This window comes from Canis lupus, chromosome 1, assembly GCF_003254725.2.
Source record: "Canis lupus dingo isolate Sandy chromosome 1, ASM325472v2, whole genome shotgun sequence".
NCBI classification, from domain to species: domain Eukaryota; kingdom Metazoa; phylum Chordata; class Mammalia; order Carnivora; family Canidae; genus Canis; species Canis lupus.
The window spans coordinates 105,129,230-105,273,408 of record NC_064243.1 but is presented as its reverse complement, the minus strand read 5'-3'; the positions used below and the strand labels follow the sequence as shown (position 1 = coordinate 105,273,408).

The 144,179-nt window shown below is 41.3% G+C and overlaps 4 protein-coding genes across 8 annotated transcripts in view; 3 read left to right on the top strand and 1 right to left on the bottom strand.

Annotated features, from left to right (window-relative positions):
* LOC112643381 (zinc finger protein 268-like) overlaps positions 1 to 1,638 on the bottom strand; it is an 11,070-nt gene extending 9,432 nt beyond the window's left edge. Inside the window, exon 1 of the mRNA XM_035705709.2 lies at positions 1,032 to 1,638. The gene's annotated coding sequence lies outside the window, so the exon portion shown is untranslated. The remainder of the gene's footprint in view (positions 1 to 1,031) is intronic.
* ZNF613 (zinc finger protein 613) overlaps positions 1 to 36,412 on the top strand; it is a 55,605-nt gene extending 19,193 nt beyond the window's left edge. For 2 of the 4 annotated variants that reach the window (XM_035705559.2, XM_025421387.3), the window contains 7 exons: positions 15,077 to 15,272; positions 16,953 to 17,079; positions 17,359 to 17,451; positions 22,958 to 26,864; positions 30,399 to 30,526; positions 31,012 to 31,107; positions 36,199 to 36,412. In XM_035705559.2, the coding sequence (XP_035561452.1) occupies positions 15,261 to 15,272; positions 16,953 to 17,079; positions 17,359 to 17,451; positions 22,958 to 24,690 (1,965 nt within the window). In that variant the 5' untranslated portion in view covers positions 15,077 to 15,260 and the 3' untranslated portion in view covers positions 24,691 to 26,864; positions 30,399 to 30,526; positions 31,012 to 31,107; positions 36,199 to 36,412. Of the gene's footprint in view, positions 1 to 7,626; positions 7,777 to 15,076; positions 15,273 to 16,952; positions 17,080 to 17,358; positions 17,452 to 22,957; positions 26,865 to 30,398; positions 30,527 to 31,011; positions 31,108 to 36,198 lie in introns of those variants that run through there. The other 2 variants (XM_025421390.3, XM_025421386.3) reach the window with 2 other exon arrangements.
* Positions 36,413 to 41,469: 5,057 nt separating this feature from the next.
* LOC112643377 (zinc finger protein 432-like) lies at positions 41,470 to 57,104 on the top strand. 2 transcript variants are annotated; one of them, XM_035705573.2, is made up of 5 exons: positions 41,470 to 41,623; positions 43,269 to 43,459; positions 49,127 to 49,253; positions 50,434 to 50,529; positions 53,433 to 57,104. In XM_035705573.2, the coding sequence occupies exons 2-5, from the start codon at positions 43,445 to 43,447 to the stop codon at positions 55,151 to 55,153; spliced, it is 1,959 nt and encodes a 652-aa protein (XP_035561466.1). In that variant the 5' UTR covers positions 41,470 to 41,623; positions 43,269 to 43,444; the 3' UTR covers positions 55,154 to 57,104. The 2 variants fall into 2 exon arrangements, with proteins under 2 accessions (XP_035561466.1, XP_035561462.1); XM_035705569.2 differs by having other exon boundaries at positions 41,495 to 41,730.
* A 4,942-nt stretch (positions 57,105 to 62,046) lies between these two features.
* LOC112643690 (zinc finger protein 347-like) lies at positions 62,047 to 115,455 on the top strand. Its single transcript, XM_035699726.2, has 15 exons — positions 62,047 to 62,219; positions 68,444 to 68,655; positions 73,503 to 73,659; positions 73,883 to 73,978; positions 82,393 to 82,505; positions 89,535 to 89,661; positions 89,911 to 90,006; positions 93,554 to 95,504; positions 96,560 to 96,576; positions 98,251 to 98,485; positions 98,586 to 98,706; positions 106,170 to 106,247; positions 106,624 to 106,750; positions 108,160 to 108,255; positions 112,534 to 115,455. The coding sequence occupies exons 2-15, from the start codon at positions 68,641 to 68,643 to the stop codon at positions 113,889 to 113,891; spliced, it is 4,587 nt and encodes a 1,528-aa protein (XP_035555619.2). The 5' UTR covers positions 62,047 to 62,219; positions 68,444 to 68,640; the 3' UTR covers positions 113,892 to 115,455.
* Positions 115,456 to 144,179: the final 28,724 nt, after the last annotated feature.

Below are 144,179 nucleotides of genomic sequence, written 5' to 3'. Positions count from 1 at the left end.
TAAACTTACCTGCAGATGTTCTGATTACCTGGAAAACCTACAAGAATCAATTAGTAGTTACATTAATTAATAAGAGTTCAGTAAAGAAAGAAAAGAGAAGGTGGTTTATTTTCCTTAAAAATTGGCTCTTTTGAAAAAAAAAATTGGCTCTTTTATATCTACCAGAAAATAAATAAAATAACCATTGGAGACCATCAAAGACAGGAAACAAAGCTGCCCCAAGCACTAATCTCCCTACAAGCCATCCCATTCACTGACCACGCCCAAAGACCACTCAATCACTGACCCCTCCCCCAAGTACATCTCAAACACTGACCTAAGCCAAGAACATCAAAAGCACTAAACTATCTACCAAAGATGTCTCAATCACTGAACCCCCACCACTCCCAGACCCAGGAATATTCCCATCGTGGACACTGGCATTAGTAAACCCTCTTAAGGACGTTCTGATCACTGACATGTTCCAAGGATTCTTCAGGCACTGACCTTTTTCCAAGGATGCTCCAATTGCTGACATGGCCCTCACGGCTGTCCTAAGAACTAATCTTTCCCATGAGACCTTTTCAGGCCTGACACACCTTCAAAGACACCCTTATTCCTGACTTCCTTCATGAACACCCCAAACACTGACCTCCCATCATTGATCCTCAATCAGTGACTTTACCTGAAAGACGCCCCCATCACTGGCTATCCCAAGTGCATCCAAATCATTGACCCACTGACTAGGTAACACCAATAACTGACTTGCCTCCAAGACGGCCCCAGTCACCGATCCCCACAAAGTAATACCCCAAGTCCTAACACCTTTCTCCAGGCCACTCCAATCCCTGACCATCCCCAGGCCTGCACCATTGCCGACTACCCCAACCCCTCAATCATGCAATGCGCCCCCCACCACACAACGGCTTGCTTCTCTCACGGACAACCCAAAGCTTCCCCTACCATAAACCCCAAATCTCCACAAACCTAGTTAAACCTTATTCCGCTCCCAGAACGCAAAACTGAGACCCCGTAATACAGCCTTCGCGCACCAGGTGGGTGGGTAGAAAGAGCCACGGTCCATCACTTCGGCTTCAGACTCACAAAGGCTGTTCCACCTCACGAGATCAAGTTTAACGTGTGTGGCATCCGAGTCTACAGGCAGCCGACCATCACCCCGGGGGCGTCCTTCCACAGACTAAGATTCCGTTCAGCTCTCGGTATTTTAGACAAAGGCACTATGAGAGAGTATGGCGGTGCCCTGTTGGCAGATTTACGTGGGAGCCGCCATATTGGAAGTCCGGTACAACTCCTTTCCAGCGAAAGAGAACATTCCTTACGTTAGTTGTGAGCGACACAAAGGGCGATGCGCAGGCTCCTGTCTGTGTGGGCCAAGCCCAAAGGCAGCCGCCACCGCTTTGCTGATGATGGTACGTGCCAAGCAGTGAAAGTTTACTGTGGGCGCGGCCATCATGAAAAATGCACAGGGCTGGCCGTAGAGGAGAGGGAGTCCTTTAAGGAGTGGAAAACACTGGAATTTACATAAAACGGTATAGGTTTCGAAAAGCCAAACTAGTACGACAAAGGCAGTAGGCCTCACTGTGGGCGTGGAGTACACTAATTTATTTTAAGGAAAAGATTTCCTGCCAGGATTGGTGGTGGTGGTTAGGCGACATCTCCAAGGTGAAAGGTGAGAGGGCTAGTGGGTACGTAGAGCTAGTAGTGAGGGAGGGGCTATGCTCTTCATCAAGGTAGGGGCTGGAGACCCGGGGGAGAGAAGACTAGAAATTGTTGGTAGAAATTTCTTAACAGATTTTATCTCAACTCAAATATTTTCACATTTTATTTATTTTTTTAAATTATTCATGAGAGACACAGAGAGAGGCAGAGACACAGAGGGAGAAGCAGGCTCCTCGCAGGGAGCCGGATGTGGGACTCGATCCCGCAAGTCCGGGATCACACCCTGAGCCAAAGGCAGACGCTCAACCACTGAGCCACCCAGGCGTCCCCTCACATTTTATTTCTAGTGAAGTAATTATTAGAATTAGAATTGAGTCAAAGAGAATGAAATATTTTCTTTTTAGTATATGTGCTGCCGAAGCGAGCACGAAAATGAAAATTTTTAATTGGGTAGATAATTCCAGATTGTTGTCCCAAACTGGTTTTACTGATGATACATTTTACTGGCTACTATCCTTCTTAAGGAACTGGATACTTCGGGGACGCCTGGGTGGCTCAGGGGTTGAGTGTCTGCCTTTGGCTCAGGGCATGATCCCGGGGTCCTGGGATCCAGTCCCACATTGGGCTAACTGCATGGAGCCTGCTTCTCCCTCTGCCTGTGTCTCTGCCTCTCCCGTGAATAAATAAATGAAATCTTAAAAACGAAAACAAACAAACAAACAAACAAAAAAACCAAACAACTAGATACTTAGGGGGCCTGGGTCATGATGCCAGAGTCCTGAGATCGCACCCCAAGTAGGGTCCACTGCTCAGGGGAGAGCCTCCTTTTCCCTCTTCCTCTGTTTTCCCCCACCCCCACTTGTGTGCACCTGCATGTGCTCTCTCTCTCTCTCTCTTTTTTAAGACTTTTATTTATTTATTCATGAGAGAGAGAGAGAGAGGCAGAGACACAGGCAGAGGGAGAAGCAGGCTCCATGCAGGGATGGATCCCCGGTCTCCAGGATCACACCCTGGACTGAAGGCGGCGCTAAACCGCTGAGCCACCCGGGCTGCCCAACAAAATCTTTTTTAAAAAAGGAACTTGATACTAAAACTAATAACTATATTAAGTATATACACATTTTTTTTAACAAGGAACTATTTCAGGCATAGTAATTACATTATCTTGCTTAGTACTCTGAAAGCTGATGTGGAAATGTTGGGGTTTGGAGCAAACAGCTAAGAAAGAATTCTTGAACTGTCTTTGGTATAAATAGATGGTTTTATTAAAGCATGGGGACAGGACCCGTGTGCAGAAAGAGCTGCAGAAGAATTGTGAGGAGCAATTGGTTATATATTTTGAATTTGGAAGGGATAGCTTAAGTCTGTAAGGAATTTTGGAAGCAACATTTCCAGGACTTTGAGGGGGCTAGCTATTGTTAGGAAAAGGTCATTTATTACTGTCTAATAAAACCGTAGTCATGATGATGTGGGAAACAAAGGCAGAAGAGAAATTATTAAATTTCCTTACTACTTGCAGCCCATTGACAAGTCGTTGATGTGGGCAGAGGGACATTCCTCTAGGGATTCAACTGCCTGGATGTTATACTTTGCTAAGGGCAAAAGGCAACCCTAGTCCAACCCCCTGGCTTCTGTAAATCTACTTTAACATAAAAATTCCTTTTGGGGACACCTGGGTGGCTCAGCAGTTGAGCATCTGCCATTAGCTCAGGGCATGAGCCCAGGGTCTGGGGATCGAATCTCATATCAGGCTCACTGCAAGAAGCCTGCTTCTCCCTCTGCCTATGTCTCTGCCTCTCTCTGTGTGTCTCTTGTGAATAAATAAATAAAAATCTTAAAGAAGGGATCCCTGGGTGGCGCAGCGGTTTGGCGCCTGCCTTTGGCCCAGGGCACGATCCTGGAGACCCGGGATCGAATCCCACATGGGGCTCCCGGTGCATGGAGCCTGCTTCTCCCTCTGCCTGTGTCTCTGCCTCTCTCTCTCTCTCTCACTGTGTGCCTATCATAAATAAATAAAAATTAAAAAAATCTTAAAGAAAAAATCCTTTGGAAACTTTCTTTACCTCTGCCCTCCTCACCAAGATACATGTTGGCAATCGTTCCCCAAGTATATGATCCACTGATATACATCTGACGGGCTTCATTGAGTAAGGGACAGGCAGGACTCATAGGGAGAGATAGGTAGGGGGCCACATCATCAGGCTCACAGAAATCCCAGAAATGCTGAGGTGTAGTGAAACCAGAGATAAGGGAACAAACCAGGCCATCCTGCCCTGGACATCAGAGGTAGGTCTTTTTATGATAGTCACACTGTAACCAACAAAGAATAATCAGATCACAAAGAAGAAGGCCACAAGCTCCAACCAAAAAGGCCTAATTAAACTGGTCAGTTCTAGGGCAGCCCCGGTGGCGCAGCGGTTTGGCGCCGCCTGCAGCCCAGGGCGTGATCCTGGGGACCCTGGATTGAGTCCCATGCTGGGCTCTCTGCATGGAGCCTGCTTCTCCCTCTGCCTGTGTCTCTGCCTCTCTCTCTGTTTCTCTATGAATAAATAAATAAAATCTTTAAAAAAACATAAACTGGTCAGTTCTAAATAAAAGACTGTTGTGGGAGGTCCATGTTGGCAACCCTATCGGGACCCTTCACTCCTGAGAGTTTTTTCTATATCCTTGATTAATAAAATTCTATCACTTCACTCACTTTCTTTTGTCCACGAGATTCATTTTTGTTAAAAGATTTTATTTATTTATTCATAGGCACAGAGAGAGGGGCAGAGACACAGACAGAGGGAGAAGCAGGCTCTATGCAGGGAGCCCGATGTGGGACTCAATCCAGGGTCCCCAGGATCACGCCCTGGGCTGCAGGCGGCGCCAAACCGCTGCGCCACCGGGGCTGCCCGAGATTCATTTTTTGACCTGTGAGACAGAACCTCACTTACTCGCTTCATTGAGACCCGTCAGATGTAGATCAGCAGGCCATATGCTCAACAGATGATTACTAACATGTATCTTGGGAGGGTAGAGATAAAGGAAGTTTCCAAGGGAATTTTTAGAAGTTAAAGGAGACTTACAAGATCCTTGAGGTGGGGCTAATATTAAGGTAAGATTACCTTTTGCCCTTAGCAAAGTATTAACATTGACACAGTTGAGTTCTTAGAAGGTCATTCTGCCTGTCTCAAGGGCTTATCAATGGATGTAAATTGTAAGGAAATTTATTTTTCTTTTTCCTTTGTTCCCCACATCAGAAGCTATCAATGGTGAACCTAAATATTACCTTCACTTCATATATGGAGGAAAAAAAGGCCAAGTCTATCAGAATGTCTATTTTATCAATATTTCATTAATCATTTAATCTTTGCCTATCTTAACAGTGAATAAAAATCTTTTTCAGGGGCGCCTGGGTGGCACAGTTGGTTGGGTGTCCAACTCTTGGTTTTGGCTCAGGTCATGATCTCAGGGTTGTGAGACTGAGCCCTGTGGTCAGGCTGCATGCTTAGCCTGGAGTCAACTTGAGACATTCTCTCCTTCTCCCTCTGCTCCTCTCCCCTCAAATAAATAAACCTTAAAAAAAAAAGTCTTATTTTAGTTTTTTATAAGTTGCTGTTTACTTCCATCCCCCCATTTTAAGTTGGTTATCTTTGTCTTAATCATATTGAGTATTTATAACTATTATTCTACCCCCCTCCCCAATTCTTGTATGTTGACAGACACCCTGGCTTTGGGCTATTATGAATAAAAGGTGCTATGAACGTTCTTGTAAGCCTTCCTGAGGACATATCATTTCAGTTTTTTTTTTTTAAGATTTTATTTATTTATTCATGAGACACACACACAGAGAAAGGCAGAGACACAGTGTGGCAGAGGGAAAAGTAGGCTCCATACAGGGAGCCGGACGTGGGACTCGATCCCGGGTCTCCAAGATCACACCCTGGACTGAAGGCGGTGCTAAGCTGCCGAGCCACAGAGTCTGCCCTCATTTCAGTGTTTTTAAATAAATATGTAGGAGATGAACTGCTGCCTAATATAGTTGTTTTTATTTATTTATTCAAGTTATCTCTATACCCAACATGAGGATTTAACTCACAACCTGGAGATCCAGTCTCATGCTCTTCTGACTGAGCCAGCCAGGTGCCCCATGGTTCTATTTTATTTTGCAATTCTCTTAAGCTTAGAAGTTAGTTTTGAAAGGATTTTTACTCTTTAAAGATTTTGATAGTTTAAGGAATATGGATATACTAACAGTGAATTTTTAAGTTGGGCGCTTTATCCATAGATTTATCTTGAAGGAAACTTCAAAACTGTCCTGCAAATACAATTCTCTGCACATAAGCATTTCTGTTTCCTCATTCTTCCAGTTAATTCTGGTTGGATTAGATTTGATGTTTACATTATGATGACTATGTAAATACTATTTACAGCTCAGCCACATAGTATACTATGATTGTATTTCCTTTCTTGTACAATTTTTTTATTCTTCCTGGAGTTGTCTTATTTATTCCTTCCAGAAATTCTGGCCTTTGGTTCTTAGCAAGCCCTGCCCTTCGCACTGGCTCCACATGACTTGCGACCTGGACATTGGCTTGGGACTGTTCTCACCTTTTCTGGGCAGTAACTGTATCTCCCCACCACCTCTCCCAAAGGGAAGCTTGGTTTCTTCCAGTCACTGTTTTTCACTTCCTTGTGATTAAGTTTTGGAATATAGGTTAGGTCCAGAGCCGATGACCAAGAAATAATTTTTGAGACGTCTTTGGTGCAAAATGGTGGTTTTATTAAAGCCTGGGGACAGGACTCATGGGCAGGAAAAGCTGCTGCCCCGGGCCTGTGAAGGGTAGCTCCCAACCTGGGAGTTAGGAGGGGTTTGAAGATAGCCTACTCTCTAAGGAATTAAGGAAGCAAGGTTTCCAGAACCTTGAGGGGGCTAGTTATTGTTGGGAAGGGTCACTATTTCTTTTTCTTTTTTTTAAATTCATGAGAGACACAGAGAGAGAAAGAGACAGAGACACAGGCAGAGGGAGAAGCACGCTCCCTGCAAGGAGCCTGATGTGGGACTCATACCGGATCCTGGGATCACACCCCAAGCCTAAGACAGACACTCAACTGCTAAGCCATCCAGGCGTCCCATGGGAAAAGGTCACTTACTACTGTCTAATAAAACCTGAGTCATGAGACCCTTCAGATGTACACTGGTGGGCCGTGTCCTTGGAGGATGATTGGCAACATGATTGGCAACACGTATTTTGGGGGTTTAGAGATAAAGGGAAATTTCTAAAGGACCTTTTATATGTTAAAGTAGACTTACAGGATCCTGGGTGTCGGGCTAAGATTGCCTTTTGTCCTTAGCAAAGTATGAACATCGGGGCAGTTGAGTCCATAGAGGAATGTCCCTTTGCCTGTTTCAAGGACTTGTCAATGTGCTGTCCCAGGCTCGTGCCTTGTCCTCAGCTAGCCCTGTGTTCCCCCATCACTTGGATGGCATTATCACTCTCCCTATACCGTTACTGCTTCTCCAGATACTTTTTTGTCCTCAAAATCTTCCTCTTGGCCTCCATATCCGTCAGAAGCATTCCTAGGGTATTTGCCCTTTGGCTTTTATGTTTGCCCTTTTTCCCCCGTTAAAAAACTTTATTTTGTATGGACACTTAAATTCTAAGATGGCTGCACCTCGTGTGTTTTCCAAATCTTTCTTCGTGTAAAGTGGATTTTTCTCGCCAGCCCGCTGAGGTAGACGTATCCTACTCCATGTTTGCCTTGTGTAAGTAGGTTCAAACTTTTGAAAATCAGTGCAGTTTGTAGCGCAGGATTTAAGGTGTGAGACATGGGAGTGTTTTCGGTAGGTTTTCATTGTTTCGAGCCTTACCTGGCTACTCTGGCCAAAACGACCACTTCGCCTTCCGTAGGTCGATTACCGAAGGGCAGCCGCCTGGCAGACCCGCTGGCCAAATGGGCGCGGACATATTGACTCCAGGAAAAGCCGGAAGTCCAAATGACTGTTCTCGGTAGAAACGCCTCTGGCCCTCGTCGGCCGCCATCCCCGGGCGCGGAGGCTGGGCATGGGCGCAGCAGGAGAATTTGCGGAAGTGCGGCTTGTAGGAGGTCGCGGTGGGGTCACTAGAAAATCAGGTCTGTGTATGGTTCGGTATCTGGAATAAGAGGAGAGGACCGAGGCGTCTGTGGGTGCCCGAGTGGGTGGAGCCTTGGGGTCTGTGGGGGAGAGGAAGCAGGTGGAAGCCGGTGCCGATGTCTGTGTGTGCTATGCCTTTGGAGTGTGGGGGCAGTGGTTACCGATCTGTGGAGACCAACGGTTCCGAGACCGCTGTCAGGCTTTGGGTTCTGTCTGTAGCGCCCAGTGATTGAGCTCTAGGGAGGGAGGGGGGGCGGTTTGTCAGTGAAAGCGGTGTCCACTTCGGATTCGGGTTTTACTCTTGCGGCTCAATGAGGGGCAGAGGCGCATGGTCAGCGAACCCTGGTGTTTCGGGATTATTCCGGGGAGGGAGAGTAGGGCGATGATGAGTGCATGGGAGAGGTCCAGGTGTGTCAGCCCCTTGAGAGGTTTGTGAGAACTGAAGCACACTTGGTGGGTGGGTTGAGGGTCCAACGTTTCTTTCTCTCCAATCCAAGCCCCTGGTTTGCCTTTGTCTTTGCACATCTCTTGACCCCATAGTTATGATGGAGGATTTCACACAAAGTGGTTTCAATTAAAGAGGATTTTGCCCTTTCTGCAAGTTTACTTTATGTACGCATACGCACACACAGCTGGAAATGTTTCTTTTGGGTGCCATTGTAACACAGTAAACTAACATTGCTGTTACTCCAATTCTGTTCCCCAACGGTAACATTTGTTACCTTTTTTTCATTTCCCTTTTAGTCTTCGGTTTTCTATGCTTCACAATTCCAATATTCTATTGAAACAGGCATAATTTGACTCTCTATTTAATTTCATGTTATAAATACTATATAATAAACATACGTTTTTTCTTTAAAATTTTTTTAAACTTATGTAACTATTATGTCAAGAGGCAAATCTGTGCCATTATGCATGCAATCTCAGCATTCATTTATTTTTAATTTTCTCTCTCTTTTTTTAAAGATTTTATTTATTTAATCATGAGAGATACAGAGAGAGAGAGAGGTAGAGACACAGGCAAAGAGAGAGAAGCAGGCTCCATGCAGGGAACCTGACGTGGGACTCCATCCCAGGTCTCCAGAATCACGCCCTGGGCAGAAGGCAGGCACCAAACCGCTGAGCCACCCAAGCGTCCCTCAGCATTCATTTAGATAGAATTTGAATAGGCTTGTGTCTGAGTAATCTCTACACCTAACAAGGGGCTCAAATTCACAACCCTGAGATCAAGAGTTGCATGCTTCACCGACTGAGTCAGTCAGGTATCCCTAAATAGAATATAAATATTTAAATACTCAATCACTTTTTTTTTTAATATTTTATTTATTTATGAGAGACACACACACAGAGAGACAGAGACAGAAACAGAGACACAGGCAGAGAGAGAAGCAGGCTCCATGCAGGGAACCTGATGTGGGACTTGATCTTGGGTCTCCAGGATCACACCCTGGGCTGAAGGCGGCGCTAAACCGCTGAGCCACCAGGGCTGCCCACTCAATCACTTTTAAAAACAGGTTTTTATTCTCCATTTACCCATGCACGTGGTTTCCGGTCACTCCTGTCCACCTTGATCTTAATTTTTTTTGCCAGTGTGAATGGTGTTTTTAAACATTTTATTCTCTTCTTTCAATTTACTATCACAAAGAAGAAAAATTACATTAAAAATCTGCTGCTTCACTGAATCCTTAATATTAAGAAGTTCCCATTCCCTGTAATTTTTTATTGTTTAAAGAATTTTAGTGCAGCCCCGGTGGCTCAGCGGTTTAGCACCGCCTTCAGCCCAGGGTGGGATCCTAGACCCAGGATTGAGTCCCATGTCAGGCTCCCTGCATGGAGCCTGCTTCTCCCTCTGCCTATGTCTCTGCCTCCCTCTCTCTCTCTCTCTCTCTCTGTCTCTCATGAATAAATAAAATCTTTTAAAAAATTTTAAAAATAATTTTACATTTGAACACCTATTATGTCTACCACCTAGATTTTTGTCATCATGATTTTGTTTCCTTTATTCCATATCCATATATCACTTCTCAGTCATTAATATACCCTTTTACAGGGATCCCTGGGTGGCGCAGCGGTTTGGCGCCTGCCTTTGGCCCAGGGCGCGATCCTGGAGACCCGGGATCGAATCCCACGTCAGGCTCCCGGTGCATGGAGCCTGCTTCTCCCTCTGCCTGTGTCTCTGCCTCTCTCTCTCTCTGTGACTATCATAAATAAATAAAAATTTAAAAAAAAAAATATACCCTTTTACATTAAAATTTTTTAAAAGATTTTATTTATTTATTTATTTATTTATTTATTTATTTATTTATTTATTTATTTGAGAGAGATAGCACAAGCAGGGAAGAGAGAGAAAAGCAGACTCCCAGATGAGCAGGGAGCCCAATGTGGGACTTGATCTCAGGACCTGGGATCATGACCTGAGCTGGAAGCAGGTGTTTAATGGACTGAGCCACCCAGATGCCCCTCTTTTACATTTTTTAATGTTTATTTATTTATTTAAGTAATCTCTGCACCCAACATTGGGGGCTTTAACTCATGACCTCAAGATCAAGAGTTATATGTTCTTCCAACTGAGCCAGGTACCCTGGTTTGTCTCTCCTTTTTTTTTTTTTTACTTTGTTCATTTATTTCTTAAATTCCACATATGAATGAAATCATATAGTATTTGTCTTTCTTTGGTGGCTTATTTCACTTAGCATTATACTCTGTGGATCCATCCATATTGTTGCAAACAGGAAGGTTACATTCTTTTTTATGGTTGAATAATATTCCATTATATATAGGATATATGCCATATAATATGGCATATAATATTAAGTATATTTTATATATATGATATAAAGTTATATATTATATAAAGTTATTTTAAATACAATATGTATTATATATGTGTATATACACCACATTTTCTTTCTGTTCATCTATCAATGGACATTTAGTTTGCTTCCATAATTTGGCTATTGTAAATAATGCTGCAGTAAACAGGGGTGCATATATCCCTTTGAATTAGTGTTTTCATATTCCTTCATATTCTTTGGGTAAATACCGAGTAGTGCAATTACTGGATCATAATGTCATTCTATTTTTAATTTTTTAAGGAATCTCCATAATATCTTCCATAATATCTACCAGTTTGCATTCCCACCAACAGTGCCTGAGGGTTCCTGTTTTTCCACATCCTTGCCAATATTTGTTTCTTGTGTTTTTGATTTTATTATCCTGAGAGATGTGAGGTGATATCTTACCGGGTTTTCTGTGTACAAACTTTTGTGTAGATATCCTTTTACTTCTGGATGTAAATCCTATGTGAAATTGTTGGTTCACATGGTAAAATATATTTAAGTGTTAGAGGTACTACCAGACTATTTTCCAAAGTGGCTGCACCATTTTACATTTCCATTAGCAGTTATGAGTGTTCTATTTCCTCCACATGCTCCCCAACACTTGTTATTTCCTTTTTTTAAAAAAACTATATCCATCCTAGTGAGTGTGAGCAGTATCTCAGTTGTGGTTTTGTTTTGTTTATTAAAGATTTTATTTATTTATTCATGGGAGACACAGAGAGAGACAGAGGCAGAGGCACAGGCAGAGGGAGAAGCAGGCTCCAGGCAGGGAGCCTGAGGTGGGACTGGATCCCGGGTCTCTAGGATCAAGCCCTGGGCTGAAGGTGGCGCTAAACCGCTGAGCCACCCGGGCTGCCCTCAGTTGTGGTTTTGATTTGCATTTCTCTGAAGAATGATGTCGAGCATCTTTTCACGTGCTTATACTATGCATAACTTGAATACATATTTTCACTGAATATAGATTATTAACATTTCTTTAGCTTCATTGGATGTGTGTACTTTTATTCATTCAATTAATTATCTAGTAGCAGACCTAAATAATCCCTGTATATCAACTTTGCATGCTTATGCCATTATTTCCTTTGTAAAGATTCCTAGGAGTGGATTTCTTGGATTCTAGCTAAATCTCTATTGAAAGTATTCAATACTAAATGTTAAACTATTCCCCTGCATTGAATAAGCAGTCACTCCCCACTACCACCTCCCCAAGGGGGTAGAGACAACTACCCTGACAACTACCAATCTGCTTTCAGTTTCTGTGGATTTAGCCATTCTGGATATTTCATATAAGTGAAGTCATACAATATATGACCTTTTGTGTCTGGCTTCTTTTACTTAGTATAATGTTTCATGATTGTGTACTGTGTTCTAGGGTGTTCCTTCCGTGCTTATCCAGGCCATTTCATTTATAACCCTGCCTTAACCTTCATTACCTGCTTGCACTGAGTGTAGAATTCAGCCAGAGGGAAAAGTTGGGGTCTTCTCAGGTCTCTTCCAAGCAGGTGTCCTGCCCTGTACTTGGCTTTATTAATTCCCCAGTATGCCCTACTGCTTTTGAATGGCTTAAGTTCCCGAAGAAACTCTCTCCTCAGCTTTTTCTCCCAGCCTTTCAACTGTGCCTCAACTATAATCTTTTTTTTTTTTTTTTAGTTTTTATTTATTTATTCATGAGAAACAGAGAGGCAGAAACATAGGCAGAGTGAGAAGCAGGCTCCCGGGAGCCTGATGCAAGACTCGATCCCAGGACCCTGGGATCATGACCTGAGTCAAAGCAGATGCTCAGTCACTGAGCCACCCACGTGCCCTTCAACCATAATCTTTTGTCCCAGGCATCTATAGGTTGTTTGTCTAACTGTTGTTGTTTTTAAGATTTTACGTATTTATTTTTTTATAGAGTACACTAGTGGAGGGAGGAGCAGAGAGAGAGGGAGAGAATTTCAAGCAGATTGCTTGCTGAGTGCAGAGCCCAATGTGGGGTACCATCCCACAACCCTGAGATCATGGCCTGAGCCAAAATCAAGAGTTGGTCACTTAATCCCCTGAGCCACCCAGGCGCCCCACCTTGCATTGTTTTGTTTTGTTTTTTTAAAAGATTTTTAATTTTTTTTAAAGATTTTTTAAATTTATTCATGAGACACAGAGAGAGAGAGAGAGAGAGGCAGGCAGAGACACAGGCAGAGGGAGAAGCAGGCTCCACACAGGGAGCCCGACATGAGAGTCAATCCCGGGACTCAATTCCGGGACTCGATCCCAGGTCTCAATCCCAGGTCTCCAGGATCACGCCCTGGGCTGAAGGGAGGCGCTAAACCGCTGAGCCACCCAGGGATCCCCAAGATTTTTAAATTTTTTATTGACTCATGAGAGATACAGAGATAGAGGCAGAGGGAGATGCAGGATCCTGGCAGGGAGCCCGATCCTGGACTCAGTTGCCGGCCCGGGGATCATGTCCCGAGCTGAAGGCAGACACTCAGCCGTTGAGCTACCCAGGCATCCCCCACCTTACATTATTTTTGAGAAACACCCATTGCTTTTCTATCCTGTGCGAGGTCCAAATTAGAGGGATGAGCATGTTGCATTAGTCCTTCAGGTAGGCCTCAGACAGATTGGAACAGATAAACACAATTCTTTGCATTTAAATAAAGTTTGCTCTACTCATTCCAGGATCAGGAACCAGAGTTCCCCACTGGGAATCCTGGCTCCTATCTCTATCTAGCACTACTACCAGGCTGGGGAGAGGGTGGAACAAGGGCAAATAAAAATGGTACAGAACTTTCCTACCATTTTTTTTAAAGATTTTATTTATTTATTCATGAGAGACACAGAGAGGCAGAGACACAGATAGAGAGAGAAGCAGGCTCCATGCAGGGAACCTGGCATGGGGCTTGATCCCAGAACTCCAGGATCACACCCTGAGCCAAAGGACGCTCAACCACTGAGCAACCCAGGTGCCCAAGTTACCTCTTTCTTGATTGAACGATCACTCTGCTACTTAAACCTGTGACTATTTTTCAGAGTTATGATAAAGGGTTTTTTTTGTTCTTTATTCTGACAGTTCTTACTTGCTTTGGTGTTTCTGTGGAGGTTTGAACCCTTGGAACTTCCCACTCTGCCATTTTCATTCAGTGGGAGTTCCTCCCACAATGTGCATGATTGATTTTGTTTTGTTTTTTAGTCATGGGTACTTTTTTGAAGAAATGAACTACATATGCAACTTAAGTGATAGCCTCTAATTCATCTCCCTTCCCTCCCCAGACATAATGGCTTTCTTGAACTTGTTCTATATAACGCATGTTTTTATACTTTCTTTTTTTTTTTTTTAAGATTTTATTTATTCATGAGAGACACAGAGAGAGAGAGAGGCAGAGACACAGGCAGAGGGAGAAGCAGGCTCCATACAGAGAGCCCAATGTGGGACTCGATCCTGGGACTCCAGGATCATGCCCTGGGCCGAAGGCAGGCGCTAAACCGCTGAGCCACCCAGGGATCCCTGTTTTTATATTTTCACTCAATGTGTATATAGCAGGAAAGAATAATCTTGTTGTATATGCTTTAATTTTTTTCTATCAGTTTGCCTTTGTTTCTTTCACATGACTTAGTGAAAATGGTTTGTTAGATGATACTTTCCTGAGCACCTTGTCTTCAAACTGAGGTATGTACAAAAACTTTCGTACATGAGCACATTTGGTCTTAAAGGAATAGATATCCAAATCTTTGCCTTTTACAAATTCTCTTTCCAAAAACTGACCTGTTTGAGAAGCCCCTCAACCGTGGGGCATTATGCTCTGCTGATTCTCCTTTGCTGGCTTCCTTTCATGGACTCCACTTCTACTTCATGGAAGAAAGTGCTCACATACTCACAATCTGGTGTTCCAGTGCTCCAGAGTACAGTAGCCTCCAGGGTTCCAAATAAAAGGACAATACCAGAGAGCCAGGATATTTAGAGGTGACGATATGAAGAAAGACTCAGAATCTCACTGAATTTTAATCTGGGGGACAGGAGGACTGAGAACACCTGGACTTGGACCCCGAGGCTTTGTCTTCTCCAGCTTTTATTAAGAAAGCTAGCGAATAACAATCATCAGGAATCTACTTGTTAGCTATAGGAATGATTAACTTTGGGAAATAGAAACAGAAAAACATGTTTACTTCAAAGGGTAAAAGAATTGTCCTGCACAATACTTTGCAATTATGCTATATGCCGTGTAAGGAGGCTATTAACTCAGGGAGGTGGAGCGGAAGAGCTATATCTAGAGAACAGTGTGGTCTAGTCAGTGTGCTGACTCAGGACCTCACGTATCCCCAGTGTGCTGGGGGTAATGGGTAATGAGATTCAGTTCTCAGATAAGCTCCACAGCTGGTTGCCCACAGGACAGGTGGCCTTGAAATCAGGTGGTGGCAGTAGCAGTGATGACATCTGGGTCCAGAGAAAATGTGCACTCAAAGCTAATTTACTTTTCAGCCCACAGGTCCTACTCTAGGAGCAAGATCCAACAAGTAAAGCAAGGAAGAGGTCTCAGGACCTGCATATGGTCATTTGTGGGGACACCATTGACCAGAAACGAAGATTTCAGGAATTTAGGGGAATTCAAGAAGAAACTAAGGCACAAGTCTCCATATTGGCCATTGTCCAATAACAGAAGAAAATGAAGGACCAGGTGACTTTGTTTTATTCTTTTTTTCATTCTGTGATTGTTTTCTGGAGGACTTGAAAACTCAATTGAGTTAAATGGAAAAGTATAAATTGGTAAAGTTGACCTTGTGTAGAAATGGATTTAGATTCTAACTTCAATATTGAGGCAGATAGGATCAGGAATATATTGTTCGTAGGATCCCCACTAAGTGACTAATTTTAGAACATCATGTGTGACTGGAGCAACCTATGGGCTATGCTAGCTGTCAGTTTATGTCTGATAACTCTAACGGCCATCACAACCATAGAATCACAATGATCACGGGATTATGCAGTAATGGAGGAGAAAGCAGCCTGGTTCTGCAAGGATGTCACTATATATTTTATGGCACTTAGATGTCAGGACTTTTGTTTAATGGTGCCTCTTAGACGTGATATGGTAGTGCCCTTAACTTCAGCTTTCTCCTAAATGCAAAAGAAGGTTTCTCAAAGACCTCTTTGAGAATATACCAGGAGAATTCAGTGGGCACAGTTCTTCCTGGGATCATAACAAGGTGACTGTCAGGGTTATTCTAGATCATAATAAGGTTATCTAGATCATAACAAGGGGCTGTCAGGGTTATTCTAGAAATAAAATCCAGGTGACCTAAGAAAATGGAAGGGTTTCTTGACTTTCAAAGGTCTTATATGAACAAGTGGCTAAATTGATGTTTGAGTTCAGATATGGCAGTAGGGAGTTGAAGGTACTGTTGTCTGGCACAGTTGTTGGGATCCAAAGGGCTTGCCTTCAAACTTCCCCTTATGTACGATAGATAGTACATGCTCCTTGCTCTTGTTCAAAGCCAATTCCTACTGCCTCCTCTTTTATTACCTTTTAAAATTTACTTCTATGAAAGTGCCTGGATATATTTTAAAGGTAAAAAAATTCCAATTACAAAGTTCTATAGCAAAAGTAAGATTCTTCATCATGTATACATAGAGCAAATGTTTCAAATACATATATTGTAAATGTTTTTAGTTTAGCAGAATTTAATGGCTACTTATTACCACAACTTATTTGTTGAATGATGCTTGACTGAATGATTAAAAAATATTTTGTTATATATATAAGTTCGAACGTGGATGTATTTTTCTTCTATACCAATGTAGTTTATTTAAAAACATTTTTTTAAAGATTTTATTTATTTGAGAGACAGAGACAGATCATGAGCAGGGGGTGGAGGCAGAGGGAGAGGGAGAAGCACACTCCCTGCTAAGCAGGGAACCTGACATGGGCTCAGTCCCAAGACCTGAGCTGAAGGCAGACACTTAATTGACTGAGCCACTCAGGCACCCCTATAACAGTGTAGTTTACAAAAAAAACCAAAACATTTGGGGCACCTGCATGGCCCAGTGGGTTAAGCATCTGACTCTTGATTTCAGCTCAAGTCATGATTTCAGGGTCGTGGGATGGAGCCCTGTGTTGGGTACTGAGCTTAGCAGGGAGTCTACTTGAGATTCTCTGTCTCCCTCTGCACTTTCTTCCCTGCTTGCATGCTCTTTCTCTCTCTAAAATAAATGGATAAATCTTAAAAAAAAAAATCTGAACACCTAAGTGTATAGATGCAGCCTATGTGGTGAACATGAACAGAGCAACTTCCTTCATATTCCTTTCATTTCAATAACTAGAGAAGCACTCATATTAAACAGGACTATGTTGTTATAGGAATTGCTGACACTGGAGGATGTGGCTGTGGACTTCACCTGGGAGGAATGGCAGCTCCTGGCCCCTGCCCAGAAGAACCTGTACCGGGATGTGATGCTAGAGAACTATAGCAACTTGGTGTCAGTGGGTGAGGACATCTCCCTTGTGTCTCTCAAAGGGTCCCCATCAGTGGCCTTCCCTCTCACAGCTTCTGAGAGTTTGGGTGTGTCTGTGCTGCTCTGAAGTATATATTCTCAGTTCCCTCTCTGGCCCCAAATTCGAGAGTATGATATACCCTTCTTAAGAGAAGACCTTTAACTTTACTGATCTGCAAATTGCATGGCTCCTAAAATACAGCAGTGTTCTGTGTTGGAAGACCACAGCTCAGTTCACAGAGCCTACCTCTTCTGTCATTTCCCACAATCAGGGTATGTGGCCGGCAAGCCAGACGCACTCTTCAGATTGGAACAAGGAGAGCCATGGGCAACAGAAGATGAAATCCGCAGTCAAATCCATCCAGGTAAGAGGGAACCAACCAGGAAGGTGGCAAAGAAGTTGTATTTAGTAAGTCAGAGGTGTCACAGCTTCGAGGATGGCTGAGGACATGTGAACAGAGCTCTGGGAATCTCCCCTAGAGGGGCTCTTTCTCTTTGAGGTGCTTAGAGCATTTATCTCTTCTTGGGTTCAATCCCTGTTTGTTTCATACAGGCCTCCATTAACTTTCTCTCTAGATTTCTTAGAATTCTCAAGTATTACCACCCTTCTTTGCCTAATGCTGTGTCATCACTTGTTCTTTCTGCTTCTCTCCCTTTGGAGGTCTACCTTCCACCTTCCACATCTTCCACATCTCTCTCCAAAGAGAATTGTTTGATTGGAGCACTGTCTTTTGACTGTTGCACCTTCCTGCCCCTTTGGATAATGTCAGTTTCCCTTCTTAACATTCACCTCCATTTTCGATTGGGAGTGAGGATTTCAGCATGTGAATTGGTTGGGGGTGGAGCATGAACATCCAGTCCACAGTACCTGCTGTTCTATATGTCTTACATCCTGGCTGTGTAGGAAAACCTTTTGTATCTTCTTTAATCTGACACCACTGCCACATGCACAGTACTTTTGACACCACACGTTAGCAGTTTTCCTCACACCAAGCAGTTCTTTGTGACACCAGCTAGTTGTCCTACGATTTAGCTCAATTCTGACCTTATCTACGTGGAGGTAGTGTCAGATCCCACAGGTTAAGGGCTCCATCACATAATTCTGCTCCCCACTTTATTTTTTATTTTTATGAAAAGAGTAATCACATTTATTGATTGATGAAAAGGGTATTTGTCTTTTGCCCCCCATTTTAGATATCAATCCCAAATAGGAGGTCCCCAGTTTACTCACAACTTCTGTCTGACTTGGTTACAAATCAGAGGTTCCCATGACGTCTTCTCCCTTGGAATTGATTACTTGCTAAAATAGCCCAGAGAACAGAATTCTTTTCAAAGATGACATTGTACAAGGAGAAACGAAATTCATCAAAATAAACAAATATGATGTCTTGTGGTGAAAAGTGCCAGGAAGATCGATGGGACAGGAGTAGAATAGTGTGAGGCCCTGGAGCTGCTCTAGCATCTGGGAGTCTAGCTGGGGCCTCTAATCAGTCTTAAGTCTTCAGGCAACGGGAATACCTCTTTGAGCAGCTGTTTGAGGGATGTGAGGCCTCCTCCAGTGAATCGAGCTCCAATTCAATATATTTTGTATATAAAATAGTGAGTTCAAAGGCCCAAGGCAGGGTGCTCAGTGGGGAGCCTGCTTCTCCCTCTTCCCACCCCTCCACTTGTGCTCTCTCTTGATGTTTTGCTCTCTCGAATAAATAAATAAAATCTTTTTAAAAAAAACACCACCACCACCACCACCACCACCACCACCACCCCACCCTGCCCCAAACAAAGGCCCAAGGCAGGAGCATGTTTGAGGAACCTCAAGGAAGCTGGTATGAATACAGGAAAGGAAGCCAGAGGGAGTGGCTGGCAGTCATGTGGAGATAAGGGCAGTGGGGTAGTGGCTGGAGTTTGGAGTAAACAGCTCATGTAGGACCTTGGAAGAACACTTCAAGGGCTTGATATTTGTAAATAAGGAGATAAGAAAACATTAGGAGTTTTCAATAGAAGATGAATATGAAATAATTTATACTTAAAATGATGGCTTTGGCCACTTCATAGAAAGGAGATGGTAGTAGACAGAGGTTGAAGCCTGAAATCCGGCCACATACTGATTGCTTTAGTCACCTGAGTAGAGAGTGTGAGGTTTGGTCAACATCTGAATGTGTTTATAAAGAGGGCAGAAATGATTTCCTACTGAAGTAGATAGAGGATGTGAGAGAAAATACAAAAGCAGGATGATGGTGTTTTTGGTGTGAGTCTGGGAGGAGGGAATTGCCATTTCTGAGATGAAGACTTGCAAAGAAGGTGTGGGTTGAGAAGTCAGGGGTTCTGTTTTGGACAGTGTATGTGAGACCCTATTTATGCCCGTTGAGGTATAGCATGCTGTTTGGATTTACCTGAGGAGTCCAGGGAGAGTTTAGGACTAGAGATAGAACTATGGATTGAGTAGATCTCCTGTGATATGCACATACAGATTAAAAAGAGCCTGGGAGGGACGCCTGGATGGCTCAGTGGTTGAGCATCTGCCTTTGGCTCAGGGCATAATCCCAGGGTCCCAGAATCAAGTCCCACGTCGGACTCCCTGCATGGAGCCTACTTCTCCCTCTGCTTGTGTCTCTGCCTCTTTCTCTCTGTTTCTCTCGTGAATAAATAAATAAAATCTTTTAAAAAAAAAAGAGCCTTGGACAACTACCAATCAGAAAGATGGCTATTTGATAAATGCAGGGTTTCCTAATAAGGTAACCAGATCCCTTCTTTTGAAAGTCTGTTTTTGTAGATTTGAGTGACAGCCTGGGTTAGTTTATATAGAATGCCATAAGCACCCCCTCTTGAGCCTAGCCTAGTTGGTGAACCACAATCTTCATTTGTGCTGGGAGAAATTGAATTTGGTGAAAAGTAAAGCAATATATTCTAGAAGTAAGATTTTAGTAGCAAATAGATGACAAATTGGCATATAATATGTGGAGGTTCAGCATTTGAGTGAGCCATCTTTTTTTTTTTTTTTGAGAGAGTGCATGTGAGTGGGGGAGGGGCAGAGGGAGAGACAATCTTAAGCAGGCTCTTAAGATGCATGGCTATGCATCTGATGCATGGCTTGATCCCACAATCCTGAAGTCATGACCTGAGCCGAAATCAATAGTCAGACACCCAACTGAGTGAGCTACCCAGGCGCCCCTTGAATGAGACATCTTGTGCTACAGTTCTGGACTGTGTGAAGTTAATTGTCAAAATTAAAAATGAAGTGGAGCACCTGGGGGGCTTAGTTGGTTAACAGTCTGACTATGGCTCAGGTCAATGATCTCAGGGTCCTGGGATCAAGCCCCTTGTTGGGCTCCCTGCTCAGCAGGGAGTCTGCTTCTCCCTCTCCGTCTGCCTGTCTCCCCATCATCCCTCTGCTTGTGCTCTCTCTCAAATAAATAAAATCTTTTTAAAATTATTTTTTATTTTTAAATTTTTCAAAAGATTTTATTTATTCATGAGAGACACAGAGAGAGAGAGGCAGAGACATAGACAGAGGGAGAAGCAGGCTCCATGCAGGAAGCCCAATGTGGGACTCGATCCTGGAACTGCAGGATCATGCCCTGAGCCAAAGGCAGATGCTCAACCGCTGAGCCACCCAGGCACCCCAAAATCTTTTTTAAAAAATGCTAGGAATACTTTGGAAACTTAGTGGGAACAGCTTACAGTGACATAGAATGGGGGAACGGTAGCATGATATGTGGGAGACAAATAGGATTGGAGCAAAGATGATGAAGGGCAAAGAGTGCAGGTGTGAGTGTGGAAATGTGCACAGCCATGTGGAGGTGGTCAAGGAATTAGCCTAACCCCAGGCACAGAAAGGCCAAGTTTAGAAGGAATTTTGTAGGGGAACTAGTGAAGCAGGAACATGGATAAGTGGGCTAATTGTTGGAAATCTAACTTATTTCCAGGCTAACTGTTGTGGATTTTGTTAGAAACTGAGTAAAATGGTGGAGCTGTAGGTTTGATTTGTCCTTGAATATATCCCATTTTTAACTAGATGGCAGCAGTGTAGCAAGTGGTACATCCAGTAGTTCTAAGAAAAGTGGAAGGCAGAGCCATCAACAGTCTTGGTTTGGGATCAGTAATGTGATCCTTTAGCACCCCTTAAATGATGGAAACCAAGACATAAATGCAGAATTTTGAAAGAAGATGATTTTAGTGCCAAGCTGCGGGTTTGCGGCTTATTACATTGAAATGGGAACAGGTGAAATAGTCCATGTATACAAGTACAAGATGTGACTGAAAAAGATGACAGTCCCTAGTGTGGTATTGTGATATAAGAAGTATAATTTGGTCTTTGGCTCTGGTTCCTGGCACAGAACATCCTACAACCCTTGTAGTTTCCTGAGTATGGGAATGTTTTTTTCCCTTATTAGTACAGACAATGTTTGGTGCCCCTCTGTGGGCTTTTTAAAATCTTTGGTATTTTTGTTTTTATTTATTTATTTACTTACTTACTTATTTATAATTTTTAAATTTTTAAAAAGATTTTATTTATTTAAGAGAGAGTGAGAGAGAGCACAAGCAGGGGGAGCAGGAGAGAGAGAAGCTGGCTCCCCCTACTGAGCAGGAAGCCCAATGAGGGATTTGGTCCCAGGACCCTAGGATCATGACCTGAGCCAAAGGCAGACACTCAACCAACTGAATCACTGAGGTGCCCCAAAACTCTCAATGTTTCAGTAACTGTAACATAGTCCCATGCCTTCACTTTTTGATGTACACATTTTTGCAAGTATAAACTCATCCAGTTTTCTGTCTTTACATGATATTTATACACTGATGATTTCTACATTGTTATTTCCAGTTAAGACCTTGCTCAAGATTTATATATCCAATCAAGTTCTTCATGTCTGTACCATCTATCCAAAACCTATGTAAAGACTGGTACACTTGTAAATACACACTCAATTTACCCTTATTCCAAACCTCAATAATAATTCCCATCTCATTACCTATCCATTGGCCCAGGTCAGACACTTCAGAATAATACTTGATTCCTCACATTTATCAATTGTCCCCACATTGAAACCATGAGTGAGTCTTGTCTTCTTTCCTGATTATGTTCTGACTTACCTCCACCTTGCTCTCCATTGCTCCCTGAACCCAGTTTTCATTGTTTTGTACCTGCTTTTTCTATTACTTCTCACTTACTCTGTTTTTTCTAACTAGAATGTATGCTCAATGAAAATAAGGAATGTGTTTCTATATCCTCATCATCAGCACAATGCCTGGTACAGAGACATAGTTTAATAAGGATTTATGGATGTATGAATGTGTCCCACATCATTTTTAAACAAATACTCTATTTCCTAGTGTTTATAGGAATTTGATTTTATTGAACCACCCAGCATGTTTTGTAAGTCACAGTTAGAAAGCAGCCAAGTCCTGGGGCACCTGGGTGGCACAGTCAGTTAAGTGTCCAATTCATGGTTTTGGCTTAGGTCGTGATTTCAGGGTTGTGAGATCAAACCCCAACTTGGGCTCCATGCTTAGCATGGAGTTTGCTTGAGATTCTGTCTCTCTTTCTCCCTCTGCCCCTCCTGCTAGTGCACACACTCACTCTCTCTCTAAGATAAATAAATCTTTTTTAAAAACCAACAACAGCCAAATCTATGTTTATTCATTTTCAGTGATCTAATCTTGTTTATGCCCTGACGGTTCTTATCTTATATTTTCTTTGGTTATGTTACTGGTTTTAACCTTTGTCTAAGTGACGACAAGCGTATTTACTTGGAGTTTCTTTAAAATGAGGTAATAACATTATCAATAAAGAGCCAGCCTACACAAAGCCATTTGTGAAATAGTTTTATTATATTCCAGCCTCATGAAAAGATTCATTCTTGTCTTCTTTCCTAGAGATCAAGAAAGATGATAGTCATCTACAGGGCCACTTGCAAAATCTAACATGTCCAAAGAGAATGAAACAAGGCCACAAACATAATGCATTTGGAAACATCATTCTTCAGAGTAAAAGTAATTTTCCTTTAAGGCAAAATTACGATATCTTTGACTTACATGGGAAAACACGGAAATCAAATTTAAGGATAGTCAACCAGAACAGAAGCTATGAAGTAAAGAACTTCATTGAGGTTAATGGAGATATGAAATCTTTCTCCTATACAAAGCATGACCAGTATTGTATTGAAATTAAATTCCCTGAATGTGGAAATTCTATGAATACAAATTCCCAATTCATCAAGCATCAAAGAACCCAAAAAATAGAGAAACCCCATGTATGTAGTGAATGTGGAAAAGGCTTCTTCAAGAAGTCTCGGCTCATGGATCATCAGAGAGTTCACACAGGAGAAAAGCCTCATGGGTGCAGTGTATGTGGGAAAGCCTTTTCCAGAAAGTCCAGGCTCACTGAACACCAGAAAACTCACATAGGAGAGAAGCGGTATGAATGTTCTGAATGTGACAAAGCATTCCCTAAGAAATCACGGCTACTCATGCATCAGAAAACTCATACAGGAGAGAAACCCTATGTGTGCAGTGAGTGTGGAAAAGGCTTCATCAAGAAATCTCGGCTCATTAATCATCAGAGAGTTCACACAGGAGAGAAGCCTCATGGATGCAATTTGTGCGACAAAGCATTCTCCAGAAAGTCCAGGCTCATTGAACACCAGAGAACTCATACAGGAGAAAAACCTTATGAATGCACTGAATGTGACAAAACATTCCGCTGGAAGTCACAGCTCAATGCCCATCAGAAGACTCATACAGGAGAGAAATCATATATATGCAGTGATTGTGGCAAAGGCTTCATTCAGAAGGGCAATCTCATTGTACATCAGCGAACGCATACTGGGGAGAAGCCTTATATATGCAGTGAATGTGGGAAAGGTTTCATTCAGAAGGGCAATCTCCTTATACATCAACGAACTCACACTGGAGAGAAACCCTATGTATGCACTGAATGTGGGAAAGGCTTCAGCCAGAAGACATGCCTCATATCACATCAGCGATTTCACACTGGAAAGACTCCCTTTGTATGTACTGAGTGTGGAAAATCCTGTTCACACAAGTCTGGTCTCATTAACCACCAGAGAATTCATACAGGAGAGAAACCCTATACCTGCAGTGACTGTGGGAAGGCTTTTAGAGATAAGTCGTGCCTTAACAGACACCGGAGAACTCATACAGGAGAGAGGCCCTATGGATGTGCTGACTGTGGAAAGGCTTTCTCTCACCTGTCATGCCTTGTCTACCATAAGGGAATGTTGCATGCAAGAGAGAAAGGTGCGCATTCAGTTGGGTTGGAGAATCCTTACTCACAGAGCCCCAGATCATCACTTTCAAATGATAGCATGCAGGAGAAAAACCCTGTTAACACAGTGTCGGTGCAGATGTCTTCTGTAGCAGCTCAGACTTCATTACACCTCCATGGGCTCCTAGCAGATAGGAACATAGTCACTGTGGGACAGCCAGGTGCCAGATGTACACCACCAGCAGATAACAGAAGTTGCACAGAGAAACCTTTTGAATGCAGTGAATGTGGTAGTACCTTCACTGATCATTTACATCATATTTTATGTCATAAAAAGCACACAGGGGTAAAGTGTGATACAATCAAGGTGGAAAATCCTTGAATAAAACCTTCCAGCTCATTATGCGGCTGGTAAGTGTATACTGAGACAAATAGCATAAAGACCAGGAATAGTATAAAGACAAATAGTATCAAGATCAGGAAAGCCTTTCTGGAAGGATAGACCTTCCTGGTGCCTCACAGGTCACATATCATTAGTGAGCTCATAGCTGGTAGAAATATAATGACCTTGGAAAAGTCCTTCCCCAGAAATAAGACTTCGGTAAGCATCAGAGTTCACACAGGAGAGGAACTGTTGGAAGAGCTCTGAAAGCAGTGAATGTGGCAGGGTTGTCAGTGGAGCATTTTGCCTCATCAGTAGGCAGAGGAAATAATACAGAAACAAAACTGCACACAGCAACTGTGGAACATCTTCGGAAAACACATAAAGCAAACAAGCCCTGTGAAAATGAATATTTTAGAGATTTCTGCCACAAGTCTACCATCATTTTATATCAGATAATGTACATAGTGTATATTTAGGACCTTGAATCAAACTCCTAATTGATAATGATGGTCATTCCTTAATTCAGTGGTTAGAGTTATAACAGTGTATCCCCTCCCTTTTCAGGGTGGGGGGCATGAATCTTTCATTCCCACCCACGATCATTACACAGTTAGCTCTTGTGTTTCTCTGGTTCTAAATTTGTTGAGTTTATTTTAGGTTACTAAATACTGAAGTCTATCCTTCAAAAGGAAAGTGGATGCATTTGATTCAATAACATAACTTAGGGTGTTTGGATGTGTTTAACTTTGTAAATATCACCCAAAGGGACAGCTGCTCACAACTGAAAACCTATCGGCCAGGTTTTTTCCATGGAGGATAGTTCACATCTGATCTACACACCATTCAGAAAAACTTTCATCAACTATTTCCTTTACCTGGTGCTATTCTAAGACCTACAGATGCTGACAGTGATGAACTGAACAAAAGTCCTTGCTGCCTTTGAGTTGGCTTTTTTAAAGCTGGATTATATGCATGTAGCAATTTGACCCTCCAGCAAATGTAATCAAAGGATGTATATGCCTACATTAGTTGAAAAGGACATACTATAGAAGGTACAAAGTATCCTGATTATTTCGTGTTCAAGGCGCATATTATTTTTTGGAGAGGGAACAGGAAAGGATTTACTTAGTTTTACACATGTAAAATAGGATATGGGGACTTTTTAAAAAGGTTTGTATCTTATTTCTCTACCTGGATTATAAATGCCTATCTGGATAGTTTATAGATAGTCCTATATTCTGCAGCAATAGCAAAATAGAAACGGATTACATAGCTTTGAAAGATGATTGAAAATGAATGTGTGACCTAATGAATGACCTAACAGACTAATCAAGCAAACTTATTTTTGTCACCGAAGGAAAGGAATGAATGCCAAAAATCAGTATTCTCCCAAGAAACATTTTAAAAAAGAATCCTGAGTAGAGGCCCTTGGCAATACAGAAGGGGCAGATCAGCAAGGGAATAAGATCCACAGAATAAGCCCAATTAATGGAAGAAAATGACGTCACTTTAAAAATGGAGGACAGTGTGTTTGGCAGGTGGAGGTGAGATTCCCTTCAGATGTCATGGAGAAGAGCCCTGAACTGTTCACAGTCTGCCATCTATGAGAGTTGCCACCATCTCTGGGATCCTGGCTCCTCTGTGATGTGATGAGACATGATGTAGCGTCATCCTCACTGTCCTGGGAAGGGGCCTGTGTCCTCTCTTCTGTACTCAGGGTTCTTCCCCTCGGTTCAATAAAGATCTATGCAGCTTAAAAACAGTCCTGCTTACAAGGGAAAACGGTGGAAATTTGCCATGAAGTGGCTGTCTCCCAATTGAGATCCAAACTGAGTTTTTGAGTAATTTACTACTACAGACATTTTTTTGAGCATCTAAACTGTGACAGGCACTGTTGTAGACATGGGATACACTGGTGAACAAAACATGCAGAATAATGGCCCCTAACAGGATGGATTCAGGACAGATGCTCTTCAAAGAATCAAATGGATTCTTCAACTCGGGCTTCAGGTCCTCTCCATTTCTTGTTTTGTGAATCTGCATATCCCATCATGATGGTCAGTGATTTTCTACTTAAATCTGCAGTCTACCCCTGAATGGGCTGCCTGGCCTGCCCTGAACCTGAGGACCAGATGCTGAATTAACTCACCTTTCCGACGCTGGCATCCCAGGTAAATAAAACATTGTCATGGGATACTTTAAGAAGGCTGTCTCAGCTTATATCCTCTACTGCTTCACCTCTTCGGCTTCATAAAATGAATTTTAACAGTTACTAAGTGTGCTGTTTGCTAAATGATGACCACATTGTTTTGTTACTTAGTATTCTGAAATGCTCCATTTCCAATTTGGTGTATTTTAGGGAACTGCTTTTGTACATTTGAAACCTGTGTCCAGGTACCATTTTATCAGCTGTTGCACATGGTAATGAGTGTAGGTACTGAGATCAGGGTTTGGGATCTGCCTGGGTCACTCTGCCTTGTCTGGCTCAGTGTGGGTGGGTATATTAGTGTTCTTGAGCTGTCATAACAAAGCACAGACTGGGTATTTTAAACAACAGACATTTGCTCACAATTCTGGAGGTGAGAGTGTGAGATCAAGGTTCATGGGGTTAGTTTCTTCCAAGGTGTCTCCTTGGCTTGTAGATGACCACCTTCAAGACCTAGTCTCCTTTGTGTCTAAATTTCTTTTTATAAGGAGACCAGTTATATTGGTTTAGGGCTTCACCAGTGTGAATTTCCACTGAATTATCTCTTCATTTCTAGTAAATTATCTCTTCAAATACCCTATCTCCAAATATAGTCCCATTCTGAGGTACTAGAGAGGTTATTATCAACATAAAGATTGGCGGGGGTGGTGGATGATGGTATTTGTCTATGAATGCCATTCAAATTTGGAAATTTATATTGGGCTGATTGATGGAGCTGGCAGGTCATCAGTAAATGGTGGTATCTTTTCCAGATTTGAGGATTAATACAGGGCCATATATCAGTATCTGGGAAAGTCCATGTGTATCTGTGGTTGAGAGGCTAAAGGTTTGGAGGCCCAGGACCTCTGGGTTGTTGGAATAGACCTGATGAATGTTGTTTTCCCCTCAATCCTTTAAAATCCCTCATTAGTTATATATGTATATATACATGCATTCATATACATATTATGCACACACACAAACATATGCATTTTCTAGAAAAGCAGTAGATCCCTAGGGGACAATGATAAGACACAGCCACCCTAGGTAATAGAGATTCCATTTTTTTTTTTTTAAGATTTTATTTATTTATTCATGAGAAACACAGAGAGAGAGGGGTCAGAGACATAGGCAGAGGGAGAAGCAGGCTCTATGCGGGGAGCCGGATGTAGGACTTGATCCCGGTACTCCAGGATCACACCCTGAGGGGAAGGCAGATGTGCTCAACCGATAAGCCATCCAGGCATTCCCCGAATGTCTCTTAAGAGTTGCATTCACTGATTTCTGCCCACAAGTATCTCTGCCTTTGGGCTGTGTACCTTTTCCTCTGATAATGTTATAAAGAGTCAGTTATGAAGTTTCTGAGGTCTCAACCAAATTGCCTGGATATCTGAGATCCAGGCTAGGGAGTGAGGGGCCCTGTGAATTTGGAGGATGCAGGAAAATTATAGAAAATGATTAAGGTTAAGGTTGTTCCTGAGTAAGATCTTTTTTATTTCATCTTTTAAAAGAGATTTTATTTATATATTAGAGAGAGAGCACACAAATTCGGGGGGAGGGAGAGAGAGGGAGAAGCTGAGCAGAGAACCCAATTTGGGGCTCGAATCCAGGACCCTGGAATCATGACCTGAGCCAAAGGGAGACTCTTAACCAACTGAGCCACCCGCAGGCACCCCCTGAGCAAGGTATTTGATTCCAAAGGCTTAGTGTGACATAATAAGAAATATATTATTTGGTCTCTGCTCCCAGTTCCTGACTCAGAGCTTCTAAAACCCTTGTAGTTTTCTGAGCAATGGTGGGGGGTGATAGAAGCATCTTACACAGAGCTGTTAAATCCCTTGAAATTTCCTGGTGATAGAAGTGTCTTTTGTTCTAATAAAATGACTCTCCTGGATGTCTTCTGGATCGAGGTTGGTTACCAGAAAGACCACCACCTTTGATGAGACACTTAAAACTTTCAGGGAAGGGAGAAGGCCTAGATATTGGGTTAATAATCCGTTATTCATTTGAATCTATCGGTCAATCTGTGTATCTGTAATCATTTGAAAGTTTTGTCTTTAAAAAGCATTCATGATGGGATACCTAGGTGGCTCTCGGTTAAGCATTTGCCTTTGGCTCAGGGCATGATCCTAGAGTCCCAGGATCGAGTCCCACGTCAGGCTCCCTGCATGGAGTCTGCTTCTCCCTCTGCCTGTGTCTCTGCTTCTCTCTCTGTCTCTCATGAATAAATAAATAAAATCTTTAAAAACTAAAGTAAAATGCATTCATGAATCAAATAGGTCATTTTTTAAAAGTAAAAGCCATATATATATATATTTTTTAATGGTTAATATTTATGCATATATATATTCAGCAAACAAGTGAGTTCCCTTTTATGTTGGGGGTCCCCAAGACCATCCCCAGGTTTGGTAATTTGCAAAGACTCAGAACTCAGAAAACTTGTACTCAAGGTTACATTTATTATAGAAAGGATAGAGATTAAAGCAGCAAGGGAAGAGCCACAGTGTGACAGGGTAGGAGCTGTGTGTCACATGGTGTCTGCACTTGTGGAGAGGCTGGAGGCCGAAGTCAGCCATGTGTGTGTCCTGCCCTGCTGACGCTCTCTCAGTAGAGAGTGGACATCAAGGCTCAGGTGAGTTTTCCCTGCTAGCAGTTCCTCTTGCCTACTGTCACAAGTTCATGCCAAGGAAGTAACACTGCCTGTGACTCCATTGTGGGAAGACAGCTCATAACTCTGTGTTTGGAACTTTCCTGTATTCTGTGCTTTGTGCCACTTTTTTTTGTCTGATGTCAACCGTATCCTTTAACTATAGTAAGCTGTAACTGAGTGTAACAGTTTTCAGTGAGTTCTGAGTCCCACTAGCAAATTATCATGGTGTTACAGAATAATCTCCCAACCTTTGGTAGCTTCGTGTTGCATTTAGGGTAATTTCTAGTCTACTAATTATCTCTTCAATGTCTCTAATGTGCTTTTTAAATATGTGTACATTTGTTTTTTCAGAAATAGTCTTTTCCTCAAATCTGCCTACTTGTCTCTGTATAGTTCTTGCTCTTTAGACATTTTAAAATATTTAAAAAATATATATATATATATATTATTTATTTATTTATTTATTTATTTATTTATTTATTTATTTATGATAGTCACACACAGAGAGAGAGAGAGAGAGAGGCAGAGACATAGGCAGAGGGAGAAGCAGGCTCCATGCACCGGGAGCCCGACATGGGATTCAATCCCGTCTCCAGGATCACGCCCTGGGCCAAAGGCAGGTGCTAAACCGCTGCGCCACCCAGGGATCCCAAAAATATTTTATTCCTTATAACTTTTTTTTTTTTTTTAAAGAGGGAGAGAGAATCTTAAACAGGCTCAGTGCCTGGCTGGTTCAGTTGGTAGAACATTCGACTCTTGATCTTGAGGTTGTGAGTTCAAGTTCTGCATTGGGAGTAGAGATTACTTTTTAAAAAAATCTTAAAAAAAAAATGGGAAACACTAATGTTAAAGAGGACCATGTTGTTACAGGCATTGCTGATTCTGGAGGATGTGACTGTGGACTTCATCTGGGAGGAATGGCAGCTCCTGGCCCACTGCTCAGAAGGACCTATACTGGGACGTGATTTTGGAGAACTATAGGAACCTGGTGTCAGTGGGTGAGGACAGCTTCCCTGTGTCACTCAGAGGGTCCTTTTTTTTTTAATTTTTTTTTAATTTTTATTTATTTATGATAGTCACACAGAGAGAGAGAGAGAGAGAGGCAGAAACACAGGCAGAGGGAGAAGCAGGCTCCATGCACCGGGATCCCGACGTGGGATTCGATCCCGGGTCTCCAGGATCACGCCCTGGGCCAAAGGCAGGCGCTAAACCGCTGCGCCACCCAGGGATCCCGACTCAGAGGGTCCTGATCAGTGGTCTTTCCTCTGTTAGCTGCTTAACGCTTCAGAGTAAACGCAGTGCTCTCAAGTGGTAGATTTTCAGATCCTTCTCTGGCTTCAGGCAAAAATATATAATGTGCCTGCTCCTGAGAGAAAAGCCTCTGGGTTGCAGATGTGAAAATTGTCAGTCCCTTAAATGTAGCATTCTCCCACCTTGACAGACCCCAGCCCATTTCAAAGCATTCTGTCTTTTCCATGAACAGGGTATCAAGCTACCAAACCAGATGTACTCTCCAAGCTGGAATGAGGGCAAGAGCTGTGGATGGCAGAAGAGGAAGTCCATAGTCGAACCCATCCAGGTGAGTGGGTGAGAACAGCAAGGTGGACAGCTGAGGAAGTCATGTTCTCATCGGTCAGGGAAGGCTCCAGGCCTATGAGCGGGTCTCAGGATGTTTAAACAGCTTCACCTCAGGGCGCTTGAGTGGCTGAGTCATTTAAGCATCTACCTTTGGTTCAGGTCATGATCCCAGGGTCCTAGGATCGAGCCCCTCATTGAGTTCCTTGCTCAGCATGGAGTCTCCTTGTCTCCTCTCCCCTTCCCCCTAGCTTGTGTGCTTTCTCTCCCTCTCTCAAATAATAAAATCTTTAAAAATACTAAGGGGCCCCTGGATGGCTCAGTGGTTGAGCATCTGCCTTTGGCTCAGGTTGTGATCCTAGGGTCCTGGGATCAAGTACCACATCAGGCTCCCTGCGAGGAGCCTGCTTCTTCCACTGCCTGTGTCTCTGCCTCTCTGTGTGTCTCTCATGAATGAATAAAATTTAAAAATCTTAAAAAAAAACAAAAAACAAAAAAAAACAGCTGCCCCTCCTATCCTTCTTCCCTTAAAAGAGCTTCTTTGTAGAGTCAAGAGGAAAATATGCCCCTTTTATTCCTCTGAGAGCTGATCTCCATTTATGTACATCTTGATTTTTTGTTGTTGTTTGGTTCTCTATTTCCTACATTTCTCAAATATTTTATTTAAAAAAAAGGATTTATTTATTTTAGAGAGAGCATGTGAATGAGTTGGGGGTAGGGATAAAGGGAGAGAGAATCTCAAGCAGATTCTGCAATGAGTGTGGAGCCCAATGCGGGCTTGATCTCATGATCACAAGATCATGACCTGAACTGAAACCAAGAGTCAGATGCTTAACTGTGCCACCCAGGGTCCCCAACTCAAATCTCCTTTTCTGTTCATTGTAGCAGTGTCTCTACTTCTTCCACCTCCATGCTGTGAAATCCCACCTTCCAGGTGCTACTCCTAATGTAGACCTTTGAATTCGACATAGTCTTCCAACTAGTTCATCTTCCTGCTCCATTGCAAACTAGTGATTTCCCTTCTTAGCATTCAACCTTACTTTGGGTGCTGTATCCACACCATAATCTGATCTCTGTGTTTCCATGGTTTCTTAGCTTGTTGTAGACTAAATGTTTGTGCCCTCTCAATATTCAGGTATTGAAATCCTAATCCTTAAGGTGATGTATTAGGTGAGGCCTTTGAGAAGTGATTAGGTTATGAAGACCCTGCCTCTTCTGCCATATGAGGTTGTAGCTGGAAGGCACTGCCTGTGAAGGAGGAAGCCTTCCAGACACTGAATCTGCTGGAACCCTGATCTGGGACCTCCCAGCCTCCAGAAAGATGAGAAATAAATTTCTGTTGTTTTTGTTATAGCAGTTTGAATGAACTAAGACACTTCTCATTCCCCACTCTGAAATTGTCCAAAGGTTCTGTTTTCCATTTCTTGCTCTGTTCTCATTTCCTTACACCTTGCCTTCATTTTGATGAGTTAAGCTCTTATTCTGTATAAAGACTCCTACATTCACAGAAACCCTGAGTGATTTCAGAATTTTTGAGGAACTAAAATCACTTTCTCTACAAGAAAATTTCTTCCATCTTGCTCTCTCTCTCTCTCTCTTTTTAAGCTTAGGGTCTTCTAACAGTTTAGAAAAATGAGTGTCTACTCAAGGTTAAGAAAGAACAGTGGGAGGGATGCCTGGGTGGCTCACTGGTTGAGTGTCTGCCTTTGGCTCAGGGTGTGATCCTGGGGTCCTAGGATCTCAAGTTCTGCATCAGGTTCCCCACAGGGAGCCTGCTCCTCCCTCTGCCCATGTCCTTGCTTTTCTCTCTGTGTCTCTCATGAATAAATAAATAAAATCTTGAAAGAAAAAAAAGAAGGAAGGAAGGAAGGAAGGAAGGAAGGAAGGAAGGAAGAAGAAAGAGAAAGAAAAAGAAAAAGAAAGAAAGAATGAATGAAAGAAAGAAGAAAGAAAAGAATGAAAAAGAAAGAAGAGTGGGAATTAAGAAAGAGGTCGGAAGATCTAAGAGAGGCTGATTCTCCAGAAGCAGAACAGAAATGTCTTTTGAGAACGTAAGAGCCATGAACATTATCTGGCATTGCTGAGTCATCAAGTAAGGTATAAACTAAGGGACAGGAATGTGATCTTTACTGTTGTCTTCCCATTCTTATAGTTGTATATGTGTGTACTTTTTTTTTTTTTTACTTTGAATTCTCTTTTTGTGAAATGGTCTTTGACTACTCCTTTGTGTCTTTCTTCTATGAATTCACATTGTACTTTGTGCCCAGACCATCGAAATGCAGCTTTGAAAACACTGTATCCATCTATTTTTTAAACATTTCTTAAATCCAAGGCTTTTTTTTTTTTTTTTTTTTTTTTTTTTTTTTAATCCAAGGCTTTTGTTGAAGACTGTGCATAATACATGTCCAGGCCTCTTCTTCTCAGTCTCATTGATTAGATTTTGGGCACAAGTCTGGGGATATCAATATTTAAAGTTCTCTAGAGGATGCTGTTGTGGCAGTTTACCTGGTGACTCACAGCTAAAATGCTGAATTTCAAGAGAAGCAAATACCATCTGGTAAGCAAAGATTTTTGTGGTGAATATATAACATGGATACATGAAAATCTGTATGCAATATAGGTTTTGAACACAAGATATTGTTGCTAGATTTCAAGGTTGAAGTTACATGTCAAAAATTAGTAAAGATGTGATATTGTAGAAATCTAGAGGAAATACAGCCTACAGTTATATAGAGAGCATGGGGAGTGATGGCATGATATGTGGGAGCATATCTAGATTTTAAATAAAGAAGGTAATGTGGGGTGCTTGGGTGGCTCATGTTAGCCTCCAAATCCTGATTTTGGCTCAACTCATGATCTCAGGGTCATGAGATCAAGCCCTGTGTCAGGCTCTGTGCTCAACATGGAGTCTGCTCGAGATTCTCTCTCTCTCCTTTTCCCTATGCCGCTTCCCCTACTTGTGTGTGCTCTCCCTCTCTAAATAAATAAAGAAGATCTTAAAAAAAAAAAAGAATGGATCCCTGGGTGGCTCAGCAGTTTAGCACTTGCCTTTGGCCCGGGGTGTGATCCTGGAGTCCTGGGATTGAGTCCCATGTTGGGCTTCTTGTGTGGAGCCTGTTTCTCCTTCTGCCTGTGTCTCTGCCTCTCTCTCTCTCTCTTTCTCTCTCTCTCTGTGTCTCATGAATAAATAAATAAAACCTTAAAAAAAAAAAAGATAATGAAGGGCAAATAGTGGAGCATAAATAGTTGGAAATCTACAAGGCCATGTCCAAGACTTCCATGGATTGGTCTGAAGCCAGCCATGTAAAGGCCAATGTCAGAGAGTATTTGTGGGGGAAGTAGTGGAATGGAAATGGGTAAATGGGGTAATTAAGGCAGTATTAACTTTTATGGCCATGCTGACTGTTTAGATTTTATCTATTAGTAATTGAATTAGTTGGGGTAGCACAATGGTAGAGGTGTTTTGTTTTGTTTTTTATATCTCTGGGTAGTCTTAGTTTCTACCTGGTAGCAGCTGTATAGCAATAATAAGGAACAGCCAGAGGTTGTAGGAAAAACTGAATAGGTAGCTGGCTCGAGTTTTGGTAGAAGGAGTCAAGTGGTCCTTTAGGCTACTTAACTGATTCCAACATGGAGACATAAATGTAGAATTATGGAAGAAGATGCAGTTTGTTGCAAGATGAAGGATCACTGCATTAGGGTATCAAAATGAGAGAAAATCAGATGTGACATCTTTATAGGTACAGCATGCAGAATGTGACTGAAAAAGATGACAGTTATCATGTTTAGAAGGCCATCTGCCTCTGGAGAACTCTGAGTGTCCTTCTACTAGCCTGTTGGAAATTCCTGGTGGTCACGGTCTCTCATCTTTGCCCCTTTCTTCAAGAACATACCCTAGCTAGACTAAGAGTTGGAGTGTTGAGATAGGAGTTTCTCTCTAAATGTGTGACCAGTTTGATGATGCTATGCAGAATGAGGAGAAAATTTCTAAATTTTAGAAACAGGATGACCACTGAAAAGTAGCACAGATATGTCAAAATCAAACTTCTGAATTGCCTCCCTGAGCCATTTGTTCATAACAAGCGTTTGCTTCTGTCCTCAACCAGCATAATCAGTTTGTGTCCTTTGGTGGGATCTTCAAATCAGAAGCCTGAATATTTGAGCAACTGACATCTTGTTCCTCTGCCTCAACTTTCTTTCAATCTTTGCATTCTCTGAACATGACTTCAGCTCATGCTTTATCCTTAAATACTTATATACTGATGTTTTTCACATTGCTATGTCCACAAAAGCTAATTCTCAGCATTTATATATTCAACTGGGTACTGGCACTTTACTGTCTAATAAAATCTAAATGTTTCTAAAAGTCCACTTATTTCCCCTACATTCTGAACTTCAGTAACATTCACCCTCTTGAGGGGAGTTTCCACTTACCTCTTGACTCAAGCAAAATATTTTGGAATAAACCTTAATTCCTCATAGTTCTTTATCCACCTTCTCATTTTTAATTCACTGATGAGACTTGTCTTACTCCACAGTGTACCCTCATTTCCTCCACCTCTCTTCGTCTCCTTTGCTCCTTCAAACCACTTATAATTTGCAGCTGCCTCCTTTTTTTCTTTGCTTATTTTATTTTCCCTAACTAGAATGTAAGCTCAGTGGGAATAATATGTTTATATGCCCCCAGCACGAGCACTATGGCCAGTACCTAATAGGCATTTTATCAGGATTTGTGGAATGACTGAATGCAGCCCTTCTAATTTTAGATGATGTTTTCTTTCCACCTCCTTCCCCCTCTTCCTTTTTTTTTTTCTTTCCTTTTTTTTTGTTCTAACAGTGTCTTTCTTATTTTCTACTCCTGCATGTTTTGCAAGACACTACTTAGGAAGCAGCTGACTCTATTTATTCATTGTGAATTATCTAAGCTCATTTGTATGTTTATTGCTTTTGCCACTTGATTTTTGTGTATTATATTTTCACCAGTGCTCAAGAAATAAGAAACATTATTAAAGATTCTTTTATACTGAGATCCTGCAGGCAACACTAAAGATTGGCCAATCTATACCTGAGCATTCATTGTTCTCTTCTTTCCTAGAAATCAAGGGAGTTGATGATCATCTGCAGTAATACTTGCATACCTGAGATTTCTAAAGACAACTAAATATGAAACGATGTGTGAACATAATGTCTTTGAAAATATTGTTCATCTGGACCAACACCGTTTTCCTTTAAGGCAAAATCATGGAAATAAAATTTAAATTTAGTCAGTTAAAACAGAAGCTGTGGAATAAAGAACCCTGTTGAGCATGGTGGAGATGGAAAATCCTTTCTCTTTACATAATATGAGCAAATTCATACTAAAATGCCTGAAATTGGAAACTCATCAGCACGAAGGCTCCCATTTGTTAAGCATCAGGGAACTCAGAAAATTGAGAAATGCATATATGTAGTAAATGTAGGGAATCCTTCATCAGAAGTCTCAGCTCACTGAAGATGAGAGAATTCACTGGGGAGAGAAACCCCTGAATGTAGTACAAATGGAAAACACATACCACAAAGTCTAGGTTCATTGAACACCAGAAAATTCATACCGAAGAGAAACTTTATATAAGGTCAATGTGGCAAAGCATGTTATAGGAAGTCAGAAGTCATTATACGTAAGAGAAATGAAAGAGGAGAAAACCCCTGTTGATACACTAAATGTGGCAAAGCCTTTTTCATTAAATGACATCTCATTTTATAATATCAGAAAACTCATACCTGATAGAAACCCGTCATGTGTAAGGATTGTGGAAAAGGCTTCACCCAGATTAGTTTCACTGTACATTGGTGAACTCGTACTGGTGAGAAACCTTATGTATGCAGTAAATGTGGACAAGCTTTATCCAGAAGATAGGGCTCATATGACATCAGAGAGTTCATACAAACAAGACTTCCTTTGTAGGTAGTAACTGTGGAAAATCCTGTCCTCAGAAGTCAGGTCTCATTAAACATCAGAAAATGCTCACAGGAGAGAAACCTCATAAGTGTAGTGGATGTGGGAAAACCATCATGAAGTAACAGCTCATTGTCCATTAAAGAACTCCTATAGGAGAGAGATCCTATGAATGCACTGGATGTGGGAAAGCTTTCGCCTATAAGTTTTGCCTTATTAAACATGAGACATGCACAAAGTTAGAAATACGTAGATTCTAAATGTGGAAAACCCTTCTACAGAGTTACAGCTTATAACATATAAGTGAAATGCTGTTAATTTGGTCACTGCAAATGCCATGTGTTGCCCCTCAGACATCATTAAATATCAGTGGGCTCCTAACAAATAGGAACATAGTCCTTTGGAGCAGACACTTGCTAGATATGTGTCCTCAAGAGATAGCAGAAAACGTGCACGGGAGAATAAAAACCTTCTAACTGTAGTGAATGTGATTGTGCCTTCACAGGTCAATTAGGTCACATTTTGTCTCAAAAAAAAAAAAAAAAAAAAAAACCTATGGGAAGGAAACATATAATCAAGATTAAAAAAAAACAGTGAAAAAAAATTCCAGCTCATTATATAGTTAAGTATATTTTGAGAGAACTATGAATGCAGAGATTGGGAAAGCCTGATAAATTCCATCCTATGTGTATATTTATGTGTTGATACAGAGACATAGTTTGATGTTATTTTTTTAAAAAGATTTTATTTTTTTATTCATGAGAGACAGAGGCAGGCACACACAGGCAGAGGGAGAAGCAGGTTCCACGCTGGGAGCCCGATGCAGGACTCGATCCTGGGATTCCAGGATCACACCCTGAGCCCAAGGCAGATGCTAAACCACTGAGCCACCCAGGGATCCCCAGTTTGATGTTACTAATCCCAGCTTCCATTCACATTGAGTGCTCACTTTTGTCAAGTAATCTGGAATGCCTAACATCATAAGTGAAGCAAAACACTACAGTGATTATAAAGAAATAAGATTAAAAAAAGAAATAAGATAATTGGCATCTGGATGTTGCTAGGAATGAAAATCTTTGTAATATAGAATTGATTGATAGGAAAAGGCAGTGTTTGACTAGTGGAGTTTGGGGCACATGTATCCTTTCAGTTTCCCTAGGATAGTGTGGAGGATTAATTGAAAAGTGGTATCCTTTCACAGATTTTTAGGACTTTATATTATGCAGTCACCTGAGAAACAGCCTTACGTTGGATCTCTGTTCAGTGAATATTTGTGAAGTACCTCTTTTGTACCTGGTATTATTCTATCAGCTAAGGACAGCTAAGGGGTAAACAAAACAAAATGTCTTTGTCCTTCTGGAATGAGTGTTAAGTTAGTTGAATTACATGTAAGTGGTATCTTCTTACTCCATCTAACATACTCAGGGTATGGGCAGCACAGGTGGCTCAACGGTTTAGTGCCACCTTCAGCCCAGGGCGTGATCCTGGAGTCCCCAGGATTGAATCCCACATTGGGCTCCCTGCATGGAGCCTGCTTCTCCTCTGCTTATGTCTCTGCCTCTCTCTCTCTCTCTCTGTCTCTCATGAAAAAACAAAATCTTTAAAAAAAAAAACATACTCAAAGTATGTAAACTCTACATTAGATAAAATTGACATGGAATAACTGGATCATGGGGTTTGTATTTAGAATGATGTGGAGTTAAATCCTAAAAATATCTTCCCCCAAGGAGAGTAATTTGAATGGGAGACAAGGGAAACATTATTAATAATGTATAAATAACTGAATGATGAATGGATAAAGATGTGTATACACACACACAATGGCATATTAGCCATAAGGAAGAATGAAATCTTGCCATTTCAACTATGTGGATAGAATGAGAGAATATTATGCTAAGTGAAGAAGTCAGAGAAAGACAAATACCATATGAGTTCACTCATGTGGAATTTAGGAAACAAAACATGAACATGGGAGTGGGGGCAGAGAGGCAAACCAATTCTTAACTAGGGAGAACAAACTTGATGGTTACTGAAGGGGAGGTGAGTGGGGAGTGGGTTAAATAGGTGATGGGCATTAAGGAGTGCATGTTATGAGCACTGGGTGTCATGTAAGTGATGAATCACTAAATTCTACAGCTGAAACTGATACTATACTGTATGTTAACTAAATTAGTTAATTTAAATACATTGTTATTAAAAATGTAAATAAAAACTTGGGAAGAAAAAAAATGTATAAATAATCCAGGATACAAATACATTTAAAAAAATACCTGTGTCTTTTCTCCCCACATTGATTACACATTCCTTGATAGTTTTGCACTAATTTAGTACCCATTAGCCACGTTATTTAAATGTAAATTAATTAAAATTAAAAATGTATTTCATCAGTATCAAGTGTTCACATTTCAAGAGTTCAATAGTTACATGTACCTAGTGACTCCCATGTTAGTATGGATATAAAATATTTCATCTTCACAAAACGATCTATTGAATAGTGCTGCCTTATCGAGTCCTTTTCTATATCACCTATCCTTTGTGATATAGAAAAAAATTACATATTTATTTGGAAGATGAAGTTGATGGACTATAAAGTTCTATCATTGCAAAGAATGAGCAATTGTAAGGTAGTTCTAAAATAACTGTACAAAAAACGTTTTGTGTACATGTGCATTAGATTAAATGTCTGCCTATAAATGGGAGAGTAGAAGAGGAATGGGATCCCCAGGATAAGTAAAGTAAAAGGCATGAGAATCTTTGTCTAAGATGGAAGAAAGCTGGAATATGAAAGGAGGTAAGATTCCTCTTGGGTGTATTGGAGAAGAACCCTTGTATTGTTCACAGCCCTATCACCTCTGAAAGTTGCGATAATTTCAAAGTTCCCATTTCCTCTGTGACCTACTTAATTGCACATGTGATTTTCCTTTTCCATTCGTTCTTCCTTTTCTGATTGGGGCTCTTGTTCTCTATCCAGAGTCTTTCTCTTGATCCAATAAAGGTATCTTGCTTAAAAACCTTGAATCCTGGTTAAAGAAGAAGAAATGAATATTTGCTGTGCCGCAAATAGATATTTCTATTTCCACCGCAAACCCTGCATTATCAGTGAAATTCAACCCAACATGTATTTTTAAGCAACTAACTGGTTACCTCAACACTTGAGATTTTATTCTGTAATGCAGTCATTAGATAATTGAGAACAGGAAAATTTTCAAGATTGATTTGTTTTACTAGGATCACTTTGTCTGCCATATGAAAATGAGCTAGTACAGACCGAGGGTGCAAGCAGGAACAATTTTAGTATCAGGTGGGAGAGTGGGCCAGCATAGTAATGATGGAGGAGTGTGAAGATGGAGCTAACTTCGTGCTTTGACCTGTGATTACATGACTTTATCAGGTGCACTCCGAAAATTATAACGGCCAACAGGGTTGAACATCATAAATAAACAGGTTAACCGGACGTCTTTGCCACAGCCTGTGTTCTGGAGATCTCTGGTTCCTTAGGGTGAGAGACCTCTAAGCTCAGTACTGGGGTTGGGGGAGTGAGGAGAATATGAGCTGGAGCAGGGATAAAAGTGCGTTGTAGACCTGGAAACGGCTGGAAAGATGCAGACGCACACGACTGGTAAATCAGTTCTTTGTAGTCATTTTATTTTCTACACATGAATGTTCGCAAGATTACCAGTTGCCAATACCTAAAACACTGGAAACAACCCAGAGGCAATTATGCTCTGTGAATGTTGCAGGACAAAAGTGCACATACGACTAATTTCATGAATACACTACAGACTAATCTTTAGTGACATGGGGCTGCCTAGATGGATAAGAGGCAGAGCTGGGATGAGGCTCAACGTCTGTGGCTTCAGCGCGCTTTGCGATCGCCGAACACCCCACACCAGCTCACTTTTCCAAACCCTGCTCTCCCGAGACACCCTTGCGGAGCTCGGGGCACCACCAGCTCCGAACTTGTCCCGGCCGACGCACACCTGCCCCGGGCACAACCCTCCCCGGCCACAACGCGCCGCCTGCTTTCTAATCAAGGCTGCTTCAATTTTTTTCCCCGGCTCCTGAGACTTCGCACAGAGAATCGAGACTGCAGAGCCCAGAGGTTATTTTAATTTCCCACCGAGCTGAGACGTCACGGCCGTAGGAGCCGCGCTCCTTAGACGGGGAAGGGCTCCGGCCTTTGAAAAATTGGCGCCGTTCCCCGTCCTCTACAACGAGGAGCTCTGCCCCTTCAAAGATTACCGCCATGGCATATCTGCCTTGCGGGACCTTAAGCCTCTGGACATCTCCCCATCTCCCCGTAAAGAGCTGCGGGGCCAGGAAGCGCTGGTGTTCCGGCTACACTCTCACCGTCGCGTCACCGCGCAAACGCAGCCGCCGTGCCTTCAGGACGTCAGGTGTGCAAACATGGCGGCCTCCAGGGCGTCGAGGCGACGGCGGCGCGGACATATGACCTCATAAGGGAGAGCCGGAAACCCGTATTCGGTTCTCCATAGAAACGCGCCAGAAACGCGGCTGACCCTCGTCAGGTGTTCTCGGGAGATGAGTCTAAGTGAGGGGACTAGAGCGAAGGAAGTTTAGGGAAGTAAGTTGGGCCCTGAAGAGGTCGCTGCAGGCTCAGGAGAGATTCCAGTCCGCGTGTGGGTCTGTCGAAAAGCGTTGGGGGGAGATGGGCGGCCTCTCGGCCTCTGGGTAAGTTGTTGCTCCAGTGAGTCCGTGAAGGTAGCGCAGGGGCGGGTGTGTTTTTTGGAGGTGAGCACGGAGGAGTCGAGGTGTCTTTGGGGTCAATCATAGGGGGCTCTGGTGTTCAGTGATTGAAAGTCTGAACAACTCAACTACCGAGAGTCCTGAGGTCAGGGTTTAGGGTCTTCTTGTAGGTGATTGACAGCTAACGGGTGGTGTTTGTCAATAAAGGTGGTGTCTCGCGCGGGTACGGGAATAGTTTGGAGCTCGGGGACGGTGGAACCGTTAAGGGAGGTCGGTGTACGAGTGGAGCTGGTCTGGGTTTGGTATTGATCCAGTGGGAGTGATGGCCTGTCTTTTGTGCAGGGTTGTGTAACAACAGGCGTGGAGGCTCAGGAACCCTAACTGCTTCGTGCTCCTGGAACAGAGTTGTTGAATGTTAGCATTCCTCAAAAGCTTCAGGCCCAAATCCCTCCGCCATATGATTTTCTAATCTCTTTTGGCTCCTCACATCATTCCATCTCTTTGAACCTGCAGAAATGAAAGCTTTGGGGGAGTTGACTGATTCAGCAGATTGAAAATTTTTAAGATTTAAAATTAACCTTTTATTTAATATTCTGTTTAGCCTTCTGTAATTTTACGGTGTATTCTTTATTATTATTATTATTATTTAAAGATTTTATTTATTTATTCATTCATTCATTCATTCATTCATTCGAGACACATCGAGAGAGAGAGAGAGAGAGAGAGAGAGAGAAGAGGCAGAGATAGGCAAAGGGAGAAGCAGGCTCCGTCCAGGGATCACACCCTGGGCCAAAGGCAGGCGCTAAACCGCTGAGCCACCCAGGGATCCCTTTACTGTGTGTTCTTTTGGGTATTTCCTTTCAAGTTATATATATACACGTAAAGGCTGCTATTTTCCCAGTATTTGTGTTTTCTGGTGTTTTAAATTTTTTTTCATTGTTTTGAAGTTTTTTTTTTTTCTCTTCAATTTGTGTAGCTCATATTCCTTCCCTTTTTTCCCAGGATGCGCATTGTTTCTCATATTGAAATGTTGTGTAAATAGGGTGTGTAAAGACTTAAAGAGATAGGAGAGGCAGGACGCCCTGGCGGCTCAGCGGTTAAGCGGCTGCCTTCGGCTCTGGGCAGGATCCTGGTGTCCTGGAATCGAGTCTCCCATCGGGCTCCCAGCATGGAGCCTGCTTTTCCCTCTGCCTGTGTCTCTGTCTCTCCCTCTGTGTCTCTCATGAATAAATAAATAAACTCTTAAAAAAGAGAGAGAGGAGAGCAATATATTAAAGGAGAAATTCACTGTTCCTCACCGTCCTAATGGCTTCATTTCTAAAATTGATCTGAAAATTACCTGCCACTGTTCTGTTCTGATTCTCCTTTGCCACCTCCCTTTACTTGCTCCTACACATTCAGGGTCTTCTAAGGCATGATTTCTGGGGAACCAAAAAAAGAGACAGAAATTCTGGGATCATGTGTTAAGGTGTATAGCAAGAGAGAATGTAACACTGAAAGTTATTTTGCTCTTTGGCCCACAGGTCCTGACAGGAGACAAGAAATAAATGAAGAAAAAGGAGGTTCCAGGACCTAGGTAGTGCCATCTCTGGACTACTTTTGATTGGTGACTAGATTTTTAACTAGAAATTTAGAGCATATCTGGAAGAGACACAAACAGTATACATCAGTTGCTGGCTGTTTCTCAAAACAGAAGAAAATGATCAATGCCCAGGTGATTTTTGTCTTGTTTTATTCTCTCCTTTGTTCCCAGATGGATTTGTAGAGGCTTGTAAAAAATCTGTTCAGTATCTAGAGAAAATAAACTTTGAATCTAACTCCAACACCATGGCAAAGTAGAATCATGAGTATAGTGTTCATGGGTGCCTGGGTGGCTGAGTTGGTTAAGTATCTGGCTCTTGATCTCAGCTCAGGTCTTGGTCTGAGAGTTATGAGTTCAAGCCCATGCCCAGCATGGAGCCCACTTCCAAAAAAAAACAAAAAAACAAAAAAACCCATAGTGTTCATATGATTCCTAGTTAATGATTAATGTTGGAACAATACATAACAGAAGGATCCTCTGGCTTACATTAGCTGTCACACTGCATCTAATATGTGTGACAACCAACACAAGAGAATTATGTGATATGCAGTGACTGAGGAGAAAGCAGAAAGGTTCCTCTAGCACTGAGGAGTCAGGAAAAATTTTATATTATTAGAGATTCTGGGGTGGACAGTGTTTTGAGCAGTAGCCTTCTAATAAAGGCAGCAGCAGACTTCCTACTGCTGTTTATTACAGAGTTCTCAGAATCTCCTGTGGGAATAGACCAAGCAAATTCAGGAAACACAATTTTTGCAGGGGACCAATGCAAGGCTCCACGAACAGGTAGCTGAACTGTCATTAGACTACAGATTTGGCTTTAGAATATTGCAAGAAATTGTGTCTGGTAAGAGCTTGAGTTATCAGGTACCAGAGTGTTTGCTGTATAACTTCATGTTATCTCATAAGATGCATTATCCTTTCCCATTTTGAGATCTATTTTTTGCCTACTCTTCCTTTTTTTTTTTTTTAAAGATTTTATTTATTCATAGACACAGAGAGAGAGAGGCAGAGACACAGGCAGAGGGAGAAGCAGGCTCCACGCAGGGAGCCCAATGTGGGACTTGATCCCGGGTCTCCAGATCACACCCCAGGCTGCAGGCGGTGCCAAACTGCTGCGCCACCGGGGCTGCCCTTTACCTACTCTTCCTTTATTGCTTTTGTTTCCTGTAATTATACAAATGACTCATGAGTACCTTTTTTTAAAAAAAAAAGACTTATTTATTTATTTTAGAGAAAGAGAACATGAGTGAGGGGAGGGGTACAGGGAGAGAGAATCCCAAGCTGATTCCCCTCCGAGCATGGAGCCTGCTGCAGGGGCTCTATCCCACAACCCTGAGATCATGTCCAGAGTTGAAATCAAGAGTTGGATGCTCAACTGACTGAGCCACCCAGGAGTCCCTTATGAGTACCTTTTATTTATTTTTTTTCTCATGAGTACCTTTTTTCCCCCCCAGAATTATATAGAGGACCCTCATATGTTTTTTGTATATTTTTTTATTGGAGTTTGATTTGCCAACATGTAGCATAACACCCAGTGCTCATCCCGTCACGTGCCCCCTCAGTGCCCATCACCCATCACCTGATCCCCCCGCCCACCTCCCCTTCCACTACTCCTTGTTCATTTCCCAGAGTTAGGAGTCTCATGTTCTGTCACCTCCTCTGATATTTCCCATCATGATTACCTTTTAAAGGAAAAAAATCCTCATTGTGGAATACATGTGGGAAAAAAAGTAAATTCCCTCTTTGTGTCCCCTTTCCTTATTCCCTCGTCCCACTTTAGCAGATGTTTGGTGCGTTCTTGCTGTCACTGAACCTGTGTATGTCTGTATACATATGTCCATTTACAAATGTACTTCGTTTTTTTGTTTTGTTTGTTTTTAAAGATTTTATTTATTTATTCATGAGAGACACAGAGAGAGAGAGGCAGAGACACAGGCAGAGGGAGAAGCAAGCTCCATGCAGGAAACCTGATGTGGGACTCGATCCTGGGTCTCCAGGATCACGCTCTGGGCTGAAGGCGGCACTAAACCACTGAGCCACCTGGGCTGCTGAAATGTATTTGGATTTATGTACATCTGTATTTGTAAACAGACCTATTATGACATTTTGTGTATCAATGGAATCATATTCCAAAGAACATAATGTGTTGGCTTAAGATGGCATAATTCAAACATCTAAAGGAATAATGAGTGCAACTGATGGGTGACTATTAACTCTATAAAATTCCATTTGTTTATAGTCATACACAACAAAATTAGTTAAACTATGTAAGGCATTTAGTGAGTGCCTCCTAAGTGATATGTGGATCATCTATGTCTGAAATCTTTGCCAGTGTTAATAATAGGACATTATTAGATTGCATAATGTTCAACAATCCCAGTGGTCCAATGTTCTTTTGCCTTATTTTGAGATTGGAATCCTTTTTGTTTATTCATTGGCCAGTGGATTTTTTTCTCTCATGAAATGCCTTTTACATTAAAAAAAATTAAGATTTATTTTATTTATTCATGAGAGATACACAGAAAGAGGCAGAAACACAGGCAGAGGGAGAAGCAGGATCCCTACAGGGAGCCTGATGCAGGATCTGATCCCAGGACCCCGGGATAACGACCTGAGCAGAAGGCAGATGCTCAACCACTGAGCCATGCAGGCGTCCCCCGCCAAAATTTTTTTCTTACTGCTTAATAAGTTATTTATATCTACTATATAGTGATCCTTTATTTTGTTTACAAAAAACATTTCCCAGCTTGTCACTTTTCTTTTTTGCTTTGTCCATGGTATCTTTTTCAAAACAGATATTTTAAAATTTTTAAAAATTTTTACATTTTTCCTCTTACATTAAATTTTTTAAAATTTTTACATTTTTCCTCTTACAAAATTCATTACTTATTTTCTTCCATGGATTTTGGCTTGTGACATGAACATACTTCATATTTGCCTGTATTACCTCCATAGGTTCCTTTGTTTTACGGTTAGAACTTTAAACAGGAAAAAGGTATTTTCAAGTGTGAAATTAAGTAGGAACCTAAGTTTTAATTTTTCCGAATGGATCTCCATCCCACATGAAATAATCAGAATGTGTTAAGATCAACAGTGGTAAGAATTTGCAGCCTCAGGTGCCTGGGTAGCTCAGTCAATTAAGTGTCTGCCTTTGGCTCAGGTCATGATCCCAGATCAAGTCCCGCATCAGGTTCCATGCTCAGTGAGGAGTCTGCTTCTCCCTCTACCCTTTCTTTCTGCTTGTGATCTCTCTCACAAATAAATAAATGAAATCTTAAAAAAAAAAAAAAAGTTTGCAGCCTCTACCAAGTCTGTTCTCCTCTCAATGTAGTAATCTCTACATGATGCAGGGATAGATTATCCCATCAGTTTTCCCCTGATATGGCAGTTCCATTGACAAATAGGTCTCAGTTCATTTCCTGGTGGCATTTGGGTGTAGGCTGCATGACCATAGGATCAGGACACTGAAGATGTTCCACACTCCTAAACTGTTTTTTATTCATAGCACTTCTGACACCAGACGTTTATATTTTCCTCACACCTACTAATTCTGCAACTCTGTGAACACCAACTGTGTGTTCTACAATTCAGCTCAACTTTGACATTCCCTACCTGCAGCTAGCATCAGATCCCATAAGTGAGGGCTTGGTTCCATGAAACTGCCCTCACTTTAGGTGCCAGCCAAAAGTCCCAGGTTGTCACCTATATTTGTGGTGACTAGCTGTAAATTTGATGGTTCCCACAACTCCCTTTCGGGTTTGGTAACATGCTAGAACAATTCGCAGAGCTCAGGAAAGCACTTTACACACATTTACTGTTTTTTTAAATAAAGGCTACAACTCAGGAATACCCAAATGGAGAGATGTACATGACAAGAAATGGGGAGAGGGGTGATGACGTCCTCCTTCAGAGAATCACCCTGCCAGCACCTCAGTGTGTTCACCAAACTGGAAATTCTCCAAACCTATTTTTTTTAAGATTTTATTTATTTATTCACAAGAGATACAGAGAGAGAGGCAGAGACATAGGCAGAGGGAGAAACTGGCATCCCTCCAAACCTATTGTTTAGGGGGTTTTATGATAGTTTTATTATACAGGCACAATTGAATAAATCACCAGCCATTGGTGATTTAATTCAACCTGCAGTCCCTCTTCCTTCCCTGGATGTTGGGGAATCTTTCAGGTCTCCCATCCTGAAGCTATATAAAGGCCCCCAGCCTCTAGTTGTCATATGAGGATACAGAAGACACTCATCACTCCAGAGATTGCAACAGTTTTAGGAACTGTGTAGCAGGAACCAGGGACAAAGACCAAATATATATTTATCACAACATTTTCTGGCTTCTACCATTTTTATTTCACTAAATTTTGTCTTTCTTAAGGTGGTAATGAGTCTCCTCTTTCTGGTTGTTTTCATAATCTGTTCTATAGTTTCAGTGATGAGTCTAGAAACAGACTTCCTGTTTGGTTTTGCTTGTGTTACTAAGTCTGTTGTAGGATGTTTAGTCAGTTCTAAAGTTTTCTCCATTCTGAGCTCTTCACATTGCTTCTCTGATTGCCTATAATAACTTCCAAAAACTACATATGGACCTTATTCTATTCTCATACTTTATTTTTTTTAAGATTTTATTTATTTGTTCATGAGAGGCACAGGAAGAGGCAGAGACGTAGGCAGAGGGAGAAGCAGGCTCCCCTAAGGGAGCCTGATGCAGGACTCAATCCCAGGACCCAAGATCACAACCCAAGCCAAACGCAGATACTCAGTCACTGAGCCAGCCAGGTGCTTCTATTCTCATTCTTTATTAACTCTCCTTTATATTTTCTATCTCTTGTGTGTCTGGTTCATTTTTTGGTTATTTTTTAAAATTCATATTCCAGTTCACTAATTATCTCTTAAGTATATCTAATATGATGTTAACCTTTAGTGTAAGAATAAGAAACATACATTGGTTTCTGCCTCTAGTTTCTAACACAGGCTTCTAAAATCCTTGTAATTCTGTAAGTGAAAAGAGTACTAGAGGCATCTTTTGTTCGAATATTTGGTCTTTGACCTCATCTGTAACAAAATTCCTAAATCCCTTGGAATTTCCTGGGTGATAGGACCATCTCTTGTTTTAATGGCATGACTCTGGGTGGGCTCCAAGGGGGCTGGTCACTAGAAAGACCCATGATCAGAAGTGTGGGGTTTTCAGCTGTATCCCCATTATCCAGAGAGGGGCTGGAAATGGGGTTCATGACCAACCATGCCTATGTGATGGAGCCTCCTAAAATCCCAAAGGTGTGTGGTTTGGAGAGCTTCTGGCTTGGTGAACGTGGGTGCTAGGAGGATGACACGCCCCTTGTGCCTCGCCCTATGTGTCCCTTTGATCTGGATGAGATCTGTGTCCTTTATCATATCCTTTTTATAATAAACTAGTATGCAGTAAGTAAAGTGAGGTCTCTGAGCCACCCAAGCAAATTAATCAAACCCAAGGAGGGTGTCATTGGAACCTCCAGTCTGTAGCCACTTAGTCAGAAGCACGGGTGACAACATGGACTTGGATTGGTGTCTGAAGTGAGGGCAGAGGAAGTCTGTGGGACTGAACCCTTAACCTGTGAAAAGTGACACTACAGAATTGAGCTGAATTGTATGTCATCCAGCTAGTGTCAGAGAATTGCTTTTGAAAATCCAAAAACATCACCTATACATCAGAATCTGTCTCAGCATTGTAGTTACTATTAATATAACAATTTCCTTTATATTCCTTATGAATCCGTGAAAGAGAAACACTCATATTAAATAGGACTCTGTTATTACAGGGATCACTGACACTGGAGGATGTGGCTGTGGACTTCACCTGGGAGGAGTGGCAGCTCCTGGCCCCCGCCGAGAAGAACCTGTACCGGGACGTGATGTTGGAGAACTATAGGAATCTGGTGTCAGTGGGTGAGGATAGCTTCCCTGTGTCACTCCAAGGATGCCCAGTCAATAGCTTTTCCTTTCTCAGCTGCTTACACTTCAGAGTTACTGCATTTCTCTGTATGTGCTTGACAATTTCTCAGTGCCTCCTCTGGCACAGAATAAAAGGGTCTAATGTACGAGGAGCTGCTCTTACTACCAACATAAATAGTGCCAAACATGTGGGGTTTTTCTACACCAACAACCAGTTCTCCAACTCTTCAGGTATCAGTGAGGTATCCTGCAATTCATTTTAGTTCTGACACTACCTAGAATTAGCATCAGACTCCAAAGGTTTAAGGGCTCAGTACCACAGGACTGCTCTCTCTTCAGATGCCAGTTGCAAGTATTGGGTAGCCAATACCCAGGGTAACCACACTTCACTCTAGCTATAAATTGGGCATTCTGGTAACCCCCTTGAGGTATGGTATTTGGCTGGAACAGCTCACAGAGCTGAGGAAAGCACTTTACTTAAGATTACCATTTTATTATGAAGAATAAAACTCAGGTACAGCAGAAAGGAAGAGATGTATAAGGCAAGGTATGAAGGGAGGGGTGTAGACCTTCCATGACCCTCTAGGTATGCCACCCTCCTAGCACTTCAGGTGTGTTCACCAACCTGGAAACTCCCATCCTGGTGGTTTAGGACGTTTTATGGAGGTTTCTTTATATAGGCATGATTGCTTAAATCATGATTAACTCAATCTCCAGTGGCAGGGGGAGAGGGTTGGAGCTGAAGGTTTCAGCCTTCTGTCCTGCTGAGTTCTTTCTGGCAACGAGCCCCCATGCTAAAGCTCTATACGGGCCTCTGCCACCGGTCATTAGTTTACAGAAAGACATTCATTCACTCTGGAGAGTCCAAGGGTATTAGAAGTTCTGTGTCAGGAACTGGAACTTAGACCAAATATTATAATAGAAGATATGCATATCATGGCTGTCACTTAGGAAATTACAAGGGCCTTAGGAGCTCTGTGCAGGAACCAGGTATAAAGACCAAATATATATCATTATGTTACAGTATCATATATGCCCTTTCCTGAGAGAGAAGCTTCTGCTTTGTAGATGTGAAAACTGTCTTAGTCCCTCAAATGTAGCATTCTCCCATCTTGACAGACCCTACCTAGCCCAGTTTAATGAGTCTAAGTGTTCTGTCTTTTCCAATGAGTAGGATATCAAGCCAGAAAACCAGATGTACTCTCCAAGCTGGAACAGGGAGAAGAACCGTGGGCAAAACAGAAGGAAGTCCTCCATGGAACCCGGCCAGGTGAGTGAGAACTGGCAAGCCAGGTAACTGTGGAAGTCACCCTTGGTCAGTGAGAGTTGAATTCTTGGGTCATATGGAGTCCAGGAAGGGTCCAGACATGGTATTTCCAGACTCATGGTCAGCATTACCTCCTCCCAGCCATGGTGTGTGACAATATGCAAAGAGTATTGCCAACCAGGGGAACTCACTTGAGCCTTTGGTGTCCGGTGTTTTTATTGGGGCTTCATCACACATTGCTTTCATGGCTGAACTTTAATTTCTAGCCCCGCCAGAAATCAGGCTAATCCTATAGTTTCCAGTTTCTCTGAATGTCTGGATGTTGGAATGGACATGGCATGGCCCAAAGTCTCCATCATAAATCATGTTGTTAGAATATCCAGTGGCCAGCGCCCCCAGGCAAACAAAGGCACTTCTATCAGGTAGGACATTCTGAGGGCCTAGAGATCACTTCCCTGGAGCCAGTGGCAAGGGCCAGGCCGCTCTCTGGATTAAATTTTAATGGAAGGTAACTATGAAAATGAACAATAAAGGAATTAATGTAGAAATAAAGAGGAAATAGAGTTTATGTTTGTACCATATCAGAATCGAATGACAGCACGATATATACAGAGTACATCTACATTTTGAATTAGGAAGATGCCACCATTAATTAGGAATGAAAGCATGAAATAGGAAATATGCAAGGCATGGTGTTGACTATTCAGAGTGGCTTGAAGCTGGCTGGTTGAAAGCAGCATTAGAAAGTGTCTAAAGGGGATCCCTGGGTGGTGCAGCGGTTTGGCGCCTGCCTTTGGCCCAGGGCGCGATCCTGGAGACCCGGGATCGAATCCCATGTCGGGCTCCTGGTGCATGGAGCCTGCTTCTCCCTCTGCCTGTGTCTCTGCCTTTCTCTCTCTCTCTCTCTCTCTCTGTGTGACTATCATAAATAAACAACAAAAAAAAAAAGTGTCTACAGGAGAAGCAGTGTAGTAGACACATGGATAAATAGGAGTATTCATGATAATGTACACTTTTATTGCCAGGATGACTCGATCTGATGTGTGAGTAGTTGAGGTAGCATGGTGGAGGGTTGTGCTTGGTTTTGTATTTTTTTGTAGCTTTAGGTTGCATGACCTTTCACCTGGACAGTGGTATTGTAGCAATAGTAAGGAATAGCTAGATGTTCTAAGAAAAATTGAAGGTAAAGCTGACACACCTTGGTCTTCGAGGAGGAAGTTCATCCTCTAGTATAACCAAGACACAAATGTAGAACTACTGAACTAGATGCTGCTGGTGGCAAGTGAGGAAACAGCATATCAGAGACACTAAAATGGTAAAAGCTTGGGGATGATTTCTCTACTGAATGCAGATTGTGATCAACATGACAGTTTCCATGTGCAGGAGCATATTAGCTTCTGAAGATGGCTACATGGTACGCTGGCCAGCTGCAAAATTTCCTACCAATCATGGTTAGCTTAGTCAGTATGAATGGAACATATGAGAACATGACACAGCTGGACTAAGGTTGGGATATTGTCCACTAAATCTGATTGATGTTTGTGGAAAGTTAGTTTGATGGTCTACAGAAAGGCAAATTTAGGAACAGGATTACTCCCCAAGAGTCTGTCTCAGCTCACTTTAATTCTGAAGACCTTACTATCTTACTTGCTAGGTAACAAATGCACCTTTATTTATTTATTCTGTGCACCTCAATTTGCAAATTTCCCCAATCTCTCTAGTCAGAATTTGGGTTCTCTAAGAATCCCCAGACTAAATGTTGGAATGTCTAAAACCTTCTTCTGTACCTTAATCATCTTTCATTCTCTGTGTCCTCCCAACATTTCTCCAGTCTTCTTTTCTTGATAACAGGTATATATTATTTCCACACTGCTATCTCCATCTATACCTCCAACCAGACCTTGTAGTCTGTACTACATTATCTTATAATAATCCTCTCAAAGTTTATATTCTGCAACACAGACTTTTCCCTGTACATCCCGGATTTCAGTAATATTCCTCATCTCCATTCGACATGCCTCTACCTACCCAGTGGCTCAAGCCATGCAGGTAGCAGGGAAATCCTTGATTCCTCATTCTTTATTAACCACTCTCCATTGAACTCATCATTTAACTGTCTTTTCTTGATGCAAATATATCCTAATTCCCTCCACTTTCAGTCTCCATTGCTCCTTCAATCAGATTTCACAATATCCAACCCCCTTCTTTTTTCTTTTTTTCTTCATTTGATTTTCCTTAACTGTTTATATATTCCAAACACCAGCATACTGCCTTGTACACAGGAGCTATTCAGTAAACAGTTTGGAGTAAACAAATGCAACCCTTATAGTTCTGGGTAGTAGTCTCTTTTACCTTTATGATCTGGTGTCTTTCTAAGTACTATGGAATAGTGTTCCTGCAACCCTGTCATTTGCTGCCAAAAATGACTTGTGCATGTTTTACTATCTCTGCATATTTTGTGAGTTCCTAGTTAGCAGCAAATCTATATACATTGTCAACTGTGTAATTTTATTTATACTTACTGCTTTTGCCTTTTGGTTTATTTATATTATGTTTTTTACCAACATATAAGAGATAAGGAACTTTTATTTTATTTTTTAAAAAGATTTTATTTATTCATGAGAGACACAGAGAGAGAGGCAGAGACATAGGCAGAGGGAGAAGCATAGGGAGCCTGATGCAGGACTTGATTCCAGGACCCCAGGATCATGACCTGGGCTGAAGGCAGATGCTCAGCCACTGAGCCACGTAGGTTCCCCATAAGGAACATTTATATATGGCATTTCATTTATACTATTATCATAGAGTTGTCACTGAAATATCATTTTTAGGAAACACCAAAGAGTTTTTTAAAGTTTTATGCAAAACAAGATTATGAAAGGATTCATTGTTCTCTTCTTTTCTAGAAACTAGCAAAGTTGATAATCACCTGCAGCATCATTGGGAAAATCCAAGAATGCCAAAATTAGGTATGGAACCATACCACAAACACAATGCATTTGGAAATACTGTTCCTCAAAGCAAAAGTCATTTTCCTTTCAGGCAAAATCATATGTTTGAGTTCTGTATAAAAACTTTGAAATCAAATTTAAGTTTAGTCAATCAAAGCAGAAGCTATGACATTAAAAACTCTACTAAATTCAGTGGAGATGAGAAATTATTTCTTCATGATAAGCATGAAGATTTTCATTCTGCTGTTAAATTCCCTGTAAGTGCAAAACCAATTAGCAATAAGTCCCGAGTCATTAAGCATCAGAGAACTCATGAAATAGAGAAACCTCATGTATGTAGTGAATGTGGAAAAGCCTTCATTAAGAAGTCTCAACTCACAGATCATCACAGAGTTCATACTGGAGAGAAACCTTATGGATGCAATATTTGTGCGAAGGTATTCTCCAGAAAGTCCAGGCTCAATGAACATCAGAGAATTCATAAAAGAGAGAAATCCTTTATATGCAATGATTGTGGAAAAGTCTTCACCATGAAGAGCCGTCTAATTGAACACCAGCGAACTCACACTGGAGAGAAACCCTATGTATGCAGCGAATGTGGAAAAGGTTTCCCAGGGAAGCGTAATCTCATTGTACATCAGCGAAATCATACTGGAGAGAAATGCTATGTATGCAGTGAATGTGGAAAAGGCTTCACTGGAAAAAGCATGCTCATCATACACCAGCGAACTCATACAGGAGAGAAGCCCTACATCTGCAGTGAATGTGGGAAAGGCTTCACTACGAAGCACTATGTCATCATACATCAACGAAATCACACAGGAGAGAAACCCTATATATGCAATGAATGTGGGAAAGGTTTCACAATGAAGAGTCGACTGATTGAACACCAGCGAACTCATACAGGAGAGAAACCCTATGTATGTGATGAATGTGGAAAAGGATTTCCCAGGAAGAGTAATCTCATTGTACATCAGAGAAATCATACAGTAGAGAAATCCTACATATGCAGTGAATGTGGAAAAGGTTTCACCGTGAAGAGCATGCTCATCATACACCAACGAACTCATACTGGAGAGAAACCCTACATCTGCAGTGAATGTGGGAAAGGCTTTCCCTTGAAGAGTCGCCTGGTCGTACATCAGCGAACACATACTGGAGAGAAACCCTATAAATGCAGTGAATGTGGGAAAGGTTTCATTGTGAATAGTGGACTGATGTTACATCAGCGAACTCATACAGGAGAGAAACCCTATATATGCAATAAATGTGGAAAAGGTTTTGCCTTTAAGAGCAACCTTGTGGTACATCAGCGAACTCATACTGGAGAGAAGCCCTTTACGTGCAGTGACTGTGGAAAAGGCTTCACCATGAAACGCTATTTAATCGTACATCAACAAATCCATACAGGAGAGAAATCCTACATATGCAATGAATGTGGTAAAGGCTTTGCTATGGAAACTGAGCTCATTTTACATCAGCAAATTCATACTGGAGAGAAACCGTATGCATGTAATGAATGTGGTAAAGGCTTCACTGTGAAAAGCCGACTAATCATTCATCAGCGAACTCATACAGGAGAGAAACCTTTTATATGCAGTGACTGTGGAAAAGGCTTCTCCTCAAAGAGAAATCTTATTGTACATCAGAGGACTCATAATGGAAACAAACCCTAATGACACAATGAATATGGTCACACCCTCAGGAGGAAAATATGCCTTGTCCAACATAAGAAATTTCACACAGGATTGACTTCCTTTATTTGTACTTACTGTGGAAAATCCTGTTCATTACCCACCAGGGAATGTATGCAGGAGAAAAACTGTATGTATGCAGATTATGTGAGAAAGCCTTTAATACCAAGTCAGCACCCATTGTACATCAAAGAATTCATAGAATAGAAAGACTCTATGGATTCAATAATGGGGGTCCACCTTTCTCTCATTTGTCAAGCCTTGTTTATACACACAATAAATGTATAAGTCAAGGTACATAATTCTTTGCAGAGAATCTGAACTCATGACATACAAGTGAACTCCTGCAGGGTACACACCATGATAGTTCAGTAAACTCATAAGACATCAGTGTGCTCCAAGGATACCTGAATATAGTCAGTATAGATTAACTAGCCTGTTGCTAGGTTTTCACCCTTGGAAAATTATGGAATTTGCATAGGAGTGACGTTTAATGAATGCAGAGAATGTGCTAGTGCCTTCAATGATCAATTACCTCACATTGTATGTCAAAATAGGAAAAAAATACCCTTATATGTTCAATGCAGAAAAGTCCTGAGGAAACATTTCAAGGTAATTACATATCTGAAAAGTATATATTAAGATGAATTCTTATGGATGGAGAGAGTAGAAAAGCCTCCTATGGGAATAAAGACCCTGTCTCATCAGTGATCAAAATAGATCACCAGTGAGCTTACACACAGTAGCAATGTGATGATTGTGGGAGAGCCTTTGCCTAGAAGCAAAACTTCAATAATTGTGTGATACTCATGTTGAAGGAAAATGGCAGTAAATATGGCAGGATTTTAGCAATACATTCTGCCTCATCATTTCTCATGAATTCATACAGAAAAAAAAAACCTCATGAACACACTAAATGGGGAGAAAATAACAAAATATCAGAAATTTTGAAGGAAAGAAACCTCAAGAAAATGATGCATACCTGAGTATTTCATCACAAGTCTAAACTATACCTGATGTCCATTCTTGGGGCTGGATACCTTGAGCCATATTCTCAGTGATGCCATAATTTTAAAGTAGGCTGTTCTCAACACTGATTAAAGTTTCATGCAGGGGTGTTCTGTGTCCAACTTGTGTCATATTATTGGCACTTGCATTACTTAGGTCCTAAAGTCATCTCTTTCAGCCAAAAAGAAAAAGGAATATATTTATAAAATGTAATTTAACATATTTGGGTGTATTTATTCAATTTATAAGTAGTGTTAAGTAGTTTACAAAAATAACGTGATTTTTCTAAATTTTTTGAAATAATTTTAGACTCACAAAATATATGAAGTATACAAACTTCCTGAGTACTTGTACTTGGCTTCTTCATTGACATTATCTTACATAACCTTAATACACAATCAAAACGAATGAAATGACATTGGTACGATGCTGTTAAGTAAACTATAGACCTTATTTGGTTTTCACTAGTTTATGCATGCATTTATGTGAGGTTTTGTTTTGTTTTTTAGTGTAGAGTAGTAAGAAACTTTACCACATATGTAGATTCCTGTAAATCCCACCACAGTCAGGATGCAGAATTGTGCCAACACAAAAACATCCATGTGCTGCCCCTTTATAATCACATTCTCCCCCACAACCCTGACCCATAGCAACCACTGACCAGTACTCCATCACTCTGATTTAGTCATTTCAAGGATTCTGTTAAAATGGAATAATACAGTGTAACCTTTGGGATAGGCTTTATTTCATGCAGCAAATTGCCCTTAAGAGTCATTCAATTTGTTGGGCATATAAATAGTTTTAGTTTTTGTTACTGAGTAGTATTCTTTTGTTATGAATGTACCATAATTTCTCTGTTCAGTGTTGATGGACTTTGGGTTGTTTCTAGTGTTTCGCTGTTATGAATAAAGATGCTATGAATCCAGTTTTGAGTGAACATAAAAGTTTTCGTAAATACCCATGTTAGGTTTGTGTTTTTAACTTTATAAGAAATTGCCAAACTTTTCCAGAATAGCCATACTAATTTACATTCCCGCCAACAGTGTATGGATGCTCCAGTGGCTCTAGCACTTGGCACAGTCAGTATTTGATCCTAGGTGTCCTATCAGGTGTGTGCAGCATATAATGGTGGTATTAACTTATTTTTCCCTAACAGCAAGTGATGCTTAGCACCCTTTAAAATCTTTTAAAATAGTTTTATTTATTTATTCATGAGAGACACAGAGAGAGAGAGGCAGAGACATAGGCAGAGGGAGAAGCAGGCTCCATGCAGGGAGCCCGATATGAGACTCAGTCTCGGGACTCTGAGATAACACCCTGAGCTGAAGGCAGACACTCAACCGCTGAGCCACCCAGGCATCCCATTAAATATAATTTTAAAAACTCAAGAATAAAAAAAAAAAAAACAACTCAAGAATAGCCTGTTATGTTTGAGGATATACTTACTTTTTAAAAAAGATTTTATTTATTCATGAGAGACAGAGACACATAGACAGGGAGAAGCTGGCTCCATGCAGGGAGCCCAATGTGGGACTTCATCCTGGAACACCAGGATCACATCCTGGGCCAAAGGCAGATGCTCAACTGCTGAGCCACCCATGCATCCCTATATTAACCTTTTTCATTTCCTCTTCTTCATTTGCCATGTTTCATGTTTCCTTCTGTCATTTCCTTTTTGTTAGAATTTCCTTTATCAATTCTTCTTGAGCAGGTCTGATAACATATCTTAGTTTTCCTAGCAAAAGGCCTGTTGTTCTTTTTTTTTTTTCTTGTTCTGTCTTTATCCAGTTATTTCCCTTGATATAAGAATATGTGGGAGGCTGGGTGGCTCAATCACTTAAGCCTCTGACTCTTGGTTTCAGCTCAGGTCGGGGGACTGAGCCTCATATATGCTCTGTACTCAGTTCAGAGTCTGCTCCAGATTCTCTCTCCCTCCCCTTCTACCAACCCCCCCCCCCTCACGTTTGTGTGCATACATAACTCTCTCAAAGAAAATCTTTAAGATGGGGGGATATACAATCCAATTTACAAATCCTACTTGTGGCCCAAAAAAAATTGCCATGCAGTTTTATGGCAGAATTCAATTCCCAACTTCACGCTGAGTAACTCATTCCTTTAAAAATATTTTTTTGAGCGTCTGCACTGTGCTAGGCACCATTGTAATCACTGGGGACACATCAAAGAATGAAACAGGCCAAGTCAGGCTTTTATAGAGCCTTTATAGAGCATATGGTTTAGTGAAGATGACTGAGTAAAATAAGTATATATAGAATGTTAGTTAAGTGCTATGAAGAAATAAGAAGCCTAGTACATGGGTTGTAGTAGAGGAGCTATTTTAGTACAAGTTTTCAAGGAAGGCTTTTCTGAGCACATGTAATTTGACCTAAGACCTAAATGTACTGAGGGTTACCAGCAAGCATAATACTTGTAAGCCAGGAACACTCCAGATCTGTTTCTAAGTGTTTTCTCTGGGCTTCCTGCCTCAGGATTCTCTGAGAAGTTTGTAAAAGATGCAAATTCTTGAGTCGCACCCCAGACCTCCTAAACCAGAACCTCTAATATTGGGGCCCAAGAGCCTGCATTTATAAAATGATCTTTGTGATCTATATTTAAACTTTAACATCTCTGCCCTAAATCCTGGATTAGTGCACCTTTCACCACCCCCACATTGTAACAGGATGGATTCTCAGTAGACCCTCTCTACAGTAAAGAATCAGAAATGAGTGCTCTACCAACCAGGCCCCAGGTCCCCTCCACTTCTTCAGTGAACTTATACATCCTGCCATGGCAAGGTCAGATCAGCTTATTCCTGAAACCAGACAGGCAAGGTTCCAGAATGGGCTGCCCAGCCTCCCCTAAGCTCTCTGGACCAGATGCTGAATTCACTTTTCAAAGCTTGACATCCCAGGTGAATGAGGTTTAATCCCTGAAGGGAATATAAATATAATACTCTTACTATTGGGGATCCCTGGGTGGCTCAGCAGTTTAACATGTGCCTTCAGCCCAGGGCATGGTCCTGGAGTCCTGGGATCGAGTCCCACATCGGGCTCCCTGTGTGGAGCCTGCTTCTCCTTTGCCTGTGTCTCTGCCTCTCTTTCTCTCTGTGTCTCTCATGAATAAATAAAATCTTTAAAAAATACTATTAAGAAATTATGTGAGGGGCAGCCCCGGTGGCGCAGCAGTTTGGCGCCGCCTGCGGCCTGGGGTGTGATCCTGGAGACCCGGGATCGAGTCCCACGTCGGGTTCCCTGCATGGAGCCTGCTTCTCCTTCTGCCTGTGTCTCTGCCTCTCTCTCTCTGTGTGTCTATGAATGGATAAATAAAATCTTAAAAAAAAAAATTATGTGAGCAATAAATTCTTAATGTATAGAAATTAGAAAACACAGGGGTGCCTGGCTGGCTCAGTTGGTAAAGTGTGGTAAAGTGTGACTCTTGATTTCAGGGTCCTGAGTTCAAGCCCCATGTTGGGCAGAGAGCCTCCTTAAAACTTAAAAAAAAATTAAAAAGTTAATTAGAAAACATATAAATCATTGAAGAATTTTTTTTAAAGATTTTATTTATTCATGAGAGACACGGAAAGAGAGAGAGGCAGAGACTCAGGCAGAGGGAGAAGCAGGCTCCACGCAGGAAGCCCGACGCGGGCCGCGGGACCCGATCCCGGTCTCCAGGATCAAACCCCGGCTGAAGGCAGTGCTAAACCGCTGAGCCACTGGGGCTGCCCAGAGTTTAGCATTGTTAACAATATATTCTCCCCAAATTTTCAAATATATTTAAGTATATTTCATGAAAGAAAAATGAGACTAGTTTTTAATATTTACAATGCTGTGAATATCCACATCATTAAATAATCTAAAACTCAGTCAGGTGAGTGGCTGAGCGGTTTAGCGCTGCCCTTCAGCCCAGGGCCTGATCCTGGAGACCTGGGATGGAGTTCCATGTCGGGGTCCCTGCGTGGAGCCTGCTTCTCCCTCTGCCTGTGTCTCTACCTCTCTTTCTCTCTCTGTCTCTCATGAATAAAGAAATCTTTAAAAGAAATTCTAAAACTTTTCTAAAATTGACATTTTTATAATACTAAAGTAATATAGAACTATGACACAAAGATTTATAAACAATGGAGAATTGCAAAAATTGGGAATGTGAAAACTGACACTTCTATAAGTACAAACTCTGAAGTAATCCAAACTAAATGTTTATTTAACCAATCACAAATGAACAGGCAAATGTTTCTGATGTGTTCCCATAATAGGAATTATATTTATATTATCCTGCAGATTTTTTTCTTCTTGAGAATAGTTATCTTTCCTTATTTATACTGACACTTGTATATTCTTTTCAATTGCTATGTACTGTTTTGCTAAGTGAATGTTCCGTAATTTACCAAAGTATTTGTCTATCACTGTACATTTAGATTTTTTACCATTTCGTTTTTATTTTTGTTTAAATTCGATTTGCCGGGCAGCCCCGGTGGCTCAGAGGTTTAGCGCCGCCTTCAGCCCAGGGCCTGATCCTGGAGACCCGGGATCGGTCCCGCGGCCCGCGTCGGGCTTCCTGCATGGAGCCTGCTTCTCCCTCTGCCTGTCTCTGCCTCTCTCTACGTCTCTCATGCATAAATAAAAGTCTTTAAAAAATTCGATTTGCCAACATAAAGTATAACACCCAGTGCTCATCCCATCAAGTAGGTTTTTTTTTCCGTTTTAATTACAAAGGCCAAAATGGCTAATATGAAGAAAAAATTTTAGGGACGCCTGGGCGGCTGCCTTCCGCTCAGGTCGTGATCCCGGGGTACGGGATTGAGTCCTGCACTGGGCTCTTGCCAAAAGCCTGCTTCTCTCTCTGCCTGTCTCTGCCTCTCTGTCTCTCATGAATAAATAAATATTTAAAAAATAAAAAAAAATTTACTAACTTGCAATTAGAATTTCCAGGTCAAAGAGAACGAAAAATTTAAATTGACTCAGGTTGTCTTCTCAAAAGGGAGTAACTACTTAAGTCCTCTATTACTAAACCTCCCGCGCCTAAATAATAAAAATTTAAAGTGTGCTCGCTTTTAAAAATTTGGGTAAATATGCAGAGTATAATTACATTATCTCAGGCAGCCCAGGTGGCTCAGCGGTTTAGCGCCTCCTTCAGCCCAGGGCCTGATCCTGTAGTCCTGGGATCGAGTCCCATGTCAGGCTCCCTGCATGGAGTCTGCCTCTCTATCTCTCTGGGTCTCTCATGAATAAAATCTTTAAAAAATAATTACATTATCCCGTAATTTCATATTCTCCAATAACCCACAGTCATCATTTATTTTTGGAAGAAAAACACACTTGTGCCCTTCACTTCATCCCTTCCCCGTAGAGGTAGGAGCTCTTTCCGGGGGATTAGCATCTCTTTAGGAAGTTCCACTCTATCGGCTTCGCCTCTTCAGTGGCGGTCTTCCTTCTACACGACAAGGGTCTTATACACTCCACACACAACCGCCCTCTCCCTAAACCTAAGACGTTAAGCAGCCGTTGCCCGCCCTGTGACGTCTCAGCTTCCACAGAAGTCGGCCGCGGCCTGAAGCCCTCCCAGCCGTACGGACACCTGCCATCCTCTAAGATGGCCGCGCCCTCGGTGCTCCAGCCTTAACGCCTGCGCTGGGCAGGGCACAAAGGGCGCCGCCATCTTTCTTCCCTCGGCCGATAAACGTGCCTGGTGGCTTTGATAGACACCAACTTCTGAAGTCTTACCCAGTTAGCATAGCTTTATTGGTCATCTCTCGCAGCGAGGAGGTAAAAACACTAGCGGGGCCAGTAATGATTTCGATTTCACTACAAAGCCGCTATAGCCCCCACCTTCAGAAACGCCGGGGTGGGCGTGGCCTCTACGTCATAGAGCAGGGCCCGCCATCCGAGTTCCAAAATCCCGCAGCGCGCCAAGGGCCTCGCGGGATTCGCTGGTCTCGGTGGATCCGAGTCCCTAGGTGCTGCGAGGAAGCGCATCCGGACAGGAAGTGGCTATGGACGTTGGGGGCTTTTCGTCGCTGCGTTCAGCCTCTGTGGAGGTTCGGGTTCAGGTGAGTCAGGTTCCGGGCTTGGTTCTCGGCCTGTGGGGTCCGTGAAACGGGAGCGTGTGTGAAGGACCGCAGTTGGGATTTATTTGGATTCAATCATTAAGGAATCCGGGGAGCGTGATGGGGCCTTTGGGAGTCAGTGATGAAAAGTCTGAAGACATCGCGACTGAGAGGCCCACTTTGTTAGGGTTTGAAGTCCACGTGGGTCGCTCTGCCCCTGGGACTTGGTGGTTGAGAAGTGGGGTGGAAAGTATATGCGTGAATTTGCCCAGCTTCCGTGTGTTAGAGGAGCCTAGGTTGGAGATGTCCCTATTGGTTTCTTCAGCCTGTTGTGGGTATGGCACTTTTAATACAGGACTCACCCTAAGAGGCTCCTGGTGGGCGCTCTCCGTGTTCGAGGAGATCCAGGGCCCCTGGAGAATCGGAGGGTTCAGGCTTAAGCCTTGAATGCTGGAAACAGACCTGAGGCTGCATTTTCTCCAGTTAATCCAAACCCAGTTCTCTCCTTCAAGTCCATCATTACGGACCTTCCTGAAAACTTTGTCTCCCAACATCTCTCTTCGCATTGTCCCCACAAAATCAAGTGTGTTCTGAGTGAGCTAGTGACACAATGACTCTTTTTTTTTTTTTTAAGATTTTATTTACTTATTCATGGGAGACAGAGAAAGAGAGAGGCAGAGACACAGGCAGAGGGAGACGGAGGCTCCTCGCAGGGATCACGCCCTGAGCCGAAGGCGAACGTCCAACTGCTGAGCCACCCAGGCGTCCGGACATATTTACTCTTAAAAGATGTAGCTTTTGTTCTTCTTGCCTCAAATTAATTATAGTCATGGATATTTTCTTTTAGGGTCATTCTAAGTAAAAGCATCTCCTCTACCCTATATTCTGTTCCATAGTGAGAACCTTTCCCCCCCACCCCTCACATTTAGGAGCATCTGTATATCTGTATAAGCATAAGGAAAATTGATTGTATCATGTCCTTTCATATCCTCAACGTATTTGCATAGAAGATGATACTTATACAGTTTTAATCATTGCAGTAATACCAACACAGGTTGGTGAGCCATTGCCATGGTGTCTGAATCAAAAAAATTTTTTAAAGATTTTATTTATTCATGAGAAACACAGGGAAGAGGCAAAGACATAGGCAGAGGAGGGGAGCCTGATAAGGGACTTGATCCCAGGACCCTGAGCCCAAGGCAGACACTCAACCACTGAGCCACCCAGGCATTCCTGAATCAAACATATTAATATAAGTGGTAATGACGTGAAATATTCAAAAGTATTGTTACAGTTTTAGTAGTTTTATGGAGGTTTAATTTACATACCATAAAATTGACTAAATATTTGCAGTTCAGTGAATTTCTAGAGTTGTGCAACCATGAGCAAATCCAATTTCAAGACACTCCAATTTTAAAACATTGCCATCACCTGGAAAAGTTTTTCTTTTTCTTTTTAATTTTAAAGATTTTATTTATTTATTCATGAGAAATAAAGGAGAGGCAGAGACACAGGCAGAGGAAGAAGCAGGCTCCTTGCAGGGAGCTGCACGCAGGACTCCATCCCAGAACCCCGGGATCACACCCTGAACCAAAGACAGACGCTCAACCTAGGCTGAGCCACCCAGACGTCCCTGTTTTCTTGGTCCTCTGTACACTGAGTCTCCACTCCTACCCCCAGCCACACACAACCACTGATCATCTCCTAGGGTCTGTTAATTTGCAACTTCTAGACATTTCATATAAACAGAATCATATATGTAGTCTTTTATTGCCTTTTTTCATTAGCATTGTATTTTGGTGTACGTTATAATTATCACTAGATTTTCCCTTTTTTTTGCAATTAATTTATTGAGGTAAAATTGACATACAATAAGCTACAGATATTTAAACCATACCATTTGGGGATCCCTGGGTGGCTCTGCGGTTTGGCGCCTGCCTTTGGCCCAGGGCGCGATCCTGGAGTCTCCAGGTCTCTGCCTCTCTTTCTCTCTCTCTGTGTCTATCATCAATCAATCAATCTTAAAAAAAAAATAATAAACCATACCATTTGGTAAATTTGTTATATATACTCAGGATAGTGTCCCCACATCATGAAGATCATGAACATACCCCTCACAGCCAAATTTTCTGTGTTCCTTTTTAATCCATCCCTCTCATATTTCCCCTTCCCTCCCAAGTAACTGCTGATCTATTTCTCACTACTGTAGGCTAGTTTATATTTTTTAAAGTTTTATTGAAATGGACTACAGGATGTACTTGTTTTTATTATGATTTGATTTATTCAGCATGAGTATTTTGAGATAACATTCTTCTTTTTTAAGATTTTATTTATTTACTCATGAGAAACGCAGAGAGAGAGAGAGAGAGAGAGAGAGGGGCAGAGACACAGGCAGAGGGAGAAGCAGGCTCCACTCAGGGAGCCCGACGCGGGACTCGATCCTGGAACTCCGGGATCACGCCCTGGGCTGAAGGCCACGCTAAACCGCCGAGCCACCCGGGTTTCCCTTGAGATAACATTCTTGTGTGTATCAGTAGTTCCTTTTTCCCCCTTATTTCTGAATGATCCATTGGATGTATATAATGCCTTTTGTTTAGCTAAACTTGTTACTTTTCTGTTTGTTTTCTGTGTACAAGATTATGTTGTTTTAGCAAGTATAGCTGTATTCTGCATTTCTAATCCGGATGCCTTTAAGTTTTAGTTATTTAATGATTTGTTACCTATTATTGAATTGATTAGAACCTGTATTATAATAATGGAAGAAGGGGTGATCGCAGCCACTTTTGCCTTTTTTTTTTTTTTTTTTTTTTAAGATTTTATCCATTTATTCGTGAGAGACATGGAGGCAAAGACACAGGCAGAGAGAGAATCAGGCTCCCTGCAGGGGACTTAATCATGACCTGAGCCAAAGGCAGACACTCAACCACTGAGCCACCCAGGTGCCCCTTTTGCCTTGTTCTTAATTCTAGGAGAAAAATATTCAGAATTCTATCATTAAGTCTGATACTAGTTTTGTTTTTTTGTGGATGCCCTGTATCAGTTTGAATAAGATCCCTCTGTTCTTAGTTTTTCAAGAGTTTTAATCATGAATGGTGATGTGACATGTGGTTACATACTTTTTCTATATCTCTTCAGAACATGTGGGTTTTATACTTTATTATATTAATTTGGAGTGTTATATTTATTTATTTTCACATGATAAAACCAAACTGGCATTCCTGGGATAAATCCCCCTTAGTCATTGTAATTCCTTTTTATATTATCCTAGATTTGTTCTGCTAATTTTTCTTTTTTTCTTTAAAAAAAATCCGTTCAATGAAGAGCACCTGGGTGGCTCAGTCAATTAAGCGTCTTCCTTCAGCTCAGGTCATGATCCCAGAGTCCTGGGATTGAGCCCTTCATGGGCTCCTGCTCAGCGGGGAGTCTGCTTCTCCCTCTGCTCCTCATCTCGCTCATGCTCTCGCTGTCTCTCTCTGTCTCGCTCTCTCAAATAAAATCTTTTTTTTTTTAATAAATTCTTATTCATTGACAAACAGTTCAGTATTGGTTTCAGGAATGGAGTTCAGTGATTCATCCTTTACATATAACAGCCAGTGCTCATTATAACAAATGCCCCCTTAATACTCATCACCTGTCTATCCCATTCCCCACCCACCTCCCTCCATCAACTCTTAGTTTGTTCTGACATGATTTGTTTCCTTCTCTCCTTTTTTCCCCCCCTCATATATTCTTCCATTTTGTTTCTTAAATTCCACATGAGTGAAATCATACTTGTCTTTCTCTGATTGGCTTACACCGCTTATTGTTTTAGTAATATGTAACAGTTTTTCATCTATATTCCTGAAAGAGAATTTAGAAAAAGAAAATTACGCCTTTGTCTGGCTTTGATGTTTTGGTGATAGTGACACCATGGAATGAATACATCTGGGCGTAGGCTTTTCTTTGTGAGACAGTTTTTTTTTTTTTTTTTAAAGTAGGCTCCATGCCCAGCACAGAGCCCAATATGGGGCTTGATCTCATGACCCTGAGGTTAAGACCTAAGGTGAAATCAAGAGTCAGTCACTTAACTGACTGAGCCACCCAGGCGCCCCTGTGAGACAGTTTTTAATTACTAATTCAATTTTTTTTTAGAAGTGTCTTTTCTTTCTTTTCTATCTTTCTTTCTTTTCTTTTTTCTTTCTTTTCTTTTTTCTTTCTTTCTTTCTTTCTTTCTTTCTTTCTTTCTTTCTTTCTTTTCTTTTTTTTCTTTCTTTTCTTTCTTTCTCTCTCTCTCTCCCTTCCTTCCTTCCTTCCTTCCTTCCTTCCTTCCTTCCTTCCTTCCTTCCTTCCTTCTCTTCTTTTCTTTTTTTTTCTTTCTTTCTTCCTGACACAGAGAGAGGCAGAGACATAGGCAGAGGGAGATGCAGGCTCCATGCAGAAAGCCAGATGCAGGGGATCCCTGGGTGGTGCAGCGGTTTGGCGCCTGCCTTTGGCCCAGGGTGCGATCCTGGAGACCCGGGATCGAATCCCATGTTGGGCTCCCGGTGCATGGAGCCTGCTTCTCCCTCTGCCTGTGTCTCTGCCTCTCTCTCTCTGTGACTATCATAAATAAATAAATAAAAATTAAAAAAAAAAAAAAAAAGAAAGAAAGCCAGATGCAGGACTTGATTCCAGGACTCTAGGATCACGCCCTGAGCTGAAGGCAGATGCTCAACCGCTGGGCCACCCAGGCATCCCTAGGACTGTTTTTCTGTCACTTTTGTTATTTGACTCTTTCCAGGCATTTGTCCATTTCATCTAAATTATTATTAATTTATTTTTACATTTTTGTTTTTAATCCATGGTTACTCAGAAACATGCTAATTTCCAAATGTTTATATATTTCCTGAATTCATTCTAAAGTGAGTATCTAATTCAGTTCTATTATAGTTGGAAAAAATATTTGAAATGTATTGACATTTGTTTTATATCTGATATTATCTTTTCTGGAGGATGTTTCATGTACCTTTGAAGACAATGTATATTTTGTTGCTGTTGAGTGTGGCATCAAATAATTGTTGGCTGATTGTGGTGTTCAAGTCTTAAATATATCTGCTGGTTTTCTGTTTTTGTTTTTTTGTTTTTTTTTTAAGTTGTTGACAGTGGGATTTTGAAGTTTTCTATTTCTATCTTCAGTTCTGTCAGTTTTTGTGTCTTGTGATTCTGCTATTAGGTGTATATAGATTTATAATTTATAGCTTCCTCATTTATATACTTTTTTTTATCTTATTACCAACCAGAGAAAATTCACATAAGCCTTGGCGCTAGAGTTTTTATTAGAGTTAATGTACACACACATGACTGCCTGTATGGCTGACTTTAGTCTCCTCCAGCCCCTCCAGAGGCATGGCTGATACCACCTAGTCCAAGGCCCTTCACCATAAACCACTTTATTAGAATAGACTACCTGACTGTCTTGCATGGCCCAAGACTCCCAGGTGAGCATAGACACTCTTAATTAGGCAGGATATTCCGTGGACTTAGAAGTTTCCTCCTTGGAACTAAGGGCAAAAGCTAAACCTCTGTTGGGCAAGGTTAATCATTTAGTGCACAAAGTGGGATAAGACTGTCCTTATGGTTTGCTTTGTTCATTAGTCTTCACATTGAAGTGTGCGTACCCATGGAGTGTATAAAAACTTTCAAAGCAATTCATGAGGACACATGCTTTTTAAAGACACAATGTCCAGATCTTTGGAACCTTCCGTATGTCCTAAATGGATGTGCCTTATTAGCCATCTGCCTCTGAGGCATCATGCTCTGCTGCTTTTGCTTTTCTACTATCTATCTATCTATCTATCTATCTATCTATCTATCTATCTATTTAAGATTGACTTATTTATTCATGAGAGATAGAGAGAGAGGCAGAGACACAGGCAAAGGGAGAAGCAGGCTCTATGCAGGGAGCCCCACGTGGGACTCCATCCTGGATCCCGGGATCACACCCTGAGCTAAAGCCAGATGCTCAACCGCTGGGCCACCCAGGTTCCCCCCCCCCTCCCCTTTAATAGCCATGCCACTTCTACGTCACAGACGAAAGCCATACCTTTCACACATTTAGAACCCTGCCTTATTGCCCCAAGTGTGGAAGCTTTGGGGGCACCAAATAAAGGAATAGTTGGAAATACTGAGGTTCATTAAGGTAAGTGCATAGCAGCAGTGAAACACCTGGGCCAAGAGGGAATGTACACTCAAAGTCACTTGCTTTTTAGCCCGCAGGTTCCAGGTCTCCCAGAGCAAGAGTGATCGAGTGAAGGAATGAGGGAAGAAAGAAGTACTAGGACTTGGAAATCATTGCTTCTAGGGACAACTTCAAGTGGACACCAAGATTTCTGACTTCAAGAACTTTGTGGCAGATGCAGAAGAGACAAGAAACAGAATCCATGTCACTGTTTCATGAGCACAGAAGATGATCAAAGCCCAGGTGATTTTCATTTGTGTGCACTTTTCCTGCGTTTTCTGACAGCTTGTGGTAACCTGAAACAAATCAGTTCAACACTTTTGTATGAATTGAAATAATTGGATTTAGGGAGAAATTAAATTAGATTCTAGATTCAAAAGCAAGGCAAAGTGAAATCAGGAATATATTACTCATAGCAGTCATCCTGAAGGACTAACATTGATTGGGACACAGTGTGTGACTGTGGTACATCCTGGAGGTTATGTTACCTGTCACTTTGTGTCTGATATCTCTAACAAACATCACAACCAGAGAGACATGAAAAGCTATGTGATATGCACTGGCTCTGGGAGGAAGGCAGACCAGTTTCTTGGAGGATTCAGTAATTTATACCACTTAGGTCTCAGGAAATTTCTTTGGTGGATTTTCTCAGGATTGTGAGATTGAGCCCCATGTCAGACTCTGTACTGATGTGGATCCTGCTTAAGATTCTCTCTCCCGGATAGCCCTGGTGGCTCAGCGGTTTAGTGCTGCCTTCAGCCCAGGGTGTGATCCTGGAGACCCGGGATCGAGTCCCACGTCTGGCTCCCTGCATGGAGCCTGCTTGTCCCTCTGAGTGTGTCTCTGCTTCTGTGTGTCTCTCATGAATGAATAAAGAAATAAAATCTTTAAAAATAATAATAACAAATAAAACAAAATTTAAAAAAATATTCTCTCTCCCTCTCCTTCTGCCTGCACTGGGTCCCTGGACCCTGGTTCACTTTCTGTCAAAAGAAAAGTCCATGAGTTCATAGTCATACTCAACAAACAAATATTTTTGTTATTACAAACCATAAGAATGAACTGCCTGGTTAATGGCTCTTTCTTTTCTTTTTTTCCCCTTTTTCTTTTTTTTTTTTTTTCAAGATTTTATTTATTTGACAGAGAGAGAGACACAGAGAGCACAAGTGGAGGCAAATGGCAGAGGGAAAAGGAAAAACAGACTCCCCGCTGAATAGGGAGCCTGATGTGGAGCTTGATCCCAGGATTGAAGCCAGACTCTTAACTGCCTGAGCTACCCATGTGCCCCATTAATGTTTTTTTCTAAAATTGTAGTGTTTGTTCAGAGTGGCGACAGAGAAATCGGTTATGGGGTCTAGTCACATTTCACATTCTAATGTGCCAACTCATGGTTTTAAACATGTTTACAAATGTTGGTTTTGGAGTCTGGGTGACTGCACACTTCATTTAGCCATCATACCCCTGAGTTTTCTCATGTGTAGAACGGGGTTAATGACGGTGGCACTCACATCATAAAGTAGGGTCTAAAATGCATTACTCTAGGCAAAGCATCTAGAAGACAGTCTGGTTGATAGAAAGTGTTATATAAGAACATCTAGTGCCCACAGCTTCCCAACACTTGTTATTATATTATCAAATTGCATATTTTCAGAGTCTGTATGAGCCAATATTCTTTTGCCTTTTTTTATTTTGCATTTTCCCAATCACTTGTGAGGTTCAGATTCTTGTCCCTTTGTTGCTTTTTTGGATTATTTTCTTCTGTGATATGCCGTCCTCCTTCTTGGCTCATTTAAAAAAATTTTTTTGTCTTATTTGTAATTGCTGATCTTGTGGTATATTGGTCTTTTATTTTTAAAATTTTTTATCTTATTTTAAGATTTTTATTTATTTATTCATGAGAGCCAGAGAGGCAGAGACATAGGTAGAGGGAGAAGCAGGCTCCCTGGGAGCCTGATGCGGAACTCGATCCCAGGACCTGAGCCAAAGGCTCTCAACCACTGAGCCACCCAGGTGCCCCATATTGATCTTTTTTGTGTTGCAGATATTTTTCTAGAATCTTATCTTTTAGCTTTTCTTCTTAATATCTTTTTCCATGCAAATGTTTTATTTTTGATTCAAATTAAAATTTGTTAGTCTTTTTCTTTATGGCTTTTTACTTGAACCATAAATATTCCATATTTTCTTCTTTCTTAAGTTCTTTCTTTAAAAGTTTATGTCCTATATTTATTGATGTTGTAGAATAATAACACATATATGCCTATATCTATATAATAACATAGGTGCCTGAAAAATTACTCCAAAACTTAACAACTTCAAACAAGATATATTTTTTATCTCACACTTTCTGTGGGTCAGTAATTTCAGCATGACAGTATGTATTGATTTTATTGACAACACTTCTAACACCAAATGAGGTTTTTTCCTCCTGATACCAAGTATGTGATCTCTTCCAATACCACTTTTCCAGCCCTCTGATACTGACTACCTGCAGTTAGCATCAGATTACACAGGTTTAAGGGTACAGACCTGCAAGAATGCCCCCACTTCAGATACCAATCTCAAGGCTTGGTCTCCTGTACTGATGGGCTCTAAGTCATGGTTTCTGTGGTCCTTTTCTCAGGACAGAGTATGGGAATATGCCACTTTTCTAGCAGCTGGATATGCTCACCAACTTAGAAGCTTGCCGAACCTGTGGTTTTGGGGGTTTTATGGAGGTTTCATTTCTTAGGCATGATTGACTAACTCGTTTACTGTTGAGTGACTGAATTTAGGAAGTGGGGCTAAGTTCCAATCTTGTAATCACATTGTTTGTTTCTCTGGCAACCAGCCCCTATTCTGTAGTTGTATGGGGGCCTGGGCTAACAGTCATCTCATTAGCACACAAACAACTCATCACTGTGGAGATCCTAAGATTTTCGAAGTTCTTTGTACTAGGAACTGGGACCAAAAACCAAATATATATCTTTTGTCATATCACTACTGGGTACTTGGTTTCACAGTCTCTCATACTATAATCAAGACTATAATCAAATTGTAAGTCAGGGTGGCATCTGATTTGGAGGCTCGAGTGGGGAAGGATGCACTTCTAAGCTCACTTACTGAGTTGTTCACAGGATTCATTTCTAGAAGGGCTGATCAGATGAGATCTTCATCTGATGAGTTCCTACCTGTCTGCTCATGTAAGATTCTTACTTATTAGTTTCTTGCTACATGGGCTTTCTCATCATGCCACTTGTTTTATCAGAGTCGTCAGAGGATGGATTCTGTTAGCAAGGTGGAAGTCAGATGTAGTATAATTGTAAAAGTGCAGTGTAGTCACTTTTGCTGTATTTTCTTTAGAAACAATTCCTGAGGCCAGGCCATGCTCAAGGGCAGGGCACTTGATAAAGGGACATGAATACCTGGTGTGTAATAAGGAATTTGGCTGACCTTTGTCTCTGATTCCTGAGAGGTACCTTTAAACCCTTGGAATTACCTGTGTGACAGGAGTGTCTTTGTTTTTCATCATGGACCACGGGGACTACACTTTATGCTAATGAGTTGATTCATGTAGGCCCTGAATACTTTGTGCAAATGAGGTATCTCAAGATGGGACTATCCATGTGAGAAAGACCAACCATGTGATTAGAGGGTTGTGGCTTTGAACAGGTGACCTTGAGGAAGGGTAAGGATTTGGAGATTGAGTTCAGCAATGTGGTCTGTGTTTCAGTAAATCATGTGTAAATAATGAAGCCTCAATATAAACTCTGGACACTGAGAATTTGGTGAGCATCCTTGGTTTGTAGTATTCTTGAGTATTGTCAACGTTGTGGCTGGGAGTAGATGCTGTTCACAGTTCACAAGAAGTCATGTGTTTTAGTACCAAATGTGTTTCATGGCTGGCCATTTTGGCACAAAAAATCAGGACTTTCAAGATAATATTGCATTCTTTTCTGAATTCTGTTGTTTCTGTGGTGGTTGATCTGGCTTTTTGTTTCTAGATGCTTTTATAGTTTCTCTTTGCATTTAGTATATTATAGTTTTAGTCTAATGTGTTGAGGTGTATAGTTGTGAGTTTTTCAGCTTTGGGGTCTTTAGATACTGTTTCTCCATTACTCTCTTTATCTTTTTGAGAAACTATAAGCAGGTATACATTAGATCTTTTTAACACTATATGTTTATTAACCTCTTCTTTAGGTTTTCCTTCTATGCTGCATTTTTTTTTTTAATTTAGTCCTGAGAGAGAGAGAGAGAGAGAGGCAGAGACACAGGCAGAGGGAGAAGCAGGTTCTATGCAGCGAGTCTGATGTGGGACTCAATCTCGGGTCTCCAGGATCAGGCCCTGGGCTGAAGGTGGCGCTAAGCTGCTGAGCCACCAGGGCTGGCCCAATGCTGCATTTTTTAGAATTCCTTCAGTTATATTCCAGTTCACTACAGTGTATTTTAATCTGCTGTTTTCCTGTCCACCAGTATATGTATAGATATATATGTTTGACAATTAGAAGTTTTTTTTTTTCCTCCCAAGTTTTCCTAACCAAATTTAACGGTCTTTTTTTGTGTTAGGTATACCTTGTATGGTTTCTCTTATTCTTTTACACTTACTGAAAACACTATCTCATGAATTCTGAATGTGGAGGCTGGTCATGGTTGATTCTTACACTGGCTATGAAGTTTTGATGTGAAAAGCAGAAATATTTTGTTTGTCCTGATGTTTTTTTGCCTATTTTTAGTATTTGGAAATGGTGCTAAAATATTTGCCAAGAAAGATTTTGCTTCTACAAAAATGCTGGGTAAAAAAAAAAAAAAAAAAGATTATTTATTTATTTTAGAGAGAGCATGGGGGGTACGGGAGCAGAGTGAGAGAGATTCCTCAAGCAGACTCCCAGCTGAGCACAGAACTCCATCTCAGGACCCTGAGATCATTACCTGAGCCAAAATCAAGAGCCGACCCCTCAGCTGACTGAGCCACCCAGGCACCCTGCTTCTACTAAAATGTGTTTAAGAAAAGTATATAGATGAGGCTATATAATGGTTAGAACAACCTCCCTCATGCTTCTTCCCTGTTAATGAAAGTGATTCACATCTTATTAAACAGGACCATATTATTACAGGAATCGCTGACACTGGAGGATGTGGCTGTGGACTTCACCTGGGAAGAGTGGCAGCTCCTGGGCCCCGCCCAGAAGAACCTGTACCGGGACGTGATGTTGGAGAACTATAGGAACCTGGTGTCAGTGGGTGAGGGCAGCTTCCCTGTGTCACTTAGAGGTGCCTAGTCACTGGCTTTTCCTCTATCACTTGATGAAAGCTTTGCAGTCATTGTGGTCTTCAGAAGAGTCTCCTATCTTGGCCCTAAACAAAAGGGGATAATCTTTTCTATGCTGAAAGAGAACCTTTACTTTGCATGTGAGAAATTATTTTGTCTCTAAAATGTAATATTTTCTCATCTTAACCTATTATACCCAAGTCTTTTGTTGTTTCTTATGAATAGGGTGTCAGGCTACCAAACCAGATGCATTGTCCAAGTTGGAACACAGAGATGAGCCATGGATAACAGAGGATGAAATCCAGAGTAGAACCCATACAGGTGAGTGAGTGAGAACCAGCAAGGGGAGTGACTGAAAAAGTTATATTCTAGTCATTAAGAGAAAGTGTCATATTCTAGTCATTAAGAGAATGTGTCAGGATACCTTAATAGCTCCTCCACATATTCCTTTCCCCAGATGAGAACTTTCTTTGTATTTAACTTTGAATATGCTCCTATCTCTTCTTGAGTCTGATACTTACTTCATCTTACATCTTTATCATTTTCTTTTAAACTGGAATCATAGTCAGTAGTAAAGAGCCACTTCCACATCATCTTTAAAACACTTTTATTCCAAGGGCGCTTGGGTAGCTCAGTGGTTGAGCATCTGCCTTTGACTCGGGTCATGATCCCGAGGTCCTAGGATCAAGTCTGCATCAGGCTCCCTGCTTCTCCCTCTCCCTATGTTACTGCCTCTCTCTCTCTGTCTCTCTCTGTCTCTCATGAATAAATAACTAAAACCTTAAACACTTATTCCATGCCATCTTCTTGAGAGAATTTGTTATTCTCCTCTTTTCCTAGGATTTGGGAAGCTTGATAGTCATTTCCAAGAGGACTCTCAAAACCACAGATTTCTTAAGAGCACACAACGATATGGGGAACAGTGTACATTTAGAAATACTGTTCATCTGAGCAAAATAAATTTTGCCATAACACAAAATCATGTGTTTGACTTAAGCAGAAAAGCTTTGAAATCAAGTTTGAGTTTAGTTAACCAGAAGAGAAAATATGAAATAAAGAAGGCCACTGAGTTTAATGGAGATGAGAAATCTTTTCTACATGGTAATCACGAACATTTGTATTCTGGAATGCAATTCCTTGAAAATGCAAAACATATCAGCACTAAATTCCAAGTCCTTAAGCATCAGAAGATGCATAAAATGGAGAAACCCCATACATGCATGGAAGGTGAGAAAACCTGCATTAGGAAGTCTCAGCTCATTTACCATCAGAGCAGTCATAGAGGAGAAAAACCCCATGGGTGTGATCCATGTGGTAGATCCTTCTCCAGAAATATCATGTTCACTAAACATCAGAAAACTCCTACGCAAGACAAAGTCTTTATAACCAGTGAATACAGAAAAGGCTCTAGTGTGAAGAGGAGTCTCACTGTGCCTCAGCAAACCCAAACAACAGAGACATCCTACACATGCAGTGAGTGTGGAAAAGGCTTCACCATGAAGCGCTATCTGATTGCCCATCAACGAACTCATAGTGGAGAGAAACCGTATGTGTGCAGCGAATGTGGAAAAGGCTTCACTGTAAAGAGCAATCTCATTGTGCATCAGCGAACTCATACAGGGGAGAAACCCTATATATGCACTGAATGCGGAAAAGGCTTCACAATGAAGCGCTATCTTGTTGTACATCAACGAACTCATACTGGAGAGAAACCCTATGTATGTAGTGAATGTGGAAAAGGCTTTACCGTGAAGAGTAATCTCATCGTACATCAGCGATCTCATACTGGGGAAAAATCTTACATGTGTAGTGAATGTGGAAAAGGCTTCACCACAAAGCGCACCCTCATTATACATCAGCGAACTCACACAGGAGAGAAGTCTTACTTATGTAGTCAATGTGGAAAAGGCTTCACCACAAAGCGTACCCTGATTATACATCAGCGGACTCACACAGGAGAGAAACCCTATGAATGCAGTGAGTGTGGTAAAGCCTTCAGCCAGAAGATATGCCTCATACAACATGAGAGATGTCATACAGGAAAGACTCCATTTGTGTGTACTGAGTGTGGAAAGTCGTATTCTCACAAATATGGTCTCATTACCCATCAGAGAATTCACACGGGAGAGAAACCCTATGAGTGCAATGAATGTGGAAAAGCCTTTACCACAAAGTCAGTACTCAACGTCCATCAAAGAACTCATACAGGAGAGAGACCATATGGATGTAGTGATTGTGAGAAAGCCTTCTCCCACTTGTCAAACCTTGTTAAACATAAGAAAATGCACACCAAAGAAATGAGTAGATTGAGTCAGGTTGGAAGTTCCTTTAACACAGAGTCACAGCTCATTACTTATGAGTGAACTCCTACAAAACAGTATCCCTGTGAATGTGATGACCTGCGGCAACCAAGGCTTCATTAACCATCCGTGCTTCCAGGAGATTGGAATGTGATCATAGTACTGCCGGTTGTCAGATGTGTGCCCTGCAGAGATAACTTGTCGAGGAGGTAAATCTGGTGGCTACAGTGAAAGTGGTATAGTGCCTTTAGTGATCCTTACCTCATATTTTCTGTCAGTGAAAACATGTTTGAAAAACCGATACATTCAACATGGAAATGCATTGAGCAAAACTTTCTAGCTTTATTATATTCTGAAAAGTGTGTACTGATACAGATTCTGTGAATGCGGAGACTAGGAAGGCCTTCAGTGGGAAGGTAGACTTTATTATCAGGGATCGTCCTAAATCATCAGTGAGCTTATTGTTTATAGAAATATGATTTTTTAAAAAATGATGATCATAGGAAAGCTTTTATCCAGAAAGAAGACCTCTGTGTCAGAATTCACACTGGAGAAAAACTTTTATGGCAGGATGTCAGTGATACATTCTGCTTTGTTTTGTCAGGAAATGATACAGAAATTAAAACTTCATGAACATGCTAACTGGAGAGTACCTATAGTCAAATATCCGAGAACTCATGAAGGAATTAAGTCCTGTGAAAGTGGTAAATGTTGGGAGTGCTTTTAATGTTACAAATCAGACCTCATTAGAAATCAGATAATTCACCTGATGTACATTTTCAAAAGATACTTGAAACCTTCATCTAGTGTCTTTTTCAGCAATTCCATAATTTTAAAAAGTAGTCTGCTTCCTCATCACTGATTAATATTTATTATTACATACAATGCAGAGTATTGTGTGGAGTGTTCTAGGACTACCCTGTATTATATGATTTTTTTTTTACCTTTCCTTGGCTCTAAACTTAATTGTAAATTTAGCATATTGAGGTAGTTTAAAAGGAAACTGAATGTTTTAAATTTATAAAATAATAGGTATTTGTACTTAACTAAGTTTATAAATATGACCAAATATTTTATAAAACCACCTTCCAATTTATTTTTATAAAATGTTTAATTTGGAATCATTTTAACTTACAAGAAACTGCAAAATAGTCCAGAGATCCTTGGTATCCTTTACCTAATGTCTCCCAATAAAAACATTTATATAAACCACATCTTATTTTTGAATCCAGGAAAATGACTTTGGTAACATACCATTAGCTAAACCCTTAACCTTATTTGGATTTCATTAGATTTTCATGTGTTTTTTTTTAATATTGTAATTCTAAGTTTTATTACATATACCACAACTATGATACAAAGCTGTAATCAACAGACTCCCTCATTATACTTTTTTATGCTCCTATCCTTTATGCAAACCTACCTCTCATAACCACTTACCTGTTTGCTATCAGTATAATTGTATAATTGTATGAATTTATAAAAATCATTTTTACAATTGAATTTTATATATTTTGTGTTGTATTTATATAATCTTATAATTTTTCCATAAAAGTTATTACAATATTGACTATATGCAAATTTATAATTTTTTATTAATAGGAAGTATAGGGACACCTGGGTGGCTCAGCAGTTAAGCGCCTGGCTTTGGCCCAGGGCGTGATCCTAGGGTCTCAAGATCAAGTCCCACATCAGGCTCCCTGCATGGAGCCTGCCTCTCTCTCTCTATGTCTCTGCCTCTCTCTCTCTCTCTCTTTCTCTGTGTCTCTCATAAATAAATAAATTTTTAAAAAGTAGGAGGTATGTAAGCTCTTCATGTTTTTGTCATTTGGCAAATTGCTGTGAAGACTTACATGAGTTGGAGGATGGTTGTTTTATTTTTATTAGTAATAACATACTGGATGACCAGTTTGTATACCCCTTCACTCTTGGAAGAGATTTCCTGGTTTCGGCTCTTGTAAAGATGGTATGAAATCTGCATACAGGGTTTTGTGTGAACATAAATTTTCATTTCTCTACAATAAATATTCAGGCGTATGATTGTTGGAATCAATGGTAAGTTGTGTTTAGCCTTAAAAGAAACTTTCTTCCAGTGTGATTGCACTCTTACATTCTCACTAGCAGTATATGAAATATTGTTCTGTATCCTCTCCAGCACTTGGTATTCAGTACACTTGACACCTTAACAATATGAGAGTTAGGGGCACCAACCCCCATGCAGTTGAGAATCCACATACATATACTGTAACTACTCTTGACTGGAAGCCTTATCAATAACACAAACAATTGACAAAAACATATTTTGTACATTATATGTGCTATATACTAAAAGATAGGGAAAAGAAAATTATTTTTTTTTAAAAAGATTTATTTATTTATTTATGATAGACATAGAGAAAGAGAGGCAGAGACACAGGAGGAGGGAGAAGCAGGCTCCCTGCCGGGAGCCCGACGTAGGACTCGATCCCAGGACTCCAAAGGCAGGCGCTAAACCGCTGAGCCACCCAGGGATTCCCAAAAGAAAAGGTTATTAAGAAAATCAGACTTCTGGGGAAGAAAGATAAAGACCATATGGTTTCATGTCATATGTGGAATTAAGAAACAGAACAAATGAATAAAGACCAAAAACAACTCAAACTCTTAAATATAGAGAACAAAAATGGATGGTTACGAGTGGAGGTCGGTGGGAGAACGAGAGGAAAAAGGGATTAAGAGTATGCTTAATGTGGGTGCTTGAGTGGCTCAGTTGGTTAAGCGACTGCCTTTGGCTAAAGTCATAATCCCAGGGTCCAGGGTTGGATGGGGCTCTCTGCTCAGTGGGGAGCCTGCTTCTTCCTCTCCCTCTCTTTGTCCATGCTCTCTCTCAAAATCTTTATTATTTTTATATTTTTTAGATATTATTTATTTATTCATGAGAGACACAGAGCGAGGCAGAGACACAAACAGAGGGAGAAGCAGGCTTCATGCAGGAGCCCGACGACTCGATCCTGGGTCTCCAGGATCAGGCCCTGCACTGAAGGTGGTGCTAAACTGCTGAGCCACCCGGGCTGCCCTCAAAATCTTTTTTAAAAAAATACACTTGGGTGGGACACCTGGGTGGCTCAGTGGTTTAGCGCCTGCTTTCGGCCCAGGGCATGATCCCAGAGTCCCGGGATCGAGTCCTATATCAGGCTCCCTGCATGGAGCCTGCTTCTCCCTCTGCCTCTGCCTCTTTCTCTCTCTCTCTGTCTCTCATGAATAAATAAATAAATTTTTTAAAAAGTACACTTGGGGATCCCTGGGGTGGCTCAGCGGTTTAGCACCTGCCTTTGGCCCAGGTTGTGATCCTGGAGTCCCGGGATTGAGTCTCACAAAGAGCTCCTTGCATGAAGTCTGCTTCTCCCTCTGCCTGTGTCTCTGCCTCTCTGTGTGTCTCATGAATAAATAAAAATCTTTTTTTTTTTAAAAAGTACACTTAAATGTGGTGAGCACTGAATATAGAATTGTTGCATCACTATATTGTACACCTGAAACTAATATAACACTACATTAATTACACTGGAGATTTAAAAAGTTTATAAAGTCTAACAAAAAAGTTGTAAGGAAAATACACAGTACTACACTGTAAAAAAATTCACATATACGTGAACCCATATAGTTCAAACCATGTTGCTCAAGGGTCAACTGCATATTTTATTTTAGCCATTCTACTAGCAACATAGGAGAGACTCAGTTGTTCTCCATACTCCCCAGCACTTGGTATTTTTGCTGTATTTTACAGTAACTGTTCTCTTGGTATATAGTAGTAAACAATCTTGAGCTTAAATTTCATTTCCCTAATGGCCAATGATGTTCAACACATCACTATTATTAGACTTATTTCTTTTTTTTTTTTAGACTTACTTCTCTTGTACCTTTTGACTGCCTTTACCTTCATCCACAATATACCCCCACCAATTTTCCTCTAGGAGTTTTTTTTTTTCTTTTAGATTTCACATATAAGTGAGGTCATCAGTACTGAACTTTCTCTGACTTATTTCACTTAACGTAATACCCTCAGGGTCTATTCATGAGTTATAAATGGCAGGATTTTCTTTTTTATGGCTGAATAACATTCAGTTGTGTACCATATTTTCTTCATTCATTTGTATAGGACACTTAGGGTTTGATGCTATGGCTATTGTAAATAATGCCTCAATGAACATGGGAAAACAGCTGTCCTTTTGAGAGTGAGTTCATTTTCTTTGGGTAAATACAAATAGAGTTAGTGGATCAGGTGGTAGTTTTAGTTTTATGAGGAACCTTCATACTGTTTTCCATAGTGGCTGCATCAGTTCACAGTGTCCACTCTTTTTATGTCTGTATGCTGTTCATGAAGGGACATTTATGATTTATTTAACAAATCACCTACTGGGGGCACTTGGGTGGCTCTGTGATTGAGCACCTGCCTTCTGCTCTGGGAGTGATCCTGGGGTCCTGGGATTGAGACTTGTATCAGGCTCCCTCTGGGGAGCCAGCTTCTCCCTCTGCCTATGTCTCTGCTTCTCTGGTGTGTCTCTCATGAATAAGTAAAAATTTTTAAAAATCTTAAAAAAAAAGATAACTAATACCAATATGAAGCATATCAGTAGGTGACTTGTTTTTTGGGTTTTTAAAAAGATTTTATTTATTCATGAGAGACACAGATGCAGAGACATAGACAGATGGAGAAGCTGGCTCCCCACACAGAACCTAACACAAGACTCAATCCCAGGACCCCGGGATCACTCCCTGAGCAGAAGGCAGATGCTCAACCACTGAGCCACCCAGGCGTCCTGGTATTAGTTACCTTTGATTGCATTATGAAACTAATTTCCTAAACATTTACTAATTCTGTAGTATGGGTCTAGGGTTGGATTATCTGGTGGGGCTGCCTGGATAGAGGCTGCAAGAGCTAGCTGGCTTTTTTTAATACATCTAAGCTTCCACTGGAATGGGGTGATTCAGTCTTTCATGCTGCAAGAGGTTAGCTTGGGCTTTATTCTAATGTGTTAGAAGACCTCCAAGAGATAGACCATAACTCCTTGAGCAAATCCAGGAGTTATTGTCCTGGACAATTTTTGTTATTGTCCCATTGGACACATTGGTCGGTCACTAGGAGAGGATGCTATCCAAACATGTGAATATAGAGATGCAAAAGTATTATGTTACAAGCAGAAGAGTGTTTCCTAAAATTGTCGACATTGATGCTATAATTATCCTTGTACATGTTCTCAAAAAGTTTTTCTACTGAATTTCTTTAAAATTCCTAGCTCAAATAGATTGTTTAAATTGGATAATTGCAGAATTGTGCTCCAAAAACATTTTAGATTTATATCCTGCCTCCCTTAAAACACATCAAATACCTAATATTAAATATAGTGTGTATTTTTAACTCCCAACCGTGATAAGCAGGATAGTAACAGTTCATTCAAAGCTGTATGTGGTAGATAATACTTACCTACCTAGGCAGTATGAGTAAAATAAGACTTAGGCTTAGCATGATAAAATGCCTGTATCCCATGGCCTCGCCATATTCATTGTTCAACCTTTATGACTTAAGGTTTAAAATATTTTTGTTTCATGTTTACTTTGCCTTTATTTGAATGTTAGACGCATTTAAAAAATCGGGTAATTCCAATTTAAAAAGATAAATGGCTTATTATTGAGCTGTTTAAATACTAGGTTGGTCTTTTTCTTATTCCTTTTATAACAGGATGTGGAGAGTGGATCTCATGTTGATGGTGGGAACAGAAACTGGTACACTGCCTGGAAAAGTGTGGCAATTACTCCGTCATACGCACAAGCCGTTCTCCCCATTCTACCTTGTTTCTGGCCCTTGGTCCTCAAAGCCTGCCTTCCTCTCTGGGCCCAGGGAAAGCTCCGCCTAGGTTCAGCCCTACACCCTGGGCACTAACTTTCCCCCATTGCGCTCCCCCAAGCCTATCTGGCGCGTTCCAGCGTTTTTATTTCCTAGTCAGTGACCACCATCTCTGTGCCCTCAAGGCTTCTCTGGTCGTCATTTTTTGCCCAAAAGTCGCTTCAAGCCTATTTTTGCTAGAAACTCAGTGGAGGAAGCTTCTCTGGGTGGGTTCGCCTTTTCCTAAACGAGTTCCGTGCCGGACAAATACCTCCCGGTCCTCAACAGGACAGCGCCAACTGAGCCGTCTAATTTAATTTCCCAGTCGGCTCCCTGAAAGGGATCCTCCCCTCGCCGTCTTCGTGTCATATAAGATTCAGCCTGGACACACCTGTGCGTTTCTGCCGGGATGGAAGGCCCCTTGCACTTTCCCAGCCGCCCCTCCTCGCGGGCGCCGAAGAGGCCCCTGGGCGTTCAGTAGGGCCGTGATCCAAGATGGCCGCCCCCGTGGGAAACGGCCAGGGCGCAGCCATGTTGACGCAGCGGAAAAGCCAGGAATACTGTTGTCTTTTCTCTAGAAATGCCTCAGACCCTTGTTGGCCACCGTCCTGTGGTGCGGAGGGACGCGGACGAAGTTCAGCGAAGTAAGTTCAGGCGCTGGCCGGTCGTGATGGTGTGTGGTGAAAATCAGGTCAGTGTTGGGTGTATTCATGGACCATGGCCGAGGAGGGTCGGTCGGCGCTCGCCTTGGGTGATGCGGCTGGGATTCCAGCGGGAGGAGGGCGTGGGTGGGCGTTCTTCCGCGCTTGGGGTGCCGGTGGCCTCGGTCAGGAGGTGCTTTCGGTGTTCGTGGTTCAAGATCTCTGGAAAACAGCGACCTGGTGCTGAGGGCACATTTGGGGGCCGTGTGCTTTCTGGGACTCGGAGATTGCGAGCCGGAGCGTGGTGGCTGTCAAGGAAGGCTGCGCGAGGTGCGGTTTTGTTCCAGGATCAAAAATGAGGAGCTTCTTTGGGGATTCACGTGCAGGGGTCTGGGGTTCATGAAGGTTGGGGTGGGGCGTCCGGGGCGCGGGTGCGAGTGTGGGTTGCGCCTGAAGGCCGGGGGCTGGGCCAGCGCGTGCTGAGCCGGGACCCCGGCCGTTGGCACCGAAGCAAGATGCGTTTGCATCCCCCTTCTGCCCTGTAGCCCCAAGTCCCGCCTTCGGTTCTAGTTTTTAAACCCTCTTTGGCAGCCAGCATCACCCATTACTTTCGAACTTTCAGAAATCAAAGTTTTTTGGCGAGGTTAATGATCCAGCATATCTAATAGCAGTTTTATTTTTTTTTAAGATTTTATTTATTCATGAGAATACGCAGAGAGGAGAGAGAGAAGCAAAGACAAAAAAAAAAAAAAAAGAGAGAGAGAGAGAGAAGCAGAGACACAGGCAGAGGGAGAAGCAGGCTCCATGCAGGGAGCCTGATGTGGGACTCGATCCCGAGTCTCCAGGATGACACCCTGGGCTGAAGGCGGCGCTAAACCGCTGAGCCACTGGCGCTGCCCTAATAGCAGTTTTATATTTAAAATGCAGCCTTTTATCCTTTGTCCTGCAAGATTCCTGCACATTGCTCTTGGATATATTTTTTTTTTTCAGACTCTGACATAAGTGAAATAACATCCATTGTCACTGTTAAGTTCCGTTCCCCAGGGATAATCCTTTTCAAGATCTTGGTAGATTTCAATTTGAGGTTTTTATAATATGTGCTTAATATTGATAATTCAGATAAATTGTGTACCTGGTACTATGATTTTCTCTATTACATGGTTTCATGTAATAAACATTTATAAATCATTTTTGATGTATGAACCGGTGGTATTGTGAGTGGATTCTTACTCAGAGTTTGCATGTGTTTATATAAAGGTGAGATGTTTGAAGTGTTTAAGTATCATTTTGGGGGCGTTTTATTTATTTTTTTTGGGGGGGACAGTTTATGACTATGCATTTACTCATGGGTTTGTGCCCCTGACTTTCATCTTTAACGTAGACTATTTATTTTTATCGAAGTTGTAAATGTGTTATTACTTTCTGACTCCCTTTTCCTTATAATTTTCTATAATGTAAAAGATCCATTAACTTTAAACATTTCCTTGCTACTTGGCCACCCAACTAAATTCTTATTACAATATCTTTCTCTCCACCTAACATTTTGTATGGAAAAATTTCAAGCATACAGAAATACTGAAAGAATGTTAAAGTACCCATTTATATACCTACCACCTAAATCCTACCATTAACGTCCTACTAGACTAGCTCTGTTACCTAACCCTCCATCCATCCTCTGTTCATGAATCAGTCTTTTTTTTTTTTTTTTTTTTTTTAAGAGTTGGGGAGGTGCTGAGCAAGAGGAAGAGAGAGAATCCCAAGCAGCCTCCATGCCCAATAGAGAGCCAGAAGCGGGATCCCTGGGTGGTGCAGCGGTTTGGCGCCTGCCTTTGGCCCAGGGCGCGATCCTGGAGACCCGGGATCGAATCCCACGTCGGGCTCTCAGTGCATGGAGCCTGCTTCTCCCTCTGCCTGTGTCTCTGCCTCTCTCTCTCTCTGACTATCATAAATAAAAAAAAAAAGAGAGAGAGCCAGAAGCTGGGCTCCATCTCACAAACCTTAGATCATGACCAGAGCCAAAATCAAGAGTCAGAAGCTAACACCCTCCAGGCGCATCATGAATCAGTCTTCTCTTTTCTGTTTTGGTGCATTTTAAAGACAGGTGCACCCCTCTACTGTTACCCTAAATGCCTCTGCAATTACTTGAGTAACAGAGTTCTAATTCTAATAGCTTTTTACTCATTTCCTTTGTTTACTTAATGAACAGAGATCTTATTTACACATAGTTTTGGCTTGCTGAGAAGTGAGATGAAAGTGAATTTTGGAATGAAATGAATCTGATTTTTGTTTTAAGATGTTATTTATTGATTTGAGAGAGAAAACAAACTGGAGGGGCAGAGGGAGAGGGAGAAGCAGACTTCCCACTGAGCGGGGAGTACGGCAAGGGGCTCTATCCCAGGATCATGACCTGAGGTAAAGGCAAACACTTAAACTACTGAACCACCCAGGCGCCCTGAAATGAATCTGATTTTTCAAATCCCATTGTGTGATTGATGTGACCTGTGTCTCTTTCCCTGATAGCAAAAAGAAGTTAAAATCTCTCCCTCAGGGGTGGTTTTGAAGATTAAGTGAAGTAAAATACCTAAAATAGAGATCTGTGAAGGTAGGAACCTAGTATATTTGAGTAAAAAGGCTGATAATTTCCCCATATTTATGGTTTTGTGCTTTGTAAAATTTGTATTTATAACTCATTTTCTCTCTCTCTGCCTCCCCCTTTTTTAAGTATGAAAACTTTCAAGCTGTGAACTTACATTAATGATCTAGCAACAGAAATTTTATTTTAATTATAGAATGCTGATAATTGTCTGATTAAAACATACATGCTCTTATTTTAAATTATTCCCATGAAATATCCTGTTCTTTAACACTGATCTTGACCTATGTGTGCTTTAGGATGGTATAGAATTTTTCTATTTATTTATTTAAAAATATTTATTTATTTATTTGATGGAGAGAGTGTACAAGCAGAGGGGAGCAGCAGAGGGAGAGGGAGAAGCAGGGAGCCTGATGCAGTGCTTGATCTCAGGACCCCGGGATCATGACTGAGTCGAAGCCAGATGCTTAACTGAGCTACCTATGCACCCCTAGAATTTTTCTATTTAAACATTGTAACCAGCTACCTGCCTAAAGAGGTATATAGACATGTTAGGTGAATACTGATAATTTGCCTCTTTATATATGCAGAAGTCATCTTTGATTATTTTTTCTTTTTTTTTTTTTTAAGATTTTTATTTATTCATGAGAGACACAGAGAGGCAGACATAGGCAGAAGGGTAAGTAGGCTCCCTTTGAGGGTCCCAGTTTGGGACTGGATCCCAGATCTTGAGATCATGACCTGAGCCAAAGGCAGATGCACAACCACTGAGCCACCCAGGCGTCCCTGATTATTTTTTCAAACAGTGCCATATTGGGTAATGTTTCCAGACACAAATTCTCAACTCTGCCATTATAGTGTGAAAATCACATGACTGAGACAATAGTCAACAGATAAATCTGTGTTCTCATAAAAATTTATTTCCAGGGATCCCTAGGTGGCGCAGCGGTTTGGCGCCTGCCTTTGGCCTAGGGCGTGATCCTGGAGACCCAGGATCGAATCCCACATCGGGCTCCCGGTGCATGGAGCCTGCTTCTCCCTCTGCCTGTGTCTCTGCCTCTCTCTCTCTCTCTCTCTCTCTCTCTGTGACTATCATAAATAAAAAAAAAAAAAAAAAAAAAAAAAAAATTTATTTCCAAAAACAGGTGGTCTAGGCCCTATGTTACTGACCGTGATTTAGATGATTATATGGCTTTTGTGTTCTGATTTGGAGTTGGGCAAGTAGAACCCATGAACTGACTCTGGTCCAGTGCCTGTTTTTGTTAATAAATTTTATTGGAACTCAGCCACACTATTTTTTTTTAATATGATTGTTTTCAAGCTGCAGTGGTAGAATTGAGTAGTTGCTACAGAAACCATGTGCATTATATTTTTTTCTCTTTTAAATGGGAATTATGCATGTTTTAACAAATATATTAGTTTTATTCCTTACATGAGAGATTGCAAAATAACTTACAGTTTTTATTTGTCAAACTATTGTAGTAATTAGTACTTTTTTTTTTTTAGACAGAGAGAGGGTGCTTGTCTGTGCTTGGCATTGGTGGGGTGGCAGGGTGTGGTGGGGGATGCTGGGAGGGGTAGAGATGGTGCAGTCTCACCACCCTGAGATCATGACCTGAGCTGAAATCAAGAGTCAGACGCTGAAGTGACTGAGCCACCCAGGCACTCCAGGAATTAGTTCTTTTATACTTCTCTATCTATACAGAGATCTTAGAACAGTTTTTCATTTACCCACTTCCTAATTTATACGCTTTCATGGACTATTTTAACTCTTTATGTTACCTCCTGAGAGGGGTGCCTGGGTAGCTCAGTTGGTTAAGTGTCTGCCTTCAGCTCAGGTCATGATCGCAGGATCCTGGGATCAAGCCCCATGTCTGGCTCCTTGCTCAGTGGGAAGTCTGCTTCTCCCTCTTCCCCTGCCCTCCCCCACTCGTGCTCTCTCTTTCAAATAAATAAGATGTTTTAAAAAATATACAAGATAAAACCTCCTGAGGGATGATCATTATTATGTTCCTATTTGGTACTAATTTATTATTTTTGTAAATATTTTTTTAATTTTTTTTAAAGATTTTTATTTGTTCGAGAGAGAGAGAGAGAGAGAGGCAGAGACACAGGCAGAGGGAGAAGCAGGCTCCATGCAGGGAGCCTGATATGGGACTCGATCCCGGGATTCCAGGATCATGCCCTGGGCCGAAGACAGGTGCTAAACTGCTGAGCCACCCAGGCATCCCTATTTGGAACTAATTTAGACTTAAACTCTTACATACCAGTTTTGTTTCTCTCGACTCCTTCTTGCTCCTGTGGTTATGTTGGAGGATCCTTTCCTTTTGCTTGAAGAACATTCATATTTGCTGTAACACAGGCCTTCTGAAGAAAAATTCTTTCTTCTTTTGTCTGAAAATGTCTTTCAGTTCTATTTCTAAGGAATATTTTTCTGACTATGCTATATAGGTTAATATTTATTACTCAACAGTATCAAGAGTGGATGGTAATGAGAAATTAAGTAAGATGGTGCTTATTATTTGCTTTGCATGATCTCAAAATCAAGTGAATGCATCCTGCGATGTAAAAAGACTTTTGAAGAGGTAGATGGACATGTATGATTTAAAAGAAAAATGTGGAGGTGCCTGGGTGGCTCAGTCAGTTTAGGGTCCAGCTCTTGATTTCAGCTCGAGGCATGATCTCAGGGTCATGAGATTGATCCCTGTGTTGGACTCAGTGCTGTGCATGGCTTCTGCTTGGGATTCTCTTTTTCTCTGTCCCTTTCCTGTTCACAGGTGCTCTCTCTTTCTAAATAAGTAAATAAATAAATAAAACTTAAAAAAATAAAATTGAGATGTCTATATCTTAACTGTCTGTATGCCCTCTTTCCTAAAATTGATCTGCCTGAGGAGTCCCCTGCCATTGGGCATTACACTGTTCTGGGTCTCTGTCCCACATTCCCTTTGACAATCATACCATTTCTACTCTACAGAAGAAAAGTGTGCTTCTCAAACATTCTGAATGTTATGTTTTCTTGACCCAGAGCATTTAATAAAAAGACAGATCTTTTGGGGCCTTGGTTTAAGGTGGATGCTCAGCAACAGTGACAAGATCTGAGCCTAAAGATAATGTGCCACTATCTAAGTAATTTGCTTTTCAGCCTGTAGGTACTGTCTCCCCAAGAACAAAAGGGATGAAGGGAAGAAAGGAGAAGATTCCAAGACTTAGGTAATATAACATCATTTCTGGGGAAACCCTTGACTGAAAACCAAGATTTTTGAACAGAAATGTAGAGCTGATCCAGAAGAGCTAAAGATAGAGCATCCCAGTTACTAGTAATTTCCCAAAATCAGAAGATGATCCAGGCCCAGGTGATTTTTTGGTTTCTTTTATTTTTTCCTTAATTTCCCAATAGATTTGTAGAGACCTGTTTAAAAAAAAAATCAGTGCAATTAAAAAGAAAAGTTTAAATTGAGAATAGCAGGATCTGGAGAAATCTGGGCAAAGTAGGATCAGGAACCTATTTTTCATAGGTTTCATACTTTGTGATTCATGTTCTAATATATGTGACTGTGTGGGACCCTGTAGATCACATTAGCTAGCAGTGTGCTGCAAATATCTCTGACAGTCATCACAAGAGAATTTTGGTAAGTTACGTGGTAGGCATTACTGTGATGTTTCTACTGCCAACACTTGTGACACCAAATATGTGAGTTTTTCCACACCAATGGCCAGTTTTCCAACTTTCCAGACTCCACCAATCTGCAATTTGATTCAATCTTGACACTGACTACATGGAGTTACTATCGTACTTCACAAGTTTATAGGGCTCAGCCCTGCAAGACTGCCCTCATTTCAGATGCCAAGTATTCTGACTTGGCTACAAATACAGTTTCCCACAATCCCTTTGTTGAGTTTTATAATTAACTACAGTGGCTCACATATCTCAGGAAAACACTTCACATTTTCCAGTTTATTGTAAAGGATACAAAGTGGGAACAGCCAAATGGAAAAGAAGCATAGGGCAAGGTATGGGAGAATCCTTTTGCTTTATTATATGTTTTGTACAGTTACTTTTGTTTTATTAGCCACTGAAATTAGTATGTATTGTCTTGTGATTCTAGCATTTGCAGTCTCTTCATTACTGGTTTTGGTATTGGCTCAAATGCTCACAGTGAATTTAGAAATGTATTCATCTACTTATAAGTATTATATAGTTCTACTGGCAAACAGATGCTCAAATATATATAGATTACAGATGTTCTTACACTAGCAGGAGGATTTAATGGTATGTGTAACAGAAACTTTCTTAAATTTTCAAGTTTGTTGGATAGAAGATTGCACAATGACATAATATTTTACAAGATTTCTTCTATCACAATGTATTAAGGAATAAAAATCACCCATTTCCTATATGGTGAAATGAACAGAATAATTTCCTTTATCTGTTTTTTTCATATCGCCACAAGAATTTCACTTCATTAAACATAACTGTGTTTAACAGGAATCCCTCACATTTGATGATGTGGCTGTGGACTTCACCTGGGAGGAGTGGCAGCTCCTGGCCCCTGCTCAGAAGGACCTGTACTGGGACATGATGCTGGAGAACTATAGAAACCTGGTGTCAGTGGGTGAGGACAGCTTCCCTGTGGCACTCACAGGGTATTCTGCCAGTGGCTTTTTCTTTCTCATCTACTTAACTCTTTTGTACTTTGAATCAGTAGATTCTCAGATCCTTCTCTTGCCTCAGCGAAGAGGGTATAATATCCCATCTTTTGAGAGAATAGCCTTGATGTTACCTGTTTAGTCCCTAAAATGTAACATTATCCCTTCTTGCTGTACCCCGGTCCATTGAGTCTTCTATCTTTTTTCATGAACAGGATATCAAGCCAGCAAACCAGATGCACTGTCCAAGTTGGAACGAGGAGGAGAACTTTCGATGATAGAAGATGAAATCCACAGTCGAATCTGCCCAGGTAAGTGAGAACTGGCAAGATGGGCAGCTGCAGTAGTATTCTGGTCAGTCAGAGAAGGCCTCAGAACCATGACAGTATCTGAGGAAATGTAAATAGTCCCTCTATCTTTCTTCCCATATGAGAACTCTTTTTCTTTGTTGAAGTTTAGAGGAAAATATGCCCCCTTTTTTAAGATCTGATCTCTGTTTACCTTACATACTTCCTGGTTTTGTTTATTTACATAGTCATCTTCCTAGGACTTTCTTTTAATTTTATTTTTTAAAAGATCTATTTATTTTTAGAGAGAGAGTGTATGTGAGCAGGGGGTGGGGATAGTGGGAGAGGGAGACAAGAGAAAGAATCTTCAATCAAACTCCCTGCTGAGCACAGAGCCTGACACAGATCTCCATCTCACAACCCTGAGAGCATGACCGGAGTCGAAATCAAAACTGAAATCAACCGACTGAGCTACCCAGGTGCACTCTTTTTAATTTTTTTTTTTTTAAGGATTTTTATTTTTAAGTAATCTCTACTCCCAACATGGGCCTCAAACTTAACTCTGAGATCAAGAGTTGCACCGCACACTCCAGTGACTGAGCCAGCCAGGTGCCCCTTCCTATCATTTTCTAATCTTTCTCGTCTTCATCCACTGTGACAGTGTCTCTGCCTGTTACCACTTCTCCTGCTATGAAATTCTACCTTCCAGGCCTCTCTGTAAAGAAACAGCTTCGACTTCACTTTTTTCTTACTACTATGCTTGCCTGCCTTACTAGGAAATAATGTTCTCCTTCCATAACATCTGACCCCACCTTGGATGCTTTGTCTCCATGATAACCTGATTTTTGGTGTGCATTTAGGTCATTCTTTGACTCCCCTCCCCTACTGTTTTACCAGAAACCCCAGAGGTTCTCCATACTTCTATTTTCATTTTCTTCTCAGTTCTCATAACTCTTACAAGCTTCCTCTATTCCCATGAATTAACCCCTTTCCCTTCTCTGCGACATCCAAATTGGCTTCTCTCTTAATATTGTCTAATCCATGTTTTTTTCTATGGATTTTACCTTTCTTCATGGCAGCTAGCCTAAGTCTTCCCATTTTGCGTGTGAGAATGAGAATCATCTTCTCTCCATCCTTTCTAAAAAAAATTTAGGTTCTTGGGACACCTGGGTGGCTCAGCAGTTAAGCGTCTGCCTTTGGCTCAAGGTGTGATCCTGGAGCCCCAGGATCGAATCTCACATCAGGCTCCCTGTGTGGAGCCTGCTTCTCCCTCTGCCTATAACTCTGCCCCTCTCTCTGTGTGTCTCTCATGAATAAATAAATAAAATATTTAAAAAATAAATAAAATAAAATTTAGGTTCTCTTTCATCTTGACACAACTACCTATTTTAAGTTCTCCTTATCCTGGCATTACCTCATTACCTTAAATGTTCTCTACTTGGGATCCCTGGGTGGCTAGGCGGTTTAGCGCCTGCCTTTGGCCCAGGGCGCGATCCTGGAGTCCCGGGATCGAGTCCCACGTCAGGCTCCCGGCATGGAGCCTGCTTCTCCTTCCTCCTGTGTCTCTGCCTCTCTCTCTCTCTATGTCTATCACAAATAAATAAATAGATAAATCTTTAAAAAAAAAATGTTCTCTACTTGCTGAACTCTCTACTTGGGGGAGTGGGAGGAGGGGAAGAAAGAGAATCTTAATCAGGTTCCATACTGGGCTTGGGGCTCAGTATCACAACCCTGAGATCATGACCTGAGCAGGAATTAAGAGTTGGATGCTTAACTAACCGAGCCATCCAGGTGCCCCTGAGCTCTCTTTGTAAATGTCATTTGATTAACAAGAAAATATCTTTTTTAGCATGCTACATGATTTCCAAACCAAACTAGGTCATAACTATGTCTACTTTAAATGATTTCCTTCATGGTTTTGCTAATTCACATTTTCCTTTAATTATTAGGTGTTATCACTGCATGTATTTTCCTAAAGCTTTTGTTTTCTATTATTTATTTATTTGTAATTTAGCCATGCCCTGACACTGGCTGTGCCCATTTATTGTTACTTATCAATTTCTAAAGTGATGGCAAAATGGAATTTTCACTAATTTTTTAAGAACTTGAGTCTGATTCTTTTTTTTTTTTTTAATTCAAATATCATTAGCATACAGTGTTACATAAGTTTTGGGTATACAGTGTAATGATTCAACAATTCTATACATTTCTCTGTGCTCATCCAGGTAAGTTGCTCTTAACTCCCCTTATCTCTTTAACCCATCCTTCCACCTACCTTCCCTCTGGCAATCATTAGTTTGTTCTCTGTATTTAAGAGTCTACTTTTTTGTTTCTTTTTCCTTCGTTCATTTGTTTTGTTTCTTAAATTCCACATATGGGTAAAATCATAAAGTATTTGTCTTTCTCTGGCTGATATACTTCACTTAGTCTTATACTCTTTAGGTCCCTTCATGTTGTCGCACATTGTAAGATTTCCTTTTTTATGGCTAAGTAATACTCCATTGTGTGTGTGTGTGTGTGTGTGTGTGTGTGTATATATCATCTTTATCTTTTTTTTTTCAAATTTATTGATTTTAGGAGTAGAATTTAGTCATCACTCACATATAACACCCAGTGCTCATCGCAAGTACCTTCCTTACTACCCATCACTCATTTAGGTCATGTCCCACCTACCTCCCTCCACCAGCCCTCAGTTTGTTCTCTATAGATAAGAGTCTCGTGGTTTGCTTTTCTTTTTTTTCCCTTCCTGTATATTCATTTGTTTTGTTTCTTAAATTCCACATATGGGGGCACCTGGGCGGTTCAGTGGTTGAGTATTTGTCTTTGGCTCAGGTTGTGGTCCCGGGGTCCTGGGATCAAATCTTCCATCAGGCTCCCTGTCTGCTTCTCCCTCCGCCTATGTCTCTGCCTTTCTCTGTGTCTCTCATGAATATATAAGTAAATTCTTTAAAAAAAATTTGACGTATGAGTGAGATCCTATGGTATTTGGTTTTCTCTGGCTGACTTATTCCACTTAGCATAATACACTCTAGCTCCATCCATGTCATTGCAAAAGGCAAGATTTCATTCTTTTTGATGGCAGTAATATTCTGTTGTGTATATATTATATACACACACCACATCTTCTTTATCCATTCATCAGCAGGTAGACATTTGGGCTCTTTCCATCAGTTAGCTATTGTTGATAATGCTATGAACATTGGGGTTCACATGCCTCTTCAAATCTGTATTTTTCTATCCTTTGGTTAAATACCTAGTAATATAATTGCTGTATCATAGGGTAGTTCTATTTTTAACAATTTTTTAAAAAGATTTTACTTATTTGAGAGAGAGAACAAACCTGAGTAGGGGGAGAGGTAGAGGGAGAAGGACAAGCAGACTCCCCGCTGAGTGTGGAGCTGGACAAAGGGCTGGATCCCAGGACCCCAAAAACATGACCTGAGGTGAAGTCAGACACTTAACTGACTGATCCACCCAGCCACCCCCACATGAAGGCATATTTAAATTAGTTTTATTCTAAGCCCAGATTATGAGAGATTACAGAATGATTCATTGTTCCTTTCTCTCCTAGAAATCAGGAAAGCTGATGATCCTCTGCAGTGTCACTTGCAAAATCGAAGCATTCAGAAGAGTGTGGAACAATGCTATGAACATAATACATTTGCAAATATTCTTAATCAGAGTGAAAGTCATTTCCTGTTAAAGCAAAATTATATGTTTGACTTATGTGAAAAACCTTTAAAATCAAATTTAAGTTTTGAAAGCCAGAGTATAAACTCAAAGAACTCTACTGAGTTTAATGAAAATGGAAAATCCCTTCTTCATTCTAACCATGAACAATTTTATAGTGTAATTAAATCTCCTATGAACGTAAAACCCATCAACAATACTTCCCAGGTTTTTAAACAGCAGAGAACTCACAACATGCAGAAATCCCATGTATGTGGTGAATGTGGGAAAACCTTTGTCATGGTGTCTCAGCTCGTTGATCATCAGAGAGTTCATACTAGAGAGAAACCTCATGGGTGCAATCTGTGTGGGAAAGCATTCTCTAGAAAGTCCAGACTAACTGAACATCAGAGAATTCATACAGGACTGAAACATTATGAATGTACTGAATGTGACAAAACATTCCTCAAGAAATCACAGTTCAGTATACACCAGAAAACTCATTTGGGACAGAAGCCTTATATGTGTAATGAATGTGGGAAAGCATTCATCAAGAAGTGTCAGCTTATTTATCATCAGCGAACTCATACAGGAGAGAAGCCTCATGGATGCAGCCTATGTGAGAAAGCCTTCTCTACAAAGTTTAGTCTCACTACGCATCAGAAAACTCATACAGGAGAAAAACCTTATATATGCAGTGAATGTGGAAAAGGCTTCATTGAGAAGAGACGTCTTGTTGCACATCACCGAACTCATACTGGTGAGAAACCTTTTATATGCAATGAATGTGGGAAAGGTTTCACCTTGAAGAACAGTCTTATCACACATCAGCAAACTCATACAGAAGAGAAATTGTATACATGTAGTGAATGTGGAAAGGGCTTTTCAATGAAGCAGTGTCTCATTGTACATCAGCGAACTCATACAGGAGAGAAACCCTACACATGCAGTGAGTGTGGAAAAGGCTTCACCCTGAAGAGTCCTCTCATCAGACATCAGCGAACACATACAGGAGAGAAACCCTATGTATGTAGTGTATGTGGAAAAGGCTTTACCATGAAGAGTGATCTCATTGTACATCAGCGAACTCATACTGCAGAGAAGCCATATATATGCAATGATTGTGGGAAAGGTTTCACTGTGAAGAGCCGTCTGATTGTACATCAGCGCACTCATACAGGAGAGAAACCCTATGTATGTAGTGTATGTGGAAAAGGCTTTCCAGCAAAGATACGGCTGATAGGACATCAACGAACTCATACAGGAGAGAAGCCCTATATATGCGCTGAATGTGGAAAAGGCTTCACAGAGAAGAGTCATCTCAATGTACATAGGCGCACTCATACGGGAGAGAAACCCTATATATGTAATGAATGTGGCAAAGGCTTAACTGGGAAAAGCATGCTCATTGCACATTTGCGAACTCATACTGGGGAGAAACCGTATATATGCAATGAATGTGGAAAAGGCTTCACCATGAAGAGCACTCTAGGTATACATCAGCAAACTCATACTGGGGAGAAACCATACAAATGCAATGAATGTGATAAAGCCTTCAGGAAGAAGACCTGCCTCATACAACATCAGAGGTTACACACCGGAAAAACTTCCTTTGCATGTACTGAATGTGGAAAATTTTCTTTGCGCAAAAATGATCTCATTACCCATCAGAGAATTCACACAGGAGAGAAACCATATGAATGCAGTGATTGTGGGAAAGCCTTCACTACAAAGTCAGGGCTCAATGTTCACCAAAGAAAACATACAGGAGAGAGACCCTATGGCTGCAGTGATTGTGGGAAAACTTTTGCCCACTTGTCAATCCTTGTTAAACATAAGAGAATTCACAGATAGTCACTTTGGGATGACCTGTTGCCAGATGTAGGCCCTGAAGATAATAATAGTACGTAATGAAGAATAACAATGCAAAGAATGATATGTTTAGTGATCAATTGTGTCATTTTATATAGATGAAAAAATTTACAAAACTCATACAATCAGCTTTGATGAAAATATTTTAGGACATTGTACATCTAAATCTAAAAAGTACAGTTTGAAATAGATTCTATGAATGTGGCAGATGAAGAAAGCCTTCAATGGGAAGTAGACCCTTTTATATTCATCATCACAGATCATGAATGAATATTTGTTATTGGTAGAAATATAACTGTGGGAAAACCTGTGCCCAGAAGTAAGACCTTAATAGATGTCAGTTCACACTAGACAGGTACTTTCCTTTGGCAATAAATATAGCAGGGCTTGAAGTAATATATTTGCCAGGAAATCCATACAGAAATAACCTAGGAACACATTCAATGTGGTAGACTTTAACAAAGTAGCAAACAAGGAAAGAAGCCTCCCAGAAGTGATGAATGAGAGCATTGTCCTGTCTACACATAACAGATAATATGCCTCAGAAGCATTCAGAATAGGATATTTTAGCTGTATTTCTGATTGCCTTATAATTGATTATATAAATTTTAATAGTGGCAGTTACTCTCACCATGGATTAAATTTTAACATGTACAATACAGGGGGATTCCATACCTGTTTCATTATATATTTAACTTTTGAATTTCTCTAGTTCCAAGTTCCAAGTGCAGAATACTTGAAGTACTTCAAAATGAATATATTCATTTCATATGTATAACTCAATATGTTTAATCAAGTTTATAAGCAGCATCAATTTTGAATTTGAAATAAGTTTAGAATCACAAAAACTGGAATTTTTCAAGGATTTCCTAAGTGCTCTTCAGTCAGCTACTTCCAAAGATAAAATCTTACATAACCAGAGTTCATTATCAAATAGAGGAAAGTGAAATTATTATTATAACACTTCTAACCACAGGATTTACTTGGATCTCACCAGTTTTAACACACTCATTTTTGTTTTGATTTTTACATATAGTTTTAAGAAACTATCATGTAGGTTTGTATAACCAACACCATAGAATGTCTTGTCAACACAAACTCCCTCATGCTATCCATTCATAGTCACGTATTTCTGTGACCCTAACCCCTGGTATCAGAGACAAATTTATAGAATTTGTCATTTATAGACTATGAGAATAGTAGAATCATTTAGCACTTACTCTTTAAAGTTTACTATTTGACCTTGTGGGATATTGGTCTCTTCCCCTTGTTTGTAGCACACACTCCTGAAACCTGTGTAAATTCCTAAATGATGAGTGTGCAAGGAGCATTTATTCCAATGAGGCAACTCTGGGTGGGTTTCTGGATGGCTCCTGGATGGGGACTGGTCACTGGAGAGACTAAACCATAGTTAGAAACTTAGAACTTTGAGCCCTGGGGCACCTGGGTGGCTTAGTGGTTGAGCATCTGCCTTTGGCTCAGGTCCTGATGCCAGGGTCCTGGGATCAAATCCTGTATCAGGCTCCCTCATAGCAGTCTGCTTCTCCCTCTGCCTATGTCTCTGCCTCTCTGTCATGAATCAATAAATAAAATCTTTGGGAAAATAAAAAAGAACTTTGAGCCCTACATGTCCCCCCATCCTCCAGAGAGAGGAGAAGGAAATTGAGTCAAAAATTGAGCAATTTTAGGGGGGCACCTGGGTGGCTCAGTGGGTTGAGTGTCTTCCTTTGACTAAGACCGTGATCCTGGGGTTTTGGGATTGAGCCCCACGTGGAGCTCCCTGCTTGGGGAGGGGGGGGGGAGTCTGCTTCTCCCTCTGCCTGCCACCCCCCCCCCACCGCTTGTGTTCTCCCCTCTCTTTCCCTGTGTCAAATAAATAATAAAATCTTTTTAAAAATTTAACAATTTTACCTGAGGAAGCCTCCGTAACATCCACAAATAGTAGGCGAAATTTGAGGTAGGTGAACACCTTGTACAGGGAGGGTAACATACCACAACTCCACAGACCTAGAAGCTCTGGTGCTTGGAATGGGTCCTTCCAGGTCTCACCCTATGTATCTCTTCATCTGGCTGTTCATGTATATTCTTTATCATCTCCTTTAATAAACTGGTTCAAGTGTTCCTCTGAGTTCTGTGAGCTGCTGCTGCAAATTAATGGAACCAGAGGAGGGGGCTGGGAGAAGCTCCCACTAGTAACCAAGTCAGAAATTAGGCAGACCTGCTGCTTGCCACTGGCATATAAAATGGAGAGAGGGGCACACTCTGTAGGGCTGGGCGCTTCACCTGTGGGATCTGACACTATGTCCCGGTAGACCGTGTCCAATCGAGTAACGTTGCAGGACACCCAGCTGGTGTCCTGGAAATCCCTTCAAACATCTGGTGACCAGAAGTGTCCTGTGGCAGGTGTGTGAGTAACGGAGACGCACGAGGAGAGGAAAATTCAACGGAGATCCAGCGAAGAGCACTCTGGGGTCTTTGCATTTGAACACCGGACTTGACGCAAACCCGCCGCATTCACGAGTTTTCTCGGGGTGCCTGCCTAACGGCTCAGGGCACCATCCGCGCGCTGTTTCTTCCAAACTCATGAGTAGAACGCGCCCCACGCCACGTCAGGCTTGGGTAGGTTCCCGTCTCTGGAAAGTAGTTAGCTCTGCGCCTGTGACCCTTTTGAGAAGAGAGGAGGCCCCGCCCGGGTGCCCTTAAGACCGTTTCATTTCTTTCCGCCAGGGAGGGTGGTGGCAGCCATGCCACTCCAGTCAGAAGCGCCAGACATGCTCCGTGAGGAAACGGTGGTCACCTCACAGCCGCGGGCTCTCAGGCCCCAAGCGAGGGGCGCGCGCTTCCTGCAGGACCCGAGGCCGCTAGTCTCCCTCCTGGCAGCCCTCGACGTCCCCATCGCTGGCCCGCGGGGCGCGGAGAGCCTAGCAGTCCGACGCAGTTGGGAGAGCGCGCTGGGGGTCTGGTGCGCCCAACTGGGTGTGGGTCTCAAGCAAGGGGCCCGGCGGGGAAAGCGAGAACGCGCGTGAAGAGTCCCCAGTGTTTGGGGGTTTATTTGGCTTCAGTAGCGGAGGATTGCGGGCGGCGGTTAAGGCGTGGTCTTCGGAGACTGGCGATGAACGGCGAATGGTCAGAGCCTGGGGCCTGTGTGTTAATTTGGCCGTGTGCAGTGATTCAACACGGCAGGTGTGGACCCGCCATCACTGCCTCTCAGGCACCCAGGGCACCTGACAAGGATGGGGGGCTGGGAGGGAAGTGTCTCTGGACCAGGAGCTCTGGGGTGAACATGAGATGGAATTGAGGTCAGTGTTGTTTGGGGAGTGTAGGGCTTGTGTTTTTTGTTTTTAAGATTTTATTTATTTATTCATGACACACACACACACACACACACACACACAGGCAGAGGCAGAGGGAGAAGCTGGCTTCAAGAAGGGAGTCCGATGTGGGACTCCGTCCCGGACTCCAGGATCACGCCCTGAGCCAAAGGCAGATGCTCAACCGCTGAGCCACCCAGGCGTCCCGAACACTTTAGTTTTAATTTGTAATTTCCTAATAACAAATTATGTTGATCATCATATGCTTGTTCCCCATCTTTTTATCTTCGATCAAGTGCCTGTTCAAAGTCTTTGCTCATTTTTATAACTGAATTTTCTTGTCGACTTTTAAGAATTCTGTGTTCTGGATACCAGTCCTTTATCAGATATATGACTCATGTGATGGATGCTTAAATTCCTTCCCCCCCCCTCCAGGGATGTCTATGTGTTCTAGTATGATGTGCTGAAGTCTTTCTTTTCTCCATTGAACAGCCTTTATACCTTTGTCAAACAATTGAGTATATTTGCTTTGCATGGGTCTTCTTCTGGGATCTCTATTCTGTGTGTTTATCTTTTCAAGAATACTACATTACTATAGGTTTATAAGTCTTTTTTTTTTAAAGATTTTATTTATTTATTCATAGAGACACAGAGAGAGGCAGAGGGAGAAGCAGGCACCATGCAGGGAGCCCCACACGGGACTCGATCCAGGGTCTCTAGGATCACGCCCTGGGCTGCAGGCAACGCTAAACCGCTGCGCCACCAGGGCTGCCCGGTTTATAAGTCTTGAAATGCATTGATGTGAACCCTGTATGTATGATGGTTCTTTTTGGCCATAATTGGTTTTGATATTTTCAGTGGAGAAACCCAGCAAACATACTTTACTAGATCAACATTAAGTCATTTTGATACTACTACATATGACGCGATGAGAAAGGGACTTCAAGCCTTAGGTGTCTTTCCAAAATGCATTAACCAACCCAAAAGATGGACAATATGCAAAGGACCTGATCGGTACTCCTCAAAATAACTGAGAGATGAAAAAGACAAAAATGGTCACAGAAATGAGAAAACCAGGCAGCCCCGGTGGCGCAGCGGTTTAGCGCCGCCTGCAGTCCAGGGCGTGATCCTGGAGACCCGGGATAGAGTCCCACGTCAGGCTCTCTCTATGGTGCCTGCTTCTCCCTCCGCCTGTGTCTCTGCCTCTCTCTCTCTGTCTCTATGAATAAAAAAAATAAAATCTTAAAAAAAAAAGAAATGAGAAAACCAAGGAAACATGATTTCTAAATGCATTATTCTTGGACAAAAAAAAAGAGTAATGAAAAAACTTGTGAAATATGAATAGAATCTAATTTAGTTGAGTATTATACAATTTTTTTCTTAATTTGACAAATGTACCATGATTATATAAAGTGGTCACATGAGAGGAAGTTGAATAAGGTATATGTGAACTCTTTGTGGTACCTTGTGACTTTTAAGTTAATCTAAATTTTTCCAAAAATACAAAGTTTACTAAAAATAGGTATAACAGGACGCTTGAGTTGTTCAGTGGTTGAGCATCTGCCTTCTGCTCGGGGCATGATCCCGGGGTCCTGGGATTGAGTCCCATACTGGGTTCCCCGAGGTGAGCCTGCTTCCCCTTATGCCCGTGTCTCTACCTCTCTCTGTGTGTCTCTCATGAATAAATACGATCTTAAATAAAAAGATATAATTTATGTTAATTATATCTTTCTTTAAAAAATATTTATTTATTTATTCAGAGAGAGCGAAAGAGAGGCAGAGACACAGGCAGAGAGAGAAGTAGGCTCCATGCAGGAAGCCCGACATGGGACTCGATCCCGACTCTCCAGGATCACACCCCGGGCTTCAGGCGGCGCTAAACCACTGCGCCACCGGGGCTGCCCTATGTCAATTATATCTTAATAAACTGGGAAAAATAGGTATAATTTTGTCACTTAATTTCCCATTGTAAACATATTTCCATATTATAAAATGTATATGCATGTCTCTATGATTAGTAGTAAGCAGCTGTAATAATATCTTGGTGAATTTGTAGGATGGTAACTAGAGCCACATAAAATGTAGGCATTAAAGTGAGGTTTATAAAATCTTCAATTATGTTGTTTCTATTTTGATCCTCTCATTATTCCAAATTCTTAACATTCTCACTGCAAGATTTGTTGTAATTTTTTTTTCTTTTTTCAAAAAGGAATTTATTGGGACACCTGGGTGGCTCAGCGGTTCAGCGTCTGCCTTTGGCTCAGGTTATGAACCTGGGATCCTGGGATGGAGTCCCACGTCAGGCTCCCCCTGCTTCCCCTCTGCCTGTGTCTCTGCCTCTCTCTGCCTGTCATGAATAAATAAAATAAAATCTTAAAAAAAAAAAGAATTTATTTATTTGAGAAAGAGAGCATGAGCATTAGAGAGGGGCAGAAGGAGAGGGAGAAGCAGACTCCCCACTGAGAAGGGAGCTTGATACAAAAGGGCATCTCTTTCCGCGGAGGGGTCCTGTTCCCGAGCTACTTAAGTAAACTTACTAAGTTGTACCACGGTAACACTCAAGAATTCTTTCTTGACTACTGTGCTCAACAACCCCAAAACAACTCTGTACCAAAACAACTCTGTACCGGTTGCCCAAAAATCTTTCTGTTCTTAAAAACAGCTTCTTGGAAGCAATTTTTCACCACAAGCTTTCCGTGGGTGTCCGTTTACTCCCTCCACTCTCCACTTTTTTTCCAGAGTTCCTTCCTTGCTGCATCATCCACACCTGAACTTCTACTGACTGTTCTGAAATTTCCTTTTTTTAAAAAAATAGAGTGAAAAAAAAAATAAAGAGTGGATAGTATACACTCTGATCTTGTTACTTCCTGCCCCACTCGCGAACACGATTTAGCTCACACCATTCTTGCCTCCGGGATCTTGAGTCTCTGAAAATCTAGTATTTTTCACACGAGTCAACACTGAGGAAATGAGATATGAGTGGCTTCTCACTATCGCGGCCATCCCTAGCTTGCGGCCTCAAACCGCCCCTTTGCCTTGTGCCACATCAGGTGTCCAAACATGGCCGCCCCCATAGCCACAGAGAGCGGGCGCGGACATATTACCTCCCTGAAAATAACAACACATAGTTGTTCGCCATGCTTCAAAGTCTTCAGGTCCTCCTCGGCCGCCATAGGCTGACGAAAATTCGGGGCGACGTTTCCAGCAGAAGTAGTTCGCGGAAGTGTTCGGTTTAGGCTCTCCATTCGGTCTGGAGAAAATCAGGTAAGTACGTGCTTTTATTCCTTGAAGATTTTTTTTTTTTCCTGTTTTGCCCCATAGGAGGTTTGTTTTTCTCACAGGATGACATGATGTTCACAGGGTGGAAGTGGAGTAGGGTGAACCTATGTAATTATTGGCGGGGATCGATTGAGCCGAAGGTGAAAGTGAGAGGAACCGGGTGAGAGTCTGACTCACCTGACTGTGGTTGGGATACTGTTGAGGTCATTAAGACGGTTTAGGGTCTGTAGAGACCAACCACCGTGTCCAAGCTGTCGAGAGTTTGGGGTTCTACAGATCGGTCCACTTGTCGGGGGTGCGGGTGGTGCAGATCATTTACGATGATCTAAGCGTCTGGTTCTGGTGGGGGATTTATTTTGGGGCTCAGTGATGTTGAGGCCTCGAGTGGATGCTCATCACATCAGGGTGTCTGGCCCGGGTTTCAGATTCGTAAGGATGTGTGTGATCAGTGTCTGGTACAGAGACATGCATGTGAGGACTGATTGCGGTTCCAACCTCCGCTGCTGGGACAGAGGCTGCAGAGCCCAGAACATAGTTCAAAACCTGGTGTGTGTGTGTGTGTGTGTGTGTGTGTGTGTGTGTGTGTGTGTTTATAGTTTGAAACCCTCTGGTTGTGTATGTTTATAGATCGAAACCCTTTTGGGTGTGTGTGTATGTTCGTGTGTATTACCCTTTTGTGTGTGTGTGTGTGTGTGTGTGTGTGTGTGTTCGTGTGTATTTAAAGCCTTTGTCCAAAAAAAAAAAAAAAGATAATAAAGCCTTTGTCCAGGGATTAACTGCTGATGGAGGGACTAAACCGCCGATCCCGTCCCCCGTCTGTTAGCCGTTGTCTATGTCTGCTTTCCCGCGCGGCAAAGGAAGAATTGAGTCCTTGTGACGAGATTTTAAAAATTATTTATTTATTTATTTATTTATTTATTTATTTATTTATTTATTTATTTATTTATGAGAGAAAGCAGAGAGCACAAGCAGGAAGTGGGAGGAAAGAGGGGCGGAGGGAGAAGCCGGCTCCCCACTGAGCGGGGAGCCAGATTGGGGACTTGATCCAAGGATTCCGGGATCATGACCTGAGCTGAAGGGAGACGCTCAACGGACTGAGCCACCCAGGCGCCACGTGACAGAGATCTTAAAGTTGAAAATGTGTAGTATTTATCCCTTTGCAGAAAATGTTGTCAACCTCTGAACTCCCCTCTTATTACTACATAGCAGCTGTGAACATGGTTGCTTACTTGCCTGACATACATTCACACTTTGTTCTTTGCTAACAGAATTTCCATTTTGTTTAGTATCCGTCCCTCCTGGAAGGTGACCCACATCTCAGTTTATTAGTAAGTACTGGTTGGTTTTAATCATGGTGGTTCCAATTCCCATTGCTAATGATCGAATTTCCGTGAAATGTTCAATTCTAGCCAGATATAAGCAAAAATCTGCTAATGGTTTCTGGAGGAGCATTTTCTCTCTCTCTCTCTTTTGTTTATTTTCTCTCTTTTATGTTAGTAATTCTTTAAATCTTTTTCCGGGTCCCTGATGATACTGAGTATAACCTTAATTTTCATTCCAGTTTCCAATGTTTGTAATTTATTCTTATCTCCATGCATTGGGTCTACTCAGCAGTTAGGTGTTAGTGGATATACATGTCCAATTGTTTACCCATAAAATTCACCTGCTATATTGTCTGGAGTTAACATGTTTTCAGGAGGGAGGGTTAGATCATAAAATTATGAATTCATCCAGGCTTAGTGACCTTAAAATGTTCATAGCATTTTTTCAAGATAAAAAAATGTCTATTTTACCTGAGTGATCCATTTCACTACAAATGTGTATGTTTTATTGGTCTTTTTAAAAAAATATTTTTATTTATTCATTCATGAGAGATACACAGAGAGAGAGGCAGAGACACAGGCAGAGGGAGAAGCTAGCTTCATTTAGGGAGCTTGACATGGGACTCCATCCCAGGTCTCCAGGTTCACACCCTGGGTTGAAGGTGGTGCTAAACCTCTGAGCCACCAGGCTGCCCTTATTGGTCTTTTTAAAGAACAGACTTTTGGCGTTGTTGAGCACTTCCATTTATTTGTTAATTTAAAAGATCTACAAGTTAATCTGTATGAAAGTAATATATTTTTATATAAAGCCATCATTGCCCAGGTCAAGAAACAGAGTGCTGCCAGCACCCATAGGTGTGCTGTGAGCCTCTTCCCAATTATATTGCATCTTCACACCCAAAGGCAGTTAATCGTCCAGTTGTTGATAATCAAGCACTTTAAGCCTTTTCTTTACAGTTTTGTCATATTAAAAATATCATTCCTAATCGTATTTTATTTAGTTGTGCCTATTTCTGTGTGTCAATGTAATTATACTTTATGCATTTTTATTATATTTTTTATAGTTTATTTATTTTTTTAAAAGATTTTGTTGATTCATAAGAGACACAGAGAGAGGCAGAGACACAGGCAGAGGGAGAAGCAGGCTCCATGCAGGGAGCCTGATGTGGGACTTGATCCCGGGACCTCAGGATCATGCCCTGGGCCGAAGGCAGGCACTAAACCGCCGAGCCACCCAGGGATCCCCTTTTAATATGTTTTGATTAAAAAGTCATCTAAGTGCATTGCAGTTGCCCCACTTATTCTCAGTTTCTTATTCTCTCTCTCTCTCTCTTTTTTTTTCTCCTGTTTTGGATGAATTTCTTGTCCTTATATTTCCCCCTTCTGTTAGTATGAAAATTATGTACATTAAGACAATTGTTAGATTTCATCATGACACTAGAAATTATATACAGCACAGACCCTTCTTTTGTCAAATTCTTATGTTAATTAGTACTTTTATACTCTTCTCCAATGATACAAGAATCTTTTTTTTTTACAAATTTATTTTTTATTGGTGTTCAATTTGCCAACATATAGAATAACACCCAGCGCTCATCCTGTCAAGTGCCCACCTCAGTGGCCATCACCCAGTCACCCCCACCCCCCGCCCACCTCCCCTTCCACCACCCCTAGTTTGTTTCCCAGAGTTAGGAGTCTTTTATGTTCTGTCTCCCTTTCTGATATTTCCCACTTATTTTTTCTCCTTTCCCCTTTATTCCCTTTCACTATTTTTTATATTCTCCAAATGAATGAGACCATATAATGTTTGTCTTTCTCCGATTGACTTATTTCACTCAGCATAATACCCTCCAGTTCCATCCATGTCGAAGCAAATGGTGGGTATTTGTTGTTTCTAATGGCTGAGTAATATTCCATTGTATACATAAACCACATCTTCTTTATCCACTCATCTTTCAATGGACACCGAGGCTCCTTTCACAGTTTGCCTATTGTGGACATTGCTGCTATAAACATCGGGGTGTGGGTGTCCCGGTGTTTCATTGAATCTGATACAGGAATCTTACAGCACTTCAACTTCACTTTCCAATTTATTTACAATATTCTGTATTTTTGTTTTTTATCTATTTAAAACATCCTAAGATATCATAAGACAATAATACATAATTTGTAAGCCAAAGCCTCTGATATGCCCTGTACTTTGGTTTTCAAACTGAAGTGCTTGTATTCACAGACTGTACAAAAGATTTGAAGAGGTACCTGAGCACTCATGGTTTAAAGGAAAACAGTGCTCTATACTCTCCTTCTGTCTTATCTGTTTTATAAAAGTAATCTGCCTGAAATTCCTCTTCTCCTGAGGCATGATGCTGGGGTATATCTCATTTTCCTCTTCTCATGTCACACTCACCCCACTTACATATCACAGAGTGAAGGAAAACCTCCACTGGATTCAGAACCTCAGGCTTTGTTGGCCAGAAGAATAAACTTTCTGGGGCATCAAATAAAGGGACATTTGGTAGTACTGTGGGCATGTGTTAAAGTGAGTGCTCAAGAGGAATGACAGCATCTGGGCCCATAGGAAATGCACCACTCAGACTACATTGTCTCCTTAACCCATAGGTCCTGATGCCCCAGGAACAAAAGGATCATTTGAAGGAAGAAGAAGTTACAAGCTGTGATGTCAGTTTTTATGGGGACACACCTGACCAAGACAGATTTCTGAAGAGAAATTTAGAGTAGATCCAGAAACACAAAGCAGAGCTTCTCCACTGCCAGCTGTGTTCAGAGAGCAGAAAAAATGATCCAAGCTCAGGTGACTTTGGTTTATTTTATTCTTTCCTTTGTTCCCTAATAGATTTGGAGAGACCTGTAAAAAATCAGTTCCGTTAATCTGAAAAGCATACATATCCTTTGTCTGTCATATACATATGGATAGTGTTTTTAGGTTAATGAGAAGATTAGACTTTTACATGTTATGGAAACTTCTCAATGGATCAATGGATGGATGACTGAGTGCACAATTACCAAATATTTAATTAGGCATTTGTTTCTTCCACAATGTGTCAAAATAAAAACCCTGCTAGATGTCTATAAACAACCTGTAGAGTGGAAATAAGCAGAAAAATTTTAACATTTCTTCTGTATCATCAAAAAGACAATCACTTCATTAGAGAACACTGTTATTACAGGAATCTCTGACATTTGATGATGTGGCTGTGGAGTTCACCTTGGAGGAGTGGCAGCTTCTGGCCCCCTTTCAGAAGGACCTGTACCGGGATGTGATGTTGGAGAACTATAGGAACCTGGTGTCAGTGGGTGAGGACAGCTGCCCTGTGTCACTTAGAGGGTCCCCATCAGTGCCCTTTCCTTTTTTGCTTCTTAAAGCTCTGTAGTGTTTGTGTTGCTCTGAAGTGAGATTCTTAGTGCCTTCCCTGGCTCCAGAGACATGGGTATCTTCTTCCTTCTCCTGAGTTCAAGCCTTTACTTTGTACATATGTGATATATATATATTATGATGTTTGTATATATCATACACATATATATGAAATATATGTATTTTTGGTCTTCATCTTGAATTTTAGCACAAGCTCCTATAACAGTTGTGATTTTCTTTTTTTTTTTAATATTTTATTTATTTATTCATGAGAGACACAGACTGAGAGAGAGAGTGGCAGAGACACAGGCAGAGGAAGAAGCAGGCTCCATGCATGGAGCCCGATGTGGGACTTGACCCCGGGACTCCAGGATCACACCCTGGACCAAAGGCAGGCGCCAAACCGCTGAGCCACCCAGGGATCCCCCAGTTGTGATTTTCTAAGTTCTAAGAGGATAAAGATAAAATGGGTGTCTTTTGTTATTTATATAATAAAACTCAACTACATTTGAGTTTATGTTAATGAAGTGATTTTTAGAAACCTGCTGTATAACCCAAGGATCGGGTCTGGTTGCCAGGGGAACCAACCATTGTTAGAGGGGATGGAGTTCCATCTCTCTTCTGGAGAGGAGAAAAGAGCTGGAGTTTGAATCAGTCACTGAAGGCTAATGATTTAATTTAATTAACCATGCCTACTTAATAAAGGCTCCATAAACACCCAAGAGGACAGTTTTAGAGACCTTTTGAATTGGTGAACAATAGAAGGTATGGGGAAAGTGCTCAGAGAGGGCATGGAAGCTCCACACCCCTTCTCATATACCTTGTACTCTGTATCTCTGCCAGGTTGTGCCTGGGTTTATAATAAACCAGTAATGTAATAAGTAAACTTTTCCTGAGTTCTATGAGTTCTTCCAGCAAATTAATTGAACCAGAAAAGGAGTCATGGAAATCTGTGATCCATACATATTCTATCAGAAGCTCAGGAAACAACTTGGACTTGTGATTGGGGAAGTCTGAGGGGAGTGGAGAGATTGTGCAGTCTTGTGGGAGTGAAGCCCTAACCTGTTAGATCTGAAGTTATCCCGAGGTAGAGAATGTCAGAATTGAGCTAAATTGTTGGACACCCAATTAGTGTCTTTGGCTGTCACAAAATTCTTTGGTGTGTGAAAACCCCATATATCAGGGGTCAGAAGTGAAGTACTGTAGTAGAGTATCAACAGTAGAGGGCACACACAGTGCAGTATGTTTTTCCTTTATGTTGTGAAAATTGTTTTGTCCTTAACTGTAACATTCTATGGTCTCCCCAGTCCCCAAGCCCAAAGCTTAGCCTTCTGTCATTTCACATGAACAGGTTTTCACACCAGTAAACCAGATGTGCTCTCCAAGTTGGACCAAGGAGAACCAACATGGACGGTGGAAAATGAAATCCCCTGTCGAACACGTTCAGGTGAGTCAGAGAACTGGAGGGGGCCAGAACTGTAGAAATCATATTCTAGTTGGTCAGATAAAAGGCACAGCTGTGAGAGGGTTTGAGGGTCAGTAGGCAGTGCCTCCCTGTGTTTCTCTCCTGATATGCAACCTCTTTTGCTTTATAGGAATTGAGAGAAAAATGTGCCTTTTACCTATTCTGGGATCTAGTCCAATTTTATTTTATCTACATCTTAAATTTTTGCTTGTTTGCATAGTTCTCTTTTTCTTAGTATTCTCAGATCTTTCCTTCTTTATGCTCTTCTACCTTCCTTGTCATTTAAGTCTACTGTCCAAAAGTCTCTCTCCAAAGAGAAAACTGAATTCCTTACTGTCTTCTAACTATTGCACCTTTCTGTCCCATTATTAATGTTGAGTTTTCCTTCCTAACCTCCTTCTCATCCTGGATGCTGTGGCCCCAAAATAAACTGGTCTTTGCTGTGCCCTTGTCTTCACTTTGAGGTCCTCCAAAGGTTCTGTTTTCCATTTTCTCATTGGGTCTCCTAACCTTTCAAACTTTCTTTTTTTTTAATTATTTTTTATTTTTTTTATTTATGATAGTCACACAGGGAGAGAGAGAGAGGCAGAGACACAGGCAGAGGGAGAAGCAGGCTCCATGCACCGGGAGCCCGACGTGGGATTCGATCCCCGGTCTCCAGGATCGCGCTCTGGGCCAAAGGCAGGCGCCAAACCGCTGCGCCACCCAGGGATCCCAAACTTTCTTTTTTTTTTTTTTTTTTTTTTATTTATTTATGATAGTCACACAGAGAGAGAGAGAGAGAGAGAGGCAGAGACATAGGCAGAAGGAGAAGCAGGCTCCATGCACCGGGAGCCCGACGTGGGATTCGATCCCGGGTCTCCAGGATCGCGCCCTGGGCCAAAGGCAGGCGCCAAACCGCTGCGCCACCCAGGGATCCCAAAACTTTCTTTTTTTTAAACCTTATTTATTTAAGTAATCTCTGCACCTAATATGGGACTCCCACTCGTAGCCCTGAGATCGAGTCACATGCTCCTCCCTGAGCCAATGAGCCACCTCAGATTTTATTCTAATAAGCTGAGCTTCTCCTTTTCCCTGCAGGAGACTCTCAAATTGACATCTCCCCAAAATGATCCAGCAGACTTTAGTTCTGTGTAATCCACTCATCCCCCTGGCAACTCTCCTGAGAGCCCAATAAGTGCAAGGAACTCACATCATCTTCTTTCCCAGAAACCCCCCGTAAGTTTAGGTTCTTCTTTACTCCTGTGATTCTTAGAGCCTGGCCATCCCAGCATTACCTTAGATGTTCCCTGTCTGCAGAGCTCTCTTCTTTAAAGGAGTCTCTTGTTCATAAATTGCAACTAAGAAGATATTTTAGCATCCTCCATTCTTGCCTAAGCCAGATCAAAACTCCTTTCTACTTTGATTTAATGCCTTTGTGTATTTATTAATTTTCAACTTTCTTCTTGTTCATTTTAGGTGTTGTACTGTTGTGTTCATTTCCCTAAAACTTTTATTTTTTTTCCATCATATTCTGATGACATTAGGTCCCAATTAACAACATTACCTATCATATAACATGAAATTCTTCTTTCTGTAATCTCCATAACATATTATCTTGCTCAGAGTTTCATCATCTTTCCTACACTCTCCCCACTGTATTCTGTACATGTGGTTGCTTCCTTCATTCATTCCTTTCAAAATTATTTTTTTGATAGCTCAGCAATGTATGCTTGAGGGTAAGAGCAGTGAGAAAAATGCATACAAATAGACCAAGAACTTTCATTCTAAGAGAAGTTTTCAAAAAATTAAAATAAACAAATGAATCATAAGCATAGGGGGTGAAAAATACTCTAATAAAAATTTAGTCACCATAACAGAAACATAGAGGCTTGATCTCCGGTTTAGGAATGGAACACCCCCCTGATACGGAGCCTTAGAGCCAACCGGTGAGAGAAATTAGCAGGCTACTGGATTTGGAAGTGTTTCAAGTAGAGAGCATAGCAAGTTTAAAAGCAAAAGCCCAAAGTAAGTTTAAAAGCCCAAAGTCCTTAATGAGAAACATTAAGGAGCTGTGTGGACAGAGTGGAGTGTGCTGTCGGGAACATGATGGAAATAAGACCAAAGAGGCAGTAGCAGCAGGGGGAAGGGAGAGTAAGATCAGTCAAGTAATCCATTTCAAGGAATCATGATTTTACATCTAATAAGGTGAGAAGGGACGCCTGGGTGGCTCAGCGGTTGAGCATCTGTCTTCGGCTCAGGGCGTGATCCCGGAGTTCTGGGGTTGAGTCCCACTTCGGGATCCTTGCATGGAGCCTGCTTCTCTCTCTGGCTATGTCTCTGGCTCTCTCTCATGAATAAATAAATAAAATCTTTTAAAAAAATGTGAGAAAACATGACCTGTTCTTGAGTACTGGAATGACATGAAATAATTATGTTTTCAAAGAATCCTTTTGGCTTTTGTGTAGACAGTAGTGGGCAGGGATGCTATATAGGAGGTTGTTGCACAACATGATAGTAGGTTTCTTGGCTTTGGTATGGGTGGAGGGGGAAGTGTTGGTCACTGTCTGGATGTAGTCATTACAGAGGGCAGATGAAATTCTACATTATATATGGGCTGCATGAGATGAAGGAATGGATGGAGGTTGAAGGTAAGGCTCTGGGGGTGAAAATGGCTATAAGGAACATTGAAACAGTGACTGAATAATGAGTGGTTGGCCTTGGCTATGATTTGGGGAATAGGAAATCCTTATTAAGGTACATTTGGAAAAAAAAAAAGGTACATTTGAGCAGGTAGATGAGGAATTTCAGTAGGCTCCTTGGGTAAGGAATGTTCCAAAGTAAAAGTGGAAAGTTCAAAGGCCTGGGGCAGCACTGTGGTCTGAAGAATGAGAAGGTCAGTGGGGGTAGTGGCTGGGGATTGGGGTAGAAGGTCACATAAGGGCCTTTCAAGGACATGGTAAGACCTTGACTTTATTCCTCTTGAGATGAGAAAACTTTAGGGAGTTTTGAGTGGAGTGACATGATATGATTTATGTTTGGAAGGTTCACTTTGGCTGTTCTCTATAATGTAGACAGGAAGCTGGCGGGGCAGGAACAGGAAAGCCAAGTAGGAGGCTGCTGCTATAAAACAAGAAAGCGACTGGCTTCTGTGAGGGTGGAAGGCATTGGTGTTGGTCCAGTTCTGGTTATGATTATAAAGAGGGCAGGCAGCATTGCTACTGTGTGTAAGTGAGAGACAAATGACAGGAGATGCTGAGAAGTTCTGTCCTGGTTAAAGGGAAGAGTGGAGGTGTCATTCACTCTGATGAAGGTGATATGTGGTGGAGGAGATTTGAGATGGGAAATCAGGAGTTCCCTTTTGGATGTTACAGGTTGCATATGCTTGGAGCCCAGCATGTATAATTATCATTGCTCCCCAAGGCCAACCATGACAATGAATCCTTCAGGGAGGCCTGTCTTCCTCCACAGTGTCACTTGATTTCTTGCATCTGTCTCCATCTCCATTGCTCCTTCATACCAGTTTTCACAACGTGCAGCTGTTTTCCTTGTGTGTTGCTTTTTTTTTTTTTTAAGATTTTTAAAAAAATTATTTATTAGAGATGGGGGGAGAAAGAGAGAGAGAAAGAAGGAGGGAGAGAGAGGCAGAGACACAGGCAGAGGGAGAAGCAGGCTCCACACAGGGACCCAGGGACCCTGATGTTGGACTTGATCCCGGGTCTCCAGGATCATGTCCTGGGCTGAAGGCGGTGCTAAACTTCTAAACCACCAGGGCTGCCCTGTTGTGTGCTTCTTTGCTCTTTATAGTTTTATCAAACTGCAGTGTAGGCTCCCTGAACATGAGGACTCTGTGTGTGTCCCCAGCTTGAGCACCATGTCCCGACAGTGGTCCTCAGTAAGGATTTGTGAAGTGAATAAGTCTTCCTGTCACCAGTTTGGATGCGGTAGGCCCTCCAACCTGTGGTCTGCTGCTCATGGTAAACTGCATGTAGTGAAATATACAGGCTCTGTATGTTTTGTAAGGCCTCATTTAGAAATCAGTCAGATCTACATTTGTTTATTGTGAATGATCTAACTTTGTTTTAATACTAACTACTTTTATCTTTTGGGTTATCTATATTATTTTATCTGATGTGCAAGGAACATTAAATATGGAATTTTATTGATACTCTAATTTCATAGAGTCATCACTACATAGGCATATGACATCAAAGGAGTCTTTTAATCGTGTTTTGTCCAAATCAAGATGATAAATGAATTCATTATTTCTTTCTTTTCTAGAAATCTGGAAACTTGACTATTTGCCAGAGCACTTACAAAACAAAATCATGGAGAATAATCTTGAACAATGGCATGAACTTAAAACATTTGAAAATAATGTTCATCAGAGCACAACTCATTTCATGTTAAGGCAAAATCATGATATGTATGACTTAAATGGAAAAACTGTGAAGCCAAACTTAACTTTATTTAGCCAGAATAGAAGCTGTGAAATAAAGAACCCTGCAGATCTTACTGGAGATGGAAAATCCTTTCTACATGCTAATAATGAACAATTTCATACTAAAATTATATTCCCTGAAAGCAGAAAACTTATCAGTACTAAGTCCCAATTCATTAAGCATCAGAAAAAGCAAAAAATAGACAAGACTCATGTATGTAATGAATGTGGGAAAGCCTTCATCAAGAAGTCATGGCTCACTGATCATCAGATCATTCATACAGGAGAGAAGCCCCACAGGTGCAGTCTGTGTGGGAAGGCATTCTCCAGAAAGTTCATGCTCACTGAACACCAAAGAACACATACAGGAGAAAAACCATATGAATGCACTGAATGTGGCAAAGCCTTCCTGAAGAAATCACGGCTCAATATACATCAGAAAACGCATACAGGAGAGAAACCATATATATGCAGTGAATGTGGAAAAGGCTTCATCCAGAAGGGAAATCTCATTGTACATCAGCGCATCCATACTGGAGAGAAACCTTATATATGCAATGAGTGTGGGAAAGGCTTCATCCAGAAGACGTGCCTCATAGCACATCAAAGATTCCACACAGGAAAGACTCCCTTTGTGTGCAGTGAATGTGGAAAATCCTGTTCCCAGAAGTCAGGTCTCATTAAACATCAAAGAATTCACACAGGAGAGAAACCCTTTGAATGTAGTGAGTGTGGGAAAGCCTTTACCACAAAGCAAAAGCTCATTGTCCATCAAAGAACTCACACAGGCGAAAGACCCTATATCTGCAATGAGTGTGGGAAAGCTTTTGCCTACATGTCCTGCCTCGTTAAACATAAGAGAATACACACAAGAGAGAAATGTGGAGATTCAGTCAAAGTGGAAAATCCTCCCTCAGAGAGTCATAGCTTATCACAGACCAGTGGTGCCATGCAGGGGAAAGACCTTGTTAATACAGTGACTATGCGAGTGCCTTCTGTGGCTTGTCAGACGCCATTACACATCAGTGGGCTCTTAGCAAATAGGAATGTGGTCATAGTGGGACAGCCTGCAGCCAGATGTGCACCCTCAGGAGACAACAGAGGATCTGCACAGGACAGAAACCTTATGAATGCAGTGAATGTGGTTGTGCCTTCAGTGGTTAATTATGTCCTATTTTATGTTGCAGAAAACCAGTAGGAAAAAAACTCAGAAACATTCTGTGTGGAGAAGGGTTGCACAAAAGTTTCTAGGTCATATTATGTCAGAAAAGTATATTCAGAGAGAAACTGTAATTCTGAGGCTGGGAAAGCTTGATCTCATCCTATTAAAAATATGTATTGATACACAGGCGTAATCTGATGTTAACTCAAATACATACACACACCTCAGTTGCTCCATTTGTGTCTGTTAAAGGAATGAAGGAAGTCTTAGTTCAATAAGTGGAGGAAATAGGTGAATTTTAAAAACACAAGTAAGTGTGCCTGGAATACTGGTATGAATGAAAAATCAGGAAAGGGATAATATTAGGTGGGTGAGATATGGGGCATGTATATAGCAATTCGGTTTCTACAGGCCAAGGTAAAGGATTAACTGAAAACTGTAAACTCTTAGAAGTTTATTTTATGCAGAGGCACTTAATGAAACAGCAGCCTTAGGTTGAGTCAGTTCATTCATTTACCAAATATTTGTTAAATACTCCCTTTGTACTGGGTTTTGTTTGAGGAGCTGAGGATACAGTGGTGACCAAAACAAAAAGGTTTCTTGGAGAGAGCACTGAGGTAACTGGATTATTTTTTAGTGGTACATTTACTCAGCTTCTAGTAAGAGGATGTAAATATCTATACTAGGTGAAATACTGTCTTGGTTCTTTCTGGCTGTTATAAGACCATACAGTAGCCTGTATGGCTTACAGAGAAAGAAATTTATTAAAAAAAAAAAAAAAGCAAAGTTCCTCTATAATGAAGTTTCAAAACTTTCTAAATGACATATGATAAGTCTTGAATAAATAATGAAAAAAATAATGAAAAAAATTATTTCTGTTTGGAAGCTGCAAGGTCTAAGATCAAGGTGCTGGCATATTTGGTGTCTATGGAAGGTCGGCTTCTTGCCTCACAGAAGGTACTCATCTCATTGTGTCCTCACATAGGGGAAGGGGAGAGGCATTTTCTGCGATGTCTCTGTCTCACAGGGGTACTAATCCTATTCATGAGTGTTCTATCATCATGACTTAATCTTAAGGACCCACTTCTAAATACCATCATATTTGTGACTAGCTTCAATATATGAATTTGGGGGGGATACAAACAGTCCACAGAAGATAATGGAGTACATAAGTCCCCTCTTATATGGGGGATATGTTCTAAGACCCCCAGTGGATGCCTGAAGCTAGGATAGTACTGAACTCTATAGTTTTTTCTTTTTCTTTTTCTTTTTTTTAAGATTTTATTTATTTACTCATGAGAGACATAGAGAGAGAGAGAGGCAGAGACACAGGCAGAGGGAGAAGCAGGCTCCACGCAGGGAGCCTGACGTGGGACTCGATCCCGGGTCTCCAGGATTGCGCCCTGGGTTGAAGCCGGCGCTAAACCGCTGAGCCACCCAGGCTGCCCTATAGTTTTTTCTTATACATACACATCTATGATGAAGTCTAGTTTATAAATTAGACATTGTAAGAATTAACAGTAAAACTAAAAATAGAACAATTATAACTGTATACTATACTATATACTGTAATAAAAATTATGTGAATATGTTCTCTCAAGATTTTATTGTCCTGTACTCCCCCTTCTTCCTGTGATGACGTGAGATGATAAAATGCCTATGTGATACGGAGTGGCTTGTAGGAATTGTGACTTAGAGTTAGGCTACTGTTGATAGGATCATCTGCTTCCGGACCACCTTTGATTTCAGGTAACTGAAACCCCTGAAAGTGAAACCATAGATAAGGGGTGACCACTGTAATTGGTTCAAGGGATTGTGATAATTTCTTGTTCAAGGGGTATATTACTTCAGTGGAGGCAAGGACTCTTATTAAAGGACTTTAAAGCACCATAAGATTTAAGTAAGTTGTTATTATTTAAAGACTTTATTCATGAAAGACACAGAGAGAGGAAGAGACATAGGCAGAGGATGAAGCAGGCTCCCCACAGAGCCCAATGCAGGACTCGATCCCAGGACCCGGGATCATATACTGAACCAAAGGAGGCAGACATTCAACCATTGGACCACCGAGGCATCCAAGTAAGTTATTTTTTTAATGTCCATGTCTTAGCTTTCCAAGTAGATTGAAAATTCCTTTAATTTTTTTTGCTATTTAAATTTTAAAGTTTTATTATTTATTTCTTTATTTTTTAAATTTTATTTATTTATTCATGAGAGACACAGGCAGAGGGAGGAGCAGGCTCCATGCAAGGAGCCTGATGTGGGACTTGATCCCGGGAATCTGGGATCATGCCCTGTGCCAAAGTCTCAACCGCTGAGCCATCCAAGTGTCCCTAAATTTTAAAGTTTTAAAAACAAAATAAATCACTTCCTCAGTTGTACTAAACCAAGTTTCAAGGGCTCAGTAGCCATATGTGACTAGTGGCTACCCCATTGGGCAGCACACTGAGCCAAATTTTGTAGCTAATTATATGGCTATAAAGCACAGACTGAGAAATTTGTCATAATTTCCAGAAAGTTATCTTGGATATTGGTTTGCATGATTTTCTATTTCCCAGCACAGAAAAATTAAGGCAAATATGTTGACTTGGAAAGTGAATAAATTAGTGAACTAGTCAGAATGTTTTGTCATTGAAGGAAGCAGTGTCATTCGAAGGCAGTTCTTTTTTTTGTTTGTTTTGTTTTTTTTGTTTTTAAAAATTCTGTTTATTGAAATTGCTTAAGACATTTCATCACCCTCCCCTTTATTTCTTTTTTAAAAAGATTATTTATTTATTCATAAATAAAGCTGGGAGCACGCAGGACCGTGGGGCCCCTGTAGTAGCACCCTGGAGTTGGGGCAGGGGGGCCCTGCGGGGAGGCCCCGTTCCCACCCAAGGCTCGGCCGCAGGTGCTCGAAGGCAGTTCTAAAGAACACAGACACTGCCTTCCAAATTGAGTGTGATCGGAGACTCAATAACTGAATATAAACCGGGAAGAGGGATCCCTGGGTGGTGCAGCGGTTTAGCGCCTGCCCTTGGCCCAGGGCGCGATCCTGGAGACCCGGGATCGAGTCCCACATAGGGCTCCCGGTGCATGGAGAAAAACCGGGAAGAGCAGAAAAAAGGGATCCTCAGGATAGATAGAATAAAGAAGACAAGAGTCTCAGTCTCTAAGAACGGAGGAGAACTATAGGAAATGGGAGATGAGTTCCTTTTTTTTTTTTTTAAGACTTTATTTATTCATTGGAGACAGAGAGAGAGAGACAGACAGACAGATAGACACAGGCAGAGGGAGAAGCAGGCTCCATGCAGGGAGTCCGACGTGGGACTTGATCCCAGGACTCCAGAATCATGCCCTGTGCCAAAGGCAGGCACTAAGCTGCTGAGCCACACAGGGATCTCCAGCAGATGAGTTCCTGAAGGGAAGTCATGGAGAAGAACCTTTGTGTTTGTCCACAAAACTATCACCCTTGAGAGGTGCCACCATATCAAAGATTCATTCCAGCTGTAATGATTGCTGCTGAATTGAGAAATGTGCTTTCTCTTCATTATTCCTTCTCCCTCTCCTGGGAGTGGGGCTCTTGGCCTCTCAATACTGAGTACTTTGCCTTAATCTCATAAATATCACATAGTTATCCACCTATCCAAGTTATAGTTTTCTCAAAGGAAAAGAAATGGAAATTTCCCATCCTATGGCTGTCTCAGCATTTAATCTGAAATACCAGGTTATTGGTATTCATTCCTTCAGATATATTTTGAATTATCAACACAATGCAAGGCACTGTTCTGTACAGTGAGGCCACATTACTGAACAAAACAGTCAAAGATACAGCCTTTATGGATCTTACAGTATAATGAGGGAGAGACACTGGATTACATAATCTTGGGAGGTGATGAATCCTAAGAAGAAAAATTCTAGTAATACTAGTTTATAGTAATGTATGGATTGTAATAGGAGAGGCTCTTCCCACCTTCTCACCCCTCCGTGGGCTTTTCTGGATAAAATTTGAGTGAATACAGAAGCAGTAAGAGGAGTTACCTATCATATTTGCAACTACAGAACATTTTACAACTGTTTTTAATGATTGTCTGTGACAGGCCTCTTGTTTCAGATCCTCTGAGAAACTTAAAGGAATGCAGACTCCTAAGTCACACCCCATGCATCCTAAACCAGACTGTGGCTAGAGTCCAGGATTCTGAATTTTTAACACTGGCCTGGTGAACACCCAAATTTAGCATTCTTTACCCTAAAAACTGGATTACTGCCCTCCACCACACTTACATTAAAATGGGATGGATTCAGTTGGTGCCTTTCTCATTGGCTCCAGGCCAATGTTTTTGCTGTCACAGTAGAGGCTTTGCTTCTCACAGAGTGACGTGTAGATGTGCTGTAGTATGGACTCATTAAATCATTGCTGGTGGCGGATGGGGAGGTAGCGCTGACGTGGAGGAATTTGAGAAACTGGTGGGACTTTGATTTGAGGTTTTAACAACATAAAGATACTCATAATGTTCTTTCAGGCGCCAGGCAGGTCACTCTGTGGTTGAGGTACTGTGGGGTCATTAAGACACTTAAGGGTCTGTAGACATCAACCACTGTCTTGACTCTCCAGAGTTTGGGGTTCTGCAGATCTGACCACTTGTTGGGGGTGTGGGCAGTGCAGATCATTTACCGTGATCTCAGCGTCTGGTTCTGGTGGGGGATTTGATTTGGGGCTCAGTGATGTTGGGGCCCCGAAGGGATGCTCATCACATCGGGGTGTCTAGCCAGGGTTTCAGATTTGTAAGGGCGTGTGTGATCAGTGGTACAGAGACATGCATGTGAGGGCTGATTGAGGTTCAACCTCCGCTGCTGGGACAGAGGCTGCAGAGCCCAGAACCGTGTGTGTGTGTGTGTGTGTGTGTGTGTGTGTGTGTGTGTGTGTTGTTCAGGGGTTGACTAACTGCAGACAGAGGGATTACACCACCGCTCCCATCCCCCATCTGTTAGGCGCCGTCTATATCTGGTTTCCTACAGCAAAGGAAGGATTGAGTCCTTGTGACAGAGATCTTAGAGTTGAAAATGTGTAGTATCTTTCCCTTTGCAGAAAATGTTTGCCAGTGTCTGCACTCACCTCTTAATACACAGCAGCAGTGAACCCTGTTGCTTACTTGCTGTTTGTTCTTTGTAACAGAATCTCCACATTTTGTTTAGCATCCCTCCCTCTGGCAAGGTAACCCATATCTTGGTTTGTGCTGGTTGGTCTTAGTCATGGTGGTTCCAGTTCCCATTGCTAAAGACTGAATTTTTGTGAAATGAGCTTAGTATATAATATGGTGTAGTTCTAGCCAGCTATATGTGAAAATCTGCTTAGTGGTTTCTGGGGAGCGTTTTCTTTTTTACATTACTAATTCCTTGAATCTTTTTCCATGTCCATGATGATATTGTCTGTATAACTTTATTTTTCATTCCAGTTTCCAATGTTAATAATTTAGTCTTACCTCAATGCATTGGCTCCACTCTGCAATATGGAGTTCAAAAGTGGGGTGGTAGTGGACATCTTTGTCTTGTTGCCTACCATTAGAATTCACCTGCTATTCACCTGTCTGGAGTTAACATGTTTTCATGAGGATTACTCCAGGATTTTATTTTTTTTAATTTTTTAATTTTTTTTTATTTTTTAGGATTTTAAATTTAACAACATAAAGATACTCATAATATTCTTTCAGGCAAAAAAAATCTTTATTTTATGAGTCGTATTTCTAACTTCCTATAGTCTTTATTTGCACTTTCTCTTTTGACTCTATAGGTATTTGTAGTGAGACAAATATATATATTATTGGCTTTTTCAAATAACAGGCTTTTGGTATATTTGAGTTCTCGCATTTCTTTGTTAATTTAAAATATCACCAAGTAGGGCACCTGGTTGCCTCATTTAGTACAGCATGAGACTCTTGATCTTGGAGTTGTAAGTTTGAGTCCCACATTGGGTGTAGAGATTATATAAAATAAAATCTTTAAAAAATCTGCAAGTTGGGACACCTGTGTTGCTTAGTGGTTGTGCGCCTGCCTTTGGCTCAGGGCATGATCCTGGAGTCCCAGGATCGAGTCCCTCATCGGGCTCCTTGCATGGAGCCTGCTTCTCCCTCTGCCTCTGTCTGCCTCTCTCTCTCTCTCATGAATAAAAGATAAAATCTTTTTTAAAAAATAAAAATAAAAAATCTGTAAGTTAATCAGTATATAAGAAATATTCATATATAAATAGTCATTACACAGGTTAGGAAACAACACTGCCAGTACCCCAGTGGTGTTTGTGCACTTTTTCCCAATTATATCCCATCTTCATACCCAAAGGTAATTACCATCTTGTCTGTGTAGCAAGCACTTAGAGGCTTTTCTTTATAGTTTTATAATATAATTAACCATTCTTAATCATTACAACTGTGTATCAATGTAATTATACATCATGCATTTTTTATGTTAAGGCTTTTGCTCAATATTTGTGAGAATTATTCATGTTGCATGTAGGTTTTCTTTTCCCTTTGTAAAGAGGGTCAGGCATTATATATTCACACAGTAAATATTTTGGGATTTGTAATCTATGGGTGTCCCACATATTTTTGTTTTTGTTTTATGATCTTTAAATTTATTCTTTAAAAAATTTTTTTAAACAATAAATTTATTTTTTATTGGTGTTCAATTTGCCAACATACAGAATAACACCCAGTGCTCATCCCATCAAGTGCCCCCCTCAGTGCCCGCCACCCAGTCACCCCCACCCCTCCGCCCTCCTCCCCTTCCACCACCCCTAGTTCCTTTCCCAGAGTTAGGAGTCTACATGTTCTGTCTCCCTTTCTGATATTTCCTACCCATTTCTTCTCCCTTCCCTTCTATTCCCTTTCACTATTATTTATATTCCCCAAATGAATGAGATACATCCACGAAGGCAAAAGAAACAAAAGCAAAAATGAACTATTGGGACTTCATCAAGATAAGAAGCTTTTGCACAGCAAAGGATACAGTCAACAAAACTAAAAGACAACCTACAGAATGGGAGAAGATATTTGCAAATGACGTATCAGATAAAGGGCTACTTTGCAAGATCTATAAAGAACTTATTAAACTCAACACCCAAGAAACAAACAATCCAATCATGAAATGGGCCAAAGACATGAAGAGAAATCTCACAGAGGAAGACATAGACATGGCCAACAAGCACATGAGAAAATGCTCTGCATCACTTGCCATCAGGGAAATACAAATCAAAACCACAATGAGATACCACCTCACACCAGTGAGAATGGGGAAAATTAACAAGGCAGGAAACCACAAATGTTGGAGAGGATGCGGAGAGAAGGGGAACCCTCCTGCACTGTTGGTGGGAATGTGAAATGGTGCAGCCACTCTGGAAAACTGTGGAGGTTCCTCAAGGAGTTAAAAATAGACCTGCCCTACGAACCAGCAATTGCACTGCTGGGGATTTACCCCAAAGATACAGATGCAATGAAACGCCAGGACATAGCAGCAATGTCCACAATAGCTAAACTGTGGAAGGAGCCTCGGTGTCCATCGAAAGATGAATGGATAAAGAAGATGTGGTTTATGTATAAATTTATTCTTTTTTTTAAGATTTTATTTATTTATTCATGAGAGACACAGAGAGAGGCAGAGCCACAGGCAGAGGAAGAAGCAGGCTCCACACAGGGAGCCCGACGCGGGACTCGATCCCGGTCCCCAGATTCATGCCCTGGGCCGAAGGCAGGCACCAAACCTCTGGGCTACCGGGGCTGCCCAAATTTATTCTTTTTTTAAAAAGATTTATTTATTTATTTATTTATTTATTTATTTATTTATTTATTATTTATTTATGATAGATATATAGAGAGAAAGAGAGAGGCAGAGATACAGTAGGAAGGAGAAACAGGCTCCATGCTGGGAGCCTGACATGGGACTCAATCCCGGGACTCCAGGATCGCACCCTGGGCCAAAGGCAGGAGCCAAACTGCTGAGCCACCCAGGGATCCCCCTGTTTTATAATCTTTAAAAATATAAGGAGCATTCTTAGTTTGCAATCTGGGCAAAATCTGTAGTTTCCCCATAGCAGTCCATTGTCTGAATATATGCAAGTTTCCCTACTATTTATTAAACTGGGATTATTTGCATTTTGAATAACGCTATTAAAATTCTTACCCATGTCTTCTGATACAAATATACTTTCATTTTTGGAGGGATTTTTCCCTGGATCTACTTTTAATTCCACTTCAAAAATCTCAGTCTCAGGATTGCCTCGGTGGCTCAGTTAGTTAAGGGTCTTGGGATCAAGTTCTACATTGGGCTCCCTGCTCCATGAGAAGTCTGCTTCTCCCTTTCCCACTCCTTCTGCTTGTGCTCTCTCTGTGTGAAATAAAATCTTTTTTTTTTTTTAAGTAGATCTAGAGGACACAGCAGAGTTTCCCCATTGCCAGCTGTGTTCAGAGAGCAGAAAAAATGATCCAGGCTCAGGTGACTTTTGGTTTATTTTATTCTTTCCTTTGTTCCCTAGTAGAGTTGTAGACACTTGCTGCATTAACATGAAAAGCATACATATATACATATATCTTCTGTCTATCATATATATATATGGATGGTTTTTAATGAGAATGAACTTATGCTTTTTTATTTTTTTATTTTTTAATATATTTTTAAAAGATTTTATTTATTTAGTCATGAGAAACAGAGAGGAAAGAGAGACAGAGACACAGGCAGAGGGAGAAGCAGGCTCCATGCAGGGAGCCTGACGTGGGACTTGATCCGCGGTCTCCAGGATCACGCCCTGGGCTGAAGGCAGCGCTAAACCGCTGAGCCACCCGGGCTGCCCTTACACTTTTTAAAAAATAGATTTATTTGAGAGAGAGAGTATGTGTGCATGAGTTGGAGGGGGAGAGGCAGAGGGAGAGGGAGAGAGAAACTCAAGCCGACTTCGTGCTGAGCGCAGAGCCCAATCCCGGGCTCAGTCTCAGAACCCTGAGATCAGGACCCCAGCCCAAAGTAAAAGTCGGACACTCAACCAACTGCTCCACCCAGGCACGCCTGAACTTCTACATGCTATACGAACTTTTCATTGGATCAACAGATGGATGACTGAGTTCACAATTACAGAATATTTAATTAGGCATTTGCTTCTTCCACAATGTATCAAAATAAAAACCTCACTAGTATCTAGATACAGACGATTGAATGGAAATAAGCAGAAAATTTTTAACACTTCTTCCATCTCATGGAAGTGTATCACTTCATTAGGTAGCACTGTTATAACAGGAATCCCTGAAGTTTGATGATGTGGCTGTGTACCTCACCTGGGAGGAGTGGCAGCTCCTCCGATTTGCAACCTCTTTTTCTTTGTAGGAGTTTAGAGTAAAATGTATCCCATTTGTCTCTTCAGGGATTTGATCCTCTTTATTTTTTTAATTTTTTTAATTTTTATTTATTTATTATTTATGATAGTCACAGAGAGAGAGAGGCAGAGACATAGGCAGAGGGAGAAGCAGGCTCCATGCACCGGGAGCCCGACGTGGGATTCGATCCCGGGTCTCCAGGATTGCGCCCTGGGCCAAAGGCAGGCGCCAAACCACTGCGCCACCCAGGGATCCCGATCCCTCTTTATTTTATTTACATCTTGAATTTTGTTTGCATGGGGGTTTCCTATGATTTTCAGATCTTTCTTTTCTTTATATTCTTCAACCTCCCTTGTTATAAAAGTCTACTGTCCAAAGGCCTCTCTCCAAAGAGAAAACTGAATTCCTCACTGTCTTCTAACTATTGCACTTTTCTGTCTCATTGGTATTGTTGATTTTCCTTCCCAACCTCTACCCCATCCTGGATACTGTGCCCTTGTCTTCACTCCGAAGATCTCCAAATGCTCTGTTTTCCATTTCTTTTCTGCTCTCCTAACCCTTCAAACTTTCCTTTATTATTATTTTTAATTATTTTTTTGGAGTTCAATTTGCCAACATATAGAATATCACCCAAGTGCGCATCCCGTCAAGTGCCCCTCTCAGTGCCCATCACTCAGTCACCCCAATCCCCCCGCCCACCTCCCTTTCCAATACCCCTTGTTCGTTCCCCAGAGTTAGAAGACTCTCATGTTCTGTCACCCTCTCTGATATTTCTCACTCCTTTTCTCTCCTTTCCCCTTTATTCCCTGTCACTATTTTTTATATTCCCCAAATGAATGAGACCATATAATGTTTCTCCTTCTCTGATTGACTTACTTCACTCAGCATAATATGCTCCAGTTCCATCCATGTTGAAGCAAATGGTGGGTATTTGTCGTTTCTAATGGCTGAGTAATATTCCATTGTATACATAGACCACATCTTTATCCATTCATCTTTCGATGGACACCGAGCTCCTACCACAGTTTGGCTATTGTAGACATTGTGCTATTAACATTGGGGTGCAGGTGTTCCGGCGTTTCACTGCATCCGTATCTTTGGGGTATATCCCCAGTAGTGCAATTGCTGGGTCGTAGGGCAGGTCTATTTTTAACTCCTTGAGGAACCTCCACACAGTTTTGCAGAGTGGCTGCACCAGTTCACATTCCCACCAACAGTGCAAGAGGGTTCCCCTTTCTCCAAATCCTCTCCAACATTTGTTGTTTCCTGCCTTGTTAATTTTCCCCATTCTCACTGGTGTGAGGTGGTATCTCATTGTGGTTTTGATTTGTATTTCCCTGATGGCCAGGGATGCGGAGCATTTTCTCATGTGCTTGTTGGCCATGTCTATGTCTTCCTCTGTGAGTTCATGTCTTTTGCCCATTTCATGATTGGATTGTTTGTTTGTTGGGTGTTGAATTTAATAATTTCTTTATAGATCTTGGGTACTAGCCCTTTATCTGATATGTCATTTGCAAATATCTTCTCCCATTCTGTAGGTTGTCTTTTAGTTTTGTTGACTGTTTCTTTGGCCGTGCAGAAGCTTTTTATCTTGATTAAGTCCCAGTAGTTCATTTTTGCTTTTGTTTCCCTTGCCTTCATAGATGTATCTTGCAAGAAGTTGCTGTGGCCAAATTCAAAAAAGGTGTTGCCTGTGTTCTCCTCTAGGATTTTGATGGATTCTTGTCTCACATTTAGAGCTTTCATCTTTGTGTATGGTGTAAGAGGATGATCTAGTTTCATTCTTCTGCATGTGGCTGTCCAATTTTCCCAGCACCATTTATTGAAGAGACTGTCCTTCTTCCAGTGGATAGTTTTTCCTGCTTTGTTGAATATTAGTTGACCATAGAGGTGAGGGGCCATTTCTGGATTCTCTATTCTGTTCCATTGATCTATGTGTCTGTTTTTGTGCCAGTACCACACTCTCTTGATCACAGCTTTGTAGTACAACCTGAAATCTGGCATTGTGATTCCCCTGGCTCTGGTTTTCTTTTTTAATATTCCCCTGGCTATTCGGGGTGTTTTCTGATTCCACACAAATCTTAAGATGATTTGTTCCAACAACTCTCTGAAGAAAGTCCATGGCATTTTGACAGGGATTGCATTAAACGTGTAAACTGCCCTGGGTAACATTGACATTTTCACAATATTAATTCTTACAATCCATGAGCATGGACTATTTTTCCATCTCTTTGGTCTTCCTCCATTTCTTTCAGAAGTGTTCTGTAGTTTTTAGAGTATAGCCTCTAACCTTTACCTCTTTGGTTAGGTTTATTCCTAGGTATCTTATGCTTTTGGGTGCAATTGTAAATGGGATTGACTCCTGAATTTCTCTTTCTTCAGTCTCATTGTTAGTGTATAGAAATGCCACTGACTTCTGGGCATTGATTTTGTATCCTGCCACACTGCCAAATTACTGTATGAGTTCTAGCAATCTTGGGGTGGAGTCTTTTGGGTTTTCTATGTACAGTATCATGTCATCTGCGAAGAGGGAGAGTTTGACTTCTTCTTTGCCAATTTGAATGCCTTTTATTTCTTTTTGTTGTCTGATTGCTGAGGCTCGGACTTCTAGTACTATGTTGAATAGCAGTGGTGAGAATGGACATCCCTGTCTTGTTCCTGATCTTAGGGGAGAAGCTCCCAGTGTTTCCCCATTGAGAATGATATTTGCTGTGGGCTTTTTGTGGATGGCTTTTTAGATGTTGAGGAATGTTCCCTCTATCCCTACACTCTGAAGAGTTTTGATCAGTAATGGATGCTGCATTTTTGTCAAATGCTTTCTCTGCATCTATTGAGAGTATCATATGGTTTTTGTTTTTTCTCTGGTTGATATGATCTATCACATTGATTGCTTTACGAGTGTTGAACCAGCCTTGCATCCCGGGGATAAATCCCACTTGGTCATGGTGAATAATCTTCTTTTTTTTTTTTTTTTGAGATAATAATCTTCTTAATGTACTGTTGGATCCTATTGGCTAGTATCTTCCTGAGAATTTTTGCATCTGTGTTCATCATGGATATTGGTCTATAATTCTCCTTTTTGGTGGGGTCTTTGGTTTTGGAATTAACGTGATGGCTAGCCTCATAAAATGAGTTTGGAAGTATTCCATATCTTTCTATGAAAGATATGAATTTAGTGTCATCATAATACCTATTCAGTCCCTGTTTTTGTGGATTATTTCTTTGGGCATCTTCTTTCTTTTACAGGTCCCCCTTAATATTTCTTGCAGAGGCTAGTTTGGTGGTCACATATTCTTTCAGTTTCTGCCTATCTTGGAAGCTCTTTATGTCTCTTTCTATTCTGAATGAGAGTCTTGCTGGGTAAAGTATTTTTGGCTGCATGTTCTGCTCATTTAAGACCCTGAATATATCCTGCCAGCCCTTTCTTTTTTAATTTTTTTTAATTTTTTTCTGCCAGCCCTTTCTTGTCTGCCAGGTCTCTGTGGAGAGGTCTGCTGTTAATCTAATATATCTCCCCATATAAGTTAGGGATCTCTTGTCTCTCACTGCCATAAGGTTTTTCTCTTTTTTATCTTTGGAATTTGCAAGTATCACTATGAAATGTTGAGGTGTTGAACGTTTTTATTGATTTTAGGGGGGAAGTCCTCTCTATCTCCTGGATCTGAATGCCTATTTCCCTCCCCAAATTAGGGAAGTTCTCAGCTATGTTTTGTTTAAATATGCTTTCTGGCCCTCTGACCCTTTTGGTGCTCTCTGGAACCTCAATTAAACGTAGATTTTCCCTTCTGATGCTGTCATTTATTTCCCTTAACCTTTCCTCATGGTCTTTTAATTGTTTTTCTCTTTTTTTCTCAGCTTCCTTCCTTGCCATCAAGTTGTCTTCTATGTCATTCACTCGTTCTTCTACTTCATTAACCCTCGTTAGGACCTGCAGTTTGGATTGTATCTCGTTTAATTGGTTTTTAATTTGTTTTTTTTTTTTTTTTTTTTTTTTTTTTTTTTTGGTTTTAATTTTGATTAGATCTAAAATTAGATCTAAAATCTACAGTCATGAAGTCTCTTGAATCCTTTATGCTTTTTTTCCAGAGCCACCAGTAGCTTTATAATTGTTTTTCTGAATTGACTTTCTGACATCAAATTGTACTCCAAATTCTGTAACTCTGTGACAGAGGGTACTGTTTCTGATTCTTTCTTTTGTGGTGAGTTCTTCTTTCTAGTCAGTTTGCTCAGTGCAGAGTGGTTAAAAACAAGTTGTACTGGAAAAAGGAAGAAAAAAAGAAAAAAAAAGAAGAGTACCCTCTGGTTCTATATACTGTAAATCCCTCAATTTCCCTGGAGCTTTCTAGCTCCTCTCAGTCAAGAACTTGCTCTTCCCCTTCCTTCAGCTGGTTTTCTGGGGGAGGGCCCTGCTGTGCTGATTCTCAGGTGTGTGTACCTGGGGGAGCTCCCCTGCCCCGGTCAGGTGTGGGGCTCAGTAGAGCTGTTGACCCCGTGAGGCCCCTCTTCCCTGGCGGCCCTGCTCTATCCCAGGCATAGGGTGACACCAGGAGTAACACCACCACTGACGGTGGCCAGCTCTCCAGCTCTGGAGTCAGTTCCCGCAGTAACTACTGCAGTCTCCCAGTCCACACTGGCCTGGATGCTCCTGGGGTGGGTGGCGCTGATCTGCACAGCTTGGGGCGCTCGGCGGCAGGAGAGTCCTCGCTGTCCTATGTCCTCCCTGCCTCTGCCTGTTGGGGGCGGGGGAAGCTCAGGATCGTGGGCTGTGTACGTTTGGCACCCTGGGATCTGGGGCCTCCACTGCTGGAATTGTGCCCCTAGGGCTGCAGCTCCCGAAGGCATCAGGGCACAGCCCCCTCCATCCAGAGCCACCGCCTGAGCTTCTCCTGAGGTCCCACTGGGTGCACGCTCCAGCCCTTTACCAAGATCCACCCACAGTCTGTGGCCCACTTCTCTGGGCGCACTTCCTGTGTTAGTGATCTCAGGAACCTGGAGGCTCCACTGCCCCTCTTGGGATTATGCCTGAGTTCCCTGCTAAGTGCCTCTGTGTCCAGGAAGAATCTGGTGCAGATTTTTAAAGTTCCTGCTTCTCGAGACTGGGCTTTCCTGTCCCGGGAGGCTTTGGCCCGCCTGGCCTTAGCCCGGCTTCTCCCGGGGGCCTCTCTCCCACTTGATTCCCCACCCCCGCCTTCCCACCTTGTTAGAAGCGCAAACTCTGGGATCCCTGGGCGGCTCAGCGGTTTGGCGCCTGCCTTTGGCCCAGGGCTTGATTCTGGAATCCCAGGATCGGGTCCCGTGTCGGGCTCCCAGTATGGAGCTTGCTTCTCCCTCCTTCTGTGTCTCTGCCTCTCTCTCTCTCTATCATAAATAAATAAATCAATCTTAAAAAAAAAAAAGAAAAGAAACAAACTCTTCTCTCTGTAGTGTTCCAGCTGTTCTCTCTTTAAATCTCAAGTCGAATTTGTAGCTTTTCAGGATGATTTGAAAGTTATCTAGGTCAGTTGGTGGGGATAGGTGACCTTGGGACCCTACTCTTCCGCCATCTTGCCCCGCCCCCAGGGAGAGTGAGTCTTAACCAGACCCTTAACCATAGAGCCCAGAGCCCAAAGCAGAGCTTGATCTTATGATCCTGAGACCTGAGATTACCACCTGAGTGAAACCAAGAGGCCCCCACTTAACCAACTCTGCTACCCAGGTGCCCCAAGCTGGCACATTTCGTAAAGCAGCCACTTATTTCCAAGGGCAAGTACCGGCCAGGGCACAACCATGTTGTCTTATGGGTGTAGGTGAGAAATCGGTCCCAGAAGTCCCCATGGGGTCTCCATACCACTGCTGTGCCTGTGTGTCAGGGGAACGGGTAGACTAGCTCTAGTGGGTGAGCAGCCGAAGGTGCCTGACTGGCTGGGAGCTGTTGCCCTTATATTCATGTCCCAGCAGAACCCTGCAAAGCCCTGTGGGGAGGCCTGTGTCTTGAGTTGGGGATTGGGTCCTGAGGAGACCTGGGCAGGCACAGTGACTCTGGGTTCAAGGGATTTGCCTCTGAAATCCCTGGTGTTTCTGATTTGGAGTCTGAGGTAGATGAATGATAGACAATGCGATTAGAGCATGGGTTCTTGGAAGTCTATGAGGGGGTCTCAGTGAGTCTGGGGGACAAGGAGAGTGATGATAAAGGGAGAATTTCTGGTGGGAGGATGGGAGGACTGTTTGACAAATGCTAGACCTGTACATTAAAAAGTGAAATAAGTCATTCAGAGAAGGACAAACATTATATGATCTTATTCATTTGGGGAATATAAATAATAGTGAAAGGGAATAGAGGGGAAGGGAGAAGAAATGGGTAGGAAATATCAGAAAGGGAGACAGAACATGGAAGACTCCTAACTCTAGGAAACGAACTAGGGGTGGTGGAAGGGGAAGAGGGCGAGGGTTGGGGGTGACTGGGTGGCGGGCACTGAGGGGGTACTTGACAGGATGAGCACTGGGTGTTATTCTCTATGTTGGCAAATTGAACACCAATAAAAAATAAATTTATTATTAAAAAATAAAAAAATAAAAAGTAACACTTTATGTACATTAAATGTAAATTTAACAAAGTTTTTAAAAAGGTATACAGTCCTGACACATGCTGCAGTGTGGATGCACTTTGAAAACATTTTACTAAATAAGTCAGTCACAAAAGATGTTATATTACATTTGTATGATTCTATGTATAGGAAATGTCCCAAGTGAGCAAATGTATAGAAACAGAGAGTGGGTTCATGTTGCTCAGAGTTGGGAGGAATGAGGCTACTTTGGGTGATGGCTGAAGGCTATAATGTTTTTTAGTGTGTGTATGGTGATAAAATATTTAAAAATTGGTTGTTTTAATATAGGCACAGCTCTTTGATAAAACCATGGAAACCACTGTGCACTCTAGGTGGGTGAATCATATGTGAATTGTATCACAATGCTGTTGCAGAGCTGTTACAAAAAGATAAGAAAGCTAGAGGGATGCCTGGGTGGCTCAGTGGTTGAGTGTCTGCCTCAAGCTCAGGTTGTGATCCCGGAGTCCTGGGATCGAGTCCCACATTCTGCTTCCTGTGGGGATCCTGCTTCTCCCTCTGCTTATGTCTTTGCCTCTCTCTGTGTGTCTCTCGTGAATAAATAAAATCTTAAAAAAAGATAAGAAAGCTAGAGTGCCTAGTTTAAAATCTTACAAAGTAGACTTCAGGAAAAGTAGTAGATAGGAGAAGGGAGTTTATACTTTGATTAAAGGATCAGCTTACCAGAAGTCATAACAATCCTGAATGCTGCACCTACCATCACAAATTTAAAATTTGTGAGGGAAAATACTGATAGCAGTGAAAAGAGAAATATGGAAACCCACAAATATGTTTGGAGATATCAACACTATTTCCTCAGTCATTTATGGAACAGGTGCACAAAAGATCAGCAAGGTTATGGAAAACTTGAGCCAACACTGTTGGTGATGGTGACCTAAATGGAACACTTTACTCCACAATAGCAAGTGTACATTCTTTTCAAGCACACATGAAATATTGTGCAAGATAGTCCAAATTCTGAGACATAAACCTAAATCAAGGGAATGAAATTGTTTAGTCTCTGACCATAATAGAATGAAGCTAGAAATCAGTAGCAAAAAGGTATTAGGAAATTCTAAATAATCTGAACTCTCAGAACACACTTTTTTTTTAAGATTTTATTTTCATTTGAGAGAGAGGAGAAATATAGCACAAGCCAAGGGGAGAGGCAGAGGGAGAAGGAGAAGCAGACTCCCTGATGAACTGGGTGCCCGATACGGGGTTCCATGTGGGTATTGATCCCAGGACCTGGAGATCATTACCTGAGCTGGAGGCAGACACTTAACCAACTGAGACACCCTAGAAAATGCACTTCTAAATAAACATGAGTTAAAGTGGAAGTCTCAAATCAGATGCAATCTTGAACTGATTTAATAAAAATGGTACATGTCCAAATTTGTGGGATGCAGCTAAAGCAGTGCTTACAGACAAACAAAGCATTGGGATCCTGGGATTGAGTCTTGTGTCCAAATTCTTCAATGGATTTTGTTTTCTGTAATTTTATTAAACTCCCTTATTAATTTTAGGAGCTTTTATTATTTTCAAAGAAACAATCTTATTTTCCATCAGTCTAATTTCAATTTTGTTTAACAGATTGTGCAGGAAAGCCTCAAGCTGCTCAGTGGTTGCTCCTACCCACTTGGTGGCTGAGCAGTGAGAGCTGCACGCCAGTCTTCAGTGGTGGGCTGAGTGCTCCAGTCTTCAGTAGGGAACTGCTGAAAAGGCACAGAGGCACCTGCCCACCTACAGAGCAGGTCTGGGACCACAGGTTGAGTAGCAGTGAACTCGGGAGACGGAGCAGTCCATTCACCCTGAAATTCTTTCCTTGGTTAGTTGCTTTATTTTTAAATTTCATCAAGTTTTCTGTATAGATGACCTTGTCATTTGTGAATGAAGTTAGTTTTACTTCTTTTCAAAACTAGAGGCCTTTTACTTTTTTTTTTCTTCTCTGATTGCATGGACTAGCACAAACAGAACAATATTGAATAGAAGTGGTGAGGAATCCTTACTTTGATCCTAATATTTGGGGAGAGCATTCAGTATTTCATCATTAAATACAATGTTAGCTGTAGGTTTTCATCAATCTTCTTTATGAGGTTGAGGAAGTTCCCTTCTATTAGAGTTTTTTTTTTTTTCATAAATGAATGTTGGAGTTTGTCAAAAGCTTTTTGGATATCTTTTAAGATGATCATGGGACTCTTCATTTTTGTTTCTTAATATGATTAATTACATAGATTGAGTTTTGAATGTTCTAATCCTGCATTCCTAGGAGAAAGTACTTTTCATCAAAGATGCCTTATCTTTTAAAATACATTGTGGCATGTTTTTTCCTAAAATTTGATTAATGAGAGATGCTAATCTATAGATTTCTTGTGATGGTTTTGGTGGCAGAGGGATGCCAGAGGGTGTCCAGATTCACGGAGTAAGTTGGGAAATGTCCCTTCCTCTTTAGATTTGGTAAGAGTTTGGTAGAATTGGTCTGAGTCTCAAATCCTCCTTCCCACCTGGTCATGCAGTGGCATCTACACACCCTGGGTCAGCCAGGGAAGCTTTGATAGATCAGCTGAACACATCTGAGCCATGGAATCCCTACTGGGACCACCCATCCATACTAAACAATCCTTCTCTGACCTTTATGGGCCAGAGCCAGTTTTCATCAAAGCTTGCTACAAGAATAAAAGCCAGCCTGGCCCATACCTGGCTTCTTTGGACATTTTGGAGAAACGTGACCAGAGTCCAGTTAAGAAGCATTGGTCATAATTCTGAGTAGGGGCCCCAGGTGATTTGTATGCACATTAAAGTTTGAGAAGCAAATAAGTCAATCAGAGAAGGACAAATATTATATGGTCTCATTCATTTGGGGAATATAAATAATAGTGAAAGGGAATAGAGGGGAAGGGAGAAGAAATGGGTAGGAAATATCAGAAATGAGACAGAACATGAAGACTCCTAACTCTGGGAAATGAACTAGGGGTGGTGGAAGGGGAAGAGGGCAGGGGGTGGGGGTGACTGAGTGGCGGGCACTGAGGGGGGCACTTGACGGGATGAGCACTGGGTGTTATTCTGTATGTTGGCAAATTGAACACCAATAAAAAATAAATTTATTATAAAAAAACATGGGACAGAGTATAGAATAGTCTGAAAAGGAAGAGATAGAAATATGAATATTAAGGCTTTTCACTTGAAAACAGTGTCTGGACTTAAAGGTATTGGCATATCCCAACAACCTGTACAGTTCTAGAGTGTGATAGTTTAGGGGTGAATACAATTTGAACTCATTCATGTTTAGATTGCTATTTTGAAGATCATCACTCTGGCTTTGGTGGAACTATGGTGATTGGCGGCAGAAGGAATCACATGTCAAATATCTTAAATAAAAATTTATTGACTAAATAATTTTGCCTATACTATACGTAATTAAAAAAAACTTTACACTTTTAGTAAAAAAAAAGTCTGGAAATCACTTCCTGTAGCAGAGGACAAAGGCCAGACCCTTCGGGTTTTGGCTAATTCTATACACAGTCTACCCCTTGGCTTCTACTCAGGACTCTCATAAAAAAACATGTTTGTGTGGATATCTACACGTAGTACAACATTTACAGGACAATTGGCAACAGATAGCTGTGAGTAGGCCTAACATATGGAATAAGCAGTGTGGGGTAGGGACAGATTTAAAGAAACAGCTATTCCGGGAACCCTGGGTGGCGCAGTGGGTTTAGCGCCTGCCTTTGGCCCAGGGCGCGATCCTGGAGATCCAGGATCGAATCCCATGTCGGGCTCCCGGTGCATGGAGCCTGCTTCTTCCTCTGCCTATGTCTCTGCCTCTCTCTCTCTGTGACTATCATAAATAAAAAAATAAAGTTTAAAAAAAATAAAGAAACAGCTATTCCATCCACTGTTGCTACATACATTTTCATAATTTTGTACTAACTGAATTACTCAATTCCCTTTTTGGTCTACAGACCTATGTTCGGGGGAGGCCAATTCTTCTGTACTCATATCCTAGTTGCCACATCAGGCAAAATAGCCATATGGATGACAACCCATTCTTAACACACAAATGTACACACATGGTTACTCAGACATATGTGCAAATGCATGTATGTTCACTTACAGACTTAAACATACTGAAATATGTACTGAAATAAGTCCTTACATGCACACTCACCACATGCAGATGTTCACATTCTGAGACACGGTGCACACACCCACACAGATGACACACAGATGACACCCACAGATGTCCTTCTCACATTCCCACAGTCACCAGGAAGATATGTATCTCAGTAACATGTTCATAGATTCTGTGGATGGTTCCTTATCTAGTAGTAGTTGGCTTCAGAACAATTAGAGTTGATGCATGATGGCTGGGTAGGAGAACTCCATGAGGGAAATGGTAGATATTTGGATTGCTTATTTGCTCAAGGAGAGCCTGCTGTACCCTAGCTTGGGACTCCAGACTGGCTCAGGGCAGCATGAAACAGGAAACTCAAAACTCTATTACAGTGTATTTTTGGATATTTATGTTCTGGAAACTGTTAGTATCAAGATAGAGCCAGAGGAAGGGGAGCAGCAGCCTTACAAGGGTGATAGTGGACTTGGGGAGACAAAATGGTTGTGGGTAATGAAATCTGAGGGGGAGGGTAGTGGTTTTGGGTAGACTTCAAGGCCCAGAGGAAATTAGTAGATGTAGGGGTGTGAATGGGGGCATAGGGTGATGATGGCATCCAATTTTGAAGGGTGGTATTTTGAGGGAGGTGTAAAGAGGATATGGAATTAGGCTGAGGTCACTGGAATTGGGACAAATATACATCCAGAGGGAGGCAGAGGCAGTGGAAGTCAGGAGTGTTTGGCTGAGGTCTTGGTAATGGAATGTGGCAGAGAATTGACGGAAGGAAGGAATCCCAAGTGGGTGAGAGGTGGAGGTGGGGCATATATGTAGAATGGTTCAGTCAGTGGAGGTGGGAGGGGCAAATGCATCTTAGGGAGTTGAAGGGTAATCAAATAGGTTCTTACAGATGGGAAAGATCTAAAGATTTGTAGGATGAAGATCTCAAGGGCAATAAAGGTGAAGAGGGACCAGTATGGAGATTCAGAGGATGGAGGTATGGGGCCTATTGGGCTTCAGTGATTTTATTCCTTCACTCAGTATCATCATTTACATTGAGGCACACATTACTCATGGATCATGTTTACTTTGAGCCCATGAAGCAAAATTCTTACTCATATAAATTGCTCCTACAAAACTTTTAGCCTACAGTGGGACCACAGGCAGAAAGTTGAGTGATCAGCACTCCATCCCTATCCCACTCCTGTGTGAAATTCAGGTGGAGGGTATGGCTGGGGTGGGTCTGGTAGGAGAGCTTGTTCAATAGGACTAGGTACTCAGTGTTGGCAACAAGTGGCAGGCCTCACCATTCCCAATACTTAGATTTTCAAGAACTGTTATTGTCCAAAAGTGATGAAGTTGTTGTTCTTTAGTGGAATATTTCTGAAATGTCATACATGCTGTCTATAGGGATTAAACAAAACAGAATTGAAGAATGGTAAGTAATGTTTGTTCCTTAGGACGTCTGAGTGGCTTAGTGGTTAAGCGTCTGCCTTCAGCTCAGCACATGATCCTGGAGTCCTGGGATCGAGCCCCACATTGGGCTCTCTACATGGAGCCTGCTTCTCCCTTTGCCTATGTCTCTTCCTCTTTCTCTCTCTCTGTCTCTCATGAATAAATAAATAAAATCTTTTAAAAATGTTTTTTCTTGTGTATGATCATTCCAAATGGTAATAAGTAGTGATATTTTTGTGGATATTATTACAATTAAGGCTATTTTTACCTTTGTTTTACTGAGGTAGCAGTTTCCTGGTGTTATCTGTTGGTTGTATTTACCTTACATGACTAAAGGGACTTTGGAGATGAAATTAATGTTACTCATCATCTGACTTTAAAATCAAGAGATTATCCTGGATTGTCTGGGTGAATGGACTATAATCATATGGCCCTGAAAGCTGATTCAACTAGGTATAACAGAAGAGGAAGAGATTGGAAACTGGGAGGGGGATTCAATGTGCTGATGCTGGCTGTGAAGTTGGAGGAGTCTTCTTGGAGACTGTTCATGGAAAGGACCTCTGCCAACAATGGATATCAGCCTGGAGGAATTCTCCCCCAGAGGCTCCAGGTAAGAGCTCAGGAGAGCTAGCATCTCGATTTGGCACTATTCACCTCTACTGACCTGTGAGAAAATAAATGAATGGTGTTTCATGGAAATTTGGTCCGGCAATAACAGAAACCTAATATGGCCATACTTTATTTTATTGCACTTTGCCATATGGCACTTACAGATACTGGTTTTTATTTTTTTTAAGATTTTTATTTATCCATTCATCAGAGACACAGAAAGAGGCAGAAACACAGGGAGAGGGAGAAGCAGGCTCTATGCAGGGAGCCCAATGCAAGACTTGATCCCTGGTCTCCAGGGTCATGCTCTGGACTGAAGGCGGTGCTAAACCACTGGGCTGCCCCAGAGATGCTGTTTTTTACAAACAGAAGGTCTGTGGCAACCCTGCCTGGAGCAAGTCTATCAGTGCCAGTTTCCCAACAGCATTTGTTCACTTCCTGTCTCTGTTTCACATTTTGGTAATTGCTACAATAGTTCAAATTTTTCCATTGTTACTATGTTTTTTATAGTGATCTGTGATCAGTGATCTTTGATGTTATGATTGTAATTGCGTTGGGGGCACTGGAACCATGTAAGACCACAAACTTAATTGAGAAATGTCTTGTTCAGACTGCAGATGTGGTGGAAATAGCAAGAGAACCTGCATTAGAAGTGGAACATGAAGATGAGTCTGGATTGCTGCAGGTTCATGATCAAACTTGAACAGATGAGTAGTTGCTTCTGGAGGAGCAAAGAGAGTGGTTTCCTGAGATGGAATCTCCTGCTGGTGAAGATGCTGTGAGGGTTGTAGAAATGACAACAAAGGATTCAGAATATTACATAGTCCTAATCGGTAATGCAGCGGCAGGGCTAGAGGAAATGGACTCCAGTTAAAGCAGTTCTGCTATGACTAAAATGCTATAAATCAGCATCATGTGCTACAGAGAAATCATTCCTGAAAAGATATGTCAATTAGTGTGGGAAACTTCATTGTTGTCTTATGTTAGGAAACTGCTATATCCATGCCAAGCTTCAGTAATACCACCCTGACCAGTCATTCAGCAGCCCTTAACATGGAAGCATGACCCCTCCACCAACCAAAAAGGTTTTCACTTGCTGAAAGCACAGATAATGGTTAGCATTTTTTTTGTAATAAAGTATTTTTAAATCGTTATACACATTGTTTTTTTAGGCATAGTGGTATTGCACACTGAATAGACTCCAGTATTAGGTAAACATAACTGTTAAGTGCACTGGGAAACAAAAAAATGCATTTGGCCTCCTTTATTATGTTAGCTGCTTTATTGGGGTGGTCTTGAACTAAACCTGAATATCTCTGAGGTGTGCCTGTACACATAAATATGCACTTAATAATTCACAACAAAATAAGTAAATTTTTAATTTATTAATTCATATCTGATACCATTTTGATCTCCAAGTGTAACAGTTTTCTGGATGGGTTTATTCTTCTTCTCATGCAGCATTATAGCATATCTGATATTATAAAAGAAATGGCATAAAATTGGGACGCCTAGGTGGCTCAGTAGTTGAGTGTCTGCCTTTGGCTCCGGTCATGATCCTGGGGTCCTGGGATCGAGTCCCACATCAGGCTTCCTGTGGGGAGCTACTTCTCCCTCTGCCTATGTCTCTGCTTCTCTCTCTCTCTCTGTGTCTCTCATGAATAAATAAATACATCTTTTAAAAAGTGGCATAAAATTAAATATTTACACACACCTTTAACATATTCTGTTTTGGTTCAATGTTTACATAAATATATTATACTGGACTTATTTTCCAATCAGATAACTTTCCTGAGAATCAGTGATCTGGAAGGAGATGTATTTATGCATTAGAAATATGTCTGCCATATGCTTTTAAACATAATTCAATAATATTAATGAGTTATCTTTATCAAAACACTCCTTATTTATACATGTAAAGAGTTTAATGAGAAAAAATTCTTTATATTGATTATCTGGGTAGGGTTGTAAGAGCTGTAACTTCCTCTGTAAATTTTTGGAGTAGTGTACAACATTTCTATAATATTAGGAAAAATAAAGATATTTCCAAACTAAAAGAAAAAATTGAATATTGGCTATCCCACACATCAAGAGATGTGGAGAGTTGGTCAAGTTGCTTTATGCCCATATGGATTGTCTTGGTGGTTCTGGATATGGATTCACTTCACCACAACTGCTGGTTTTCACCGTGGCTGTGCACTTGATAAGTCATCCTTTTAAATGGCTGTACCATGTAATATCTGAGCACCTGCATGCCCACATGTTTCCACTTGTCATTCAATGCTCACTTCATTTCAGGGACTATCCCTATACAGATTCCAGAGTAATACAATGATGTCATTTTGTCTGTTTTCAGAAATTGAGGATCCAGTCATGTCAGGGATTGATTTTATTATCTTCTTTCCTTAGTTTCTTTAATCTAGATCAGTTACTTCTCTTGCTTTTTCCTTTATCTTCAGTGATAGGGAAAGTTTTGAAGACTGCTGCCATTGTTTTGCAGGATGTCCCTTGGTGTGGATTTCTCTGATTGTGTCTGTCATCCTGTGTCTCAGGCATCACAAATGAGCAGAACTTCAGTCCTGAGTGTATCAGCTCAGAGGCAAAGGTTATGAGGAAATGTCAGTGCACTAGATATGTGGATGAGCTTCTTCAAGGGAAAAGCAGGAGATGTGGTTTGATTGTTGCAGTGAGCTGGGGAGAGAAGGTGTGCCCATCCACTTCCAGGCTCCCAGAGGAGCCCAGGCAGCTCTTAGAGGCAAGCTGATCAAAAGCCTATTAGCGTGGAATGTTGTAAAGAATCTCTTTCAGGCATATGCCAGGTGATTTCCAGGCTCATTATTTGAGAAGTGGTGTGCAGCTGAGTGGTCCTCCCTACTGGTTTCATGTTTATTATCACCTTGGGGAGGGGATTTCTGAAAAATCATTTTCAGATCTCTATATGTGCACTCCTAATGCTTCCATGCTTGTAATAAATGTTGGATGAATGTCTAGAAATCATGTGATCCTGTGCAGAAACAGTATGTCTGGTTGCATTTGCTGGAGCAGAAATGTTTTCTATAACTCTGGGTTATGAAGTGCTTAATAGATTAAATAACTGTGTCTCCGTTAGTTATGTAGAGAGTTTTTCCATTAATGGAGGGAAGAAGCATTTAAGAAAAATATAACCAATTTTAGGGGGTATTAGTTGCTGGGGTGTCATAAGAAGGCCATGGACTGAGTGTCTGAAGCAACAAAAATTCCGTTTGGCAGTTCTGGAGGCTACAGCCTCAGATCAAGGTGTCCTCAGGGTGTGGACCTTTCAGATTGTCCCTGGGGAGAGTCTGCTCCAGGCCAGTCTCCCGGCTTTGTCTCCTAACCTTATGGCAGCATAACTTGTCTTTATAGGGTGTTTTCCCTGTATCAATGTCTTCCTCCAAATTTCCCCTTTCTGTAAGGACACCAGTAATGTTGGATTAGGAGTCACTGTGCTCCATATGACTTCAGCTTAACTAATTCCATCTGCAATGGCCCTATTTCCTAAGAAGAGCATATTCTGAGATGTTAAGATGTGAGCATAATGATTTTGATGGAATTCACTGGAACACATAATAGAAGGGTTGATGCCATAAAAGGCATATTTGCAAAATGTGGTTTTTCCAGATAATGAGAAAGACCTGGACCAGGATAGCAAAGGGAAAATGTCTTTCTGAGATAAATAGTGAGTTCCAGGTGAGACTCTGTGTCCTTCCTTCCTCCTTGAGAGGCCATGGGTTTAGACCTTGAAAACTTTTCCTTCTCTCAGCTCTATTACCCTGGCTCTTTACCGTGGGCTCTTTGGCTCACTCACATCCACTCTCTTCTTCAGGGCTCTCTGTCCTGTGCCTATGGTTCCTGCCCCTGCTTCTCTTTCCCCTAGGCTTTGTGTCCTTGACCCACATGCCAAGAATGTCTTAAGAGGTGCTCATTAGAAACTTGTAGTTATTCTTGGTAATTGGCAACTAAGAAAAAAGTTTTCAAAAATATTCTCAGCTCCCAAGCCTGTCAGTGCCAATGCTGCTTTAGGTGAAATGATAATTGAAGTTGTGAGGGGAAGGGAGCTCCCAGAGTCATAAACACACATCTCAGGGCCCAGCTGCCCCTCTTGCACACATACTGCTTGCTCTACCCATCCACTGAGCCCACCATGTGTGCAGCAGGACAAAGTTGGTGGATTTTTAAAAATTTCTGGGAGGTAGAATTTGTAAAGGAAGGAGTGGTATCAGAAGTCCAGATAAGGGAACATATTGGATAAAGGAGGATTTCTATGTATGAATCTGGTTCAGTGCCAAAGGCTGGCATGAAGGTGGAATACATCCTGAGGCAGGAGCTGAGCTAGGAAAGAGAGATGGTGGTCCTAGACCTATGGCCATCCCTTATAGCTCCTAAGGCGATGTAGTATCATCCTCACTGACAATGATTGCTGTGGTTTGAACCAAGTGGGTTGTGAAAACTGATTTTTTAAAGTTTTAATTTTAATTCCAGTTAGTTTAACATACAGTGTTAGATTATTTTCAGGTGTGCAATATAATAATTCAACATTTTCTGCAAATAAATATAATCATTAATTTGCTTAAGGACTGTAATTCTGGAGTCCGGCTGCTGTTCAGACTCTGTTCCAGGAGCAATAGACATTTTCTGATCTCTACATGTGCATTCATAACACCTCCATGATTATAATAAATATTGGATGAATGTATAGTAATAATCTTATCCTGTGCAAAAACAGTGTGTCTGGTCACAGTTCCTGGAGCAGAAATGTTTTCTAAACTCTGGGTTATGAAGTGCTTAATAGATTAAATAATTGTGTCTCGGTTGTGGAGAGACTTTTCCCATTAACGGAGGGAGGAAGCATTTAAGGAAAATATAACTTAGTGTCACACATGATTTTTAATCTCAAATGTATCTTGTGATACATGTGCTGATATTAAACATACTACTCCAAAACCTATGTCACTTGTACAAGAGATAAGGATTTTGCTTTAGCATTCCATTTTGCATGTCTTGTAGTTCAGTATCTTTCACAAGTCTTGCTTTACAGGTACTAAATTTATTTAAGCAGATATTAATAAGTAGATATGTATATGATCTGAATGTAGTCATAATTTTGTGTGGATGTTACAGGACTTAAACCATCAGCGGTGCTTTTTATCCTGAGTTCCTATGTCTTGCACATTTGTTCCTGGAATAAAAGTCAATGATTCTTTCTTCGCCATCCTCGTATTGAGCCATTCTTGAATTCACTGAATCCAGCTTGTCATGGGGCAGGTTCCTTCAGCTTTGTAGTACTGCAATCAGTGCATCTACACTTTATTACGATATCTAAAGCTGTATTCAAGTTCCTATTTGGCTATAGAAACAGTCTTCATAAATAAGTGAGAACTCATCATTAAAAATTGTAAATATGCCAGCAATCTAACTTGAAATGACAAGGTACAAACCTAAACTTAAATCGATAGCTGGTTTATTTCAAGAAACACACCTCACTAGCATTTTTGTATATTATGGATTAAATGCACTAGTTTGTAACCATTCTGGCCAGATTCGAATTGCCACTTTGCCCCTAATTAGTGAATGAATTCAAAGTACTTCACCTCTGTGTGCTTGTGTTTTCACCTTTATAAAGAATGCAATAGTCACTGCCTCATGTATTTGAGAGAAATAAGTTACCACATGGGTGGCCATTATACCAGTGAGTTACACATTACAAGTATTTGGTAATATTTGTGTTTGCAACAATTTGAAGGCCTTAAATGACAGAAGTGCTGTAAGTATTATTTCAAAGTAGGAAGTGTCAGTAAGTGGAGAATATCGGAGTTCAGCTGACATGATTCATGTTGCCCCTTCCTCATATTCCCACACGGGATCCTCTTACCCAGAAGACAAATACTAATCACTGAGACCTGCCAGGATGGCCACCAAGGATCTGGCAGTAGGAGTGATCTTAATACAGACTGTGGTTGGAATCCTGGGGAACTCCCTATCAAAATACATGGACTTTCTTCAGAGAGTTAGAACAAATTATTTTAAGATTTGTGTGGAATCAGAAAAGACCCTGAATAGCCAGGGGAATTTTAAAAAAGAAAACCATAGCTGGGGGCATCACAATGCCAGATTTCAGGTTGTACTACAAAGCTGTGGTCATCAAGACAGTGTGGTACTGGCACAAAAACAGACACATAGATCAATGGAACAGAACAGAGAATCCAGAAGTGGACGCTCAACTTTATGGTCAACTAATATTCGATAAAAGAGGAAAGACTATCCATTGGAAGAAAGACAGTCTCTTCAATAAATGGTGCTGGGAAAATTGGACATCCACATGCAGAAGAATGAAACTAGACCACTCTCACCATACACAAAGATAAACTCAAAATGGATGAAAGATCTAACTGTGAGACAAGATTCCATCAAAATCCTAGAGGAGAACACAGGCAACACCCCCCCCCCTTTTTTTTACAGTATGTCCTACTTATTTTATTTTTTTAAATAATAAATTTATTTTTTATTGGTGTTCAATTTGCCAACATACAGAATAACACCCAGTGCTCATCCCGTCAAGAGGCAACTCCCTTTTTTATCTCTTCTTAACCATTATCTCTTCCTTTATTTCACTGGGTGTAGGCCAAAGTCCACAGATTTCATTGTTAAGAATCTGATTGTAGCCAACATTTTGGTCCTGTTCTCATTTGGAATACACAATGCAATGCCATTTTGGGGGTTATATCATATCCTCAGTGATTTGGGATGCAAATTTTTTCTCTATATTCGTGGGGTAGGCAGGGGAGTGTCCATTGGCACCACCCACCTCTTGAGTGTCTTCCAGGTCATCATCATCAGCCCCAGGAACTCCAGGTGGGCAGTGCTTAAAGAGAAAGCTTTCAAGTTCATTGTCCCTTCCATAGTCCTGTTCTGGGTCCTGCAGATACTTGTAAATATTGTGATTCCTATGTTTTTGACTATCACTTTGAACAACAAAAATATCACAAGTAGAAAAAGTTTTGGATACTGTTCAAGTGTTCGTGACAAAACCAGAAACCCATTGCATGTAGCATTGTTGTCATTCCCTGATGTCCTGTTTTTTGGGGCTCATGCTCTCTGCCAGCAGCTCCATGGTCTTCATTCTGTACAGGCACAGGCAGAGTGTTCAACACATTCTCAGGAGCAGTGTTTCCTCCACATCATCACCTGAATCTACAGCCACCAAAACCATCCTTCTCCTGGTGAGCACCTTTGTCTATTTTAAAACTCTGTCCTCTTTCAGATTGTTTTGAGTCTGTTTGATAATCTCAACTGGTACATAATGAACACCAGTTTAGTGATCAGTCTGTGTTTCCCAACTGTCAGCCCCTTTTTGCTCATGAGTCGTGACCCCAGGATATCCCTGGTCTGCTTTGTCTGGATAACGAATATAAAATCCCCTCATCTTATAAGAAATATTTAAATTGAGAAATTCCCATATATTTCCCAATCTTGTTAATTCATTCATAAATGATGAGACCCAAACAGAACATCTTGAACATCTTCATTGTTAACAATGAGTTATAATAGTGATTGTAATGTCTCATTTATATAATTTTTTTAAAGACTCATGTGATTGAAGTCATGCTAACGGTCAGTGGAAGAGTGCAGAAATAATTCAATTATAAACTCCAGGTCCTGAAGCAATCTGGATATTACAGAGAAGTCTTTGAGTGTGTGACATAAATTTGCACACTAAAATGCGCAGAAGTGAAGTAGGCATGGAATCATAGAAAAAGGAGGACGATAATGGATTGGCATGGGGCAGGTCATCACTGAAACTGAAGAGCATTCTGCTGGAGGGGAAATTTAGACAATGAATAGAGGTTTGGGGAGCCAGTTAAAATTTTTCCTTTTCATACTAGAGTGGTGGTAGTCACTCATGTGAAGTATTTATTGTTTTATGGGAGCTTGGGAGATAAGCACATGCAAACACTTTCAGATAGACATGGGCAGATTGAGCTGGAATAGGTGGTGGAGAGCACAAATTACATTTTAGCTGATTCTTAAACCAGATCAGGTGGTGGTAATAATTTAAATGACATGAATTCCATAGAATTGGCATCTGTAGAAGGCAGATTTTTCTCTCTTTTCTGAAGGTGATTTGGGCCTGTTGGCAAGAAAGAGGTTTGGTGGTAAACACTCCTGTCTCTGAGGTGATGAGATTAGTTTATGGTGGAGACTTCCATTGAATGTGGAG

Coding starts and splice junctions, on each gene's coding strand:
- LOC112643377 (XM_035705573.2), top strand. Junction 49,254..50,433: donor TAGGAATCTGGTGTCAGTGG/GTGAGGATAGCT, acceptor TCCAATGAGTAG/GATATCAAGCCAGAAAACCA. Junction 50,530..53,432: donor CCTCCATGGAACCCGGCCAG/GTGAGTGAGAAC, acceptor CTTCTTTTCTAG/AAACTAGCAAAGTTGATAAT.
- LOC112643690 (XM_035699726.2), top strand. Junction 98,486..98,585: donor GAGAGCGCGCTGGGGGTCTG/GTGCGCCCAACT, acceptor ATTTGGCTTCAG/TAGCGGAGGATTGCGGGCGG. Junction 98,707..106,169: donor GCAGTGATTCAACACGGCAG/GTGTGGACCCGC, acceptor AGAGAAATTTAG/AGTAGATCCAGAAACACAAA.